This window comes from Lithohypha guttulata (assembly GCF_036872675.1).
Source record: "Lithohypha guttulata strain CCFEE 5908 chromosome Unknown scaffold_5, whole genome shotgun sequence".
Classification (NCBI taxonomy): Eukaryota; Fungi; Ascomycota; class Eurotiomycetes; order Chaetothyriales; family Trichomeriaceae; genus Lithohypha; species Lithohypha guttulata.
This window is the reverse complement of record NW_027042754.1, coordinates 1-134,017: the sequence shown is the minus strand read 5'-3', so window position 1 is coordinate 134,017 and position 134,017 is coordinate 1. Positions and strand designations below refer to the sequence as shown.

The 134,017-nt window shown below is 49.2% G+C and overlaps 51 protein-coding genes across 51 annotated transcripts in view; 24 read left to right on the top strand and 27 right to left on the bottom strand.

Annotated features, from left to right (window-relative positions):
- LTR64_006490 (uncharacterized protein) overlaps positions 1-173 on the top strand; it is a gene marked incomplete at both ends in the record, with an annotated part of 1,614 nt that extends 1,441 nt beyond the window's left edge. The window contains one exon of the mRNA XM_064900820.1: positions 1-173. This exon is cut by the window's left edge and continues 1,441 nt beyond it. Within this exon, the coding sequence (XP_064751896.1) occupies positions 1-173 (173 nt within the window).
- A 474-nt stretch (positions 174-647) lies between these two features.
- rhp51 (RecA recombinase Rhp51) lies at positions 648-1,840 on the top strand (the record flags this gene model as incomplete). Its single annotated transcript, XM_064900819.1, has 4 exons — positions 648-728; positions 780-859; positions 910-977; positions 1,029-1,840. The coding sequence occupies 4 exons, from the start codon at positions 648-650 to the stop codon at positions 1,838-1,840; spliced, it is 1,041 nt and encodes a 346-aa protein (XP_064751895.1).
- Positions 1,841-2,739: 899 nt separating this feature from the next.
- Positions 2,740-4,954, top strand: LTR64_006488 (uncharacterized protein; the record flags this gene model as incomplete). The annotated part of the gene is made up of 3 exons (XM_064900818.1): positions 2,740-2,746; positions 2,797-3,279; positions 3,330-4,954. 3 exons carry the CDS (start codon positions 2,740-2,742, stop codon positions 4,952-4,954), a joined length of 2,115 nt encoding a protein of 704 aa, XP_064751894.1.
- Positions 4,955-5,553: 599 nt separating this feature from the next.
- LTR64_006487 (uncharacterized protein) lies at positions 5,554-7,877 on the bottom strand (the record flags this gene model as incomplete). Its single annotated transcript, XM_064900817.1, has 2 exons — positions 5,554-7,538; positions 7,712-7,877. 2 exons carry the CDS (start codon positions 7,875-7,877, stop codon positions 5,554-5,556), a joined length of 2,151 nt encoding a protein of 716 aa, XP_064751893.1.
- Positions 7,878-8,396: 519 nt separating this feature from the next.
- LTR64_006486 (uncharacterized protein) lies at positions 8,397-10,037 on the top strand (the record flags this gene model as incomplete). Its single annotated transcript, XM_064900816.1, has 1 exon — positions 8,397-10,037. The coding sequence occupies one exon, from the start codon at positions 8,397-8,399 to the stop codon at positions 10,035-10,037; it is 1,641 nt and encodes a 546-aa protein (XP_064751892.1).
- A 526-nt stretch (positions 10,038-10,563) lies between these two features.
- On the top strand, positions 10,564-11,778 carry LTR64_006485 (uncharacterized protein; the record flags this gene model as incomplete). The annotated part of the gene is made up of 1 exon (XM_064900815.1): positions 10,564-11,778. One exon carries the CDS (start codon positions 10,564-10,566, stop codon positions 11,776-11,778), a length of 1,215 nt encoding a protein of 404 aa, XP_064751891.1.
- A 791-nt stretch (positions 11,779-12,569) lies between these two features.
- On the bottom strand, positions 12,570-15,608 carry LTR64_006484 (uncharacterized protein; the record flags this gene model as incomplete). The annotated part of the gene is made up of 2 exons (XM_064900814.1): positions 12,570-14,125; positions 14,690-15,608. 2 exons carry the CDS (start codon positions 15,606-15,608, stop codon positions 12,570-12,572), a joined length of 2,475 nt encoding a protein of 824 aa, XP_064751890.1.
- A 560-nt stretch (positions 15,609-16,168) lies between these two features.
- On the bottom strand, positions 16,169-17,290 carry LTR64_006483 (uncharacterized protein; the record flags this gene model as incomplete). Its single annotated transcript, XM_064900813.1, has 2 exons — positions 16,169-16,427; positions 16,479-17,290. The coding sequence occupies 2 exons, from the start codon at positions 17,288-17,290 to the stop codon at positions 16,169-16,171; spliced, it is 1,071 nt and encodes a 356-aa protein (XP_064751889.1).
- Positions 17,291-17,958: 668 nt separating this feature from the next.
- LTR64_006482 (uncharacterized protein) lies at positions 17,959-19,737 on the top strand (the record flags this gene model as incomplete). Its single annotated transcript, XM_064900812.1, has 2 exons — positions 17,959-18,163; positions 18,224-19,737. 2 exons carry the CDS (start codon positions 17,959-17,961, stop codon positions 19,735-19,737), a joined length of 1,719 nt encoding a protein of 572 aa, XP_064751888.1.
- Positions 19,738-19,920: 183 nt separating this feature from the next.
- On the bottom strand, positions 19,921-20,754 carry LTR64_006481 (uncharacterized protein; the record flags this gene model as incomplete). Its single annotated transcript, XM_064900811.1, has 1 exon — positions 19,921-20,754. The coding sequence occupies one exon, from the start codon at positions 20,752-20,754 to the stop codon at positions 19,921-19,923; it is 834 nt and encodes a 277-aa protein (XP_064751887.1).
- Positions 20,755-21,406: 652 nt separating this feature from the next.
- LTR64_006480 (uncharacterized protein) lies at positions 21,407-23,110 on the bottom strand (the record flags this gene model as incomplete). The annotated part of the gene is made up of 1 exon (XM_064900810.1): positions 21,407-23,110. One exon carries the CDS (start codon positions 23,108-23,110, stop codon positions 21,407-21,409), a length of 1,704 nt encoding a protein of 567 aa, XP_064751886.1.
- Positions 23,111-23,587: 477 nt separating this feature from the next.
- On the bottom strand, positions 23,588-24,679 carry LTR64_006479 (uncharacterized protein; the record flags this gene model as incomplete). Its single annotated transcript, XM_064900809.1, has 3 exons — positions 23,588-23,758; positions 23,804-23,906; positions 24,114-24,679. 3 exons carry the CDS (start codon positions 24,677-24,679, stop codon positions 23,588-23,590), a joined length of 840 nt encoding a protein of 279 aa, XP_064751885.1.
- A 259-nt stretch (positions 24,680-24,938) lies between these two features.
- On the bottom strand, positions 24,939-26,059 carry LTR64_006478 (uncharacterized protein; the record flags this gene model as incomplete). Its single annotated transcript, XM_064900808.1, has 5 exons — positions 24,939-25,124; positions 25,171-25,236; positions 25,302-25,425; positions 25,471-25,660; positions 25,708-26,059. The coding sequence occupies 5 exons, from the start codon at positions 26,057-26,059 to the stop codon at positions 24,939-24,941; spliced, it is 918 nt and encodes a 305-aa protein (XP_064751884.1).
- Positions 26,060-26,905: 846 nt separating this feature from the next.
- Positions 26,906-27,850, top strand: LTR64_006477 (uncharacterized protein; the record flags this gene model as incomplete). Its single annotated transcript, XM_064900807.1, has 1 exon — positions 26,906-27,850. The coding sequence occupies one exon, from the start codon at positions 26,906-26,908 to the stop codon at positions 27,848-27,850; it is 945 nt and encodes a 314-aa protein (XP_064751883.1).
- Positions 27,851-27,970: 120 nt separating this feature from the next.
- Positions 27,971-28,948, bottom strand: LTR64_006476 (uncharacterized protein; the record flags this gene model as incomplete). Its single annotated transcript, XM_064900806.1, has 1 exon — positions 27,971-28,948. The coding sequence occupies one exon, from the start codon at positions 28,946-28,948 to the stop codon at positions 27,971-27,973; it is 978 nt and encodes a 325-aa protein (XP_064751882.1).
- A 1,025-nt stretch (positions 28,949-29,973) lies between these two features.
- Positions 29,974-30,927, top strand: LTR64_006475 (uncharacterized protein; the record flags this gene model as incomplete). Its single annotated transcript, XM_064900805.1, has 2 exons — positions 29,974-29,998; positions 30,059-30,927. 2 exons carry the CDS (start codon positions 29,974-29,976, stop codon positions 30,925-30,927), a joined length of 894 nt encoding a protein of 297 aa, XP_064751881.1.
- A 367-nt stretch (positions 30,928-31,294) lies between these two features.
- LTR64_006474 (uncharacterized protein) lies at positions 31,295-33,905 on the top strand (the record flags this gene model as incomplete). Its single annotated transcript, XM_064900804.1, has 2 exons — positions 31,295-31,388; positions 31,438-33,905. The coding sequence occupies 2 exons, from the start codon at positions 31,295-31,297 to the stop codon at positions 33,903-33,905; spliced, it is 2,562 nt and encodes an 853-aa protein (XP_064751880.1).
- Positions 33,906-34,149: 244 nt separating this feature from the next.
- Positions 34,150-36,348, bottom strand: LTR64_006473 (uncharacterized protein; the record flags this gene model as incomplete). The annotated part of the gene is made up of 1 exon (XM_064900803.1): positions 34,150-36,348. One exon carries the CDS (start codon positions 36,346-36,348, stop codon positions 34,150-34,152), a length of 2,199 nt encoding a protein of 732 aa, XP_064751879.1.
- Positions 36,349-37,227: 879 nt separating this feature from the next.
- Positions 37,228-38,418, bottom strand: LTR64_006472 (uncharacterized protein; the record flags this gene model as incomplete). Its single annotated transcript, XM_064900802.1, has 1 exon — positions 37,228-38,418. One exon carries the CDS (start codon positions 38,416-38,418, stop codon positions 37,228-37,230), a length of 1,191 nt encoding a protein of 396 aa, XP_064751878.1.
- Positions 38,419-38,932: 514 nt separating this feature from the next.
- Positions 38,933-39,458, top strand: QCR7 (Cytochrome b-c1 complex subunit 7, mitochondrial; the record flags this gene model as incomplete). The annotated part of the gene is made up of 4 exons (XM_064900801.1): positions 38,933-39,041; positions 39,096-39,211; positions 39,262-39,315; positions 39,363-39,458. 4 exons carry the CDS (start codon positions 38,933-38,935, stop codon positions 39,456-39,458), a joined length of 375 nt encoding a protein of 124 aa, XP_064751877.1.
- A 979-nt stretch (positions 39,459-40,437) lies between these two features.
- LTR64_006470 (uncharacterized protein) lies at positions 40,438-41,315 on the top strand (the record flags this gene model as incomplete). The annotated part of the gene is made up of 2 exons (XM_064900800.1): positions 40,438-41,144; positions 41,267-41,315. 2 exons carry the CDS (start codon positions 40,438-40,440, stop codon positions 41,313-41,315), a joined length of 756 nt encoding a protein of 251 aa, XP_064751876.1.
- A 1,671-nt stretch (positions 41,316-42,986) lies between these two features.
- Positions 42,987-44,642, top strand: LTR64_006469 (uncharacterized protein; the record flags this gene model as incomplete). Its single annotated transcript, XM_064900799.1, has 4 exons — positions 42,987-43,159; positions 43,223-43,491; positions 43,708-44,241; positions 44,308-44,642. 4 exons carry the CDS (start codon positions 42,987-42,989, stop codon positions 44,640-44,642), a joined length of 1,311 nt encoding a protein of 436 aa, XP_064751875.1.
- A 657-nt stretch (positions 44,643-45,299) lies between these two features.
- Positions 45,300-47,761, bottom strand: LTR64_006468 (uncharacterized protein; the record flags this gene model as incomplete). Its single annotated transcript, XM_064900798.1, has 3 exons — positions 45,300-46,774; positions 47,454-47,642; positions 47,695-47,761. 3 exons carry the CDS (start codon positions 47,759-47,761, stop codon positions 45,300-45,302), a joined length of 1,731 nt encoding a protein of 576 aa, XP_064751874.1.
- Positions 47,762-49,248: 1,487 nt separating this feature from the next.
- LTR64_006467 (uncharacterized protein) lies at positions 49,249-51,365 on the bottom strand (the record flags this gene model as incomplete). The annotated part of the gene is made up of 2 exons (XM_064900797.1): positions 49,249-50,976; positions 51,027-51,365. The coding sequence occupies 2 exons, from the start codon at positions 51,363-51,365 to the stop codon at positions 49,249-49,251; spliced, it is 2,067 nt and encodes a 688-aa protein (XP_064751873.1).
- A 3,143-nt stretch (positions 51,366-54,508) lies between these two features.
- Positions 54,509-55,147, bottom strand: GPP1 (DL-glycerol-3-phosphatase; the record flags this gene model as incomplete). Its single annotated transcript, XM_064900796.1, has 2 exons — positions 54,509-54,993; positions 55,051-55,147. The coding sequence occupies 2 exons, from the start codon at positions 55,145-55,147 to the stop codon at positions 54,509-54,511; spliced, it is 582 nt and encodes a 193-aa protein (XP_064751872.1).
- A 1,037-nt stretch (positions 55,148-56,184) lies between these two features.
- Positions 56,185-57,838, top strand: NUG1 (nuclear GTP-binding protein nug1; the record flags this gene model as incomplete). Its single annotated transcript, XM_064900795.1, has 2 exons — positions 56,185-56,197; positions 56,247-57,838. The coding sequence occupies 2 exons, from the start codon at positions 56,185-56,187 to the stop codon at positions 57,836-57,838; spliced, it is 1,605 nt and encodes a 534-aa protein (XP_064751871.1).
- A 542-nt stretch (positions 57,839-58,380) lies between these two features.
- LTR64_006464 (uncharacterized protein) lies at positions 58,381-59,426 on the top strand (the record flags this gene model as incomplete). Its single annotated transcript, XM_064900794.1, has 2 exons — positions 58,381-58,569; positions 58,671-59,426. 2 exons carry the CDS (start codon positions 58,381-58,383, stop codon positions 59,424-59,426), a joined length of 945 nt encoding a protein of 314 aa, XP_064751870.1.
- Positions 59,427-60,156: 730 nt separating this feature from the next.
- Positions 60,157-61,965, top strand: LTR64_006463 (uncharacterized protein; the record flags this gene model as incomplete). The annotated part of the gene is made up of 1 exon (XM_064900793.1): positions 60,157-61,965. The coding sequence occupies one exon, from the start codon at positions 60,157-60,159 to the stop codon at positions 61,963-61,965; it is 1,809 nt and encodes a 602-aa protein (XP_064751869.1).
- A 242-nt stretch (positions 61,966-62,207) lies between these two features.
- On the bottom strand, positions 62,208-64,016 carry LTR64_006462 (uncharacterized protein; the record flags this gene model as incomplete). The annotated part of the gene is made up of 1 exon (XM_064900792.1): positions 62,208-64,016. One exon carries the CDS (start codon positions 64,014-64,016, stop codon positions 62,208-62,210), a length of 1,809 nt encoding a protein of 602 aa, XP_064751868.1.
- A 2,476-nt stretch (positions 64,017-66,492) lies between these two features.
- On the bottom strand, positions 66,493-67,233 carry RPL6 (60S ribosomal protein L6; the record flags this gene model as incomplete). The annotated part of the gene is made up of 3 exons (XM_064900791.1): positions 66,493-66,645; positions 66,696-67,034; positions 67,111-67,233. 3 exons carry the CDS (start codon positions 67,231-67,233, stop codon positions 66,493-66,495), a joined length of 615 nt encoding a protein of 204 aa, XP_064751867.1.
- Positions 67,234-68,828: 1,595 nt separating this feature from the next.
- Positions 68,829-70,029, top strand: LTR64_006460 (uncharacterized protein; the record flags this gene model as incomplete). Its single annotated transcript, XM_064900790.1, has 3 exons — positions 68,829-68,879; positions 68,931-69,439; positions 69,510-70,029. The coding sequence occupies 3 exons, from the start codon at positions 68,829-68,831 to the stop codon at positions 70,027-70,029; spliced, it is 1,080 nt and encodes a 359-aa protein (XP_064751866.1).
- Positions 70,030-70,945: 916 nt separating this feature from the next.
- CCH1 (calcium channel protein) lies at positions 70,946-77,323 on the top strand (the record flags this gene model as incomplete). The annotated part of the gene is made up of 1 exon (XM_064900789.1): positions 70,946-77,323. One exon carries the CDS (start codon positions 70,946-70,948, stop codon positions 77,321-77,323), a length of 6,378 nt encoding a protein of 2,125 aa, XP_064751865.1.
- Positions 77,324-81,419: 4,096 nt separating this feature from the next.
- Positions 81,420-83,342, top strand: LTR64_006458 (uncharacterized protein; the record flags this gene model as incomplete). Its single annotated transcript, XM_064900788.1, has 7 exons — positions 81,420-81,597; positions 81,762-82,049; positions 82,102-82,291; positions 82,368-82,615; positions 82,665-82,721; positions 82,775-83,132; positions 83,183-83,342. 7 exons carry the CDS (start codon positions 81,420-81,422, stop codon positions 83,340-83,342), a joined length of 1,479 nt encoding a protein of 492 aa, XP_064751864.1.
- Positions 83,343-83,462: 120 nt separating this feature from the next.
- On the bottom strand, positions 83,463-84,927 carry LTR64_006457 (uncharacterized protein; the record flags this gene model as incomplete). Its single annotated transcript, XM_064900787.1, has 3 exons — positions 83,463-84,390; positions 84,438-84,677; positions 84,725-84,927. The coding sequence occupies 3 exons, from the start codon at positions 84,925-84,927 to the stop codon at positions 83,463-83,465; spliced, it is 1,371 nt and encodes a 456-aa protein (XP_064751863.1).
- Positions 84,928-86,688: 1,761 nt separating this feature from the next.
- On the bottom strand, positions 86,689-88,020 carry LTR64_006456 (uncharacterized protein; the record flags this gene model as incomplete). The annotated part of the gene is made up of 1 exon (XM_064900786.1): positions 86,689-88,020. One exon carries the CDS (start codon positions 88,018-88,020, stop codon positions 86,689-86,691), a length of 1,332 nt encoding a protein of 443 aa, XP_064751862.1.
- A 1,332-nt stretch (positions 88,021-89,352) lies between these two features.
- On the top strand, positions 89,353-91,523 carry LTR64_006455 (uncharacterized protein; the record flags this gene model as incomplete). The annotated part of the gene is made up of 3 exons (XM_064900785.1): positions 89,353-90,219; positions 90,288-90,406; positions 90,455-91,523. 3 exons carry the CDS (start codon positions 89,353-89,355, stop codon positions 91,521-91,523), a joined length of 2,055 nt encoding a protein of 684 aa, XP_064751861.1.
- Positions 91,524-92,406: 883 nt separating this feature from the next.
- Positions 92,407-97,827, bottom strand: RPO21 (DNA-directed RNA polymerase II subunit RPB1; the record flags this gene model as incomplete). Its single annotated transcript, XM_064900784.1, has 3 exons — positions 92,407-97,365; positions 97,416-97,644; positions 97,700-97,827. 3 exons carry the CDS (start codon positions 97,825-97,827, stop codon positions 92,407-92,409), a joined length of 5,316 nt encoding a protein of 1,771 aa, XP_064751860.1.
- Positions 97,828-99,190: 1,363 nt separating this feature from the next.
- LTR64_006453 (uncharacterized protein) lies at positions 99,191-102,714 on the top strand (the record flags this gene model as incomplete). The annotated part of the gene is made up of 2 exons (XM_064900783.1): positions 99,191-102,500; positions 102,551-102,714. 2 exons carry the CDS (start codon positions 99,191-99,193, stop codon positions 102,712-102,714), a joined length of 3,474 nt encoding a protein of 1,157 aa, XP_064751859.1.
- Positions 102,715-102,961: 247 nt separating this feature from the next.
- On the bottom strand, positions 102,962-104,978 carry SWD1 (chromatin binding protein; the record flags this gene model as incomplete). Its single annotated transcript, XM_064900782.1, has 5 exons — positions 102,962-103,290; positions 103,346-104,328; positions 104,656-104,721; positions 104,774-104,858; positions 104,909-104,978. 5 exons carry the CDS (start codon positions 104,976-104,978, stop codon positions 102,962-102,964), a joined length of 1,533 nt encoding a protein of 510 aa, XP_064751858.1.
- A 507-nt stretch (positions 104,979-105,485) lies between these two features.
- On the bottom strand, positions 105,486-106,559 carry rad1 (checkpoint clamp complex protein Rad1; the record flags this gene model as incomplete). The annotated part of the gene is made up of 2 exons (XM_064900781.1): positions 105,486-105,668; positions 105,711-106,559. 2 exons carry the CDS (start codon positions 106,557-106,559, stop codon positions 105,486-105,488), a joined length of 1,032 nt encoding a protein of 343 aa, XP_064751857.1.
- Positions 106,560-106,861: 302 nt separating this feature from the next.
- Positions 106,862-108,702, top strand: GCN5 (histone acetyltransferase; the record flags this gene model as incomplete). Its single annotated transcript, XM_064900780.1, has 3 exons — positions 106,862-106,895; positions 106,955-107,461; positions 107,513-108,702. The coding sequence occupies 3 exons, from the start codon at positions 106,862-106,864 to the stop codon at positions 108,700-108,702; spliced, it is 1,731 nt and encodes a 576-aa protein (XP_064751856.1).
- An 840-nt stretch (positions 108,703-109,542) lies between these two features.
- On the bottom strand, positions 109,543-110,798 carry RAX1 (Bud site selection protein, Revert to axial protein 1; the record flags this gene model as incomplete). The annotated part of the gene is made up of 3 exons (XM_064900779.1): positions 109,543-109,779; positions 109,825-110,593; positions 110,641-110,798. 3 exons carry the CDS (start codon positions 110,796-110,798, stop codon positions 109,543-109,545), a joined length of 1,164 nt encoding a protein of 387 aa, XP_064751855.1.
- Positions 110,799-112,022: 1,224 nt separating this feature from the next.
- Positions 112,023-112,955, bottom strand: LTR64_006448 (uncharacterized protein; the record flags this gene model as incomplete). Its single annotated transcript, XM_064900778.1, has 1 exon — positions 112,023-112,955. One exon carries the CDS (start codon positions 112,953-112,955, stop codon positions 112,023-112,025), a length of 933 nt encoding a protein of 310 aa, XP_064751854.1.
- Positions 112,956-113,689: 734 nt separating this feature from the next.
- On the top strand, positions 113,690-117,193 carry CCC2 (Cu(2+)-transporting P-type ATPase; the record flags this gene model as incomplete). Its single annotated transcript, XM_064900777.1, has 1 exon — positions 113,690-117,193. The coding sequence occupies one exon, from the start codon at positions 113,690-113,692 to the stop codon at positions 117,191-117,193; it is 3,504 nt and encodes a 1,167-aa protein (XP_064751853.1).
- A 430-nt stretch (positions 117,194-117,623) lies between these two features.
- On the top strand, positions 117,624-118,880 carry LTR64_006446 (uncharacterized protein; the record flags this gene model as incomplete). Its single annotated transcript, XM_064900776.1, has 1 exon — positions 117,624-118,880. The coding sequence occupies one exon, from the start codon at positions 117,624-117,626 to the stop codon at positions 118,878-118,880; it is 1,257 nt and encodes a 418-aa protein (XP_064751852.1).
- A 305-nt stretch (positions 118,881-119,185) lies between these two features.
- Positions 119,186-120,784, bottom strand: LTR64_006445 (uncharacterized protein; the record flags this gene model as incomplete). Its single annotated transcript, XM_064900775.1, has 2 exons — positions 119,186-120,600; positions 120,736-120,784. 2 exons carry the CDS (start codon positions 120,782-120,784, stop codon positions 119,186-119,188), a joined length of 1,464 nt encoding a protein of 487 aa, XP_064751851.1.
- An 825-nt stretch (positions 120,785-121,609) lies between these two features.
- On the bottom strand, positions 121,610-123,701 carry LTR64_006444 (uncharacterized protein; the record flags this gene model as incomplete). Its single annotated transcript, XM_064900774.1, has 6 exons — positions 121,610-121,912; positions 121,960-122,562; positions 122,615-122,998; positions 123,050-123,228; positions 123,291-123,395; positions 123,446-123,701. 6 exons carry the CDS (start codon positions 123,699-123,701, stop codon positions 121,610-121,612), a joined length of 1,830 nt encoding a protein of 609 aa, XP_064751850.1.
- Positions 123,702-124,767: 1,066 nt separating this feature from the next.
- Positions 124,768-126,400, bottom strand: LTR64_006443 (uncharacterized protein; the record flags this gene model as incomplete). Its single annotated transcript, XM_064900773.1, has 3 exons — positions 124,768-125,265; positions 125,418-126,267; positions 126,330-126,400. The coding sequence occupies 3 exons, from the start codon at positions 126,398-126,400 to the stop codon at positions 124,768-124,770; spliced, it is 1,419 nt and encodes a 472-aa protein (XP_064751849.1).
- A 561-nt stretch (positions 126,401-126,961) lies between these two features.
- Positions 126,962-128,401, top strand: LTR64_006442 (uncharacterized protein; the record flags this gene model as incomplete). The annotated part of the gene is made up of 1 exon (XM_064900772.1): positions 126,962-128,401. The coding sequence occupies one exon, from the start codon at positions 126,962-126,964 to the stop codon at positions 128,399-128,401; it is 1,440 nt and encodes a 479-aa protein (XP_064751848.1).
- A 1,737-nt stretch (positions 128,402-130,138) lies between these two features.
- Positions 130,139-132,314, bottom strand: LTR64_006441 (uncharacterized protein; the record flags this gene model as incomplete). The annotated part of the gene is made up of 4 exons (XM_064900771.1): positions 130,139-130,306; positions 130,357-130,648; positions 130,704-131,582; positions 132,142-132,314. 4 exons carry the CDS (start codon positions 132,312-132,314, stop codon positions 130,139-130,141), a joined length of 1,512 nt encoding a protein of 503 aa, XP_064751847.1.
- Positions 132,315-133,260: 946 nt separating this feature from the next.
- Positions 133,261-133,793, bottom strand: LTR64_006440 (uncharacterized protein; the record flags this gene model as incomplete). Its single annotated transcript, XM_064900770.1, has 2 exons — positions 133,261-133,528; positions 133,549-133,793. 2 exons carry the CDS (start codon positions 133,791-133,793, stop codon positions 133,261-133,263), a joined length of 513 nt encoding a protein of 170 aa, XP_064751846.1.
- Positions 133,794-134,017: the final 224 nt, after the last annotated feature.

The following is a 134,017-nucleotide window of genomic DNA, read 5'->3' as shown; positions in this document are numbered from 1 at the left end:
CAGATTGGGTAAGAAAACCTTGGAGTAGGGATCCGGGGTCGTGCATTATCCTCCCACGAAAGACAGACAATCCATCCTACATTGAGGTTGTCGTGCAAATGACTGGAGCTGATATGGACCGCCTACTACAAGACCAGTATTTCATGAAGTACGTTCTACGGGTTATTGACTGATATACAGAGGGTTCGAGCTCGAAACGGAGTTGAGGTTTGGAATCGTCTTCGGGTGTGTAATGGGCACGATTTTTCTTTTTTTCTGGGCAATGTATTATTAGGATGGGTGGCGAACGAACCGATGGCATGGCAACAAATACGGGAAGACGAAATTGGCTTGGAGCAGGATATTGGAGGGATGATTTTGAGCTTGGAAAGGATGTATGTGGAAATTTCATGCTACGAATAATCATTTAATCAAATCATCAGAGAATTTGCCAGGCTGAAAGTGGTCGTGCTTCAGAGAAGGTGTTATCATGTGACTTCGCGACTCGTGCCTGCCCACCGACGCGTCATTCGCCACTTTCCATTACTTCTTCCTGCTGCCACATTATCTCATCCTTGCACACTACGCGTTGACCACTACTCGCTCTTGTCCTGCCACACGAAACGTCTCCTCATAATTCATACTGCCCTTGTAGTTAACATATCAACATGACACAAAGCGACGTACCTCAGGACGAATATGAGCAGGGTGGGGGGCCAGGTGCACCTATTCCGGTCAGCCAGCTGGTGGTAAGATGAGAGCGCATGGATGCTTGCACTCAACAGACTGACAATTGTTAGGGCATCTCAGGCTTGACCGATCGAGATGTTAAGCTGGTTCAAGAAGGTGGCTTTCATACAGTCGAGTCGATAGCCTACACGTATGTACGCTCATCAACTTTGATGCGCTGTCCACTGACTCTCTCAACAGGCCAAAGCGTATGCTTGAACAGATAAAGGGCATCTCCGAGGCGAAGGCCGGAAAATTGTTGAACGAAGGTAAGAACGCGCACGAACATAGCATTACACCATAAACTGACGAGGTCCTAGCCATGAAACTTGTCCCTATGGGCTTCACAACAGCCACTGAAATGCACGCACGCCGTAGCGAACTGATATCGATCACGACCGGATCAAAACAGCTAGATACACTGCTGGGTGGAGGCATTGAGACTGGATCCATAACAGAAATATTCGGTGAATTCAGAACAGGAAAGAGTCAGATTTGCCATACACTTGCAGTAACGTGCCAGCTTCCATTTGACATGGGTGGCGGCGAGGGCAAGTGTTTGTACATTGACACAGAAGGTACATTCCGACCGGTCAGATTACTTTCGGTAGCGAATCGGTTCGGCCTCGAAGGTGAAGAGGTACTGGACAACGTTGCGTATGCACGAGCTTACAATTCAGAGCATCAGTTGCAGCTTCTGCAAATGGCGGCTCAGATGATGACAGAGACCAGGTTCTCGTTGCTCATCGTGGACTCGGCGACTTCTCTGTACAGGACAGATTACAATGGTCGAGGAGAGCTTTCCTCTCGACAGTCACATATGGCCAAGTTTTTGAGAACACTCCAGAGGCTGGCAGACGAGTTCGGCATAGCCGTTGTCATAACCAATCAGGTGGTTGCACAAGTTGATGGTGGACCAAGTGCCATGTTCAACCCTGACCCCAAGAAACCAATCGGTGGCAATATCATTGCGCACGCCAGTACTACGCGACTTAGTCTGAAGAAGGGCAGAGGTGAGACCAGAATATGCAAAATCTACGACAGCCCGTGCTTGCCTGAAGGCGACACTCTCTTCGCCATTCAAGAGCATGGTATTGACGATCCAGCTCCGAAAGATATGGAAAAAGACTGAGTGCAAAGTTCTTCAGTGTTTGGTTTCAGCGTGGTGTTCATTAGGGCTTTGCACATGATGAATTTTACATAATGACGATAAGGACTTACCATGTGTACGAACACTTTGACGACGGGACGCAACGGTTGTGCCTAGGAAATGACGCGTTTGAAGTGCAATAAGTCCTGCTTTCGTTTCTCAGCGCTAATCCTTGTTCTGATTTTTATTGCCCGAGCAGTCTGCAGACACTTCGAACGGCGGCATGAAATAATGGGGTGAATGGAGCGTGTGATGTGGCTGAAACGAATGAAGATGCAAGCGCATGGAAACCTCAAGCTTAATCGAATCTGATCGGCTACTCGCCACATCTGAGGAGCTTTCTACCGAATCAGAAACAAACATGTTCTTCTGAAAGCAAGTAAACCCGGCTTGGCCTTTTGAAACCTTTCATTCAAGCCGTCTTTATTGAGAATACTTTCAGCTCGATTGTCGATGATATGAGGTAGCCATTGCATGGTTGCGTGTACTTTTGGCTTGGCGAAGCTTAGCACGTTTCTTGCTTCCTCCATGCCTATTCGCGGCGCGCATTGTAGGATGGACCCCAATCTCCTGCGCTCGTTCAGCTACGAGTACGCTGTGTTGATGCTCATCATCGAAGCAGGAACATCGGCTGGTATCCGTTCGATATGTTCTCATAGACGTTGCTGATCTTCTTTCGCGAAGAGTGCTTGCCACACCTAGACTTGTTGCTTTGTTGTTGCTTGAGCTGGTCGTCCACTTCCCATACATTGTTGTCACTGGTTACTGACTCGACCTTGTCGTCACTTTGCGACACTTCCGCGGCTACTCTGAAGCATATTGACGAGGTCTCTTTGACACGGGTATACTCACCTTCTCGACCTGCATTTTCTACCGGAAACATGGCTAGTACGTGTTCAATCATGTGCGAAACTCGCGACGGGCTAACAATGATCCAGTCAACCAGTATGATGGCTATGCTCAGTCAACCCCTTCACGACAACGACAGCCAATGACCAATGGTGTCGGCGAGAGCGAAATACAGGTGTTATGTGGTCCATTGATCAATCTACAGCATATGAACTACACAGGCAGAACGCCAACATGGCATGGTACTGTACTGGTGGTCACAAAGCCAATCGGTACTACACCGCATCTCCATTACGGTCCGGCTGAGTCGCGAGGAGAGAGCAACACAGTGGAAGGTCTGAAGCTTTATGAAGATCCTGACAAGGCATTCTGGCGCTTCTCCCTAGAAGTCCCACTCAGCGAAACCCAAGCGCAATGGACATACCACATCCCCTCCGTTCGGTTCCTGTCGGACGTCAATCAGAAAGAGTGTACAAGGTCATTTTTCGTTCCTGGAGCCGCAGATTCAATGCGCATCATGTTTCACTCCTGCAACGGCTTCTCAGTCGGTACAGATGAGGACTTTTGGTCCGGTAAGCAGCACCCCAATGCCTACTCTTCATGATTGTACTAACCTAGCCAGGTCCTGCGCTCTGGAACGATGTCCTACGAACCCACGAGCAGCGGCCTTTTCATGTTATGATCGGAGGTGGTGATCAAATCTACAACGACGGAGTGCGAGTCAAGGGACCTCTGAGACAATGGACCGATATTAGCAACCCTCACAAGCGTCGACAATATCCCTTCGATAATAAGCTGCGGTCAGATTGTGATCAGTTTTACTACGAGAACTACGTAAGATGGTATAGCACGGAACCCTTTGCAGCCGCAAATGCTAGCATACCTCAAGTCAATATCTGGGATGACCACGACATCATTGACGGATTCGGCTCCTACAGAGATAAGTTCATGAAGTGCGCAGTCTTCCGAGGTATTGGTGGTGTCAGCTTCAAATATTACTGCCTTTTCCAGCATCATACCGCTCCTCCCGTATCGACTTTTACGACCGATGCCCCTCAGACCATGTCCGCGACTGGTCAAGGAACAGCCGGTGCTGACCCAAGACAAACAGAAAATACCTACGTGTACAAAAGGACAGCCGATGACCCAAGCTGGATCGTTGGAAAGACCCCAGGCCCATATGTGGAGGAACGGTCGCGCAGTCTGTACATGCGCTTAGGCAAGAGAATCGCATTCTGCGGTATTGATGCTCGAACAGAGCGAACGAGGCATCAGGTCAACTACCCCGAGACATATGAGCTCATATTCGGCCGTCTCGAACGAGAAATCGCCGAAGCAAACGGTGACATCAGTCACCTCATCCTCCTGCTCGGTGTACCAATAGCCTATCCACGTTTGGCATGGCTAGAGAACATTTTCACAAGCCCTATAATGGGACCTCTCCGATTCCTCAACAAGCGTTTCGGCGTTGCAGGTGGCCTCTTCAACCAATTCGACGGCGAAATCGATCTTCTTGACGATCTAGACGATCACTACACAGCACGTCAACATAAGACAGAGCGCAGAGAGCTGATGCTCCGACTGCAAAGATTTTCCCAACAACACTCAATTCGTGTGACTATACTTGGCGGTGATGTTCATCTCGCAGCCGTAGGACGCTTCTACTCCAACGCTGCTCACGACACACCAGCCGAGCACGACCCTCGCTATATGGCCAACATCATCTCAAGCGCAATCACCAACAAGCCACCACCAAAAGCAGTCGCAAATCTACTCGCTAGACGCAACAAGATCCATCACCTTCGAGACGGAAATACAGACGAAACGTTGCTAGACATGTTCAACGAACAACCAGGCGGACAAATGAAGGGCGCAGCCAACAACAAAGCCACCATGCCCTCGAGAAACTACGCCTGCATCACTGAGATTCCTGAGTATGGGTCACAGACAGAAACCAATCCTCACATGAACGGATACAGTCACCAATCAAGCGCTGGCAATACCGTTCCCGTCCAAATGGGAGACACCGGCGAGGAAGGCAAACAACGACCAACGCACGATAGCAAAAAAGGGCGTCATCCACTTCACGAGGGCGAGGTCAATGCGGGCACGAACCACGTTGCCGCTGATGGCGTAAGTAGCCAGGGCACGTTGAAGGGTGGATTGAACGTGTCTATCCGTGTGGAAATCGACAACCGCAGTCGGAACGGAGAGACGGCTGGATATGGTTTGGCTAGTAAGTTATAATCAAGTACCTACACAAGACACGATACTAATGCAGACGTAGTACCGAAACTCACACCGATCAAGGCAGTTGCGTAGGCAGTGGCTGTTGATGATCCGGATGTTGTGCCGCTTGAGGCTTTGCCTGCGCCCGCGCCTATACCTACTCCCACCAGAGGAAAAGTCATCCCTCGAGAGGACTTGCTAGAGTCTAACGACAAAAGAAAGAGTATATGGGAGACTGTATCTTTCAAAAAGGCCTTTGCAGCATCTAACACACACATTGCAGCCACGGGAAGTACCTAGTTGTCCTGCGAGGCACAATGTTGAATCGATAATGTTCTTGGACTAGAACAGAAGGAAGGAAATCAGAAATCAAAAAGAGAAGGGATGTGCTGTGAGCATGGTGTTTAGGGGGCGGGAGGCGAAGTGCGCAGCTATTGATTGCTATCGTGTTTCTTTTGTTTGTTTTGTCGGCGAATCGTATGTATAGATACCCCTTTCCTCTTATACTAATCCGGTGAATTAAGATATTTTAATTTTGGTGAGAAAAAAAAAGAGTGCTATTTTACAGTCACTGTGTGAATATGTTCGAGTTGCTTCTTTGACTGTATCAGAGATCGCTACGACATCCCGAATATGCCGTGCTCAGCTAATGCATCTAACGACTGTGTAATATCCCAGCTATTCAGGTAGTCCGCATTATTACTTCCAGGACCATGTCCCGAGGAAGCATTGTCACTGACACTAAAATCATCCCAGTTCAAGCTCGCCACATCGAACGGCGGTAAACCCATATCACCTAGCCCATTCATCGCACCATTATTCAAGAACAAATCGCTGCCACGAGTGCCGAATCTCAATTTATCGAGTTGTGCGGGGCCCGGGTAGAGCAATCTCGTCAGCTCTGCGTCTTGAGCTGGTCCGAAACTCGAAAGGCTGGGAGGTTTGTTGCTGAAGACTGATTCGAGCAGTGGGCCAAGGAGACGCTCGTAGATCCCCGCGTAGTTGCTGACTTCGTCCCAGCCCTGCATGGCAAGGGTGAGGAAGTTGGATGTGAAGACTTTTGTCATTTCGAAGATCTGCTGGGCATCGAATTTGGCGCTGATGGTGTCGAAGCCGTAGCGGAGGCAGAAGAGGACGACCATGCTGTTTTCGAGGACGTGGTGGGCGATTAGCCAGGAGCGGCGGTAGAAGCCCGTCAGGATGTGTTCACGGAGGGATTTTGCTGATGAGCACGATGCTTCGAAGGCGAGCATTAGGGAGCGGGGGCCTGGCATGGGGATCCGAGGGGAGGGCCGGTGGAGGTTGGTGAGGCCGTGCATGAGGGTGAATTCGGTGAGCTCGTGACCGTCGTTGTAGTCGTCGTACCATTGGCGGAGTCGTCGTTCCATTTCGTCTAGCCAATCATCCCATGTTTGGGAGTGGTTGAGTGGTTTGTTTTGGAAGTGGACTTCTGTCATTCTGGATTGCAATTGTCTGAACTGTACCCATTGAATAATAGGTCCTTTTGTCTGGATGCCATTAGTGTCGATGCCAGTGGGATGAATGAATCGGTCGTCAAAGGTGGAGGGAAACTGTGCATCAATCGAGTCGTCAGGAATTGATAGGGGTCTTTGAAGTGCTGAACATATTGATCTATCGAAGCAGTAAGCTGACCAGAAAACTCGCCGACGTAGATCAAGAGTAAGGTGATCAAGGGCTGTTTTGTCTGGAGGTTCTCGATGGAGTCCTAGCTCAAGGGAGGCTCGCATGACTGTGCCTGTAAGAACCCAGACGTTTGCTTGTCGAGGGTTGATAGAAGCGTACTGCAGTACTAGTAGAGTGACTTGTATGCCTGCGAGATCTGATGGTATCCTTGCTTTCTCCGAGAAATGTTGAATGCCTTCCTCGAATAGTGATCCAGAGAAAATCATGTGTTTCTGTTCGTGGCCTGTTTTAGCACTCCCAAGTGTCGCCGAGACCGACAAGCACAAGTATATGACAAGAAAGTCGAACGATGGTGGAATGCTTCGATGTCCAGGTGGTAGTGCCTGTAATGTTTTAAGAACGTTTTCTAGCTGCTGCCAGACCGAAGGTGCATGCAACACTGGGAAGATGGGGTACACTCTGGTCATATACTTCTTCATAAGACTTTTAATGATGTTGATCGGAATACTTTTGAGCATTACACAGCTGATTTCGTGGTTCGACGATCGAATGTTTAACGAAGATTTCCTCTTTGTCTCTTTTGGACTCGTCGCAGAAGCCAAGACGCTCGTAGATGGTGTCAAGCTCATACGAACTCGGGCAACCAAGCCAGTCATGCCCGGACCAGGAGCTAGAATGGCGAAGACTAGAGCTTGTAGTTCCTTACAATTCATGACTTCTTGTCTCACAGGGTCCTGCTCATCTGTCAAAGCATGCTGAGCTACAGGAACAAGCATCGAATCCTGTCTGATCTCTTCCCGAGTGGAGAGTTCTGGTATCGGATTGACATGGTCTGTGAAAGGCATGCCATTCTGAGTGGGCATACCAGCAAGTATATCCGATGCATTGAGTTCTTCGAGATGTCCATTTCGCGCCAATTCACCTTCAATCTTCGCAATCTCAGATTCAAGATGCTGTACTATACTCCGTGGTATAGATGCGTCTTGATCTTTGGAACTAAACCCAGTACATTCTGCCTTGGCTGCTGTGCACTGGGAACATGGTATTGCGCGGTCACATTTGATTTTCCTACGTCGACATCTCGCGCAGGACAAGACTGATCTTCGACATTCAGACATAATTACCAGTTACCATTTTCCCCGTTGAAACTATTTCGATAGTCGCCGGGAGGCATCAACATGCTCGTGCCCATCGTCGATAACGATGTTGAGCGCCGAGCAGGAAGTGGCTCGTCGATATCGCTTGCACCTTCCGAAAGCGCATTTCGCGGATTCTCCCCGCCTCTGACTATAGTCATTGGTTGAGCTGATAACGACGTCGTATCTCTACTTATTCGACACTTAATAATTCAAAGAATTGCGGTTTCAGAGATGTTAATGAGCTCTTGGTGGTGACAGCTCTTCAAGGGGTAAAAGGTGGTGGTCTCAACGCTCATGTCCTTGTGCGGTGTTGACCGTGGTGTCTGAGTTCCAATGATTCGACCGACTCTCCGGTCATTGGAATTATGGAAAATCTATTGACAACACTCACAGGCGCAGCAGAAGAAAATCTGACCAGACTGCTTCCAACTTGTCAAAGATGTCGTCGCTTACGCAGAAAATGTGACACTCAACTGCCCGCGTGTAGATTGTGTCAAAAAGGTAAAGCCGAGTGCACATTCTTCGACCATGCCCTGCAGCAAACACTACCTCGAAGTTATGTACATTCTTTACTCACCAGACTAGCCAGGTTAAGGGCGGTACAAACGGCTGTCAATGGCGGTCCGAGTGATCCTACGCCGATCACACCTGCCCTAAGCAGAGGTTATTCATCACATATGAGGTCAGAATCAGCAGTATCTGTGAATACCGAGAGGCAGAACCGAGACTGGCAGCAATATGAGAATGGCATCTCCTTCGATAAGCACTTCAGCCTCGAAGATGCCAATCCAACGTGTTGGCAATACTTTGGTAGCAGTTCTGCTTACTCATTAGCCGTCGAAGTCGTGGTCGCCGCTCAAGCTCGATTCGGCAAGATGACACATCCGGAAAACTACGCTGGTCCCGACTTCAAGCTCAATATGGTGGTATACGAGTCTCTTCAGCCAAAGGAGCGGACATGCCCCTCACGAGACGAGGTAGAAACACTAGTAGCCCTATACATGAACTCAGCAAATGTCATCAATGGATACACTGACAACGCTCAAGTCTCTCAGGAGATTAACACCTACCTCCACCACCAAAGTGGTGCTATCAGATACTTACAAGGTGTCGAAGCTCATGAGTTCTTCCGGATAGCGATGATTTGCGCCATCGCGTCAGCCAGCAGATCCCGTCATGATTCCCGTTTTGGCAGCGAAGCCTTCTCCTACTATCTTGAAGCCATTCAGTGTGCGGAAGAGGTCACATCCGATGTGTCCCTAGATTCATTACAGGCACTTCTACTCCTAGTACTCTTTACATTCTTCTATCCTCGACGCGGCGATGTCTGGAAGCTTCTCGATTATGCCTGTCGTCTTTCTGTCGAGCTCGACATTCACTGCGAGACCAACGACGAGTACGAGGAAGAGAAGTTTTCACAGCGCCGAAGAAGTATATTTTGGGGCCTGTATAGCCTCGAGCGTACCTTTGGTCAGCATATGGGTCGGCCATCGGATCTACCAGAGGAAATTATCACGGCTGAATATCCGACTGCATTCACGACATCGGCGGCAGACAACGTCCTCATTCAACGGGCCCTGATAAGCCATTACTATCGCCTCATCTACCTTCGCAGCGAGATATTTAGGATCCTCTACATGCCTGCCATAGCACCTGAGCTCCCTCGCTCTTGGTACGAAGATCGTCTAGAAGACTTTCATGCATGGAGAGGCGAGATCGCTCCGATAATTGATGCACCAAACCACGTTCCTGGCATGGGCACAATACAGTGCGAAATGGCATTCAATACCTCAATGAACTTCCTTTTTCAGCCGCTTCTGTTGCGAGCCTTAGCAGCAATCAAAGGGCCGGATACACCGATTCAGCAACAGTTGTTCGGAGACATGCAGTTGGTGATACCTCGAGAGTCGTACGATGCAGCAGTTCGTTCGATTATGTTCTACGACCGGATCTTCCATGCTCCTGAAGGGACACAAGATGGTGACTATCCTGTCACCATCATTAGCGCACATTATATTCATCAGGCTGTTCTGACTTTAATGGCCCACGTCCTTCTTGCGATCGATGGCCGTCTCCCTTTGGTCACTTTTTCTCGCGACCTGGAAGCATCAGGTTTACAAGTTACGCGTACTCTTGACACGAATGGCCGTATGCACGTCGATGTACAACCTATCGACTTCAGCAATATTCATGAGATCAGTGAGGCATGTCTCGGCTTGTTGAGGATACTAGCGGACCGTTGGCTCGGCATGGTGGGAATATTGGATTTGTACAGAGAGATGCATGAAAAGGTACTACCAGCCTTGACTACGAGGTAAAGTGGGCCTATGAAAGCGGTATATAGAAGTTTTAAATCTATGTCAGCTCGAGGAAGGAGCACTCGAGAATCACGTGTAGATAGCCAGCAATGTATGTAGGCTTTCGGATTTCAACACCAGCGTTCTCAGTGCATGCACTGTGGTGGGGTTTATGCAAGATTGAGAGCGTCCTACCGCCCGATCTGGGTTTGGGATCGCCTAAATTTGCTTCTATGGAGTGATGCTGCACGACCTCGAGCCTCGATTTTTGAGCAATAAACATGAGCTTTTTTTGCGCTCAGCAAATTGAAGAACAAATTCTCTTATCGGCTCAACGATTGCACATAAAATTTCTACTTGCCAACCAGCCATCTGTGACCAACAAAATGAGTTCATCCTTCTTCTGAGCGCTATTCTCTGCCCTTCACCCTTACACAAGATCTATGTGATGAAAAGATCGCGATACGTCATTGACAGCTGAAAGAGTCAGAGCACACGACCTTGTGCTCGATTGACACACCTCGACCTCCAACCGGAAGCAGCGACAATGTTACACGGCATCATCTCAGTGGCAGGCGCCATGCTGTCCGCAGACCAGGACGACATCCCCCTCACAGTCGCCGAAGCGTTTTCCGGCATTCTAGGATCAGTCTCTCTAGCCTGCTGGATCTTTCTCCTTGTACCTCAAGTGATTGAGAACTACCGTAACCAGTCTGCCGAGGCTATCAGTCTTGCCTTCGTGCTTACCTGGTTTCTCGGTGATGTTGCGAATCTGCTCGGCTCAGCATGGGCTGGTCTAGTGCCTACAGTAATTGCGATTGCAGTGTACTTCTGCATTTCCGATGCGGTGCTGGTTAGTCAAGTCCTGTACTATGGCATTCGAAACAAGAGAAGGGAAGGACAAGGTCTTTTGGCAAGTGTCAAGGATACTGTGGTTCAGGCCGATACCGGTACTGAGAGATTTCGCGAGGAGCAATCGACTGCAACAGTTGATGTTGAAGATTCGGAAGAGCTTGAGACATCAGAGACAGAACCATTGCTAAGTCGGAAACACAGCCGCGCAAACAGCTATGGCGCATACACCATACCTGGCTCAGCAAATCCAAAAACCGTCCGAGAACAAATTGCCCGCAGACGATCGAGCTCAGGCGCATCAGCGAAAGACCAAATCAAAGCTAGAAGAAAATCGTCCTCAGCAGCTGCCAGCAGTGCTCAACAAGAACCGCTTGCGAAAATCTTTGAAGAGACAGACTCAACCCCAACGATAGGAAGACCAAGAACTTCTCGAGTAATCAAAAATACACTATTGATTTTAGCTGTCGCTGGTATCGGCACTCTAGGATGGCTGATCGCATTTAAAACAGGCACATGGAAACCACAACCACAACCCGATCCGAATGCTCAGCCCGACCCAGATGACGACAGCAATCCACCAGGCGCACAGCTACTAGGCTACATCTCCGCAGTCTTGTACCTCACAGCTCGACTACCTCAGATCTGGAAAAACTACCGCGAACAATCCTGCGAAGGACTTAGTCTGCTATTCTTCATTCTCAGCCTGTTAGGCAACGGCACATACGGAGCAGGTATCCTGTGTCACAGCCTTGAAAAGGGCTATGTAATAAAGAACGTGCCCTGGCTTATTGGGAGTTTGGGCACGATGGTTGAAGATGGGATTGTGTTCTATCAGTTTAGGATATACAAGGATAATGTGGAGGATGTTGTGGTTACGGATGGAGCTCCTGGAAGAGCTGAGCCTTAGGAGTATCTATTGTGGAATTTGATCTTAGCATACTTAGTAAAGAAGATGTACATAAAGGAGAGAGTGCGAAGCGACAAATTACTGGACAGTCATCAGCAAGATTACATTGGGAAGAAAAAGCCCGCTCCACATCTGGGAAGCAGTACTCTTGAAGGCGCCAGCATGAGAGATGGGAAAACCCACTACGATGCAAGGACGATAGCTATGAGTCGTATCGGTTCGCAACACTGCAATGCGATCATCATGCAACAGTTGACTTCTATGATAGAGGGGCTGCGGACTGCGCCGTCTAGTGTCGGAAAAGAGAGTCTAGCAATATTAGGCATGCCTGGAACTGAAATTACAGGTACTGGCTCTAGGCATTAACAACCTAAACCACGCCTATTTCAAGACGGACCTCAGATACTGCAGGCACGACATTCAGCATATCTAATCTCTCCATCACGAAAACAAACGACTTTCACCTCACTCACCATCGACAACATATTTCAGCAGAGCCAAGGCAGGCAGTGGATATAGTCAAGGACAAAGTGAGGTGAAAGTCGTTTGTTTTCGTGATGGAGAGATCAGGTATCGTAGATGTCGCACCTTGGTTACTGATGGCTACGAAGAATACACAGAGCACGTCTTCCTCGCTGCGCTACAATTCTGATGCGCAACGCTGTATAGTCCTTGATTTCTACAGTAACATAGGCAATACTAAATAGGACACTCGACGTTTTATACCTTCTCGAAAGCGAGGAACACCTTGATAGAAGAGTAATAAGCTACATACGTATCTCCGAACTGAACTAGAACCCAGCCACTCGTTTCTTCTTTCTTGCTTTTGCCTTTTCGTTCACTGCACTGCGACTTCCAAACGCACCGCTTACGGGTTGAGTAGACGTGAATACACTCGTGTCCGGATTGGCCTGACCCGAGCTTCCTGCCTGCTCAACACCATCGCTGAAAACAAATGCGGGCTGAGTGTTGGATATTCTGGCCCTAGTTCGAATTGTACCAGACGCCGAAGGCAGCAGTCCAGAGCTTCTAACAGGTGGGGGTGCATGCGAAGACTCGGGTAACACGCTCGTCGAATCTGTATTTTTGACATTGGATGCTGTCCGCTCAGCTCTTCTTCGTGCTCTAGCCAGTCTCTCTGACGCTCGATCTTTGGCCGTTGTTCGATCTGTTGGTCCTCCTGACATTTCCACTGCAAGCGCAAGCTCAACTGCTTGCCAGTCGTAGTTGTCAGGATTGGCCTCGGCATCGTTCGATAGGTGAGCTAACAATGACATGATCTGGGACGAGGTCGTATCGTCCTCAAGAACGACCGGTGGTGGCGCTTTCTGTAGCTCTGTGTAGACGCCGAGACGATTAATGACTTCAAGCAGAGGAGAAGCTGTAGCGTTTCCTGGTTCTTTGTCTTCATGTTTGTGTAACTGAGGCTGAGGTTGACTCGCTGAAGTTTCCGAGATTGAACGCCGAACCAAGTCATCCTGCTGAATAGGATCACTCAGGACAAGGCTATCCATTGCCGGTATTGGCTGTGATTCTGGAAAAGCCTTCGATAAATTCTCCACCACCTTCCTGATAGTCTGACTGGCGAGCAGTTGGTCGAGCGCTATCTCACGCACAAGCCGCTCTCTTTGCACTCTTGGACGATCGGGAACGATTGACGGGAGACTCTTGACCAGATGGTCGAAGAGCTTCTCGTATTGAACAACCAGTGACAGACCCAAATCTCCCCGACAAACTTCTATCTGAAGTTTATCGCCTAGGCCGTCCACGAGCATACGAGTGCTTCTCTCGAGTGCGGCAGAGTCGGAGTCAATGTTTTCGACCCTCATGCCATCGACTGTCAGTTCAGACAACAGAAACGCCTGAGAGCTTTCATCGAGAAATTGCCCATCGTGGAGGCGCTCATGCAGGAGAGATAACACAGTAGAAACGTTATGTCTAGATCCTGCATTGAAACCACTTTTTGAGACGACGAGCTCGGTACAGGTCGCACTTATGTCCTTCACCACCGGTCTATGACCTCCGGACGCCACAATGGCTGGGCTTTCAGCATGCAAAGTATCCAAAGCATAACCTCCCACGACCTCATCGTCTGCAACAACAAAATCCGTCAAACCGTTGTCATCATCATCTATCTCGTCGATAAAACGCTCACTCCTGTGTTGGAGACCTCTAGTGGGTGGAAGTCGAAGATGGTAGTTTTGGTCAGCGCTGGCGGGCAAGCTTGCCAATGGTTGAACGACCATATTGATTGACACTATCGATAGATCTTCGTATTGTAAGATCATCTGTGCGATCGTTGGAAGTTCAGCAGCCTGTAATCCATGACCGTCTACTTCCGCCCTCACTAGCAAGACCGTCGTTAGTCGACTAGACGGGAGTTTGTCAGGTAGCTGAACCAACGACGGGCTAGATGAGGTAACAGTAATATGCTTCTCAGTTATTGTGTAATGAAGACGATGTAGCTTGACAGCTTGACAGCAACTTGAGTACAGTAGAAGTAAAGTTTCATTCTCACCATGCATGCATGTCATATTGAGCGACATGTCTGAAGCATTGTGGACATGCTGCCATGCACAGAGCAGTGCTGGCCCATGGGAACCTTTCCAATCTTTTCGACTCATATCGAACAACAGCACTTGAAATGTTGTAAGAATGAAAACAAGGTTGGACTTGTGTCCAGCTGTGATCCCCAGAATGTATGAAGCAACCTTACGTGGATTGAGCCGTACGTTGACTGAGCAAACTTCATCTCCATACTCGTTGAAGACCTTAACATCCTGTCGATTACAAACCAGTAAGCGATCAGTAATTGTGCTGTTACTAGACGTCCAGAGTATCCGATGCCAGCCATCAAAATAGAGGTCGATATTATTAGGGCGCTTTCTGCTTCGCCAAGAGAAAATCTTACCTGATGCTCGGAGACGTGTCTGGTGTAGTACACGAGCAGAACGAACTCTTTTGCCATGCACAGTCCAGATGCTCCAGTTGCCTTCGACGTCTATAATAGCCAGTCGTCGGTGATTGTGGGGATCGAAGGCGACGTCGGCATGAGTATGATCACCAGTTGCTGACACGGGTAGAGTGAGGAACCGATTCAAGTCGAGAGATCCTTTTGACGATGCAGAGCTCACTGCAGTGTCTCGACGCAAGAGCGGCTCGAAGAGGCAAGTTTGAGACTGCAGTCGAACGGCCAGATAGGTGTCGCTGCGGCTCCCAGCTCTTTTTGACGAGAATAGTATCTGCTGAATCTGTTCAATGCCCTGCCAATCAGTTGTGTCTTGTACAGAAAAGGACGGTACGCTGGCCACGAATTCGTTGCCACTTGTAGTGGTAGACTCAAGATTTGTTCGTCCGACACAAGCAACACGAAGCTTGTCATTGTTGCCAGTGGTGTAAGCTACCACATGAATACTCAAGTTTCCCGAGTCGACTCCGTCTACACCAAGCCAGACGGCACTTCCGATGGCGATGCGCTGACTCCACGCTTGGGTTGCATAGCTTGAAGAGCTCGAACGTGTAGCAACATCCGCTAATCCAGCCGTGGCCGCAAGCAACGGCAGACGACGGTGATGGGCAGCATTCGACTCTGGCAGTCCGTTTTGGGCAGGCAACACAGTTTCCGGGTTGGAACTCAGTTCGAGAATAGCGGCAATTTCCTCTGTCGCAATATCGAGGTGGCCAGTATCATCCTGCGAGTTTTGTTCTTCCTTCAGGAATGTCCATGATTGCTCTTGTTGCTGATACGTTGCTGCTCCATAAGTGCCATACGTTAGTGTACCGAGTTCATGGTTGTGTCGTTGGCGCCATATTCGCTCTTCCTCAGCCATGTGCTCTATGATGCTGTATTAATCGTAACAAGTAATGCTGTGGAAAGATTGTGCAATGCATGGTGTCCGGCTTCTTAACGCGTGGTTAGACGATTCATAGAACAACAGTGAAGGTCGAAAGTGAAGGTTTCACTTAGCCATAGGAATGATAACGAGCATTAGTAGCACGAAAGAAAGATTGAAAGTAAACAGAAAATATTGTTATACGAATTCGTGTAGAAGCTCGGCAAACATTTCCGAAGCTTTAGCGTCAGGCATTAGTAAGATGTAACAGAAGAGGCAGCTACAGCGAGAGTGACAGATATGAGTATGGAGTGGCTCCTTCGCCAGAGCAAGGGAGCGATACATTTCTGAAAGAGGTAGGCAAACCTCTTTACTCGTACGCAACGAGTACTATTCCTGCTTTCAGGGATTTGCTGATTAAAGAAACGATACAGCTTGCCCAACTCCTGACACATAGGTTAGTGGCTTTAACCGCACCGTGTTTCCGAGCCTGCATTACCTTTTAACGCCACGCTAAACAAGAACTTATTATTAGTTGGTCAAAACCAGCGATCATGCTAAGAAATCTTGCCAATCCGCTTTTTGGCAACGTTGATCTTGCCCTGTACTCTGTCGACGTCCTCGTCGACCATCTTCAACATCTCATTCTGGACTTCCAACTCTTGATTGATAGCGACACCTAGATCTCGCTGCCTTTGGACGATTTTCCTGATCTCATCAACGTCCAGATCCTGGTCCTTCATCTTCTGCTGCTGGAGTTGTAACAACCCTTGATTGTCCAAGCTCCTGGTCTCTGCTGTCTCTTTACCTAGTACTCTGCCAGATTTAGCTGGGCCTTTCGTTGAGGAAGCTGCAGAGGCTACAGACTGATTCGTAGCTGGAGACAAGAGATCGGTATGTTCTTGAATGTTAGCAACAGCACTGTCCAGCTTGCTCTTCTGCGACATGGCATCCATGAGTGTTTCCAGTGCCTCTTTGTCCTTCTTCGCAGCTGATAAGAGGTCCTTTCTCCTCCGTAGTTCGCCTGCGCCCAGCCTCTGACTCTCTGGTACACTAGCCTGCTGCATCTTTGTTAGACCATCCTCAAGCGCCGTAAGGATCGTTCCGGCTTTGACAAGGCTCGATTTTGCAGCAGCTGAAGCTTCATGTTGTTTTTGTGGTGTCGCAGCCTGATCTCTGTTCGTCAGGTTGAGTCTGGCGTCATGTAGCTGGGCTTTCAAATCTCGATGGCTGTCTAGCCAGACAGTAGGATCTGTTATTGACGCTCCGCCTGCGCTTGGCCCTGTTAGGACGGAGTGTAATGCGCCTGCTCTCGAATTCGAGCTTGTAAAGGACGACGGAAGGTTCATAAATGCTCGCCATACTGATGTGTTCCGCCATCTGTTGTCATCAACCTCATTTATTGTCTTCAGATAGCTCTCTAGTCCCTGGCGACGGCTCTCTGCTAGCTCTGGGGAGGATACGGTAGATTTGAACCACGACTTTCCAGGCAAAGCCGCTGGTGGTGGTGTTCCAACCTGTTCCGACAAGGACTGATGGAAATTCAGAAAATCAGAGTAGCGCTTTTGAACTGTATAACTTCGCAGAGGCAATCGCAATGTGATGTTGTATATCGTGTATGGTTTTGCAGTATTCGAGGTCGTGGTTGATGGTATTGAAATGTCGACTTGAGGCGCCATTGTTGTTGTAGCTATTGAAATTTTCTGAGCAAGCTTAGCATACGGGTAGTGGCGGGTGGTGATACGAGTGGATATTGTCGCTGATGGTAGATTGTGCTACTCGTGGTTGTTGAATACGAGTCGTGCCTACTGGTATTGAAGAACATCCCCAAGCCAGTGACGTAGCGGCTCCAAAATACGCGTATCAGCAGAAGCAGTCTGAACTAGTGTGAAACAGGTTGCGGGCTGTGTTGTCTATCACTCCTCAGTAGTACTGTCGCAAGTATACAAAGACTTCACCAGATCCAACATGTGAAAATTCTTTGCTAGGCATCAATAAGATGCCATCCCAACCACCGCCATTGCCGCCAAGGTCCCCGTCTATTGCATCCTCCATCTCATCATGGTCTAGTGGTGAGGGAAGGTCCTTCTCGCCTCATAGGCCACGTGAGAATACTATACATCTCACTCCACGTGCTGCCTACTCCTCGAACAACAAACAAGGAGTTCGTCCATATCCAGGAGGTACTGGTCTCGATGACCCCCGAACTTCCAGTACCCAGTCACTTCGACCAGTCGAGTCGGCGGGCCCAAACCGTCGAAATCTTCTGCTTGTCTATATCCATGGATTCATGGGTACAGAGACAAGCTTCAGGAGCTTTCCAGCTCATGTTCATAATCTTCTAACAATGAGCTTGGCAGACTCCTATGTCGTTCACACGAAGATCTATCCACGCTATCAGTCCAGGAAGAATGTTGCCTTTGCACGAGATGCATTCAGCAATTGGTTAACGCCTCATGAGTCTGATAACACCGACGTCATCTTGATCGGCCACAGTCTGGGAGGAATACTGGCAGCAGAAGTAGTACTACTTCCATCAAATCGCCCTGGAAGTAGGGACTTGTTTCAACATCGAATACTGGGACATATCTCATTCGATACTCCTTTCCTAGGCATGCACCCAGGCGTTGTTAGCACAGGTATTGCAAGCTTGTTCAGAAGTACTCCTGGTCCTCCTGAGTCTCCTGCTCCTACATCGGATAGCAATTCTGCTGGGCTGTCAACAAACCCCTTTGAGTTTGAATCATCGGATCCAAACTACAACCCTGCTTTCCCTAATGATGTCAGATTGCCTGTTCGGGCCACCAAGCTAGATCAAGCTTTCTACTTTCTAAATAAACATTATGGGGACTGGAGGAAGGCCACCACTTCTTATATCAAATCACATCTGGAATTTGGAGGCTGCTTGGCAGACTATGAGGGTCTAAAGAAGCGTTATCGTTCATTCCGACCGTTGGAAGATGTTGATGACCTGAGCAGCACGAAATCCCCTAGTGGTAAATTGATCCCGAGAGTACGATTTGTCAACTACTATACAGCCAGTACTGGTCGTATCAAACCACAGCCGAATCCAATAGACGACAAAGTTCTAGTGGCAGAAACAGAAATGGCCGAAATGAAATCCTCAAAGAGCCGTTTGATGAACCCACCCAGCCCTCAATCTAATACTCCACGTGTATCTCTTCAGGAGCATCGGGACAGTGAGATTGTAAGCAAGAGGCTGGAAGACTTCCATCTCGAACACCCCGACCAAGAGGACGAGGATGTCCAAATGCAGCACCTAGAACCACAAGCAGAGCCGCCATCTCCTGTACTGGTTGCTGATGAACCCACCAGTCCGATCCCTAGTGAATTTCCAACTACATCCAATGCAGAGACCGCCTCAATCACACCATCCACGATTTCTAGCCTACCACTACCTCCACTAGCAGATCCACCCGTCTTACCTACCCCCTTCGATCCGACTCCCTACACCTCCGCAGACCAGGCCACGCTCAAGCTCGCTCGCAAAGAGCACGAACGTCAGATGAAGGCATACGAACGCTCTAAGAAGGACTATGAGAAATCCGTTCGCGACCGCGAGAAACACATCGCCAAGCTCGAAAAGGCAAGGCAAAAGCAAGAGGAGAAAGAGACTGCAGGTCTCTCCGCACACGAGAAGAGCGAACGTGAGCGTCTAACGAAAGAGGCCGAGAGAATGCAAAAAGAAAAAGAGCGCATGGAAAAAGGTTCTGAAAAGGAAGACCCCAAACGTGCTGCAACACTCAACCAAGGCGCCTACGACGCTGCCCTATCTCGACAGCAAATGGAACAAGAAGACGCCAACTTTGCTCGCGAGGAGAAATTGAAAGCGATGAAATTACCCGTGCCGCCGAAATCACAGAAGAAGCAGAAGGACAGGAAATTCTGCACTTTGCCGTCTAAGGATTCAAAGACTGGAAGGAGAGACCCGACGTGGATCAGGGTATATATGGAGAACATGGATGAGGTCGTCGCGCATACTTCGTTGTTCTTTGTGAGTGAGACGTATGCTAAATTGGTTGGCGATACTGCGGAGCGCATTGAGGAATGGGTGCGGGATGCTGCCAATATTCGGGCTGTGAGGGAGGCACAGGATTGGGAATGAGGTGGACAAGAGGAGTCACGTTTTGTAGCGAGTGTGCTGGATACAAAGTGGGATGTGTCACGATGTCCTGATCATTTCCGAGAGTTCACTTCTCCTAGCTACTAATACCTCGAAATTTATCCTGTAGTTCAGACCTTAGGCAGTTTCAATTGACTTCGGACATACAAAACCAACATTTTCCATCTACAACTTCCAAACCCCTTTTATCGCAGCTCTCAAAACTCTACTCATCCACCACACCCCCTCCGTAACAGGTCCATTCTCATACTCCTGCATTCTCTGGCCAACGTCAGCCATCCGACAGACAACCTCAGCCAACTCTCTATCAAAATGCGCCTTAATATACGCCGCAACACAATCATGTCCATTCGTGATACCCGCCGACGTCCATAGTTCAGCGGGTCTTTCCTCTTCCTTCTCCGCACTACCCACGAGGACATCTCGACTCCATCTCAGATCTTCGAATTGTTTGACGTTTTTGAACTTGGCGCGTAAATCAGCTTGTAGACCTCGGGGGCCAGTAACGACTTGACCGTCGCAGATACCTGAGTAGCATGCTGGGTAGATACCTGTGCAAATTGTGATGATGTCTGTTTTGCCGGATGATGCGTGGGCTTTGATGAATGTCTTATATGCTTCGGAGGGTGTGGAGGCAGGATCTGGACCGGGGATCACGAGGACAGAGAGTTGGCCTGGTTGAACTTTGGGACTTAGGATATCTGCGGTGATGTTTATTTTTGCGTTTGCGGTTGTTGGTGCAAGTAGGACTGGGTTGTTATCGTTGGTCTGGGATATAGACAGGGAATGGTCATCTTTGGCTGCGATGTAAAGGATTTCGAGATTCTGTATAGCTAGGTTCTTGATTGGTTGAGGCAAGATTGGGATGTCGTTCAGGTAATCTTTGCTTAGCATATAGAAAAGGTCGACAGGTGCTAGGTCGAGTAGCTGAACAGGTGGTGGGGCTAGAAGTACTCCGACTCGAAACGTTGTTGACGTTGTATATGTTGTGGGTGGCATGTTGCAGACGAAGTAGGGCTCTGGTATGGAAGCGGGTAACTGAATTTTTGCTGGAGGGTGTTAACCTGTCAACGGATTATGTTGTCGAGCTCTTGGTCGTGGCTCTTAGAAACTCAAGAAGGCTTTTATTCTGTAAGAAGTCCCTGTGCGTTAGACAAGCAACAGCTTTTTATAGTCTGGACCTGTGCTCGAGCTACACCAGTAGACATTGAGGTGCTCGAAGCTAGTCAAAGCCAAGATGTCCGAAAGAGGCAATGTGCTCTGATGGTGGAGAATATCGCAGACTTTGTTGGTGTTGAAATCAGGCACCAGAATTTCTAGCATATAGCTGCCTCCAGAGACAAATCATGAATGAGTTAAAGTCCAAGTCAAGAAGAGACTACTATGTCAAATGTTAGCCATATTCTCTATCTGGTTGAATGGACATCCGAAAGCGTGCTCAGACTTGCCTTTGCACTTCATATCATCCTTGATAGCACATGAAGTCCTTGGCGGCTGAAGTGTGACAAGCACAACTCCGACCAGCTACAGGTGTGTACTGGACGATCAGCAGTATCTGAAACTGCACTTGTGCAGCCTCAGTCATCATAGCAACTCGACCACCTCAAGCAAGAACAGACACAACTTACCTATATGTACCATTTGTGCTCTTCTAATCGACAGAGACTATATCCGTCCCTTTCGTCTTGCCGCCAATCATCTTGGCTGTTCTAGCACCAAATTGGATCGCTCTCTTCTTTTCCGCCGCAGCACCCTTCATGCCGAGGTGCCACATTGCACACCTCAACAACATCTTCTCCGGGTGCAAGTCCTCGATTGCTCGCGCGGCAGGTGCAATCTCGAAATGCTTTGGAACAGGGTTACCTGTCCTAAAGCCACATTTTTCCCAGGCTGGTAAGCTGAGAGCGAACTCGACAAATTTCTCGTCGAGGAATGGATATCGCGTCTCTTTGCCCCAATGCGAGATGACTCGATCGTCACGACCCAAATTTCTTGTGCCAATGCGCATGAAGTCAATCTCGAGCTCATCGTTAAGTCCTTCGTAACCTGCACGAGTGAAAGCTGCTGTGTGTCGTGCATAGCCGCCAAAGAGCTCGTCGGCTCCAAGTCCAGATAGGAGCACTCGAGCTGTTGTTGTGTAAGGCTTGTAAAAGGTATCGTCTCCGGGAGTAGCTACACTGCCTTGACCTCGGGCAGCAAAGTATAATGCCGCTGTGATGGAGAGATCCATTTCTGTGTTGTGAGGATACATTAATTGTATAATGTTCGACCGATGTTCTAGGAAGTCCTCGTAAGGAATATTGATGACCACAAAGCGCCATTGCCGTTCAGAACAGACTTTTACGAGCTCGGCGAAAGAGGATCGACCAGTGAGACGATCTGGGCAAGCTTCGTAGGTATCAACGTCACTTGCACATCTCGAGGCTATCTTACTGGACGACCGGGCGTTGACGACCCGTGGATTCTCGAAGGCGACGTTCAGTAAATCAATCGGTTGGTCTTTCGGCAGGAGTTCGTGGCACAATCGAGCGATGAGGGTACAATCGAGGCCGCCCGAAAACAGGATGGCAACTTTGGCAGGATCTTCGCTGTCATTGATTGCTGTATAGGTAGGGATTCCCTGAACACGAAGTTGCAATGATGTCGTAAGCTTGTCCACTAGATTCGAGACTGCTTGAGTAGAGGGAGTATCAGACAGGCTTATAGGCTGTATAGGAACGGCTTTGTTTATGCGAGGAGAAAATGTTTCATAGCGCAAGGCAGTTAGAGCTAGCTGTGGTTGTTTCAGATCGAGGAGATACACTTGAGCCGTTTTTATTTCTTGCGCAGTGGTACCTATAGATTTTCCGACAACACTGGCTATCGTGAGGTTAGCATCGTTGTCACATCTGTCATCAACTGTTAGAGAACGTCTGCCGAGCGCATCTCGTCCAAAGTAGAGCTTCAAGGACTTAGCGTCGTAAAACACGAAAGCATAGGGACCTGAGATCTTGCTCAGAACTTTCAGGACATCACCTTCCACGTCTGATGAGTGCTTGCAGGCTTCGAACAGGATGGTAGATATGAAATGGGTATCGTTGTCAGGTACTGGTTGGCCATCGAAATTCCATGCCTCGCCATTCCAACAAAGGATGGAGCCACTCGGCTGGTCAACAATCGGCTGTACTTGTACTTGAGCGCCGCGCAAAGCGAGTACGCTGGCGGTGAATGTCAAGTACCACACATGTGTATCAGTAGTAATTGTTGTTTTATGAGTTGTCAACGCGTCAGGACCGCGTCGACCTAGAATTCGGGCATCTTCTGGGTCAAGCTCGCAATGGCCACGAGCCGATATACAGCAGTAGATGCCACACATTCACTGCAGTGCTCGTAGTTCTAGTCAGACTAAATGTCGGGAAGTGATTCAAGAAGGGGGGGAAACAATCCAGTCGGGGATTGTCAACGCCCATCGGCAGTGACATCCTGATGGGAAGGTCCACCGACGCGCCCTAATATTCAAGCTTCACAGGTTCTACTCTCTGAACGCATTAACGCCAGCATAACTACCAAGCTTAGTGCCTGCCTTTAAAAATTAGACGTGTTCCGTTTCACACCTTGGTCATCCTTTTGCATTGACTACGGGTAACGCTTTTCTCGACCCAACGCTGCGTTGCTGTCGACAGGTCCAGCACTCCTTCCGAAAAATTTTTCGTGTTCTCGTCTTCACTACGCACCAATGCCGCCTTTACCTCGGTCGCGTGTTTGCGTCGCCATTCATCATGCCACTTATGAGTGGATGCGCACTTTCGTTGTCAGGCTAGAGTGCCCTTGACCACTTCTATGCATTTGCGCTTCACTCCAATTCTACCAATGGCGTGGTACGTGCCATCTTCATCTGCGGTTGCTCGATCTCTTCCAGCTCGTCTGAATTGTACTCCGTGCGCTTTCTTGGAGTCATATCTCGGCCGTTGACAATGGCCTGATTTTCCTGCTTGATTCGCTTCCTGGCATCTTTGCGGGCATACTAACACAACCTTAGCAACGTTGGATTTGGTACAGGATAACTTACATGAACGATATCCAGCAAATCATCCACTTCTTCCTCGGTGAGCTGCCTTTGCCTGAGCAACTCGAACGGATCTGGCACTGCTGGCTCCTGGACAACACCGGCTCTTTTGAGACCGTCTGTACCACATTAGAGTCAGGCATCATGATTCCATAAGTCTTTACCAATGGTGAGGTAGCGAAAGTCGAAGGTCGCAAGAGCTGGACCTGGTAGTCGTGTGGTGCTCCATAATCTTACGTTTCCAGTCTTCTCAGCTGCATCTACACTTTTCTGTCGTTAGCTATGAGCCGTATCAGACTCGGGAGCTACCTACCTTGTTACGCAATCTTGGGCAAGACCTTTGAGTTCCTTCTCAGATATTTTGATATCCGGAACCTCAAAATTTGAACCACGTGCTGGTGCCCTGCCCTCTATCTTCATCCGATAAACAACGACATTGATGGAGCCTAACTGGGACACAGCGTTCGCAGACATATTTGTTGTAGTGACATTTTCGTCCAGCTGCAGGCTTCGGAATCTGAACTTCTGCAATTGCCACGAGTTCCCTACGTGCCCGCTGATACCTTCGACGTGGTAGCAAAGAGTCTCATCATCGGATCGTAAGTGTTTTTCAAAGACAAGCCTCGAGTCAGCAAGCTGACCGTCGATCCTAGTATCAAAACCAAAAACGCCATAGCGCTGGAACAAGTCTTTGTGACCAATTTCGAGCTTGACCAAAAAGTTCTCTCCGGAGAAGCTTTGAATATACTTCTTGACCGTTTGATCAGTTCCGGCTTCTGTACCGTTGCATTGGGTTGGTGCACCATCTGGATCCTCATATTCATGCGAGGGTCGTCCATTGCAGAACACTCGACATTCAAGCCTTCCTAGAATTGCCATCTTCGATCGTGCTAAGTGTGAGGACGTAGGACGTTTAAAGCTCGGATATGTGAGATTGAGGCAGCAGCCTGGGATATCTTTCGACCTATAATAGAGCCGCTGAAGACAGCATTTAGCTAACGCAGTCACAAACGACTCGAGACGATTGGACGAAATGGAAATGAGGTACATGGTGAAGTGGGGAACGTGTGCCTTTCCACAAGGAAGTAGCGCCTGGCTCGTCTTAATACAACGTCAATTGTGATATCACAAGTCTGATTTAATCTTCAAGCACAACCACTTCATCCTCACTAGCGGGCTTTCGACGGGTTGCGGGTCTTTCATCAATCATCTCAACCTCTCCTCCATTTGCAACCTCAAGTCGTTTGCGCTTCCTCTGCCGTGTATTTCGGTAGTCTTCAGCCTCCTCTTTCTTCACTCTGGCACGAAGTTCCCCGACTTCTTGCTGCGGGAATTAGCCCAAGCATCCAGCTCAAACTCAGGATACTTACCTTAAGTCTCTCGTTCTCGGCTGCAACATCCATGTCATCTTCAATGACGATAGTTTCTCCTGGATACTGGATGAATGGTGCTTTGACGATTTGTCGATCTTGAAGTGCTTCTGTGTACCGTCAGAACGAACCTCAGCAGTCAGTCTTGCAAACTTGCCAATAGTCCTGTACTTGAAACAGAAAGTTGCCATGGGACTCTCCTCTTTAGTTGTGGCGAAAGTGTACACAATCTCATGCTTTTCCGTCGTCGTGAAGCTGTCAGCCGTTAACAAAGAGCAAGAACTGTTGAGAGAGGCATACCTGGCTTTGGAAGTAGATCCGTTCTCCTTGACCAGACTCTTAGGATATCTCTTGTCCTGATTGTCTTCTTCGTCGTTCTCCGTCCTTATGAATGAGTATCCGGACACTCTAGAGATCTCAACCCGAATCGAGCCCTGGTCTTTGAATCTCTCTCGAAGGTCATCCAGTTGCTCGTCGCTTGTGACATGTCCTGGTGAGGGTTAGCCGTCAACAAAAGGAGCTTGGTCTGGGACAAACTAGTAGCTGTCTCAGCAAAATAGAAGTTCTTCATAATTGTTTTCCCGTCAACGAGCTTTGAGAAACCTGCCACAGAATCGGTATATGGTTTGCCTAGGGTGAAATGCGCCCTCGGATAACACAGAGCACCAGCATGTTCGCCGTCAAAGGTGATCTCGACGGAGAGAGCATCAAAATCATCAAGGCGGAAGGTCTCTTTCACTGTCAACCTGATTTCGAAATTCTTGTCTTCCCTGATCTCTGCATATCTCGTCGCTGAAGTAGCAGTCTCTTCTGCCTGGCTGTCCAGATGCTCCTTGGCAGGCTGGTCATCTTGAATGATATGGACGTCGAAATGATCGAGCTCGACCATGGCTGATGCAGTCTATATATATGTATTGACAGAGACAGTGATGACGATGAAATGAAGAGACTAGATATAACTGCCTACCAGACTGCCAATCTCCTGAGCTAAGACGAGGCGATTCGTCGTGCATCCTTTCGAGACGCCAGTGAGATCAGTTTGAACGAGAAGAAGTAAGAAGAACGATTGACTCGAGCCATAATTGAGAGAGTTGACACTAGCAGTCCTGAATTGATACAAATCGAGGCCTTACCAGAGCATTGCAGGACATTTCTGTTCAGATATGCTAGATACAATCGGATCAGCAGTAATCTGATCTGAATCAACTTGAGCCTTGTTCAGAATGTTGAACATGACCGAAGAGCAGCTCGATCAGCACGGAACCAGATATTCGAGACCTTCATGGGATGCAGATTGCAAAGTCATCTACGGCTCGCAAGTTGGACAATCGAACATGGCAGAAACAGCAATTCGATCTCAGTGCACGGTGAAAGAGCGTCCAGCGTTGTCAGCATGTTGCCGCAACGCCATTGAGATAGAACACTCTACTCGTGCAGGCTGCGAGGGAGTCCTCCAGCTGCTAAGCTTACAGCTGTTGAGTTCACGCCAAGGAAACGCATCACGATCACGCGCCAGCCACTCAACGCGTCCGCTGTCTCGACCTCGAGGACCAGCTGATACAATAACACAGGTCTAGGTTACTAGGCAACCTCTTGCACTCGTGATAGTGCCGTCTGTCTGTCATGGTCGCTGATTTGGCCATCACTGAATTTCAGCTTTGAGGTATTTGCGAGAATATAAAGCCATATCCTTCCCAGTCCCGACTGAATCCAAGCTAGAATCAGCTCGTCCATCATGCAATCCTTGCTCAATGTTCTGCTTCTCTTCACTACTTACCTCAATCTAGTCGCTGCCTGGGGCTCACTCGGTCACCGAACAACTACAGCTCTTGCCCTCCTTTACATTCCACAAGATCACCCAGCAGAACTACTCCTGCAAACCCTCCTCCACGGTCAAGATCCCACCACTGCCGCTCTCTTCCCAGATCGTATTCGATATATCCCTTCCTTCGCGTACACCGCACCATGGCACTACATCGACGCCCTAGACAATCCACCACATCAATGTGGCATCAACATAACGCGTGATTGCCTGCCCGAAGGCTGCGTGGTCAGCGCAATCGCCAACCATACAGATCGCGTCGCTAGTCCCAGTCTACCCCTGTGGCAGCGCGGACAGAGTCTCCGCTTCATGCTGCATTTCTTTGGGGATGTACATCAGCCTCTACATACCGACATTCTGAGTCGTGGTGGGAACGAAATCGAGATCACGTTTGATGGAGCTAAGCATAATCTGCATAGTGTTTGGGACACCCTCATTCCCAAGAAGATTGTTGAGATTGCGGGCGAGAAGAAACTGCTGAACAGCAACCAATGGGACCTGAAGAATGAGACTGAAGCTGCTTATGCTTGGGCTGAATTTCTCTACGCCAGATATAGAGGTTCTACCATTGCCGAAGAAGTATATAGTGTGTGCACGCACGATGCTGCAGAGTGTTCCTTGAGATGGGCTAGTGAGGCTAACAAGTGGGTCTGTAAATACGTGTTTGAAGGTGGGCTTGAAGAACTACAGAACAAAGACTTGGGAGGAGAATATTTTGAGGGTGCTGTGCCCATCATTGAAGAGATGGTTCTAAAGGGTGGCAGGAGGTTAGCAAGGTGGCTTATGATGATTGCTTGGGATCTCAAGCATGAATTAGCAGAAACTAAGACCGACGAAATGATTGTACAAGAGCTATAAGTACATCTAAAAACCATGGCACCTGAAAACCATGACACTCCATTGATTTCTCAATTTTGAAACACAAACCCATCCACGCTTCCTAGACTTGCCCCTTTCTCCCATCCTCTGCACATCAGACTACTCTTGCTTAACATCTCTCTTCCTCAAGAGCAGGTTCACAATCCACGGCACCTTTCTCATCTTTCCATCCTCATTTCCCACTGCCGCATTGACAAAAAGCGTTTGTTGTCCTGATTCCAGCTGTTCTGTGACAGATTGATGCAGGTCTGCATATCCTCTCGCCTTGTTCGAAGCAGATAGCGTAGTCATCTGAGGCATCACAATCAGGCTCCCTTCACCGAGATCACCTATGCCAGTCCACCTTCCTCGCACAGCGCCCCAAGACTTCTCAATGTGCCCAAAGCAGTGAAGACGTGGCTTGGTGCCGAGGACTGCCCGTCTAAGGTGCTGACATCCAACACTCGAGCCGTAAATATCGTCGCCTTGATCGAGAATCCACCTGGGAGGACCATGCGTCATGAGGATATCAATGTGGCCCGAAACGATTGTGTTCTGTGAAGATACGTTCTGGAAATGCTCTGGCGTGATCAGTGTGCCGTTGAATCTGTCTGTGTTGGGTAGATATCGAAACGCCGATTCACCATCACCTGGAGTGTATGGTGAAGCATGAATCAGAAATGAGCCGCCAGACTTGAGATGGAATTGATGCAGACCTTCCTCAAGATACTTTATGTTATTACTTAGTGCGAGCTCACTCTTCGTCCACAGGTCCTTGACGGTAGCAGGAATAGTCGTGTCTCCGTCCTTTGCTCTAGCATAAGATCTTTCGTCAAGGTCGATATCGTGATTTCCTGCAATAACAAGCTTGAGCTCTGCTGGAAGTCTAGCAAGTCCCTCTAGCGCTCGCATGTGGTTGGCGATGCCTCCCCTGTCTGTCAGATTGCCGCAATGGAGAACAACGTCGACTGGAGGTAGGGGTTTGAAGCCGAATTGGTTGTGTTCGCCATCTGTTGCAACTCCAGAGTATTGTCTGAGGTCGAGGTCACGGGTGTCTGAGATGATGAGGAAGCTTGTCTGAATTCTTTCGCTACCCATCTTGTGATTTCCGGACTTGGGCAAATGAAAATGAGGTTCAATCTGCAATAGGGAAAAGATTTGGAATCTGGCAGATCAGTTAACAGATTGAGGAGTCTCAAAAGCCCCAACTTATAGGAACTCTGTAGTCGCAAACCAAACACTACGCGCACCAAACAATTGCTCAAATCAAACCTGCAAATAAGCTGTGAAATCCATTCTCGATCTTAGTGACACAACATGCGACAAGTGTCTGTTGTAGTCAGCAATGTGGATAGTTATAATTGTGTAGTAAAACAGTGGAACTCTCCTATATGGGTTGAGTACGAGGCACTGGAGGGATCTGGTATGTTTTCACTGCGTCAATGACCTGGTGCAGTATCGAAGTGCAGTCTGGTCTCCGGCATATCTCGTCGTCTTGACTGACTTGTTGTGTGATTGCAGCATGAATTGCCGTCTACCTGATATATTGCCTCGATCAGATTCTGCATATTCTGTATTGATGGTGCAAAACTGGCGGTTGAATACTCAGGACGCTGTCGGCTAGTTAGAACTGGCATTGCACCTCACGAAACTAAGTGTTAGCCTGTATGGTTTCTAGCATGCTCGTAAGGAGTTAGAGCTTCTCCAGCTGCTTGCTGTATTATTGTCAAGCCCCATTGTTATGCCCTGAGTTCAATGACGAAACAAGACTTGAGCTAGTAGTATCAGCTGTAGTCCCCGGCAGCTAATTTGAAGGAGCGTTGAACGTCGTTGTGAACGAGGCAACAAGGCCTGCCTCAATTAGTCCTGTCCCATGACAACTCCTACTCCAACAAGGATGTTTGTCTCGTGGCTGAACAATTTCTCATCGACTTTACGACTCTAGAGTCTGGGCAAAAAACCGGCACTACTGAGTGTCCGGCATAAGAAACGTTAACACTCCTCAGTGATTGAAGAGAGGTGAGCGAGGTGATAGATGTCTGGAGGTCAACAAGGCTGTATGGTCGAGGTGCATAGCCTCGTCGCGTCAAAACGCGCGACTTGAACTTTTCTTACCCTCAACCATGTCTTCCAAAGGGAGGAATCGTGGTATGTACAGCCTCGGAATGTATGAAATCTAACTGCACGCATTGCTGACTTCTCTCACAGGTACGATGAGGCGCCTCGAACCGGGGCAGACAGATGTGTCTGGGGAGCTTCGAAACCTCAAACATGAAGAGAAACAGAACAAACAGCTGCCGAAGCTTCCTGCAAACACGACGATTAATCGTCGACCCATCAACCATGCATCAATCGCATCGCCTTTTGCAGGGTCCAAGGTACAGAAGGTAGTCTATATCTCTCGCAAAACACCAGTCATGAGTGCCGTGAAACGTGTCAAGAAGTTCCTACGTGAAATCGAGAAGCGTGCCATGCAGAGTCAGGGCGTGGACAACGTGCTTGGGAATGGCGGTCGTGCTTCTCGAGGTGAAGACAGAGAACTTCATAGAAGGCTGGACGATGTGAGTGAGAAACTGAGGCGGGATGCTGAGGAAGTGCTTGTCAAGGCATCTGGACGAGCTATGGAGCAGGCGCTACGCATAGCAGAATGGTTCAGAAACAGAGAGGAGGAAATCAGCACGAAAGTCGACGTCAGAACAGGTAGTGTCAGTGTGGTTGATGACATTGTTGAAAAGGACGAGAACGAAGATACTGAGGCTGAGGCCGCGGACAACACGGATGACGAAGAGTCACCAGAAGTAGCAGCTGCGATGACTGTGCTTGACGGAGGTGATACTACGATGGAGCTGTTACGCAATCTAGAAAATAATGTGACTGGATCAGCACAAGATCAAAATAAGAACCTGGCTCGCACGGATGACCAGCCAAGCAACAATCCTGGTCAATCTTCAACATCTGAGAAGCCAAAGAGCCGAAGGCGAAAGAGGAAGCGAGCTCAGTATGGGCCAGACGATGTTCCTGAGGCTCGACTGCGATGGGTTAAGACCGTTGAGGTTGCTATTAGTCTTCGGGCTTAATCTGTTTCAGAAGTATACGATTCGTTTGGAACAAACGACAAACGTGCTGACCATTCAGCTTGGCTTTGGAAACGATACGTGATTCATCGTAGGTTAAGCATCCTAAGCTTCAGCTTTGAAGGTAGTCAATTTGTAGCTGCACCGGATATCATTCCCGATCAATTTAAGCGAACTTCGGTAATATTCGAAGAGCCTCACGTGTGGGCCAATTCGATCTGCTACATTCTTACAACAGGTTGATCTGACCAATATTAGCTCCTCCTTGCGTGGCGGTCTACTGTTGCATCCAAAATTGAAGTGTCTGTGCGCGAAGCAACTTGATTCTCAAAATCCATAGGTCCAGGTGAAAGAGTGCAGAGCGCCCAGCATGGCGCAAGTACCTGGACAGCAATTGTCCAACAAGGACCTGGCCAATTTTCGACAGGTCGTACGGCATTTTGAGGGCAAACAGTACAAGAAAGGTACGATATTCGCAGAAAGAGTACTCAATTGCTAACAAATATCTCGCAGGCCTCAAAGTCGCAGAGCAGGTGCTCAAAAAGAATCCAAACCATGCCGATACACAAGCCATGAAGGCTCTGATATTGCATAGTCAAGGCCACAGTCAGGATGCCTTCGACCTCGCCAAAATCGCACTCAAGAACAACATGAAATCGCATGTCTGCTGGCACGTCTATGGGCTGTTGTGGAGGGGAGAGAAGAACTTCGAGGAAGCAATAAAAGCATACAAATTTGCCCTGAGGTTAGAGCCAGAGTCACAGCCGATACAGAGGGACCTTGCGCATCTACAAGTACAAATGCGAGACTATGAGGGTTACATTGAGAGCAGGCGTAATATGCTGCAACAGAAACCTGGTATTAGGCAGAATTGGACCGCTTTGGCGATTGCACATCATCTATCTGGAGGTTATGAGGATGCTGAGAACGTGTTGACAACTTTCGAGGATACGGTAAAAAACAACAAGCCTGCAAGAACAGACATCGAGCACTGGGAGGCTGTGCTTTACAAGAATTACATAATAGCCGAATCTGGTAATCTCGAAAAAGCTCTGGATCACTTAGATGCGATTGGGAAGAGAAGCCCAGATGTAACTGGTGTTATGGAAATGAGGGCTGACTATTTACTGCGTCTTGACAGAAAGAAGGACGCGGAAGCTGCATATTCAGCTCTACTGGATCGGAATCCCGAGAACTCGACCTATTTCGATGGCTGGATCAAAGCAAAGGATTTACAGGATGCCGAACCAACGGAAGCCAAGAAGGCATACGATGGAGTCGCAGCCAAGTATCCAAGATCAGATCTTCCGCGAAGACGTCCTCTCGATTTTCTTTCTGGAGACGCATTTCGTCAAGCTGTAAATGCTTACCTGATTCGTATGCTGAGAAGAGGTGTGCCTTCAACTTTTGCCAACATTAAGCAATTATACGGCGACAAATCCAAGTTGAGTACAGTCGAGGAGCTTGTAGAGGGCTACCACTCAAGCACGATGCCTAATACAACGGATGATTCGAAACCAGCAACAGAAAAAGAGCAGGAAAACTTCAAATGGTCCGTTCCATACTTTCTGGCTCAGCACTACAACTTCATCACATCTCGCAATCTCCCGAAAGCCCTAGAGTATGCCGACAGATGTATAGCGATCGATTCGAAATCTGTCGACTTTCATGCCGTCAAAGCCCGAACTTACAAATACATGGGCAATACCTCCAAAGCTAGCGAACTCATGACTCAAGCCCAATCCCTTGACCTGAAAGATCGCGCAATCAACACAAAGGCCGCCAAATATCTGCTCCGAAATAACCAGAATGAGGATGCGCTCGCAATGGCTGGCAAATTCACACAAAACAAGACGTCGGGTGGACCACTGGCGGATTTACTAGACATGCAATGTATCTGGTATCTCACCGAGGATGGTCAGGCATATATAAGACAACGAAAACTTGGACTGGCGTTGAAACGATTCCATCAGATCTTCAACATTTTCGAGGTATGGCAGGACGATCAATTTGATTTCCACAATTTCTCTCTACGCAAAGGCATGATTCGAGCCTACGTAGATATGCTCAGATGGGAAGACCATCTTCGAGATCATCCCTTCTACTCACGCATGGCGATCTCAGCCATAAAAGCATACCTCCTTCTCGCAGACAACCCAGACCTCGCACACGGCCCAATACTGAACGGTGTCAATGGTTCTACCTCGAACGGAAAACTGTCGGAAGTCGAGCGAAAGAAGGCTCTAAAGAAAGCAAGGAAAGAGCAAGATAAACTCGAGAAAGCAGAAGCAGACAAAAAGGCTCTTGCCAAGTCATCGAAACCCGTTCCGAAAGCTGAGCAGGAAGACGTGAAGAAAGAGGATGCAGATCCCCTCGGCAAGACACTTGTTGAAACAAAAACTCCCCTCGACGATGCCATGAAGTTCTTGGGACCACTACTCGAATTTTGCGGAGACCTACTGGATGCACAGAAAGTCGGCTTCGAAGTCTATATACGGCGGCGCAAATATCTGCTTGCCGCCAAATGCTTGCTGAAAGTACGTGAGCTTGCGTCAGTGGACGCTGATGCATTCGTTTTCGCGTATCAGCTGCGACATGCACTCGAATCGAATGCTGAAGGTATTGATGGAAAAGCTACAAGTTTGGTGAAGGAGCTAGCCAAGGACGCCCTTCAGCTCAACGTACCTGCAAAAGAGTTCATCGAAAAGTCTCGCAAAGAAAACGAGAGCAAGAGCATACGGCATGTACAAGCCTGTGCCAAAGTGAAGCAATTCGGGGATACATCTGCCCAAGCCGATAACGAAAAGCTACTTCTGGAATCAGTGTCAAAGTTCGAAGATGCGAGGCTGGAAGACCTAACGGCAGGTCTTGAGATCTTACAAGACTGGGGAAGCAGCAGCGACGTGCTTGAAAAGTACAAGACCGAAGCAAGAAAAAGCTGGCCAGAAGCCGCCGTCTTCCAGGATGGTAAAAATAGCTGATCAGGCACTGATGTAGAAAGCGTCGTCGCTTCGATGCTGTGTTTACGGGTCTGTTGTAGAGGGCCAGGAATCTTGTCAGATCGCATGTTGCCAAGTGCATGGGCATGTCCAAAAAAGTTCTTGTCAATATGGTGTGATACCACTGGGTAGATACGTAGATACACTTGCTTGTACTGTACTGAGCTATCTTGATGCACAAGAAAACTTTGCTGTTTCTATTTCTGCTATCATTTTGATGGACGACTCAACCCAAGACAAGGTCTATCGCCTCAAGCGACAATTCCTCCCAAGCCGTCTTGTCAACGCGTCCACTCGCAAGTCTATAGGCTATACCTTCCTTCCATTCAACCCAAAGAACGTTGTAGACTTCATTCCGTGTAAGAGGGTGGTCGTATCGCTTCAACTCCTCGTTGAAAGTTTTGTTGTATTGCACTGAACGACTTATCGCGACAACTTCAATACTTCGTCCTTCGGGTGGAAGGTCGCCAGGTTTGAATTCCGGCCACGTATTGAGTTGTTCGTCTGTCTGTAAATGTAACGTCCCGATGGACGAAGAGCCCATTTCTTTGCAGAGGTGGAGGATGTGGGCGTTAGGGCCGACGAACGTGTCAGGGTCCGCTCGATATGACCATAGCTCCGCCTTTTGTGTTTTGCACATGAGATAGGGCGTTTGTTCTGGTGTGAAGAAGGGAGTAGTGGCGTCTATTTTGGCGACAGGGAATGGGTAGTACCAGTACTGACTGTCCTTTGCTGGCATGTCACGATGCTGAAAGACGTACTTGCCGCAGCCGTCTGGGTAGAGTCTCGGCTCGTCTCTGAAGGTTCCGATTGAGTCTGCTTCAAGACGGGTCCAGCCGTCGGGTAATGGTTTGCTCAGGTCTTTGTACTGCTCACGATTCTCGTACCAAGTTGAGCGTATCCTGCGAAGTGGCTGCCCACTTGGCGCAGCACTTGTATACCACTCCGTAACTGGGATGATCTCCTCCATTGAGTACTGCCGATCATTGATTCGCATTGCTTCTCCGTATTGCATTGTCATCATTCCGTGCCAGCCTATCCATGACCACGAAGGTAAAGCCGAAGCCGAAACGCGAGCACTAGCGGGTCTATCAGAGATGACTCTTCTCCTCAGATTTGTGAAGTGCCATTGCGGTCTCCAAGCAAGAGCACGTTCGAAGAACATTTCGGGACAGCCGTGGAGGAAACCGCCAGTGAATGTTCGACTCACGACTGACAATAGACCAGCTATGCCTGATAAAGCATCTTCGTCGTACGTGAGATCCCGATTATTGTATTGACTGAGCATATGTGCAAATGAGTCGAGGTCTGGAAAACCAGCAAGCAAGACTCCAGGTCGTGGATCGATGTAGACATCGGCTTCAGTTCCGAAAGTAAGCTCTTCGTGCCACACGCTGCACTGGCACTGCCAATGTAGTTCTTTGGTATGGAAGAAGAGCTTTCTGGCCGACATTTTGAATTCTTGGTAGGTCCAGCTTCGCTTGTGATAGTCGCTGTAGTTTTCCAAGCTAAAGATGTCTGTATTTCGAACGATGAGCTGCTCATCTCCAAAAGGGTAGACCTTTTGGTTTAGACCTCTAGGTTCAGCGACATCCCGTACGCCTAGTAGTCCATCAGAGGACACTCCATCAGCAGCAACAATGGTGACGACAGCGCCTGCGTAAATGGCCGACATCAGGTTGATCTGTTCAGCTGTAGAACTGTGACCTCCATGCACAACACAGAGCGCATCTACCCACAAGTATCGCTCTCTCAGTGCTGCTGTCAAAGATATTGCGTGCTGTATCATGAGCGGCAAGCTGGCCAGAAGCGTAGGCTGGAATAGCGAACCTTCTCGTTGAAGCTCATGAAGGATGCTCTCGTCGAGTCGAAAGCCTGCCGTATTGCCCCATCTATAGCTAAGAGCAAGATAGCGATCGCAGTCCTGACCAGCTACCACACACTTCCTCTCCACATCGACAAGCCAAGCCGGTTTGATTGAAGGCAATTTCATGGGATTGTCACATTCCATACCATGGGACATAAGACACTGTCGCTTCCACTTATTGACAATCTCAATATCAGCCCATTCTGGATCCAGGATTCGTCCAGTGCCTGGATGTTCCATCAGGCCAGGCTTTTCTGCCAACAGGAACGACCAACAAACACCCAGCTTCGACAGCGACTGCGTCAATGTGGCACTGCCAGTCCCCGTTCTCATAAAGCCGACATCTCGCGTGTCTCTCACTGCACCTTGAGCGATGATTCTTTCCACATGCTCGCGGAAGGCTTTGACGATAGGAGTGTGTGCCTGGCATGGTGAAGCAAGAGCTTCGTCGAAACTGCCTAGCTTGATCCTGTGATTTGACTTAGGATCTGCGAAATAACGATATATATCCGTGCATATATCGCAAGAGGGCGCCGAGTTGCTTTCATTTGAGGTCATGTTTATACGTGAATTGGCTGGTATTGTTTTGTGTAATTCTTCCGAGCTCGAATACCACCGGGCTACTTGGAAGTCCGAGGCCGTAGCTGACAGACCGATACTTATATGATAGCATCTTTAATTTGATCTTCAGAGCTATGGGTCGTACTGCAACTCTTCGATAAAAAGTCCTTGAATTTAGACTGGTGCCTGGTTTCGTCCTGCAAGCATTCGATGCTCTGAATCGGTCTTGGAACAAACTTGCCACAGGGTGTGGTGGAAGACTGCTTCTTACTGGTGAGTTTCGATTACAGCTGAGCTTAGCGCTCTGAGATGATACAGTACTGTTATACCATGTATCGGAATTATTCGACTTTTCCGTATCCCCCTTGGAGAAGAAAACAGCAGATAGGGTGCCTGGAGCTCTTGCCAGACTTGTCGATACCTAGGTACAATTTAGGAGAAAGATGCAGTATGTCACCGTCATTACAGATCATACTAGTATTATGCAACATGCTTGTTCTGATCTAGCTCAATGCATTAGCGTACCGCTAGTAGAAGCAAATCTCAAGTTTTGAGGAATACACATCCTTGGAATAAGTTTGGCTGTACGACTCGAGGCAGTACTTGTTTGTGGCAATACGTGAATGGACGAGCTCTTAGCTGAAAGACCTGGGAGTACTCCAGGTGAGTAACACTGAATCGCAAGGAGAAAACTCATTGCTTGCCTGTGGTTGTCGCTAGTACCAAATGATCAATTGATCTACTGTAAAGCCTGCTTGTGCTCTTAGATCCACTCACTTGCATTCGGATCCTGCGGCACTGTGTTCAACTCTCACTCCAGAACCTCATTTCCTTGCTTAAACGCCATACCACTCGACAATGTTACCTCTTACTATGTCATCTCGGAAATGCTTGCTTGTCGTTGAGCTGCGCTTCTCCTCCATCCTTCAAATTATGTATCGTCCTCTGCAAGAATTCATATGTAAGCATCGTAGTCATTGCAGATGGAATGGCGCGTATCAGGTTCGTGCCAAGTCCAGCATAAAATCCTCTCCAGCCCTCTTCTTTGAGCATGATCTTACATGTCTGAACAAAACCGTTGTACTTGTTCGCCATCTTCATGCCGTCTGTGTTGGTCATATTGTACCGCCTCTGTTGTGTCTGCAGTCGTGTCCGCAAAACTTCATGCGGGTATGTTGCTGTGCTAGCACAAGTTTTACTGAGAAAAGTGGCTGCCGTGATGCCGACCCAAGTTGAACCCTTCTCGTCAGCCGGATGCTCTCCAATACCATAACCGGTGAATTGCGTTTTGAAGAATTCGTAGAGGGGAAATTGGACAGCCACGTGTGTAAGTCCGAGCATGGCTGGAGTAAGGCCCGAGTAGAACGACCTAAATCCCTCTGCCTTGTACATCTGCCGAGCTGCGTCCCAAGTATTCTTGTAGTGAAATCCAATTCTTCTTCCTTCGGACGTGCTCCTATTAGACTGAGACATGAGCCTCGTCTTGATAACCCATATCGGATTGGTTAGCAGGGTAGAGCATGCACCGGCTGTGAGAGAAGCATAACATCGAGCCAACCACCAGTTTTCGCACATCTCATAATAGGGCTGCCGACTCTTCTCGTATATGGTCAAATAAACAGCCCATGTTGGTAGGTAGCCTAAAAGCATGGGACCAAGCCCTCTATACAAGCCTTTGAAACCCTCCTCCTTTACAATTGTTGTAGCAGAACCGACGATTCCATGGTAGATTTGTTGAGCAGCTCTGTTACTCGATATTCTTGTTGAACCCGAGAAGCCACCTTGTGCTTGTAGTTTGGTCTTTATCACGTCCAAGGGACAGGTGACTATGCCACTGGCAAGACCTGCACCGGCACCAGCGAGGGGGCTTTCCCACGCCTTCGGAATCGATAACGAGTATATCTGTGCTTTCGAGACGAACTGGGAGACTGGTTCTTTTGGGGAAGCCATAGTATTGTAGCTTCTGTGGGTTGACGGTGTGTCTGCGAAGGTCGCATATTGTTGAGCTGTGTTACCAGTGTAGATTGTGCTGGATGTGGTTGCAATAGTCGCTCTGTCCAGGGACATTATCTGCAGGTGTGTCTACAGAGTCTCTGACTGAGGCGCCTTCATGTTTTGAACACTTGTACACACGACCTGGGAGGACCTTCCGCTGGTGCGCAGTCAACTCGACGTCGGCCAGCGGTGCGGGGTCAAGGCCACGCAGCGCTCACGCAGGTGGTGAGAAGCTAGAAGTAGAAATTCACCATGGACCGCTCCGCACTAGGTTTCAAGATAGACACCTCCTGTAGTACTTTTGAAGCTTGAATATGTGTGTAATTGGGTTGTGGGTCAATAATGAGGCAGTTGCTAACGTTGGAGTGCTGGCTGGTTGTTAGCGTCGAGGAGGGTTTTAGGGCAGGTGAGCCCGGATGACGGGGGTTGTGCTTTCCATAGCTGAGCTCCGGTTCTGACAAAGCTAGCCAACCAATCGCGATTGACCTATTTCTGCCAAGAACATAGGTCTTTGATCCTGCATCTGAAGACGACATTGATCTAGTACTGCACCTACCACCACAACTCCGACAGCATACAAAGCAAGATGTCGGGCCCCTCTCTCGCCCCGTATATTATGCGCCGCCCATGGCTGAGGAGCTGGATGATGCCCTTCGCCAAGTGGTACGCCAACGCCTCAGGATACAGGAGATTAGGTCAATAGCCCCAGCAGTACCGATCTCAATTCAGCTCTTTCTAATAAGCCGCAGGCCTGCGAGCAGATGATTTAATTCCCGAAGAAAACGATACTGTGCAGCTAGCACTTAAGAGACTCCCTCCCAAGGAGGCCTACGATCGAGTTTTCAGATTACGAAGAGCTTTCCAGGTACACGATAAACATGCTGCTATATAGTTGCCCGTTTAACAGTTCGATAGTGCTCTCTCGCTCACCAACTGCTGCCTCCTGAGGAACAGACAAAGCCAGAAGAAGTAAGCCTGCAACAATGGATTGACTGGGCCACAATTAACGCGACTAGGATACATCCTACCTGAAGCCGATCATCGAGGAGATCGAACGCGAGTACAAGGAGATGGCCGATCTAGAATCCATGACTATTCAAAAGCGCAAATAAGTGTACAATACTGTTAGCAGCGGAGTTGTTTCGAGTCTAAAGAGCTGTATATAGAGGTTCTGGTGCGGCAGCTGGCTAAATGAAGATGGGGTTCTCACCACACCATACAAGATCATCACGCGGAATGAGTCGCTCCCGATCTATGCTAATCAAGTGGGCGACAGACAGAATTATTTGGACATTTGCTGGAACAGCATAAGGCGGCAAATACAGTTTAGGAAAGGACGGCAATGAAGAGATTAAAGAACAGGCGAAGAACCCGACGTCGAGCTACCTTCTGGATGTTACGTGCACGTTTGCACCCAGCAGTTAGAAGCTCCTCTTGTGGCCATGATGTCTGCGTATTCATGCCTCAAAGAGCATAGAGAGTTCGCAACTCAGCCCCAAAAGATGTTTACCACGAGAATGTGAGGTCTTCCTCGTGCTGATTGCGTCTAGCACTACTAGCACGAACTCTACATGAGCTGTCGGGCACGTAAGACTGCACTGCAAGTTCAACGGCACACCTATTGGTGACAATCCAGAACTAAGGGCAACTCAACCTCAGCTCTGATAGGTTAGCCCTTGTCACATAATACAGTGAATACAGAGATGTACTTGTGTACCTTTGGAGTCGAAAATAGCAACTTGCCAAAAAGCCGCTGTGAGTAACAAAGCATGTACATTGTGCACTAACACAATCATAGGTCTTTGTTCGGTCACAACCATGACACTATTCTCAGTTGTGCTATTGAGGGTGATGCATCACTTTGTCGGTCATAAGAAAAGCAGGCCCTCGACATTGAGACCCTAATAGAGTTCTTGCCTGTCTAATTTATAGATACGTTACCCTTCTGAAAAGAGCAACACGTTTCAAAGATTGTACAGAAGGATTCTGTCGAGGACGTTCAATATGTATCGCATATCTGTTCAGCACCGACGACACTCGGAATATTTTCTACCCAAACCAGGTAAAATGGTGCGGTCTAATTCTACACCAATGGATATTTCTGTTCCAATGCACGACACTAAATCGCGGCCACTTTCTGCTATTGTCTCAAAATCAAAGAAACGATATTCATTGTATTTGAGGAAGCGCGTTCGGCAAAGTCGTCTCTCGTTTGCCACCACAATCCAGGAACGACGCAAGGCACGTTGCATTTCCAGTACTCCCAGTCAATGGGAGCTGCAACTGATTGAGGGACTGCTAGGCGACGACTTGGACGATAGCACCGACATCGAGGAGCTTCCTGAGATCCCAGAACCATCGAACCAACTACAGACTCAAAGGCTAAGTATACGGAAGCTACCCACGAGACCAACGCTGAAAATCCAGAAAGTTGAACCTGAAGTGACCGAGCCTCTGCCGAAAGTGCTTGAAGTGCAGACGCTACCCTCACGACCTCTACTGACCGTTTTACAGGCTGTGCAAGCAAATGAGGATATCCTTGACGATTGTGCTTCGTTCGAGTCGGAGTCCGAGTCCGAGGAGGACTTTGGCGATTTTGAAGCACCCAACGATTTGCAGAAAGTCATCACTTTTGCAGAGGTGCCGCAAATCAAACTCTATGCTGATGACTGGCCACTTCCCAAGGCAGAGAAACCAGCTCCGCCATCGTTGTACTCAGTGGAAAGCCACCCTCATCCGCTTAGAGGGAATCCACCCGACCATCAAATTCGAAAATGCGTTTCCAACACCTCTTTGCGGTCGGTAGCATCGAATCGTTCCAATCGCGTTGGATTTGTGATGCAGAACAATGATTCCAGCTTGTCGCTTCACTCACAAGGCACACTAACTCATGCAGCAACGGTACTGACACCCTCATCAGGTTATCAGCATCCAAGTTTCACAAACTTGTTGAGTTTGGGAAGATCTAATGCCACAAGATCCCGAGACGAAGCCCGATCCCATATGAAACTTTCACGTCCTAGCCTTGCTTCTCACAGACGCATGGCTAGAGTATCAGCGCTATTAACTCCAGTGACTGAATCCTTCGATTCGAGAGCTATTTGGCAGGGAAGCTTAGGCAACGGCAATGGCAATGACAGCGCTTCTGAATTTAGGAGACTTAGTACCGGCAGCTCATTGTCTGCTCACAAAGTTCAACGCTTCGGCCATTTCAGAGGTGCTATGGTAGGAACAAGTAGAAGGAATAGTAGGTTTTTGAGGCCATGATAACTTATAGTCGGGTACGTATGTTTTTGTTCTATGATATTGCTAGTGTCCAGAATTTCACGTGGAGTGTTTTCAAGTGCATTGGAAGGAACGATGAATCCAGCCAAAGTGCTGTGACCGTTTGCACTGGGAGAAAAGGTGTGGTAGGAAATCAACACCTTACAATGTAGGGTGTGAACGACCCAACTCGCCTGCGTATCAGGACACTTTTTACGTTGCTTGGTCTCCGGTTGTGTTAGAGATCCTATTCTCCTCCCGTATGAATGACTTGCACTATGAAGCGCAATTTGAGTGTCAGTATTGATTGATTTACTGCAGGCTACCGGCTAACCTGCCATATATGACCACACCTGGGCTGATTCAGTATCCAACCAACCAGAATTGTGGAATTCAATTTGTTCGTTCTCATCCTTGTCACTAGCGAGTTGGAACTTCTGTTCTTGCTGCGCAGGGCAAGTGCGTCCAGCAGACTTTCCTTCGTCAAGATCACGTTCCAGCTTCCTATGCATGGAGCCTTTGTGGCATCATAACGACTCAGCTTACGCTCATGGGTTGTGCTACTAACCATACGGTCCCAGAACGTCGGTCAATGAGCGCACAAAGCTACGCCATTTACCACGCGAGTCACTCTGCTCTTCGTCGAGAGCTGACTCAAAGCCAGTCTATCCGATAAGCGCTTACCTTATTGTGACAGATGTTCAGCACTTTTGATCACCACGTCTAAGAGCAGTCCTCATGTAAGAGATGAAAATCTCAGACATGTCATTGGCAGACAAGACACTCACCTACTAGATGATGTACAGCAGCAGTACACAAATGTTGGCTACCGAGACAACATGTCGTGGTGATGGTTGACGCCGTCAAGCACGTGGATTTTATTTTCAACATGCCCCGGATCTTGCGAAATGGGGACACGTTCTGGGGTACTCACCGCATTGGTGGCCCGTTAACGCCAAGCACTTTGGAGTGATTTCTACCCCGGAAAACGTCCATCTCCATGCATAAGAACCTATTCGAAAGCCCCAAATAATAGCCTATTTGACTTGGCAACAGGCATCTCGTCCAGATGAATCGTACTTTCCTCTCTCCAGAAGCATCAGCTGCGCCAACCAACGTTAGCCCACTCCTTCATAGCACCGGATGAAGCACCTTTCCAGCAATTCAGCCGAGCCCATCAGACAGTCGGAACGTCTCGACCTCATCTGCCGAACTGGATGACCAAAGCAGACATGGATGTGAGCCTTTTGTTACAAAATGGAACAGGCTGCCTTCCACCTCAGAATCTCTTTCTGCTGTGCTCAGTCAGATTTCTTGTTCGTTAGTCTCAGTTGCCGTGATTATTTCTGGTAATAAGTCTTCTTTGTTTGAGCAAGATGGATGCCGAAAAGACTCCAGGATATGTGGCAAACCATGTCGAAGAGCAGTCAACCAGCAGCAACGAAGAGATTACCTGGACTGAGGCCGAGGAGACTGCCATCAGGCACAAGCTAGATTGGCAAATTGTCCCAATTGTCACTTTGATGTACCTTCTTTGTTTTCTCGATAGGTGAGTACTACACACAGTTGTGTCCATCTTCTCTTGTTGCCATGCTTTCTAACAAGCCTGAAGGGCCAACATTGGCAATGCACGTATTCAAGGCATGGCCAAGGACCTTCACCTCGTCGGCTACCGTTTCAACATAGCATCATCCGTGTTCTACGTCGTATACTTACTTGTCGAAGTCCCCAGCAACATCATCTTGAAGAGAGTCGGACCCAGGTTCTACCTTCCTGCCCTCGTCGTTGGGTTCGGCTTTGTCTCCATGTGCACAGCTTGGGTCAAAGACTTCGAACAGTTGTGCGTGGCTCGAGCTTTCCTGGGTGTCTTCGAGGGTGGTGGTAAGCAACATCGTCGTCATATGATGCTGGAATTTTGCTGATCTTGCCCAGCAATGCCCGGCTTTGCCTGATACCTATCCAGCTTCTATAAACGCAAAGAACTGTACTTCAGAATCGGTATATACGTCTCGGCAGCCTCTATGGCCGGGGCCTTCGGAGGTCTCTTAGCGACAGGATTGTCTCGAATTCCTCGCTGGGGCACTGATTCCTCGCCAGTTCACACCTGGCGCAATATTTTCTTCTTCGAGGGCTTGATCACGATTTTCGTTGGCTTCGTTGCTCCGTTCATCATGCCGTCAAGCCCAAGCACATCCGCCAGACTCACCGAACGCGAGAAGTGGATCGCTGCAGAGCGCCTTCGACTCGAGCATAGAGCGGATCCAAATGAAAACGTCAATATCCAGCACATTAAGAAAGCCGTTTTCAACATCAACAACTATGTGTGTGCTGGTGGCTTTTTCTGCATTAATATCACTGTACAAGGTCTTTCTATCTTCATGCCAACAGTGCTAAACGATCTCGGCTGGACAGCGACTAAAGCTCAACTCTATACTGTTCCCGTGTACGTTTCCGCCTCGGTGGTAGCTATTCTGGTCGGATTTCTCAGTGACAAGACGCGCATGCGAGGTATCTGGCTAGCAGGGTTCACCTTCCTCGGCATCGCTGGCTTCAGCATCCTCCGCTGGAACACCGACGAAAATATCCGCTACATGGCAGTCTACTTCTGTGCAGTCGGCGCCTTTCCAGGCGGTAAGTCACATTTCCCTTCTGCCTAACCTGAACAATCAGACATACGCATACTGATAACCTAAACAGGCCCCGGATTCCTCTCCTGGGGTCTCAACAATAGCGCCGGACCCGCCGTTCGAGCCGTCTCCTCCGGCTGGATCGTCACCCTCGGCACCATCGGCGGCATCGTCGCAACATGGAGCTACCTCGTCAAAGACGCGCCAAAATACCCCATCGGCCACTCGATCAATCTCAGCGCGCAGGTAGTCGTGCTTGCGCTGGCAAGTTTCGGCATCGTGTACTGCAAGTGGGAGAACAGAGTCAGGGCTCGAGGAGGGAGAGATCATAGGCTACAGGGCTTAAGTGAGCAGGAGAAGTTGGATTTGGGACATCATCATCCGGATTTCAGGTACATGGCATGATCTAGCATACCTGACGAGAATGGGCGATGCGTGGATATAGCGTGGGTCTTGGCTCTTGGAAGAAGAAGAAGAAAGTCAGCAGTAAATAGGTATTTGGTTCTTCGTCAAGTTCTCTCCTGGATCCTTGATTTTTGTGCACAATTTGCGCTAATTGGGTATCCTTGGAAATCACCCTGATTGTGCGTGGGAGGACCTTGGTAGCTTGTGTCTTCGTTCTAGTAGTCATTGGAGACGACCGCTGGATTAGGATCATGAAAAGGGGGAGACGGGCTCGAGGTGGCCGGAAGAGACCTTTTTATTTATCCACTGCTGACCACGTAGGATCGCCCGTCATCTCGACAATTCGTGAATACTACGATTATAAGGAGGATGATCACAGACTACTAACGATCATGAGCTGGAACCTCAAACCACTCGATTCCAAAGACCTTTATTGACGATCAGATCGCTGATTATTGGTCATGAGCAACTGCTACTGGAACGGCCATTAGTTACTGGTCCTGGATTCTGTTGGCGGCTGAATTCTTCTTGAGTTGCCGAGTAGCAGAACTCATCTCGCTGCTGCTCCCATACAAAAGAGCATGAGACGTCTACATCTATAAAACAACCAAGAACTCCTGCTTTTCCGAATCACTATCTACTCCACAAACGCATGATCTAAAATCCTTTATCCACATACCCTGCCCATTGCTGAGTTCCAGGCTCAAGCCCAGGCACAGCTCCATCCAGGTTCTTACCACATTCCACCTTCCAATTCTGCGGCGTGAAACTATCTGCTATGCGCTTGAAGGCTTCCAGTGTACAGAAGCTGTCGTCGCCTTCCATGTGGTTTCCTGGCTTGGCACACCCTGGAACCTTGAAAATGCGGTCGTTGTATTTGAGCCGGACGTAGTATCCATCTAAGCGCTGACGCTCTGATTCTGAGAGATCTGCGACGGCTCGTCGGGCGATACCTGCTGTAATACCGTGGTCGACGGTCTTTAGACCTCCTGGTCCTTGAGTGGGATCCTGCTTCTTCGCGGGTCCTAGACCTCGCATTGAGGCTAGCCAACCAGGCTTGTTGCCAGGTATAGGGAACTCGGAATCTGTCTTTTCTGGCTGAGTGTTTGCAGAGCGTGAGGGAGGATATTGGCCAGTCTTCTCACGGAAGAGCTCGACTGCAATGTGACTTGTGTAAGGTGGCCACGCCTCGTTGTTGAAAGTGCCGAAGCTCGACAAGAAACCAGCAAGAGTGGTGTCGTGGCATCCGTTCAGTGCAAAGATGATGCCAGTCTCGCCGCCTCGTCCTCGACCTAACTTGCCATTCTCGCCTCCAATCTCGTTTATGGACAGACCAACGCCCTCAACTTTGCTGACCATACGTTCGACAATATCTCCAACTTGGGCGCCTATACCAAGGGCTCTATATTCTCTGTTCTCATTGTACCCAGCAAACCACTCTTCAACACCTATACGACCAACAATATCTCGCAGCTTTTGGTCGTAGAACTCCTTTGGCAAGCGTGTTTCTGGACCATGAGCAAGGGTGGAGTTGATCGTGTCCATGATACCACTCAAACGAGGATGACTATCAACAGCGACCTTCTTGCTGTGTTCCGGCATCCACTGTGAGATCTTACTTGTGATATATTCCATGTCATCGCTAGTGTTCCAGCGGTCTGCAGCTCTTTGTGCGAAAGCCCGACTTAACTGCGCAAACCTTCGACAATTGCCGTCGTTGGGAAAGAGTGTCTCGTCTGCTGGAGTTCGGGTGACAATCGTGGGAGGAGGAAAGGACGCTGTCCGTGCCGTGAGAGGGTACATGCCCCAAAAGGTCTGTTGAAGGCTCTCGAGAGCTCGTGGAAGAGGTGTGGCTCGTAGATAGATCATGTCCGCATCCGCGATCAACTTAGGCATGAATTGAAGTTGGTCGACGTAGAGATGCCGTAACCGCTTTCCCAACTCGTATGTCGTGTCTCTTCCTTTATCAGTGAGCTCTCCGAACTGACAGATTCCGTCCACCTCGCCTCCGACTCCTGCAGCAATTGTTGGACCGTCATCTTCACCGAATCTTTCTAGTCTCCGCCTCCATTGTAGGGAGTCCCAGGTAGTAACATCTTGGGGTGTATATGCCACGGACCGCAGTCTTTGAGCTGCATTACAGTAAGGCCAGTAAGGAGCTAGTCCAGCGTTCTGGAAGCGGGCAGAGACCGGAGCTCGCTCGCCATGTCTAAGGAGAATTTGTACGAGACGAAGTTCGAGGTTAGCAGGATAGAGACTTTGTAGTTCTTCCTCAGAGTAGGCTGCTCGAGGTAGGTGAGTTGTCATGATGCGCGATTATGTTTGCAGAGCATTAGACTGCTTTCCGGGTTTCGGTTCTAACAAGGACGATTGTGAATGACTGCAGACCGGCTGGACAGTCATACGCAATATGCCAGGCCGAGTGGGCAGCGATATTCTTAAAGTTTACCACACTTGCTGTTACCCAATGAAGTACGTACGGGAGGCACGATGGTGACTAATCCAAACAAGGAACCATTCCCGACGTCGTGCATTGAGGAGTATCCAGCAGCTCAATTAATACCTGTATTACACAGATAGCAATCATTGACGAGAGTAAGACATGCAAGAGATTAAAGACAAAATTTCAATGGATGGACAAGGTGAATTGTATGTTACATATTTGGCTAGGCTGCTAGCCTATTCATGTTGCCCATTCTGTCTCATTCTTTTGTTCCTGCTACTACGGTTGACTGCCACCTGATGTCATGTTGGCGTTAAACAAATACCATATTGGTGCGACAGCTACAGTAGCTTAAGAAGAGGTCTGACCTCCCTTGCGGCCTGCCTCAACTGGGTCGACCTTTCCACCAGCAAACTGGCCCTTGCCGCTGCCACCAGACGTGCCAGTTGAGTCATCGGAAGCATCACCACTACCGCCACTGGAGTGACCACCTTGCTTGCCGGCCTCGACAGGGTCGACCTTGCCGTAGGCGAACTCGTCCTGCTGCATTCGCTTGTCTGGGATATAGTCAGTAAACTGTTCAACATTGAATTGGGAAGAGTGACGAACCTGGCTGACCGTCCTTTCGGAGGCCGTCGTTCTCAGATGGCTTGTAGGTATCACCTTGGGAAGACATATTGTATGGTTGAATTGACTTGAGTGAGACTGTGTTGATTATTGTTCCGAGGGTTTGTAGGTTGTAGGATGAAGAATAAGACGTTGTGGGAGCAGGACCTGCAGCTTGTTATATAGGCACTTCGGACTTCACTATGCAACCACGTTGACCCTTCACAACGACCAATGGTAAACACCTGACGTATTTGTTACGATCTCAGACACGTTGTTTGCTCTACCCCCACTTTCACGTAACAATAGCAACCAGGCGCCTTGCATCATTGAACTTCATCATCACCTCACCTTTTGAGCTTTAGTTTCAGCTCACGTTCCTGCGTAGGTGCGTCAGAAACACCTCACAAGGTCGTGTTTGTGGTCCAGATTGAGTGGAAATATACATCTCATTTGTCTGTCGTGCTTCCCCAGTTTTGATCTACATCTCGCTTGTATAGACTGGGCTTAGCATGGACGATCGTACATCAGGTACAAGGTTCTCAGATCAAGATTGTGCTTCTCCCGCTGGTTCGATCGTGGACAGGGACCGTGAATGAGGTCCACAGGTTGTGGTCAAAAAGCAACGTCATGACTTGAGGGGAGTTGATGAAGCTGGTTGCCTTGTTAACAAACCAGTAGCCTCTGGTCGGTGGCGACTTCCGGCATCGAAAGTGGTGACGAAAGTGGTTGGTCGTCCGAAACCTTACAAGTGGTCTGAGCTTTAGCAAAGCACTAATTTAAGTATGCATGCATTTTGCTGTGCATAGAGCTGCTGTATATTAAACTCAGAGTGCACCAGATCAGTCGCTGTTTGCTTGTAGTCTCCCAGTGTCGCCTGCTACGACCAGAGAACAAGGACTGACTGCAAGAACAAGGAAATTTAGACTACTAGGTGGGAAGGAACAGGACGATAAATATCCTGAAAGAGAAGGAGCGACCAATCGGCGCCTGTACCTGACTAATGCAACCTCTGACGTTACGTGAATATCGATTGGTTGCAAGAAAGCAGGACACGTATTACACGCTTCTCGTGTAACGAACGTGCTGATGGCTGGTTCTTATTGCAGTGTGCCTGGCAGTTAGTATGACGAACTTCGTTGAAGACTTTGAGCTACATCCTTCCGTCCAACCACGACGAGACGCCCTGTGGCTCAACCTTTCCAAATTCATTGTTCATACATTGGCATTATCTATCTATATCGAACAGCTGTGGTACACTCTCAGCGGTCAACTTCATGTTGGTGGCTCACCCACCAACTGTGTGTAGTCATTCATATGCATTAAACCGAAGTCGTCTTCTCGCTGTCCCAGCCCCTGTCGTACTTTCGACTCCTCCTCATGATGGCAGTGGTATCTCCGTCTTTGTATGGATGTAGTCGAATACTCCTTGTAGCTATTATGACAACCCATGATTCTGTGTACATCCCATAATTATACAAGTTTAAATAGTGATGAGGACAATATATCGCTGAACTCCTTGCTAAAACGACCGAAAATGAAATAAGAAGCAATATATTATGACGAGATAAAGTCCTCCGGTTTGTGGTGTTGGAATGCGTAGTGCTTTGGTCGTGATTGGCTAAGCTGTTGAGCAGCCTGAGCATGTTCTTCCTTCTGGCCTGGAAATTCTACGTTGTGAAATTGCCTCTGTTTGTCGTTGGCTGATGCCCGGAGAGCGAGATTCGGGCTCTGATCAGACGAAAACATCCATGGAACTTGGCCGTGCTCTTCAGTGTTCAAATCGCTGATCATCACAGGAAAGGAATGCGGTTGTGGAAAGTTGGTAACGTCAGGTGATATTAATGGTGCATCTGACCAACTGCTGCTTGTCAAAGGTCCTGCAGAGTATGGGGGCGTGTAGTCTGGGAAACTTGCGAATTGTGATTGAGGCATCATACATGATGTTGGCAGGAAGTTTGTCTGGAAAGGTGTCACTGGAGGTGATTGAAGAAATCGTCCCCGAGTCGAATGCATGTCACCTTGTGTCGCTTGAGGCTGCGACATCGGTGGCTGCGAATGTACAGTAGAGTGATTCATGTGGAGGGGGTTACTGGATGTCAGCTGCTGCCTCAGACTGTCCTCAGCAGCTTTCTGTGCCATCAAATTCTGGAACTCGGATTCTGCGAATGTGGAAACGTTCAGCGGGGATTTCTGAGCCGCGCTAGGTTTGCGGATGCCACTGTAATGATTGTTAAGACTGTGTCCAGTTGATTTGACGTGCCTCAGAGTCTGTACGGGCGACGAGTACATGCCTTGCCGCGATGTGGGAGAAGCCGCGGTCAGAGCGCCATAAGAACGACTGCGCAAGGAAGCCGAGTTGATGGGCGCGGGTCGTGGTCTGTTCCGCCGAGAAGCAAGGTTAATCGTCCCATCCACGTTCCCTGTCGAACAAGACGTCGGAGTTGACGACCCAGTTTGAGAAGTTCCACTTGTGATCGCGAAGCCCTCGAAATTGTTGGTCAGAGCATCGGCGGCGGATCCTCGACGAGAACCACAGTAAGCTGATGTTAGAAGTGCAGGAGAATGCATTGGCGCCTGTAGCTCATGATGCTGTGTCGGCATAGTGGGTGTAAGCATAGGGTCCTCCCACGTTTCGGGTGACAGCATACCGGCTTTTGAGCCAGAATCCGTAGGTGAGGGCAATGAAGTGTAGTCATGCTGTGGTTGGTTGTGTGAAGACGTGAAACCGAAATCGAAGCTTATATCAGGAGTCGTGTGCGGAGATGGTGGCCAGATGTTCTGCGATCCTTGACGTGTATTCCATGCGTCCTGGCAATGCTGAACCTGAGGCCTAGTACTTATCTGTGGCTCAGACGATGATCCTGTATTCAAAGAAGACTGCTGGTACGAATCTGACAATGGTAGTTCTGCAACCTGTTCGCTACTTCGAGGATTCTGTAGACAATCGTTCGTGAGAGGACGAGCCGCTTGAGCCGCACTCAGCGCGCGCTGCAAGGAGGCGTATGCTTTTGCACGAACATCATCTAGATCGGTACCTGCTGGAGCACCATAAGGATTTGCTGTCCTGAATTCTGGTGCTACAGAGCTAGTACCAGATCGAATAGGATGTGGTTGTTCGTTCTCTCCTTTATTATCCGCCTCATCCTCCCCTTCGTCATCTTCTCTGTTGGACTGCGACGTTCCTGTACGCGAGCGTGCGGCTTGCTCGGACTGCTGCTCCTTTTCATATTCCTCTAGCTTACGTTGTTGCTTGGCCTTGGCGCGACGATTCTGAAACCAATTCTATGTATTTTAGTAAGTGCCAGGTCAATGCCTTGGAAAGGGTAACTTACTGCAACCCTGTTCAAGCTCAAGCTGGTGTGTGCAGCTAATTGTCTCTTCAACATGCTGCTTGGCTTGCAATTTTTCAGGAACTCGTTCTCGAGTACTTCAACTTGCTCTTTCGTCAGGCGCGGCCGTGTAGTAACTTCCTGGCCCTCGTCATATTCCTCCATATATGCGCCTGCAGGCAGGATATCGTAACGGTCCGTGTACGTAGGATAACCATTGAGTATCAGGTCATTGTAGATCGACTGTTGGGGAAAAGTGGAATACTGCAGATCTGGGTGGTGAACGACTGACTGTTGAGGCTGACCCATAGAATAGAAGAACTGTTCATGCTGGAACGCCATGGCGGTGTATGACCGTCCGTGGCTCTAGCAGGACGGAGAACCAGAGGGTGTGTCGTTGAAGCTAGGAGTGGTTCGACAAGGAAGACTTGTTGGTGTCTTATGCGGACAACATTGACACTCGAGTCAAGCCGACAACGACAAGTGGACGGAGCACCCAAAGTCAAGGGCGGAGGAATCGTGCGCCGGATTGGTGTCTATATGTTTTGGTACGCGAGGCGGACGCTAAAAGGCCACAAAGCAGATATTGTCCGAGTAAAGTCAATCGGCGGCGAGTTGCAGTAACTCTTTGGCAGAAACCGTCTAATCAGTGCCGTCAATGCTTCGATGTACCCGATAGGGATATTAAGACGTCGAACTAAGCTTGGAGGTGAAGGCTGGACATCGACTTGAGTTGAACACCGGCCAAAGGTAACTGTAAGATCGAACACACTGGCAGGAAGAGGCACTATGGGGGGAAGTTGTATAGACGAAATAGTGTGAAGATGTAAACGAGCGGACTCTTGGTGATCGAGATGAAGCGGGTCGTCTGGAGCGAGACATACAGGACCAGGGGTCTCGGAAGTAGCCAGTAGGTGGGCAGGATGACCCTTGTCTCCAGCGTCTCTGCTCGTGCCGAACAGGTTTGAAGTGTCAACCACAGGAAGTGTTTGAGCGCAGTCTGGAGGAAGATTTGTAAAGGAGACCAGTCGGAAGATTGACCCAAGCAGATATCAGCCACATCGCGATGTGTTCTTCCCCAGCTTCTCATCCAAGCCGTCTTGCTCTGCTGACCAGAAATCGTCCTCTGGCTGGTCGGCTGTAATTATGAACTATTGATATGGGATCCTCGTTATCGCCGTTCCACCTGGCGCAATTTTTTGACGGTGTGTAGATCAAAGTATCATGAAGACTTCAAGGCGGGTAGGTTAGCTTCATCTATGGAGCTTGATTGCGGATCGAGCTATTCCTAGAAGAACATCCGCTCAGATGTGCTATCCTGTTCCTGGACGAGCGGCATCCCAAACGGGCATCAGACTTTATGGTGGCTGCCAATCAACCACTTTCTGCTAAATTAGATGGATAAGAGTCCGGGATGGAAGATTCACGACACAGCCAAGGACAAGGATCAGGCAGGTCAGGTCACTGTACGAGTATGAGCTGCAACAGTGCACCCCTGCTCCCTTTGCGAACGCTTGAGCGAAGCTGCATGCGTCACTCGTGTTGTCTGTATACACAATTTCCTGGCATCCACCAGACCGTGTCGGGTATCTGAACGTGTAGGCGAGTTCGGTAGCACAGGAATGATTGGTTTGGTGCTCAAGGACGACATGAGGCACACACAGTCTTCTGCAGGAACAGTTGCTTGTCCTGCTGAAGCGCCGACGCTACTTATTGCAAATCGATGAACAGCACCGAGCTGACGTGACTTACATACCGAGCATGTGTGCGTATGGGAAGTCCCGACCCAATACTGTACACTTGTAGGCGAGCGTGAGGAGTCGTTCAAATCCGCGCTTCGACAGGTACACACACCCAAGCATTGTGGCGGATCACTTTCCAGCTGAAGCCTCCACTGGCAGAGTTCCTCGACACGCCGACCAGGGCGGATGCATTGACCGAATGCAGTACTTTTCTGGACCTTGAATCGCAGCCGCTGAAGGTGTTTGTTGAAGATGAATCATTCGTCGCATGCAATATGCGTTTCAGCTTCGGTCCTCCCATCAGTCATGTACGAGCAATGCGAAGTTTCATGGCACACTTTTATCTCCGCATACGTCAGAGATGTGTCTCTATCATCGTCCTCCCCGAATGTCTCGGTAGTAAATCTCACCACAACAGATCGAACTGATCAAGCTTGCCATTTTAATGCCGTGGCATGCCCACTTCGCGTCTACAAGGTTCAATGGCAGATGAACAGTGTCCGGCATGTCAGATCTTGGCTAGACTGAAGCACCAAGTCCTCTCCATTCAAATTTCCTGAGCATCCTGGTGGCATGTCTAGTGCGCCTGCGAAATCTGCCTCGGGCTAACAATCTGCCACTGAGAAAAACTGCGGATGTTCTCGCTTGGCCGAATGCTCTAGGTCACAACGCCACCATGCATATCATTGGTAATTGCCATAGAAACTTGTCTACGAATCAGCTGGTCAAGGTGCGTTCGTTCATGGTACTGGCGTTGAAGGAAGTCACTCTCTGGGAACGTCTAGTTCAGCAGTCCTGTAGTGTATGTCGCTCTGAACTACGAGAACACATTCACTCCTTTATCTCGCGACTTGTTTCTTACGTTGACTTTGTCCTACCTCCAGAGGGTTGTTGTATCTGCTGTGAAATCTTAGCTTCCCTGATGTTCCACAAGCAGGTGAAGTATTACAAACAGATCCTAGCAACTTCCTAGGCAGTGTCCACCGACATTTCATCAAGGATGGTTTGCGTAACATAATAGGTTTATACACTTTTTTTGTTGACCCGTCAGTCTGGCACTGGTGGAAGACCTAGTGCCAGAGAATCCTCGCTTGTTGTGCATTAGGAGTGCCACTCCTGTCAACCCACTGCCAGCTGAAGATCGTGCTTGGCTTGATGTAAGACTGATTATCGCAGCTTCGATGTGATCTTGCCTTGAACACGTGGCCAACATACAGCGCAGAAATATGATAGGACCAGAGAGATGTGTGTAGACACGTCCTGATCAAGATGGTGATCCCCTTTCTTATTACACCTGCCTAATTCGCTTTTGTTATGCATGAACACGTCGCACAAAAGGAGGATGAGAATCTTCAGTACGACCAGACTCATTGGCTCAACATGGCTAGGTCCATCAGCAGGCAAATAAACCTGGCAGCGAAATGATGGGTATCACTGCATGTTGTACAGGCAACAGATCCTGCTTTGGCAGCGACTCGAAATGCTCTGCCGTGTTGATCTCGATGTTCGTCAAGACTTGCATCTTCTGTCAGGAGACGTATTGCTCTACAGCTGTACTGGCTGCTTCGAGGTGCTCAGGCTTTCAAGCGTGTGAGTCCTGCAGGCCTCTACGGCCAACATCAACAATCTATCAGTGTTGATCTATTCTAAGGTCTAGTATGCAGCGTGAATCATTGTCGAACACCTGGTGCATTTCCTCCTACCTGTATAAAATCCATATCGGATGACTGTCAGGGTAGCAGGTCATCGTGTCAGAACATTTCTCACCTCAATCTCAATCCTCTTTTCCTGGTAAGTCTTCATGACGACGCTGCTGAGGTCCTGTAAGATCCAGTCTGCGCCTGCTTCTTTCACTTGTTCCAGGGTGTGGGTTGTGGTGAGGCCAATGACTCTGAATCCTGCAGCCTTTCCAGCCCTGATACCAGCAGGAGCGTCTTCAACCACAATAAGGTCTGTTTCGTTGTCCAATTCTAACCTCGATCGGCCAAGCAGGTAACAAGCAGGATCCGGCTTGCCATTATCGACGTCCTCTGCAGTAACCATCCTCTTGGGTTCAGCCAGTTTGAGCACTTCTAGCCATCCGTTCACCAGAGGTCTCGTACCGCTAGTAACCACAGCCCATGGAGCGTCGCTGGAATCCAAGCTGGCAAGAAGCTTGCGAGCGCCTGTTATCTCAACCGCGTCTTGACCGAACTCCTTCGGAATGCGTCCTTCCATTTCGCTAATATCTGATATAATGTTAGCTGGTCGACCTCATCCCTTTCATATCGACAGTCAATGCGCACATTCTATATTCGCTCGTGCCGGATCATAAATTCTCAACACATCTATACTCCGTCTACCATGCGAGGTAGCCAGAATCACGTTGGGGTCAACGCCCATCTCGTTCCCGATTCTAGACCAAAGCCACAGTCAGCATGTAAGTCACATTTTAGCTTGCTTGACTATCGATGGTTCGTCGGAGAATATTCACGGGGCCGTGACAGACAGGCGAGGCGCGAGGCTTTCTTTCGCTCCGATTTGGAACGACGGTACGGCTCATGACAGCCGAGCACCGAAAATCGGGCATAAAGGATCGAAATTGAGATCGCCGACGACTATTGCTTTGCTGGCTGACGCACTATCGACAGGCGAACTACTGATATCCATCAGGCTTAGCGCCAGGAACGAGTAGTTTAGTAGCGTGACTAGGACGTGGATGGATCTTGTATACAGAGTAGAATAGTTACTAACCTTTCCCAGTGCTTCACGATAGCAGCTGTGCTGTCTATGATTGTGCCTGAAATAGCAAGATGTAAGTAAGTGAAGCATTGCAGTTCGAGGCAGTACTGAAGACGAACCATCAAAGTCAAAAAGGAGGGCAGCACATCTAATTATCTCGGGACCGCCAGTAAACGAAGGTTCTTGCATGGATCCCATGGTAGTAACAGGTGAGCGAGATGATCGAGTCTGACGTACAAGATCGCAGAGTATGTTGTTGTTGACGGTCTTCCTGCACTTTTGTACTTTTTATCAAGAAGCATCCGAAACCTGGGACTTTTTAGCAATACTCGGCGGATAGTTTTCCCGAACGGGAAAGGCCTCATAGTTTACTATTAGGCTATCTTTGGAACAAGCCCCAGATCACGTTAATGTATAGATTTGCAAGTCATGGTGGACGTTGCATTGTCAGTGATCCTCTTAAATAGAAGATCAGAAAGTGGCAGCAGAGGAGATCATGATAACTTCAGAGTCGTTCTCTACGTGTAATGGGTTTTACGGTTACAAGATCTGGCTTGAAGCCTGGTCTGAGTGAAGTGGGAACCGTTTATGCTTATCGAGCGATAACGACCAGATACTCCACAAAATTTTGTCAGGAAAATGCGAAGCATGTAAATCAGACTGCTGGACTCGCCATTCACTAATCGCACATCCACAATATGGTGAAATCATGTATGTTTCCTATGACCAAACGCGACATGCTCTACTGACCAGAACATAGTCTCGAAATCGAAAAGAACGCCCGTGCGGCTTCGACACAAGATTGAAAAAGCGAGTAGCGCAAAGCAGAGAAAAGCACGTAAGCTTGCGAAACAGAACCCCGAATGGCGGTCCAGATTGAAGAAGGATCCCGGTATACCGAATCTGTTCCCATTCAAGGACAAGATCCTTGCAGAAATTGAGGAGAAGAAGCGAAATAAAGCAGATGAGGCCCAGCGACTTCGAGATGCTGCGAAAGTGAAAAAGAGTGGTGGCGCGAACGTAGCGGCCACAGAGGACGAGGAGATGGATGTCGAAGAAGAAGAGGAGGAGGACTCAGACGAAGACATGGACGAAAATGACACAGACGTAAATTCGTCTAATCCAATGGCAGCACTACTGGCCTCTGCACAAGCTCGAGCCGCGGACTATGAAAAAGACGGTCCTAGTGGCGATATGGGCAATGACGACGACGAAGATGATGATGTTGATGGTGGCGTTGATATTACAGCAAACATATCCGCAGATAACAGGAACCCCGACTCTTCACGTAAGGCATTCGACAAGATCTTCAAGCAGGTTCTGGAAGCCGCGGACGTTATACTTTATGTCTTGGATGCACGAGACCCTGAAGGAACCAGATCGAGAGAGGTTGAGAGACAAGTCATGGCAGCGCAATCTGGGGAAAAGCGACTGATATTGGTTCTCAACAAGATCGATCTAGTACCAGCTGATGTGTTAAATGGCTGGCTTAAACATCTACGGCGGTACTTCCCTACAACTCCGCTACGAGCATCGACACCAGCTTCCAATGCGCAAACATTCGACCACAAACAGTATACCATCAAGAACACTTCGGAAACACTATTGAGGTCACTCAAGTCCTATGCTGCGTCGAAGCAATTGAAGCGATCAATCTCAGTAGGAGTCATCGGTTATCCAAATGTTGGCAAGTCCTCGGTGATCAATGCATTGACTTCGCGTCTGAACAAAGGTACACAAAGTTTTGCTTGTCCTGTTGGATCAGAGGCAGGAGTCACCACGGCGCTACGTGAAGTGAAAGTCGATAGCAGGCTCAAAATTCTGGACTCCCCTGGAATAGTCTTTCCTGCGGCTGTAAACGACGAAGACAGGAACAACAAACAGAAGAAGAAAGCGGAGCATGAAGCACGACTGATCCTACTAAATGCGCTGCCACCATCACAGATTACAGACCCACAACCAGCGGTGACCATGCTGCTCCAGAGATTGTCTCAGTCTTCCACGTTATATGAGAAGCTGCTCCAGCATTATGGCATTGCAGCCCTGGGGCCATTCGGTCAAGGTGATATCACAACTGATTTCCTGGTACAGGTGGCAAGGAAAAGGGGTCGACTTGGCAAAGGAGGTGTACCTAATTTAATGGCGGCAGCAATGACTGTGGCTACAGACTGGCGTGATGGTAGAATACAAGGCTGGGTCGAGCCTCCAGTTCTACGAATTACTGATGACGCTGAAATGGGCGATAATGCCTCTGCTGAAGTTGGCCCGACTTCTGACCAGAAAATCATCGTCAAGGAATGGGCTGAGGAATTCAAGCTGGACGGTCTTTGGGAAAGCACCAGCGGACAATAATTAAAAGCATGGGTCGGCGTTGATTTAGCAAGTGGCACAATACCCACTAAATTGTTCGGTAGAGAGGCGTAGTTTGAGGAATTCTTTCTGCATATCTTCAACCTAAATCTGTATGTGTGTCGCCATTACTCTGCAAGGACTCTTGGTTTGCATGAAATTCTGAATTGCATGTCTCGTTGTCATCCCAAACACGCCTCATGAGTTGGAACCTTGTCTTGTATGCAGGTGCTATGGAGTCAGTCGGCCCATTTACACAACGCGACCGCGTCACAGTGATCCTTCGGCGAGATGGACCATGTGTACACCTTCACACCGAGCTGAAAATCACACGTGTAACCTGACCATAGGCTGTCCGTCGTGTTGACTAGTGCCCTGCTCCAGTCTTGTCTACAATCCTATTCAGCGCTGATTGTAAGGAAGCAAAGAAAGCCTCCTACACTCGAAAGTACCACATAACCGCGGTTGTTGCACTGCCCAGCTTTGCGCCTGTCTGTGGTCTAGAGACTATAGTACGACGATATAACGCAATACTCGGCTTAACGATGCCTCGCAAAAGTACAGCATCCGTCGCAACGACAGATGTCAATGGAGATGTCTCCATGATATCAGAAGCACCTACAATCCCTTCGCCCAAGGATCAGCAGCCAGAGCCGTCCAAATCTAGCAAGAAGAAAGACAAGACGGATAAGGAAGCAACTGCGCAACAACATGCGGATCCAGTCAGTTTAGATGTGAGTTGACTCTGCATAAAAGTGGTCGCATGCACATAACGACACTGACAAGTCTACATGATCTGCGACTACCTAGTCAGGACTGATACATTGTGCCACAGGACCTTCTACTCCCACGCTCCATTGTTCAGCGTCTAGCAAAGGGTGTCCTTCCACCGAATACCTCCATTCAGAAAGATGCTGTATTGGCATTGACAAAGTCCGCTACAGTATTCATATCACTACTGGCTTCCACATCGAACGAGATGACCGAGCGCAAAACAATACAGAGCCAGGATGTGATCAAAGCACTGCGCGAAATCGAGATGGACCAGGCAATGCAGATTGGCGTAATAGGCAAGGATGGCCAGAAAGGTGGAAGAGTGGAGCGGGAAGTTGAGATCTGGGAGAGTGAAGTCAGAGGCAAGCGGAGAGGATATAGAGAGCGTGTGAAAGCTAGAGAGAGTGGTGGAGGTGGAGATACGACTGTAGGAAGTCTAGATGTGGGAGAAGAGGTAGAACGGGAAAGAGAAGAGCACGAGACAAAGAGACTAAGAATAGATCCTGATGAAGTGACAGGGAGAGAGGGTTCAACAGCGCCGATCACGCAAGGAACGAACAAACTGAAGTTGGATGGTGGTAGGCGGCAATCGGACGAGCCGGAACCTGGGGACGAGGAAGGTGAAGATGCTGGTGAAGAAGATGTGGAAGAGGAATCCAGTGAAGAGGAGGGTTTTGAGGATGCTGAGGAAGAGCAAGATGGTGATGGAGTCCAGGGAGACAGACTCGAAGTCGAAGAGGATTCTGGTCGACGGAGGGACACGTTAGCTCCTGATGGGAGGGTTGAAGTGGGTGGAAGCGACGATGAAAGTGACTAGCCAAGCTTCTATACTTGGTTCCGCATGTCCTACGAATTTGATATAACACGAACATCCTCAACCACCGAATGCCGAAAGAAACCAGGCATATTTCCGCTCCATATAAGAGAAGCTGAGTTTCAGGCATTCCACGTGCACATCCAGACTCGCTGAGGACTTAGGTTTCCGCGATAGGTCGTGTAGCACTCACAGTACATGTCCTTCGTGTTCGTGCTCGCACCCCGAATACCAGTCATGCAGCTCGAAGCGTGGTCTGTATACTGTACTGGTTGTCGCTTGGCAAGACCAGCGAGGGTTGCCACCCTTTCGAACCAATTCGATACACTGCCTGGCTGTATTCGCGTCTCGTCGTTTCGATGTGGATCAACATGCAGCTCGCCAAGCATAGAGCGACAGAGTTTCGTGTGCAGGTTACTAATGCCACATCAGAGCATTACGTTGCTGTGCGCCATCGTGATCAGAGCATAAAGAGGGGTGCCTATCGTGGTAGTTGCAAGTCGTTCTTTAGAAGAATGATTGCTTTGCTCAAATACAAGTTTGTAGAAGAAACCCAATATTCGAGTTCTGCTATTCGGAAGTAGTTCCACCAGCAAGGAAGCTGCCGAGCTGCACGATTGTTCGGCGCTAACTGGTCTCGAACCTTGCCTATCCGGGCGTTGTGGGACCCTATAACCAAAGATACAGCCCACCCGCAGTTCGGTGATCTTCCTTGACGATGAGCAGAGGAAACATGAAGAAGTTCATCGGCTCGATAAAACGCAACACGACAAACGCTCGTTCCAAGAGCAATGACCGTCACAATGGAGCTCCGGTCGTTCAGTCGCTGCCTCAAGGTGACCATCCAGAGGCCGTCGTCGTGCGAGAATCGATAGCATTCTGTGAAGCTGGTGCGCCTGGGTCGCAAAGCGCCGGTGATGAATACCTTCACCTACCCGCCATTGTTGATGCTTGCGAATCCAGCCCTTCTGCTGCACGGGAAGCTGCAATGACTGTCCAGCGATATCTGTCCAAACAGAACTTCGACAGAGGCTATGCTCAGTACAATGCAATCATGCTGATGCGTATCCTGACCGACAACCCTGGTCGCAACTTCACCCAGAACTTCGATAAGAATTTCAACTCGACGCTAAAGACTCTGCTGCGAGAATGCAGGGACTCGAGTGTACAGCAAATCACACGTGAGACGCTGGATTACTTCGAGGTCGAGAAGCTGAATGGCAATGAAACTCTTATGGCTCTGATGGAGATGTGGCGCAAAGAGAAAGGTTCTTCGGCTCGGATGTACTCTTCAAGTGTAGGCATGGATGGTACTGCTGTCATAAGCCATGATTTCACTCACAACGACCAGGGTCGATCGCATAGCCAGCCATATACAAACAACCACCGAGAGTCGAGACCTCCTAGGGGTCTTCCACCCGCCGACGAGCTTGCAGCACGAATTGAAGAGGCAAGGACTAGTGCTCGGCTGCTCGTACAGATGTGCCAGTCGACACCACCTCAGGAATTGATTGGTAATGAGCTCATCAAGGAGTTTGCCGAACGAGCCAGACAGGCAAACAAGAGCATACAGCAATACATGGCCTGCGAGAACCCGTCACCAGACGAGCACACCATGCTGACTCTGATCGAGACAAGCGAACAACTCAGCATCTCAATGACCAAGCATCAAAGAGCCATGCTTCAAGCACGCAAAGCCACAGGACAAGCTTCTCCGTCTCCTCAACCTCAATCAAACCAGCAAGATCCTTTCTCCACCTCTACCTTACAAAGTGCTCTACCTCCACAGCAGCCACCTCGTCCTCAGCAAGCAATGTACCAGCCACCGCAACAACAACCTGCATATCAGCAATCGCCCTACCAACAGCCACCTCACCAACGGCAATTCAACACCAGATACGAATCAGAAGACCTCTACAACACTAACTCGCCCGGAGGTCTCGTCAGTCCCATAGACCACAACGAGCACTCCTACATGCCACCATCTGGACCTCCACCAGCAGCAATAGCAGCACGCAGACAAGAAAACGAGCCTCAACCATACCAGACACGCCCCGAATCTCCCATCTCCCCTCAACGTCAAACCCGCCACATGCGATCCGAGTCCGCAGCGAAAGACTACGACGTCTCTGAGAACCCTTTCGCAGATGATAATGCCTACGCCGCCCCAGCACATCCCCCTCCCTCTGCACAGACACAAACCCAACCATTACCACAACAGCAACAAAACACGCGCGACTCATACTCCCTGTTCAACCGTGCCGCCGGCCAATTGCGAGACCCCTCTTCGCCTAGCACTACGCGAAACACTCACTCTCATACCAACGCACCTTCCTCTACTCCTCCTCCCGTCAGTGAACTGGACTCCGGATCGTACCCGGCACCAGCACCGGCGTCGCATGGCCACCGGGACAATATTCAGGATAGGCCGGGATTGCATGGGTATAATTCTGGGTGGCAGCCAACGCCAAGTTTTATGGGGAGGCAGGCGAGTAGTGAGGCGCATATTACGATGAGTGGGGGGAGTGGAGATCGGAGATGAGGTAGTGTAGTGTTAGGAAGAGATGTGTTAGTGGTTTGGGTGTGTGGCTGTGGTTGTATATATTGAGCAGGATGCTTGGACGAGGGAGCGATATAGTCCAGTAAACAGGTCTGAAGTAGTAGATGGAGATCTTAATTCAAGTATTTTGCTCTAAACTAATTGCGCTGGGGATCGCGCGAAGAGCTATGTACTTAGTGCAATCTTCCCTCGCTCATAAACCCAAAACACCGTTCTCTGCCGTGTCACGTCTTCATTAACAGCTCCGCCAAAGACAATGGGTCCGTCTCAAGCTGGATCTCCTCGGGATTACGCGCACACCAACAATGTGAAGCCCAGGAATTCTGTTCGCAGATCGGGTCGATAGTTTCTTCGTGTATAACAGCTGCATTCTTAACCGTCATCGCTTTACCGACCAGCATTGTCTGGAACCCGATTTGACGTATTATGAGTGTTGTGTCCAGGCCTCGAAACTGCAAGATCAGGTCACCACGCTGAACGTCCGTGCATGCGAACCCTAGTCGGAGTGTTTCGGAGCCAGGCCTTTGTTCGAGGATTACAGGAGGCTTGAGGAGGTCGGGGTTGTGGTGTAATCGCTTGTCCGCTGAATGGAGTGGTATATGCTCGAGGGGTATATTGAGGTCATGGTGGCATGGGTAGTTGTAAAGTGAAGATAGATCGGTGCACAGGTTGGCTGCTTCGACGACGTTGTAGATGAAATCGGGAGGTAAGTCAGAGTGTACTTGACGAGAATTTGAAGAGTGTCGCCTCATTTTAGGGATCTTGTTTCCTGGAATCAAAGTGTTGGATGGTATTTTCTTGATCTGGTAGCCTATATGCTCACCCCAGTCATACATCTCCAGTTGTCGTTGAAGGTCTCTTACACTCGTCCAATTGAACACTGTGATGACTGAAGACACATATGCTGGCGACACGACAAGAGGAGTCCTGATATGTGCTGAAAGATCGAGGTTAGAAACATAGCTTCCCAGATCACTACCTAGTATATGCAAGGCCCGAAGAATCAGGAGAGTGGCTGCTGGAAGCACACTGTTGGTTGGTAGTGATGCCTTGATGCATTCGAGAGCGTCCAGGTAAACTTTTACAATATGCTTCTCGTAGTCAGGCTTCACACCGAACGTCTCGCCAGTGTCTGGGTCTTCTGAGCAGTCTGAAGCTAGGCCTAGAATTCCATAAACCTTGTCACGACGTTCGGTACATGTAGAATCGGCGTACTCCCGAAGCAATTCATGGAGGCTTGACATACTGCCGGCTTTACGTCTCATCGTCAAGCGGGTTGTTCGGCTTTGCAAGATCTGAGGTATGACGGCATGCGTAGCAAACTTTGGGTCACTTCGCAGCAGCTCAACCACATCTTCAAATTCTTTCCAGTCTAGCTTTTCCTTCCCAGAGAAGACTTCGATGGATGGTGCGAACAGGAATTCCTGTATGATCCAAGTGCGATGCCAATAGTAATGGTTAGTCATTCTGCATAAGGTCTCCCATCGACGTTGGATGTCTGGTCTAAGATAAGTATTAATGAGCATGGTATCCGAGTATCTCGTCCGATAGGCTGATATTTCCTTGATGAAGTCCATAGCTCGAATCTCTGTGCGATCAGCAGATGGCAAGCCCAGCCATACTATGACGGATTCTGCTTCCTGGTAGATTCTGCCCATCAGCTGAACGTGGAAGTTGCGCTCTCTCAAATTTAATTGATTGATGCACAGAGCGTCAGCCCACAGAAAAGACGTCTCTTCGCTTAGCCGGAGGTGGTATAGCAGGTGCCAGAGGTTGAGGTGCAGAGAGAACGCCCTTCCATTGACCAGGACTTGTTTGGGATGTCGAGCGCTGCCCCACGTGTAAGACACTGCCTTGTACTTGGGTCGTCGAGCAGCAGAAAATTGTGTCATTCGAAGGCTTATAGGCTCGTCCTTACCACCTCTCTGTACCTGGAAGAGTCGAATCGATTTGTCAGACAGAGTAAGACGTTCGTGTTCGAATGAGGCGTGATGCGCCATGTCGGCGTATGACAGCGGCGGACGTGTGGCCATAGTGAAAGTCTTCCGGAAGTGATTCTTGACCTAACTTCGAGTTAATGCAGTGACATTGTAGCCACGAATGTATTGTACGATAAGAGGAGGTTAAAACAAATATCATTACCACATGGAGTGCACTTGCAGAAACTGTCTTGTTCGAAATATTTAGGTTGGATGTATCAGAATCTGAATAAAAAGTGCCAAGTTTGAAGTTTCACCATGCAAATTGCTAACAGGCGTGCCATCAAATTTGACAGGGATCGATATCTTCAGACTGCTCGAACTGATCCTGAGGAGAACGTCCTCATCATCCATAGTTTGAACGCGGTTTCCCTTGCCTCTTCAATCATTCAACAGCGCACCTGTCAAGGTTGAAGATGTAGAAATCAACGACATCAACCACGTTCCGATTGAAAAAGCATCGCCAGCACAGATTGCTTTTCCTGAAAGACGTACTACGGCTTCCGAAGCTTATCGAAGCGCATTGATGACGTCGATTTGTTTCAAGTACTATTCCGCACGATCTCCGCTATTTCACTTCATGCACGTCGCGTATTTCGTAGTTCCTGGCCAACAACTTGTTTTGGGCGCGTATAGTGTCTTGATAGGATTAAGGTCAAGTAAGCTCGTCTACGCAATGTCAATATTCCTTTCACCTGTGATATACTGCGAGGCGGTAAACTAGACTTGCAAGACAACACGCCAGACAATATGGTAGCATTGTCCGACTTCAATCCCTCATGCTACCTACCATCCTCTATTCATGCCTATATCCCAAATGTTGTCGCATGTCCACCACCGCCGTCGGTCGCGCAAAGCGTATTCCAGACTATAACGTCGCCTCTCACGAGCACATGGTCAGCTCTACGACATACGACTGATGCATTTCTTGGCCTGCCATTCTTGTCCGTCTTACTCATTCCGAGCATTACGTCCTACAGCACCAGTCTGAACCTGCTCTTCTTCTATTTGACTTGGAGCACGCTCGTGTTGTCGCACCATCCGCTACGAGTAGAAATTGTTGGAAGCTTGGCTGTGAAGATGATCTTTTATGTGCTACCTAGCGCTGCCATGCTGGCTGTGGATGTGTTGTTGCCAGGAATTAGTGCGAACTTCAAGAGTCAAGGCGAGGATGCGCTGCCTCTGAGAGATACTAGACGAAAGACTGTCTTCGAGTTCGCGAAGGTGGTTGGCTGGAGTTTCCTCAACGTCTTGCTTGGCGTGCTAGTACAGGGTTCGATCGAATGGACCTTGACAGTATATCTTAGCAAGCCTGCTGCATTGAGGATTACCACTGCGTTACCATTGCCATGGGGAATCGCGAAAGATCTTTTGAAGGGGCTGCTGGCACGAGATGCGCTGACATGGATAATCCATCGCTATCTGCTTCATGGAGGACCTGGACCCGCAAACGCGATTGTGCGTGATTCGACAAATCTCCACGAAAACTGGTATCACAGAACAGTCAAGGTGCCCTTTCCCCTTAGTCCATCGTACGACCACCCTCTGGCATATATGCTGAAGTCGTTCTTACCGATGTACTTACCAGCCATGTTCTGGCGTTTTCATGCGCTGACGTTCATACTATACCTGGCCATAGTCAGTCTGGAAGAGACATTCACTCATTCAGGGTACGCAAGATTGCCAACTCATTTTGTGCTTGGTGGAATTGCAAGTAGGAACGAGATGCACTGTTTCACATGCCGAGGAAATTTCGGAACTTCGGGACTGGTTGATTGGTTGGCCGGAACGAGCGTTGGAAGTGACGTCGCAGAGCATATTGCTGATGAGGCCAGCGAAGCCGATGTGCAAGGCTCGGTCACTCGACAAGCACGGCGAAGTTTTGCACAAGTCAAGCGAGCTGCTAGTGGCAGGAATGGAAGCGCGTCTGGTGGTGCTTTCAAAGGTCGACGAAGGACGAGGCGTACTAGAAGTGATAGTGATTCTGAATAGGTGCCAGTTGAAAGGCTGTGGGTAGATGTCGCATACGTGGTTTGACGATGATCGTATCGACTGAAACTGCAACATAGATAACTATCAGATGGACGCGAACCTGTACGAGACGTCCGTCAGCATTACCGGGTGCAAGTTCTGGTAAATTCTCGCCGCTTTCGTGCGCAGTCTGCCAGTATTAGCATTTTCTGTTACCAGTACAATCTTGAGACAACGCCAAAGCCTGCAGCAGTTCAATCATGATAATTGTTGTAGACATTGATTCGAGCTCAAGTCACAAAGCTTCTCTCAATGCTCACCATATGCGGCCTTGGTTGTAGAACGGCATGGCTTATCTCTAAAGGTATTGACTGCATGGGGCACAAAGCCACTCGACGCAGTATACATCATTTCTCTCATCAGAACAAAACACGTCCTCGAGAAATGGCATGTGTACAACAACTCGCGCTCTTCTTTGCTTGAACCATTGTTGAGCTGGTCGTAAACATCCTCTTTACCACTCCCTGCAAACGCACTCCCCATATCTGCACAAATAAGTCTAGAATTTCATTTCATGTGGTCTTTGTCCGTGTCTGAGGCTGAAGTTGGATGCGAGATAGCTTGCAAGCATGTCTTGCTTCTTGATAGCCGCTAGGATTGGCTTATCGATGGACTTCTGATCGGAAGCTCGTGCGGAGGTTGGTTTCTTTGCCTAGTTATGTGTAAGTATCGTGCACCCGGTACGTCCTGTGCTGTGCATACCTCTGGCTTCTCCCCCTGCTTGAAGAAAGCCTCCTCGCCCTTCTCCGACTTGCTCTTCTTTTCTCGTACGAAATATTCTGGCTTGGTCACCTTGTCGAGCGTAGAGCTGTCAATGCCGCTAAGGTCGATCTTGGTCGATGTAGCAATGACATATCGTGCATTCACCCTTCTCAGTGGTACGCCATTGACTTTGAATGGGCCCGTTACTAGGAGAGTGCCCTGATCGAGCTGCTTGAGAAGGATAACTCGCTTGCCTCTGAATCGGCCAGCAAGGAGAATTAGCACAGCACCGGGCTGCAGAGACTCTCGGTATTTGGTTGGTTTACTCGACTTTCGGGCCTGCAAGAAGAGTTTGTTAGATCCCGTTGCATTGACATATACGCGCGCCGTGTTCCAGGCGCAATGTTCCACGTACCTTCTTCTGCGATGGCTCGTCGTAGGCAGGGTAGAATCGAGAGGCTTTCTGGCTATGGTGCGGGACCGTCCTCTCGCCTTTGCCGAACTTCTTGGTTTGTGGTTTGGCGTCGGCGGCAGACATCTTGAAGACTGTTCAAATATACTAGACAGTCCTGACAGTGAGGAATGCTCAAGGTGAATCAAGTAAAGAGCCTGGTTGTGGTTTTGCGATAGCGTATGATAACTAGCGGAATGAGCATTGTGCACGCCTGCCAAGAGTGATGACAAGCCTGAGGCAGCACAATCTAATTAGTGTGGTGGAGAAACTCGTTGCCGAACCGTAGAATTCTTACGGCATATTTGGGGCTCTACTAATGCAAAACTACCTAGGTAGTACTCCGGTGTGTCCCGAGTAACGCCAATGTAGACCGCTGACAGCAGAAGCTGTCTACTAGCAGTTCCATTGTCATGTCCAGCTTTCAGTAGTGTGAGCCTACCACGAGATAGTCTGATAGGCGCAATGTCCACTGGCGAACGTTAGATTTGGGACCATTCCAAGGTGTTCAAAACCAGGAACAGTGCTACGTAAAGGTATACTAGGAGGACGCCCCCCCACCGAGTGGACAATAGGCGACAATTGTGCTTATGTGGTGCACTGATGCTTCAATGAACCGCGCTGTCCAAGTCGGCCAAAGCAACATATAAGCTCAAGGGTGTTGTGCCGGACGGCTTTCCGAGTAGGCAAACCTGGTCACAGAGACACTTCCCGAGGCCGGCTTAAGGAACGATGTCGTTGTACACTGAAGAGTACCACATAGCTAAGTCAAACGTTTGAGCGTCTCCTGACAATCCTTGGGACTTCTTCTAGAGATCTTCACATCAACCTTGGTTAGCGATTTGTCACAAGAGGTCAACAACCACCAACTACTTTCTGAAGTGTTTCAACAGGTGGCCATTGTGATAGCTGTTGTCAGTGTAACCGTCCTAGATGTCAGGCTGCAAGAGAACGCGGGATCACGAGACAGCACTACGGCGGCGCCAGCGACCAAGACCCCGACGACCCATGATGAGGGTTGTGTGTTTACAAGCTGTTGCTGAATGGCAACTATAGTTGGGAACAGGCAGCTCGAGCTTGAAAGATTCGTCGTTTGCATTTCAGACATATGGAGCACAAACGACTTTGACACATGCAATTGGTGCTGTCGAGCAAGCGTAGCCTGTCTGACATCAAAGTAAGTGGACTAGGATAGCTCTATCAGGTTGACTGGGAGTCGTCCTGCCTTGCTAGAAAAGGTTGTTGAGTAGGCCTGAACAGCAATGACCGATCATCAGAGAGACAACGGCTAAGCAAGCATGTCGCCGATCTGATCATGGTCACGTCTTGCCACCTGTAAACCAAGAGTCGTACCAATATTGACTTGTTCAGTACTTGTATCTTTGATGGGATTTACTACGTTACAGCACGCTCGCTTCGTTGTTCATGTATCTGGTAGGCATATCCAAGTCACGAAAAGGATACAGTGATTATTTGCCGTAGTTTACCATGATGAATAGACATCTGCGGCAAATTACCCTCCGCACGACTTAGGCTCGACTACAAAAAGGCCACAAGGCAGGAGCGTGTCGACGTAATTGCCTTGTTTAGAGAAACTGTGACAAGATCTGAGAAGCGCTTCCCTCCACGACTGGTGAACATTAGGAATCTACCACTATACTTCACACCGCCAGCCCCCAGATATGTCGATAGAACCCATAATCACCTTCAAGGCTGGTCAATGTGATTTGGACGTGAGTGCTGCTTTGTTTCCCCGAGAGTGCTGCTAATAACCATGGCCACAGGAATCAACTGGCAAGGTTCGACCAGAATCTACCCCAGGATATGTCTACCTCTACTCTGACGAAGACCTTCTACACTTCTGCTGGCGACCCCGAGATGCCACGCTCGAAGCTCCCGAACTCGATCTGATCATGTTTCCGACAGATGGCAGTTTTGTACCATATCAGAACAAGCCAGTCAATGGCCGTGTATTCGTCCTGAAATTCTCATCGAGCTCTACAAGACATCTGTTCTGGCTTCAATCAAAGAGTCAATCACCGAGTGGCAATGCCGCGTATTTCAGTCCGCGAGACCTGAAGATTGGTGAGGTGGTGAACAGCCTTCTACAGGGAGAGGAGGTGGACGTCCAACAAGCAGTTAGCGAGATGCGAACAGGACACTCTAACGAAGACGAAGACGCTGATATGGAAGATGTGGAAGGTCAGGGAGGTGCAGGACCTGGCGCGACCGGAGGTGATATTCGAGAGGAAGGCGAAGGTTCGAGGGAGGGCGGTGCCGATGGTGGCAGAGCGTAGGTTATCAGCCCCAAAAGTATGGAATGCACTGGCGTCCACGCTTCGGTATGCTAACGACATGTATAGCACCGGAAGCAATCTAGATGCACAAAGTATCATACAAAACTTTCTCAACTCAATGCCAGGTGGATCTGGGAACAGAAATCAACCACAGCAGAAGTTATTCACCACTTTGCAAGATCTGCTAACGCCGACTGCGACAGTGTCTTGGCTAAGTGCCGCGTCGGAAGGCACAGTCGACCAGGTCATGCAGTACCTGCCCTCCAATCTTGTAGCTTTAGCTACAGAAGATGACGATGCATCAGTGTCACAAAGTCTCAGCTTGGCTGAGAAGAAGAGATTAGTTGAGCGTGTGCTAAGATCACCACAATTTTCACAAAGCCTGGCTAGTCTGACCATTGCTCTACGAGACGGCGGTCTTCCAAGCATAAGTGAAGCACTCAACGTTCCAGTGCAGAATGGAGGATACATGAGAAGAGGTGGTGTTCCCCTGGGTGGTGGTGAAGCTGTGGAAGCTTTCCTCAACGGTGTCAAGGATGTGGTGGCAGACGAGGGTAAGAAGGAGGACGACATGGAAACAGATTGACGACAGATACGCTGGAGGCGGCGGAGGCAGTATGACACTGCAGTGCTCTATTACCACTACTCGAGTACAACAGGACAGAATGAAGTGTTCAGCGATCTCGGTCTTAATCTTGCGCCAAGTCGCTGGTTCCTTGGCATCGAGCATTGCTCGAGATTGAGCACGGTCACAATGAAGTTGCCTAGAAGATATGTTCACAAGCCATGAGCTTTCTTTCACCAGAGGCCTCTTTACTCAAGGACATCGTTACATAAAACATGTAGTAAAGTTTTAATATTCTCCCTCGATCAATTGGAGAGTCTATGATCTCTCCGAGTGTTCGTCTATGTTTTGGCTACGCGAAAAATGGAATTGCGTTTCCAATATTTCGAGGCTGATATGGATGGTTGTGCTGATACTGAAATGTCAACGGATGAGGAGGATGTCCAGCTAGCGTACCACCAAGAAACGACCTGAAAGTGTGGGGGCTAAGCGGCTCCTGAAGCGGAATCTTCAGGGACCGCAGCGAAGGTAAAACCCTGGAGTCCTCTAAGCTAGCCTACATTCGTGGATGGCGCAAGGGTGTATCCATGGAACCTCGTGTCTCGCATGTGCTGCTGATGTTGTCGCTGTCCATTATGAAAATCCAGGAATAGCACTTTCAACAGCATTTACTCGTGATATATCTGTCTTTCGCGCATACGATTCTACTATCCTCTCGACGATCGCTTCCGACACGCGAATAGCCACGACCCACCGTCCCTCATTCAGTACAGCAACAGGCTTCGACTCATTGCCCTACAGTCGAACATACACCACAATTCAACAGCAGGACGAGCTGGTTGTGGCTTCGGTGGGAAGCCGATATCTGAGTGTGACGAAATGTTGAGGTAATAGGATGAGCCTGCCATAAAGAGGCAGGTACGACCAAGAGACGACCATGAACTCCCGGCGCAGTCCCTCACCAGACAATCCTGCGCCCCATTCGATACCTTTGCAGAACCTCTCGAGACCTCCAGATGCCCTCGCAGGACATTCAGCTCAGCGTTCCAGGAGTGGTCATGCTAGCAGGTTTAGTCTCGGTCATGGGCGTACACCTTCGTTGTTAGCACGTAGACAATATCAGCCACTTATCACAGACTCTCCAGTCGACGCTCGAGCGGACGCTCCTAGCGCAAGTTCCTTTGACAACGCTCGCTTCGAGCCTCCAGAGGATGCACGTGCTTTTGCCAACGCACATGTCGGTCTTTCCTTCGACACGACCACTACATCTACCGGACGGCCTGAGTTGGGACCGGGTTACTCTGCTCAACCCAACGACAATATTTCCGTGTTCTCACCACAAGAAGACGACGACCTCGCTCCTCTGACACAAAGTCCTGGCCTACGGTCAGCAATGAAAGATGCATCCGTCAAGCATTCAGGTCAGCGCCATGATAGGAAGAGAAGCAGTGTCCAGTTTCTGGACACAACCTCTATACCATCCCGAAGTCCTCGAAGCTCTCATCTTGGAGATAATCTACCTGCTCTTAACACCAGTGCCGGTGTGTCAAGAAAGTTGAGTATAAATAGCGGCATACTTCGCCTCTCAACTGATAGTCGTCGTCCGTCAAGAAGCCGTTCGCGTTCACCATCACCATCACCTCTAGCTAGAGCTGGTTCGATGCTCAGAGGCATGTCTGAGCGTGTCGTCAACATAAGCAACGACTCCGATATCGTCGAACAAAACATTCGAAGAAAGTCAACTGTGCGTCGAGCACGTCGAAGAAGCCTTGCCAGACAAGACACTAATGACATAGAGATTGGTGCCGGTATCGAGGAAGACCATAGAAATTCCACTGCTGCGTCCTCGGAGGAGAAGAGGTCGGATGCTGATGTACCACCAACTTTCCTTGCGCCACGTCCTGTCAGACATTCTAATCCGCTCAAAGGCAAATCGTTGGGTATTTTCGGGCCAGACAATGCACTGAGGAAGTGGCTATTGGAACTACTAATCCATCCTGCTACTGAGCCTATAATTTTAGTCCTCATTCTCGCTCAAGCTGTCTTACTTGCAGTGAACGCTGCTCCTGACGCACAATACATGCAACCACGTTCCCGCGAATGGGGCAGGCTGAAGTTCGATTATGCCATCTTTGCCTTGTTCTTCATCTATACTGGCGAAATCATCGCAAGGATAATCATTTCAGGATTCATCATCAACGCCACGGGTTATACCACTCTGGATCGAAGTCGCGGATTTAGGGCCGGTGCTTGGGCTAAGCTTGGTTCTTACTTCTCGATGTACGACAAATCAGACGCCCAACCACAAAGAAGAGCCAGTGTCGACTTCCAGCCGTCTATCGTTCGCGCTTTCACGGGTCTACCTGATGAGCAAGGACCAGGGCACACGCGACAGAAACAGAGGATTCGGCTCGCAAAACGCGCTTTCCTACGCCACTCGTTCAATAGACTCGACTTTATTGCCGTTGTCTCCTACTGGATTTCATTCGTTATGCAGCTTGGTCGGGTCGACACAACCCACCACGTCTACATCTTCAATATGTTGAGCTGCCTTCGACTTCTGCGCTTGCTTGGTCTGACTGGAGGGACAACAATTATCCTTCGAAGTTTGAAGAAGGCTGCGCCCCTGCTTGTTAATGTTGCCTTCCTTATTGGCTTTTTCTGGTTAATATTTGGGATAATTGGTGTCCAAAGCTTCAAGTCGAGTCTGCGAAGGACATGCGTGTGGGTTGGCGACGATGGCTCAGGGCAGAATTATACACTCAACCTGGCACCCGAGAATCTACAGTTTTGTGGTGGTTACCTTAATTCAACCTATCAGCCAATGCCATGGCTGAAAGCAAATGGTGAGGCAGGTGCTCAAGAACCAAAGGGCTATTTGTGTCCGCTGAATTCCCTCTGCGTCGAGAACGATCGCAACCCATACAATGGTACGGTCAGTTTTGACAACATCGTGCAATCAATGGAGCTCGTCTTTGTCTTGATCTCTTCCAATACGTGGAGTGATCTTATGTACTACTTGGTCGATTCGGACTACCTCATATCGGCACTTTTCTTTGCTGTCGGCATTGTAATCCTGAGCTTGTGGTTAGTGAATTTGCTCATCGCAGTCATCACGTCCTGTTTCCAGATAATTCGTGAAGAGAGCAGACAGAGCGCCTTTACTACTAGCGAAATTGACGAACCTGAGCTGGAAGAGGATCACAGATTGGCAAAGGGTAACAAGCTCAAGGAGCTGTTCGCGAAAACAAGAATTTTTTGGATAACACTAATCGCCTTCGACTCGATCGTGATGTGCCTTCGGAGTGCTTCCATGAATCAGTGGCGGGAGGATTTCATCATGTGGACGGAAACCGTGGTTACATTGTTGTTGATGCTAGAGATCATCCTTCGTTTCATCTGCGATTGGCGACGATTCTTCCATCATAGACGAAATTCCGTGGACCTGTTCCTAGCTCTCGTCACAGTCATCATTCAGATCCCCCCAATACGGAATTCTGGAATTCCTTACGCATGGCTTACTCTATTTCAAATTGCTCGTATCTACAGGGTTGTTCTGGCGGTTCCTGTTACTCGAGAACTGATCAGTCTGGTGTTCGGCAATGCGGTCGGTCTGCTCAACCTGATTATCTTCGTGTTTCTTTTCACATTCCTGGCAGCAATACTTGCATCACAAATGTTCAGGGGTGATATCCCATCAGAAGATGCCGCAGGAGATTCTATTCAAGTACAATTTTTTGATATCTGGAATTCGTTCATTGGTATGTACATTATCTTCTCAAGCGAGAATTGGACGAGTGTACTCTACAATGTCTCTCAATTCGACGTTCGATGGAATACAGCCTGGTTGGGCGCGATCTTCTGTATTCTCTGGTTCATAATGGCCAACCTAATCGTCCTGAATATGTTTATTGCCGTCATACAGGAAAGTTTCGATGTGTCCGAAGATGAAAAGCGGTTACAGCAAATGAAGGCTTTTCTCAAACAGAAGGAGGTTGCCGGGACAGCTGGAGGCAATCTTGCTCTTTCATCAATTTTCAAAATGGGGCGAGATAATCTGCGCCAGCGAGACGCGTTAGAATACGGAGGAGCGACCATGGAGCAATTGCTCAAAGATGCGGTCGTAACCGATTTCCTTGAAGAGCAAGGAGCTAGTCATAAACCAAGACCACTTTCAACACAACTAACAAATCTGCCTGTGGCGAAGGTTGCGCCTGGCATGTTCACCAAGATTTGGGCTAAGATAAGTGGGTACAGCAAGAAAGATCCTAACCCTTTCTACACGCATAACATATCAATACGTGCGAACGAAGAATTCGATGCCCGAGCAATGGCGAAGCAAGTTGCCTCGACAGCGGACAATCGACGCAAGCTACAACGGCAGTACTTGAACAGGCATCCGGACTACAATGTGTCTCTATTCATGTTTAGGCCTGATAACCCAGTCAGAAAGGCTTGCCAATATCTTGTCGGACCTTCGCGAGGAACTGAAAGACTTGATGGAGTGATGCCGTGGAAGCCTGCTTGGTATGCCTTCTCGGCTTTCACGTACATGACAATCGTGGCGATGGTCGTCATAGCATGCGTGACAACACCTCTCTATCAAAAGCAGAATTTCTCCGTTGAGGATCGCTATAATAATTGGCTGGTTTGGACTGATATGGCATTTGCAACATTGTTCTCTTGCGAAGCTTTGATCAAGATCATTGCTGACGGCTTCTTTTACACACCCAATGCCTTCTTCAGAAGCATATGGGGCTTGATTGATCTGGTTGTGCTTATTAGCTTGTGGATTAGTGTCATTACCACACTCACTCAGGAAGATTCAATCACACGTGGTGTAGGAGCCTTTAAAGCTCTCAGAGCACTGAGATTGCTGAATATCAGCGAGAGCGCTCGAGACACTTTTCATTCCGTCATCGTCGTTGGTGGTTACAAAGTCCTATCGGCGGCGTTCGTGTCACTCAGTCTATTGGTTCCCTTCGCTATTCTTGGTCTCAATTTGTTCAATGGCAAATTCGAAGCATGCAACGATGGGAGCTACTCCGGCATCCTTTCCAATTGTGTGAACGAGTTCAACAGTACACCTTATAATTGGCCTGTCTTAGCACCAAGGACAGTCTCTAACCCAGCGTACAGTTTCGATGACTTTGCCAGTTCTCTGTTTATCCTCTTCCAGATTGTCTCTCAAGAGGGATGGACAGGCGTCATGCAAAGCGGCATGGCTGTTACAGGCGTAGGGTTGCAGCCACAAGCTTTTGCGAACGAAGGTAACGCTGTCTACTTCATTGTGTTTAACTTGCTTGGAGCAGTCTTCGTGCTGACCTTGTTCATTTCGGTCTTCATGCGTAATTACACGGAGCAGACGGGTGTCGCCTACCTTACTGCTGATCAACGATCTTGGCTCGAACTGCGCAAGCTTCTCAAGCGAATCACGCCAGCAAAGAAGTCACTCGATGAACGTGCAAGCAAAATTCGAAGAAAGTGTTATTCCATTGCGAGTAAGAAGCGCGGCAAGTATCCACGTTTCGTCACAACCTTACTTTTGCTACATCTAATATTGCTTGTCGTCGAATTTTATCCTCAGCCGCAATGGTGGGAAACCCTCAGAAGCATCGTTTTCCTATGCTTCACCTTGGTATTCATGGTCAACATAGGCATCAGGATCATTGGCCTGACCTGGGATCGATTTCGTCGCAGTTCTTGGGACCTTTTCTCAATCCCCGCCGTAGGTGGGGCCTTTGTTACATCGCTGATGGCATTGGGCAGTATCGAAAACCGGATTATCGAGCAGCTACATAAGTTGTTCCTGGTGTCGATTCCTTTCATGCTCATCCCAAGAAACAATCAACTAGACCAACTTTTCAAGACAGCTGCAGCTTCGTTGCCTCTGATTGCAAACCTGTTAGCAACGTGGTTTGTGCTGTTTCTGGTTTATGCTATCGCAATGACACAAGCATTCTCTTTGACGCGATTCGGAAGCAACGAGAATGGCAACGTCAATTTTCGTAATGTCCCGAAAGCACTCATTCTTCTCTTCAGGATGAGTATTGGAGAAGGCTGGAATACTCTGATGGAAGACTACGCTCAAATTCAACCACCATTTTGCGTAGTCGAACGGACCTTTTTTGATAGCGATTGTGGAAGTGAAGGGTGGGCACGAGGCTTGTTCGTCTCCTGGAACATCATCAGCATGTACATCTTCGTGTCACTGTTCGTATCCCTGATATTCGAAAGCTTCTCCTACGTTTACCAACGCAGTGGCGAGCTGGCCAAAGTCAGCCGTGAAGAGATCCGTCGTTTCAAACAGGCATGGGCAGAATTTGACCCCAAAGGTACGGGGTACATCTCGAAAGAAGCATTCCCAAGGCTGCTTGGTGAACTGTCGGGTGTGTTCCAGATGCGCATCTACGATGGGGATTTCACTGTAAGAAACTTGATCGAAGACTGCTCTGTTCAGCCTGGGGAGATCAATACATCAAAGCGCGTTGTTGCAGGAATCGACCTCGAAAAGCTCAATTCGCGCCTTAACCAGATCCCAGTGCAAGAGATCAGAGCACGACGTGTACAAATGGAGATATTCTATCAAGAAATGCTTCTCTCTGCTGATGCGGAGAAGGGTATATCATTCACATCATGTTTGATGATTCTGGCTCACTACAACGTCATCAGTGACAGCAAAAGTCTTCGACTAGAGGAGTTTTTGCGAAGAAGAGCGCGATTGCAACGGGTCAATGAGACCATCAAGCGCAATACTGTCATCAGGTTCTTTGACGCAGTACACTGGGCGAGAAAATTCAAGAAACACAAAGCAATGCGGAGAGACTCCAAACTTGAAGGGCCACCACAAATACCCATTCCCGAAATCTTTGTGGAAAACCCTGAAGACAGTCCCGATTCTGGCGACGAGGCAGTGGCTAGGGATTTCACAGAAACGACGCCACTCTCACCTAGAAAGGTTCCACCGGAGATTCCGAGAATCAATACCAATCTTTCTCGTCCGGGCTCGGCGGCTGGTTCCCTCTCGCCACGGGACATGTCTCCAGGTTCAAGTCCAATTAGCTCACCTAGACATCTCTCGGAGATCGATACGAGCTATCGTGGTGGGAGAGATAGATCAGACAGATCACCACCAGCGACGCCGTCACTTGGTGGTCACAGCAGACAGAGTAGTACAGTGACAGGCCAAGGTGTATTGGAAAGTTTCGATGCATCAGCATGGGGAGAGAGCTTACGAAGGAGTTTTACGACACGAAGATCTACGTCGACAAGACGACCATCAGACTTGACGAGGACAGACTCAGGACAGCACTGATATATTGACTGGTGACGAGGCATGGCGTTCTAATGGATGTGAAAATTTGTTTCTGTGCAGTATCTGACGTTATATCGACACGACCATAGACGAGAGGACAAAAGAAGGCTAGGCTCTCGCGCGAGCTGGGCAAAGGTTGGTTTGGAGGTTGTCTGCATAGCGAGGCGTTCTGGTGGTATAGACTTGTGATCCAATGTATATCAGCGATTTGAAAGTCGGGAGGCAGAATTGACACTGCACGAATTTGCTTAGATCTAGAGTTCTGATGCGATGGTCAGAAGCATGGCGGAGAATAGTGCGGCTTGAGAGGCTGACCCGAATAACTTCTCATGCTGCGAAGATTCCCATCATTCGTACGACATTGATGTACGTATACTCATCTCTGCAGCCGGTTACACTACATCTGTCACCTGGCACGTTCTGTGTCATGTATAACCGAAGTGAAGTACATAGGGTTGAACGCGGGTGGGTTGACCTGGGAACGACGGTAGAAAGCTGTCCATCAAATCAGGTCACAGTGACCCAGACTTACAAGCCCAAAAGCTTGACAGGTGATTCAAGTCACGAATGTGACACACTGGCGGGGTTATCGATGCTATCGAGCATAAAAGCAAACAATTCTTGTATCGAGAGATGTAAGATACGCGATGTAGCCGTGATTCGAAGCTTCTTATTGGTAGGAGAATTGAAATCTGGAGAAGCGGAACCAGTGCTCCATAACGCGTCTCGACTGCTGAAAAGTCGTTCAATGCAGCAATAGCTGAAGCATCGTCAAACACCCTGGTACTCAAGACTTGTATTGCAAACCCCTGATGTAAGGTTCGAGTGACCTAAACATCGTAGATCTTCAGCACAGCAGAGCTTCTGAGACGTGAAGGGGTGTCGATCACACATTAGAATGACGCGCTGTGACACAAGCTTCTTTGCATGTGCATACCGTATGCATGAGAACGCATGGAGGAACAGGGGTACATGCGATAGTGTACATGAGTACGTGAAGAATTGAGATGACAGCGGAAGATTACATAGTCGGCCTCAAGTTGTGAGAGGTCATTCGGGATGTTTTTGTGATGATTTATCTTGTGAAGAGAGGTTCCATTGACTAAATTTCATGAGAGATTGAAGGGTGCTATCCTGTTTCTGCCATGTGCCCTACAGCAATTTTGTGGCTCTAGACTTATCTCTCTAACTGGTATTTTCGCCTACCATGCTGTTTAAACGTTCGCTTGAACAACTCAATTCATATTATAAGGCGAGACGAACTTATAGACGAGCAAGCTTCCAAGCTCCTTCGTGCATCAAAGTCTCCCCTGAAACCTTTCCCCAAGCACGCCATTAAACGTTCGGAGCATTCTCTGGCCCTGTATCACCTGAACCATTTCGTCCTAGCGAAAAGTTAAGTGAGTAGTTACAGAGCCGTTGACCCACTAATCGGCAATCATCTGGATGCGTCTCTGACCGTGTGAACTTTCTGACGTTGGCCCGAGATGAAGGAGTTCGTTTCCCACGGCTCTTTTTCAGTACTTTACGCTCCTTGTGTACCCATCATCCAGCCGGCATCGTCCTGAACGAGGTCTCTCGCTGAGCTATGGGAGTCAGAGGGGTTTCACAACCTGTACATCCATTCGCATAGCTGCTCATCCAAGACATCCACGCCTTGTTTCACTCTCTCATTTCCTGCAGCTTCAGTTTCCATCCTCGTACATTCCCGACTCACTTTGAACAGGGTTCCTAACCAGGCAATCCCTTCCATTCGTCCTTTTGCTCCTCAGCATTTCCATAGTTCCACGTTCTGTGCCCTGCCTGCAGCAATACAGGGACGCTCGATCCACAACTCGAGCACGACAAGGCAATATCGGATCGGATCAGAATAACTACCTGGTCTCACGTCCCTGGTATGGAAACATCAACAATGCAGTCTTCACATCCTTCTCACATATCTACTCCTTCACGCCCATCCTACCTCGAGCCGTCATACCGTCAATCTCGCTCTTCCCTCTGCAGCCTGTATGATCTGCTGGCAGATCTTGACGAAACACAACTGCAGTACTTGGTCCAAGAGATGAATCATACAGCTCCTCAAAACATGGCAGTGGCACAAGCTATTTCAGCTATTGAAACAGAAAATCCTTCCCTGGCTCTGTCGGCAGCTAGGAACAACATGCAAACACCCACAATGCAAAGACAACTTAGCAAGAGCCAGAGAATAAGACTGAGTTTGCAGACCATCTTCAGGACTCCATCAGTACGGCAGCAACACGAGGACGAGATGGGCGGTCTGGTAGAGGTCTCGACTCCAAGAAGCAGGAGGAAGAGCCCGGCTTACAAAAGAATATCGAGACCAAACTTCAACTTGCCTCCAGGCGTTACCGTCGCAGATCTACTCAATCTTCTCGAGGCCGAGTTCCTATTCAACAACAACACCAGCACATCACAGCTCTCACCATCCTCCTCTACCTTTTCTCCCTCTTCGTCCTTCAGCTCATCACCGTCTCCAACCATATCCCACGATTCTGCCAGAATACGTCGCTACCCATCTACCATCGACATGGCACTCGAAGCAGAACGTTCTGCTCCTTCGGCAAGCATTGAAGGTCTGGCTCTTGGTATGCTTGAGCCTAGGCCTACGACTCCTGCCCTTGGCACACCAAGGACACCAGTGAGATTTAACAGCAGTCCTTCTACACCAATCTTCGACTTGCAGATACAACCAGAGACACCGACCTCTGCTCCGCCTGTGGTATTAGAAGGTATCTTCGAGATTTTGGAAAGTCGGTGATTGATTTGCGAGCATGAGAGCGTTGCAATCACCTCTATCCCCTGCGCCTCACCTAATTATGCACGTCCTCGCTCCATATATCCTCTGCCGCACGTCACGGCTTTCACCACTTGCACTCACGGGCGGGCTATCTTGTAACAATGTACCAATCTATCAAGAGGGCGTTCGTCAGGGAGTTTCGGGAAATGGGTAGGAGCAGAAAAAGCTCCAGTGGACTTGACTTGGTGGTTAGAAACACCGTTGTGTAGCGCTACCTCTACAATCGAACCCTAGTGTCCTAATCTATCAAATGAAGTACTGCAAGCTTATGCTACTGAGCTTAGTCATGCTATTGCTACCACTATGCATTTCTTTCCTGGCCATCAGGTGTTGTTCTTGTGTATTGCACCTCCATGTACCTAGCTCAGGTCAACGTGTTCTCGTTCCCTGGCTTGCTGCGAGAGAGATACAGCATGCTTTCGCCTGGAAAGGTTCGTATCAGACTCTGAGGGAATAAAGTTTGATGCGAATCCGCTCTGGAGGCACGCTATTTTACGTCAGTGGCTCCTTCCCAGATCAACGCGACTTGAGCAAGTGCGAGACGCGTGAATCACTTTCTTTCAGGAAGTGAATGAGAAGATCTCTTTTGTAATCTTGTCTTCTGCCTGTGTAAAGTCAGTCGGAATGCTCATGTCATTGGGATCTCGCTGCATGTTGCTATGCTGGATTGTATGCTCCGCGCCAGCTGATATCTATCTGGTTGCAGTACCGTTAGTGGATCATAGAATGCGTGATGATGCTTCGTCCTCGGCATCGTTTGACTGCTATTGACTTGCTCAAAAGTACAGCACAGGCTGATCTCAAATACCTCGGGCTACTACCTCACGGTAAAGAAACAACACGGAGACTCCAACCACACGCCGAGCAAGCTTCGGTATACACCCCGACTGCTGCCGGAAAATGCCAAGGCATGGGACAAGAAAGCAGCCTCAACCCTGAATAACTGCCGTTTACGTGGGTGTAACGGACAGCTTTCCTCCCCTCGTGTCCAATGAACAGCCTTAGCTGCACGACAAGGCTTGGCATCCTTCGAACAAGCACTGATACTCATGGATGCTCTTATCCGGACCAGTCGAATCACGCTACGTCGATGAGGCGGAGCATGTACACTACGCTTGCAGTGATGCCTTGTCCACAAGGGCATTGGGGTACCTGGGGCATTATCTCTGGGGAAGAACGGCGGAAAAACCGAGCTGCAGAGTACAAATAGTTATCAATGTGCACTGCGCTTGGTAGTGGCCGTCTTTGCAATTAAAGTCATTCGACCCAGTCATCACGATGCGTGGGTTTTCAGTCGAAAAAGTGGACGACACTACCGTGCAAGAGCTCGACGCCGTCAAGGACGATGCGGAGCTGCTTGACACTCGGCCAGAAATTCTTCGGGATCTCTCTAAAGATGATATGGCTAGCATGGAGAAGAAGCTGCTTCGCAAGCTCGATATCAGATTGTTACCTAGTAAGGTGTGTCCACGAGAATGTCTTCGTAGACAAAACGAAGAGAGAAAAGAATCGTCCCTCGTCTCAATGCTGACTGTTCTTGCCAGTATGACTGAAGACTACGACATGCACACCATGGCCAGACCTATCCAGGAGACCTGATGCTCACTTATACTCTTCCAGTCCTGATCCTCCTATTCGTCCTCAATATCTTAGACAGGAACGCAATCGCAAACGCGCGTCTGGGCGGGCTGGAGGCCGACCTTGGCTTGACTGGGCTTCAATATCAGACAGCTGTCATGGCTGTGTGGCCAGGATATATCTCGATGATGATCCCTTCAAACATGGTACTGTCAGTCATCAAGCCAAGAATCTATTTGCCTACAGTGGTCATGGTATGGGGATTAGTGGCTGGTGCTAGTGGCTTCACTCAGAATTTTGGCGGTATTGTTGCTGTGAGGATCCTGACCGGTAAGGTCGACATGTTTAGCAGTGGTTGTAACTTTGCTGACCTATTCTCGAGGTGTTACTGAGGCGCCATACTTTGTGGGCGTCATTTTCTTGCTCTCCTGCTGGTACAAGCGAAATGAGCTTCCGATCCGAATATCCATCTTCTACTCAGGTTACACGCTGTCTTCAGCATTTGGGGGCTTGATTGGCGCTGGCATCATAGGCAACATGGATGGCGTTGGGGGATATCGATCATGGAGATGGTAAGTACACTTCCCCTACCAGCTTCACAATTGGCTTCAAATATTCATATGAAGTGCGTGTGCTAATCTAAGATAGGCTCTTCATCATCGAGGGTGCTGCGACTATCATTTGCGGTATTCCCGCCTTTTTCATCTTGCCGAACTATCCTGCAACAACGAAGTGGTTGAGCGAGCAAGAACGTGCTTTTGCACAATGGCGCCTTGCTACTGAAGCCGACGGAGAGGAAGATACAGTCCAAGGTTCTGTTATGCAGGGTCTGAAGGATGCTTGTACCGATTCGAAGGTGTGGCTGCTAGTAATTATCCAGACCGGAGCTGTCATGGGTGAGCTCAATAATCCCTCAGAGAACGAGAAACCAGCTAACCTTGACAGGCATGTCCTTCACCTACTTTTTTCCGAGCATTGTTGCCACACTTGGCTATCCTCGAGGTAAAAGCTTCCTCCCGATGTCGTAGATTTGGAACCAAACTAACCTTTTACAGTCATAACACTATTATTGACTGCACCTCCATACTTTGCAGCTTTCCTATTCTCCCTCGCAAACAGTTGGCATTCTGGCAAAACCCTGGAACGAGGTTGGCATATCACGATCGCTTGCGCCATCGGCATTGTCGGGCAGATAACAGCCACTTCAACTCGTGTGATCGGGGCTCGCTATTTCGCCTTTTTCCTCTGTGCTTGCGGTGCATTCTCAGCATTCCAGGTCATTCTCTCGTGGGTGTCAAGCACGATTGCTAGGCCAAAGGCCAAGCGAGCTGTTGCTATTGCCATGGCCACTGCTATCAGTAACGGTGTCGGCAATATTCCGTCAGCATACCTGTACCCCACAACGGACGCTCCGTAAGTCTATTTCTTCGCCATTGTTTGGTGAGATGCTGACAGTAATACAGACTTTACCGCGTTGGTAGCGTAACCCTGACATGTGCCTTGGCGATATGTGGTGTGACCTGTGTGGTTCTGAAATACCTGCTGAAGCGTATGAACAAGAGAGCAGAACAGAGAGACGCAGAATCCAATGCAGCTCTGACTACGTTCAGGTATATTACCTGATCGTGCATCTGACATCTTGTTTCCAGGAACCAGTTCATGCATACTGGCAGGACTTTTCATATCCATCTAGACACAGTAGCTCGTCGAGATAGGGCAATAGAAACTTCAACTTTTGACCTTTCAGGTCGCAACGTACTGAGCTGCCAGCTTTGTGACTTCGTCGACCTGGAGCTGACTGGCACCGAGATAATTCAGAGGGTCGCAGAATCCGTTCAACTCGTCAGCGGAGACTTTGCTTATGATGTCGTTGTTGGCTGCGAGCACATCGAAGAGCGCCTTGTCACTCTCTATCGCCGTCTTGCACGCATCATACACAACATCGTGTGCCTCACCACGCCCAATATGTGGTGCAAGGCCCATCATCACAGCCTCACCCACAACTAAGCCTTTACTGGACAAGAGGTTACGCAACATGGCATCTTTATTAACAACTAGTCCTCCAAGCGCAAAGTTCGCTTGATGAAGTGCACCAACAGCGATAGTGAAAGCGTCCGGCACAGCAGCCCATTCAAGATGCCATGGACCGGACTGACGCTCGAAATCAGCCACCATCGCATCGAGGCCTAACGACGCTTTCTCACGCAACAGCTTGGACGCGGCGAGGATGATCTCAGATGAGATAGGGTTTCTCTTCTGCGGCATTGTCGAGCTGGCGCCTCGATGTGGGACGAAGGGTTCAGAGACTTCGCCGAATTCGTTGCTCGACATGATGATGAGGTCGTATGCGATTTTGCCGAGGGAGCCGCCGATCAGAGCGAGGAGATTGAGGATTTCGGCTATTGTGTCTCGGGCGACATGCCATGTTATGGGAGGCTCGAGGAGGTCGAGTTCTCTGGCTAGGGCGGCGCGGACTCGGAGACCTGTTTGTGGATTTCGGCCGAGTGATGCTAGGGTTCCGGCGGCACCACCGAACTGGACTAGGAGGTTGTTCTGCTCGACGTTTTTGAGGCGGTCGATGTGTTGAAGGAAGGGGAACAGGTATACTGCGCATTTGTAGCCGAAGGTGACTGGTAGGGCGTGTTGGAGGTGGGTACGACCTGCCATGGGACTGGGATAATCAGGAACATGCTGCGTGTGGTTGATCGCCTCACTTACGTATCTCTATGCTGCTTGGCTAGGTCTGCTAGGCATCTTACGAATTGAAGCATCTCTTGCCGGACGAGTCTGATGCCAGATCTGATTTGTAGCATCACGGCATTGTCCATGATGTCTTGAGTGGTAGCACCCCAATGGATATACTTGGCGGTGTCCGTGGGACTTTGCTCGGCCAACTGTCGTATCAGCGGCAGCACAGGGTAGCCTACGACATCGGTCTCTCTCGCAAGTCTTCCGAAACTAGACATATCAGTGATAGATGGATTACTGTCGAAGCTTGCACTTACTCGATTTGAACTCGAGCTAGGCTCTTTGTCAGAGAAGGACCTACCTCTGCTGGTATGACACCGGTCTTTGACTCTGCTCGAGCCAGTGCAGCTTCAACTTCGATGAGGTTCTTGACATAGGCTTCATCACTGAAGATGTCTCTGATGGCCTGGGTGCCGAACGTATTTCGGAAGATGCGAGAGTCGAGGACGGAGACGAACATCTTGGCTCTGGCTTAACTTCCAGTCCCTCCTTGTGAGTCTTCGCAGCGAGCAGGAGCGTCAAAGGGACAATCAAGATAGCTATAGAGCGTGACAAGGCGTCGAGGCGATCCGTAGGGTGATAGATGCGTGATGCGGGGCATTATTCGAGCGCATCTCTAGGGAGTGTGCCTTTAGAGAGTGGCATTTTAGGCTTCAAATATCTGAAACCAATGTGCGAAGGACTGATTGTGCATCGATGTTAGGCAAACAGGCAATAGTCAAATGCGCACGATAGAACAAGCCATTTCCTCACCTTCAACATATGATTGCAGTATAAGCAGTTGTAGCAGCAACGAGGGAAGGTTCAAGGCAGGTGCAGTGCGCCTGCCACAGGAGGCTATGGAAGATTATATTCGACCGCCAATGGCACGTGAGAACGGGGACTTGTTTTCCGTCTGCCTCCTGCAAGCAATCACTATGCCTAGTTTATACGAGTATCTTGCTTTGATTTCGTTTTTCTTAGTAACTTTGGTATCTTTTCTCAGTAGGTACTAGTCAGTCTTAATGGATGGTTTATATCAAGTTGTACTTGATCATGTATTGTTATCATAGTAGCTGAATCAGCTGTGGTAGATGTAGAGGCTCAAGATTACTAAATATAAGCCAGATTTGCCAAGTAAGGTACTTTCGTCAAATTGAACGTCGCGGAAAAGTCAGTACCAATGCGTGCGAGCGATCGGCATAGTGACCAGGACGAAGAACAGAGACGATAACATCCAAGATAGTTTGATCTAGCTATTACCATAACAGTGATTCAAGGATACGAATATCGAAATAAAGAAGCGCAAGTGACAAGCACGCGCTCCATATGCCTTGGCGTTCATGCCAAAGTCTTGGTGAAAAGTGGAGGACTAGGCACGTGCCAAGGAATAACAACGTCTGAGCACGTGCCGAGATGTCTGTAAGACAGGTGGGGCCTATCTGCATCGGACGTGCTCGACACCATGAGTGGTGACAGCCTGTCAACGAGGATTGTAGCAGAATTCCATTATTGTGTCCCCGCAAAAGATTGAGAAGCCGGGATGCTTGCAGCACAGCTGTGTTCATGTTCAAGATTGGATATCGGCTATGGTCAGTCACCTTGTTTCTATCAGCCTCTACCGACCAACCTCTCGACCTCGATCTCTCCCATTTCGTGTGGCTCTACAATGAGTAAAACCACATACACGATGGTCATGTCGGACGACCGCTGCTCAAACCTCTTGTCAAGACGTTGCTGTACGTGACCGACACCTGACGAGACCGTCCTCCAGTCAAATCATAGCACTGCTTGCTCAACTTGTGGTGGTTGGTGGGACATAACCATGCGAATAGTGGGCAGATGCAGAATCTGATACACCTCGACAGGCCAAGATCCGGAATGGTCTTGAGCTAACTTCTGACATACTTGAACAACATCATGCAACGGCCGTTGACTCGTTCACACAAGAGATGGCAGTAGTTCTGAGAACGACCATCCCACCAACGAACCTCTTCATGCATTGAAAGTGCCGGGCACCCTGGTCTCATGTTAACAAGATGCTTGGGTCTCGAGCAACTATAGACGAGCGATCGATAGCAACAAGCAATCGGCCCCAATCTCAACTACACAAGATTCGAAGCAAGATGTGGTTCGTGTGTATCATTGATGTCACTGTGTATCTTTGGCAGTTAATTTGTATCTGTGGCCAGACCGAAATATCTATCATCATCGTCGTCATCGTCATCAAGAGCAGTTCTATTCATACCAGTGTTGGTACTGTCAGGTGCTGAGATGTCTCGATCTTGGTCATACTATTTCTGGGCGAAGACCCTCTCCTTCCAGCTCTGCTATTCGATCGTGACCGAGGCTCACCACTGGGGCTGACTGAACGGCACACATTCCAACCGATCATCACCATCCTCATCGTCGTCTCCGCAGCATCTGTCAAAAGCCTCTCAGCCTCTAGGATCGCCCTTTCTAGGGGCATGGGTCCCTGCAAGATACTTGCATAAGCATCAATGCCATAGTGATAGCACTGGTTGGCACCTTCGCCAATCGTTCCTGCCAGTGCTATCACAGGTACGTTGTATCTTTGAGCTTTGTTGGCGATGTATGATGGCACTTTCCCATATGGGGTTTGGTAATCGATGCCTCCTTCTGCTGTTATCACAAGATCGCTGTCTGCTATCAGGTCGTCGATCTCGAGAAACCGTGTCACGATATCGAAGCGAGGGTGGAGTTGGGCTCCGATAAGCATCAAGCCAGCACCAAGTCCTCCAGATGCTCCACCTCCTGGGGCTGTTGCGATATCTGTCTTCAAGATTGGTCCAAAGACCTGCGCGATGTTGTTCATGGATACCTCGAGTTGGTTCACCTCGGCTGGACTTGCCCCCTTTTGGGGCCCGAAGACCCGCGCAACACCTTTTTCCCCACACAAGATGTTGTACCAGTTGCAAGCGACGTCAATGGAAACATGCGCCAAACGGCTGTCTAGGCCCGATGTGTCGACCGATGAGAGGTCGAACAGGCCAAGACCACCTGTATGTTGAGGAAGCTCAAGTCCGTGCGAGTCGAAAAACTTAACTCCTAGAGCTTGGCACATCCCAACGCCGCCATCGCATGTTCCTGAGTCGCCACAACCAAACAGAATCTTTTCAGCTCCAGCGTCCAGGGCAAGCTTAATCAGCTCTCCAACGCCATGGGTAGTCGTAAGCAGTGGGTTTCTCATGTCGCGTGGTACGAGACTCAAGCCAGCAGCAGCAGCCATCTCGATCACAGCCGTTCTCTGTTGCTGACCCCCAAGGAATCCGAACTTGGTCAAGACAGGCTTGCCAACAGGTCCAGTAACTTCACAAGCGATGAGCTGACCGTTGGTCGCTGCTACAAGACCTTCTGTGAACCCCTCCCCACCATCGACCAGGGGTGCCTTGATAACATGTGCACTGGGCAAGACGCGAAGAATGCCCTGTTCGATATAATTCGCGGCCTCATGTGATTGCAGGCTCTCTTTGAATCCTGAGGGGCATACTAGAATGCGACACTCGTTGCCTTCCTCGAACTTCAGATTGGAATGTCTAAGATTAGTGATCATATTGGCGATTTGCTGAAGCAACAACGAGTTAAGTTGTCCTGAAAGCTGGAAATATGGGCAATATTTGTGACGCGGAGATTGTTGTGATGAGTGGTGATGAGTTCTGTGTATCACACGACACATTGCCTATCTTATACATCCTGCATTCTTTTTGCATGACCAATGCGACCAATCACGGCATTCAACCTATCTTCCCAAGCGAAGTCTCATCAATTCAATCTACGTGTACAAAAATACTCTGTGATGCGTCGACTGTGAGTGGCTTGTTACAGATGGGCGATGGCAAGGAGAAACCTACATCTGCACTACTAACTAGTACACAGCCTGGAAATCGTGGTTCCCCATGATACGTTCGGCAATGCTGTCAGGAGTAACATGAAACATTCGAGTCTTGTTTGCTCGTGTGACAAAACAGAGAAGCCTGCTAAGAATAGACTTTCTGGGGCACGAACAGATCATGATACAAGATTTTGGGGTGTCATTTCAGTCTTTAGCAAGGAGCTCCCGGCTTCGCCTTCGTCCAAACCTGCCTCAAGAGCAGAAGTCTACAAAAATTAATGGCATGGGAAGGAAGTGTCGATGTCTGAAAAAAGTAACATCGTCATACCACTGCCGACAAGCACTCACAATAGCACATAATCAAGGTACTTCCAGCGTTCCAGTGTCCATTTACCACGATCTCATTGGCAACTTGTGTCTTGATCCGCTATATCCCGGTGACAATCAGAGTCTTGGTATTTACTGCGGAATACTGCGAAATCGTGGCGCGGCCAGACGACAAGGCTCTTGTCGTTGCTTGTCCTTACAGATCATTACCGAATTCGGTCGACGTCAAGCAGTGCTGAGATGCCAAGGACACGCCCTATTGGCGCAGTCAGCTGTCCGCTCTTGGCGGAATTCGGCATCTCTTGTGCTATGAATTACACTAAATGCGTTCTTGCCGCCTATAGAGCTGATTATGCCACTGATGAAGGTAAGATTTGAAGACCATCGACTGTGGAAGCTCCTGTTTCTATTTGCTATGCAAGAGATATGGTTTGAGTTAAGTATCGTCTGAGCGCTGATATGCTAAAAATGAGGTGCCACTGTAACCTGACAGCACAGTTTAATGGCGCAGGGGCGGGCTGTAAATGTTTTCGATTGTGGAGAGACGTGGGCGTAGAGCTGAAGGCAGTATGAAACGCATGAAGCCACAACCTAAAGCTACAAGTTACACAGACCATGACATATCATCCTACGCTATATGATCTCATTATAGTATAGATCTAAATATCGATCAAGGTCTACGCAACGACCATAATACTCGTTTCTGATATCGACACGGTCCAAGCGATGCACGACCTATTGGACAAGTCATTACCTCCAACACCAGCACCCAGCTCCATGCAAGAGGATTCGGAGGATCAAGCGTACTATGTACAATACGTGTTACCCCAACCATCTTTTCCAAGTGTCATTAACGCCGACAACATCTACCACCAAGTTGAGAGTTACGTTGATCAGGACTCGGACGCATCTTCTGTGGACAGTAATCACCTCGAAGAAGACGACCTTGCTGATGAGATAAGCCGAGTAAGTCTCGACGACGAACAGCTTGACTATGCAGAGGAGCAAACGGATTCTTACACACCACTACCATCACAAAGAGATTTGCTTCAGCATTCACATACTGGTTCGGTCCAGTTGCCAACCAGAAATCCGACTCTTATCTCAGCTCGATCGGTATCTACCCGCACGCGATCACTAAACGCGAGACTTACTAAGCGAAAGTCACTCGCAAAGCCCAAGGTTGAAGATCCCAACCTCGTCACCTGGGATAGCATATCAGATCCAGCAAACCCGCACAATTGGCCTCGACATAGGAAATGGACATCCACAGTCCTGATCGCAGCTTTTGCGTTTATAGCACCAATGGCTTCGACTATTGTTGCTCCTGCACTGGAAGATATAGCCGATGAGTTTGACATTGCCGAGCGATCAGCAGAGGAGTTCCTTGTCATGTCCATCTTCCTGCTCGCCTTCGCCATTGGACCATTCTTGTGGGGTCCGCTAAGTGAGGTATTTGGTCGTGCTAGAGTAATGCAGTTGAGCAATCTGATCTTCTTGCTGTTCAACACGGTGTGTGGGTTTGCGAAGACAAAACAACAAATGATGGCCTTTCGTTTTCTCAGTGGAATAGGTGGGAGTGCTCCGCAAGCAGTGAGTACACACCATTTCATGTGTACAATCCATGATTCTTTGCTGAAGCTTGAGACTAACAGCTTTAGATTGGAGGTGGTATTGTGAGTGATTGCTTCAAAGCTGGTGAGCGTGGTACGGCTGTAGCTGTGTACTCGTTGATGCCATTCATCTCTCCTGCCATTGCGCCCATTATTGGAGGTTACGCGTAAGTCAAGAAGGGCTTATCAGATGACTATGTGCTAACGACTTCTAGCACTCAATACACAACATGGCGATGGGCCTTTTGGGCTACTTCAATCTTCAACCTCGTGGTTCAGATAGCCTGCCTCTTCCTCCTTCGAGAAACTTTCGCGCCAGCCATACTGGCCAAGAAAGCTGCTCGACTTCGTCAACAGACGGGTAACAAAGATCTACACACAAAATGGCAAGGTCCCGACCATACCACCAAAAAACTCGTCATGAAGTCGCTCATACGGCCCTTCATCATGCTCACAACCCAACCTGCACTCCAAGCAATGGCCTTCTATCGAGCATACCAATACGGTCTCATGTACCTCGTCTTCGCAACCTTCCCAATGGTCTTCGAAGAAGCGTACAATCAATCCACCGGTCGCGCCTCGCTAAACTACCTAAGCCTGGGCGTCGGCTTCGTCACAGGTCTCCAATTCAGCAAAAGTTTACAAGACAAGATCTACAAATGGTGCAAAGCACACCAGATCGACCCAACACTCTCGGTCTTCGAGAAGAGTACCTGGACACAATTCCGCGGAATGCGCCACCTCTCATCAACCGACGGCGACGCACTCATAACCAACAACAACCACAACACAAACGACACGAACAACAGAAGTCCATACGCCAACGTAAAACGCGCCGCGACAAACCGCTCGCTAACCCACGACTCAACCCTCGCACTACCGGAGTATCGCCTCCCTCTCCTCCTCCCCTTCAGCCTCTTCATCCCCATCGGCCTCCTCATCTACGGCTGGTCCGCCCAAGCCAGAGTCCACTGGATCGTCCCCAATCTCGGCTGCATCATCTTCGCCATGGGCCTGATCGTCTGCTTCAATTGCGCTCAAGCCTACGTCGTCGACACCTACACGACATACTCTGCGTCCGCGACCGGCGCAGCAGCTTTCATACGTACAATGGCGGGTTTCAGTTTTCCGTTGTTCGCGCCGGGGATGTATGAGAAGCTAGGAGTGGGTTGGGGAAATAGTTTGCTTGCGCTTATTGCGGGGACGATAGGGATCGGTGCGCCGATATTGCTGTGGAGGTGGGGTGGCTGGTTGAGGTCGAAGAGTACGTATTGTACTGGGTAAGTTGCAAATACGTATATGTAAGAAGAGCGAGTGCGTATATATACATGCATACACAAGCGGAAGGAGAAAAGTACAAAGACACGAAAGAGAGCATACTGCGACGTATAGCAAAGATGAATGCCACAAACTTTTCTCATTTCCATAGCCGTGACGCCGGAGAAAGAAGCATACAGTCAGTCCACCTAACGATGATTGAAAGTCGCATACACAGTAGAATAAGTAGTCGCAATCATTCCTCAAATTCGATAACCTTCGCCAATTTGTCTACTTCACTCCCTTCAACTCTCTTCCATTACACAGCGCGCCCTTCACCTCTCGAATCTCCTCCATCATTGAGATATATCCTGCCGCGTTCATGTCCACCATAACAACCGCCTGCGATCTATCAAAATGAACGACTCGACCATAAAACACAGAGAACGCATCGCCAGCTGTTGAAGTCTATCCATTCCTCCTCGCTTCGCTTTCTGCGTGTCCTTGATAAAATACATTTCTTCTTTTTCTTTTCTGGCAAATTTCCCACCTATCTGTGTAGGTAGTAGGTATTCCGATAGCTCATTGCATATCGTTGTCTGATCATATCGAAACAAAATATCCTTGTCCGTTGCATTCTTCTGTCTCTCACCTTTCCTCCTGCAGAATGCAACGCGACTGAGAACAAAAACAAGAAAATCCATCCAACGCCGTCGCTAATAATGAACATGAAAGTAGATCCTGAGAAGTAACGTCGTCAGTAGCAGGGCTGCACTGCATTCATCTGCCGTGGTGACGGAACGATTTCTCGGATTTAAACGTGGACGATCTGTTGCATGGTAGATGGCCAAGCTAATGGATCCACGATGCAGAAAGTGCGCACATTTGATGGTGGTGATGGTTTACACATCTAATCCTCCTTTGGCGATTGTGGAGAAGTAGGAGAATAGTTTGGACTGTTCGGAGAGTATTGAGGGCTGCGTGCACCAGTGCCTGGGCTTCTAGGAGAAGCATTGTACACCGGGCTAGTAGGAGAATATCCTGGACTCGTTGGTGAGGTCGGACTAGTTGGGCTGTATTGAGGCGATGTCGGACTATACTGTGGTGAGGCGGGAGATTGTCGACGAGCAGCCGAAAACTGTGGGCTGGTAGGGCTGTATTGTGGTGATGTGGGACTATATTGTGGCGAAGATGGCGAGGAGGGCGACGTAGGACTGAAACTTGGCGATGTCGGCGAATAACTTGGTGAAGTAGGAGAACCCTTTGAACCAGACCCGCGATATGCAGGAGATGTCGGCGAATAGGTTGGCGATGATGGAGAGTAGCTCGGCGAAGAGGGAGAGTTGAAACTTGGTGACGTGGGAGAGTAGACAGGTGAGGCTGGACTGTAACCTGCAGGACTGCTTGGTGAGAAGGCTGGCGAGGTCGCGCCATACGCCGGGCTTGTAGCTCCAAATTGTGGCGAGGACGGTGAATAACCAGCACCTCCTCCAGGCGAGTACATGGGCGAAACGGGGCTCGTACCATACCCAGAAGGCGAATAAGCACCGGGGCTGCGACCGTACGGACTGAAGCCGCCACCACTTCCAAAGCCACCTGGTTGATAGTCTGTAAAGCCACCAGGAGCTTCGGTCTGTGCACTGATAGGCGAAAAGGCCGAGTTGTAATCGGGTGAGCCGAGAGCTCCGCTGTCATGCATAGGCGTACCACTATCGTATGGTGTCGCCGCTCCGTCTTGCAACATATCTCTACCTTTGACACCAATTTGAAGGCCTCGGTTATCGACCACGGTAGCCAGCAGGTTCTGGTCGAGTAGGATGTCCATGACGCCTGTACCCACAGGAGCTGGTTGTCCAAGAATGAGGTTCTCTGAAACACCTTGGCAGTCGTCAAGCTCTGCTGCAGCTGCGGCTTCGAGTAGAATCTCGACAGTCTGCTCGAAGGAGCAACGCATCAGTGCGCCAGTATCAGAGCGGTTGATACCATGACGTGTGATAGGCATGACATAACCTCTGTTGGTCATGACATCGCAAAGAATACCCATGTGTCGTGCATTGACATAGCTGCCATCGAAAGACAGAACGTTCTTGAGTTCGCGATAGATGGCGCTTCGACAGGCTTCAATACCAAGCACTTCAAACACTTCAGTGAACTTATTAGTGTAAGTTCGCGTCGCATCAACACCTTCAATGCCAAGGACTTTCTTGAAAGCACTTCCGCTCGTTTCTAGGGTATGCTCAACAAACTCAGGGTCTTCCTTCTTCAACATAACGGAACCATCAGGCATAACCTTGGATCGGCTCTTTTTGTCAATGAAGGCTCGTTCAACACCCCATACACCACGGAAGACAAGATTCTCGAGCATGCTATTCATGAAACGACGAAGAATCTCGTCATGCTGCTGAGCGTCTGAGTCCTTGTCATCGGTATCGAACATTGAAGCGAACGCATCGCCTGAGAGACGGACTCGAATGATAGGTACCGCAGCGTTCTGATCACTAGCAAGGATGGAGATGGCAGTTTTGTGTTCGTCCTTCATCTTGTTAACGACGTCGTTAATGGTTAGATCTTTGTCAAGCAACTTTTCTCTACTGAGAATGATTCGAAGAAGCCATTTGGACTGAGTGCCTTCGAGACTCTCCGCGGTGTCGTCTTCAAGAAGGTAGTACGAGTCGACAAAATCGAAATCCTCGGGGATGATGGTGGTCGTAAGGACTGGATCGTACCAGATTTCCCACGAGTCGACGATCGAGCTCAGAGCAGTAAAAGTAATTCTGCTACGTAAAGCATTGGCAGCGTCCTGACTGTGAACGTTCTTGGGCTCCTGGTAGACGGTCATCGCGGGAGTTTTGATATTGGTAGACACATTGAGAATTTCCTTCAGACGAGGCACACCCAGTGTGACGTTCTTGGCGGAAACACCAGTGAAATGGAAGGTGTTAAGAGTCATCTGAGTGGCCGGCTCACCAATAGACTGAGCAGCAAGGACACCAACCATCTCGCCTGGGGAGACTTGGGCGGCAAGCCATCGGCTTTCAATGCTCCCAACGACATTGTCAAAAGCCATTCTGCTGAGAGAGTGCACTAAAACAAGGCGTTTGTAGGCTAGCTTCGACCTTAGCTGAGCGCGAACGAAAATTGTGGCGTTTTCTTGGGCCTCTTTGGACAGTTCATCGTCGCCACGAATGACCGGAAGTCGGGTCATGAGTGCCTCAACAGTCTCAAGTACATACTTCGGATCCAGATCTGTCTTGTCACCACGACGAATTTTGAAATTCGCTTCAGCTTGCTCGATAAGACGATCGACATTGAGTGGCAGATTGAACTGCTCCTCAGCACCCTCGGTCGTGTTTGCATTCAAACTTCGGAAGATCTCTCGAGCCTTGGACAACTCATCAAACTCGCGATCGAAGAGATCTTGGAGTTCTGAATTACCAGTGAGTTCCTTGGCTTGCACTAGCTTGCCACGCCACTGCTTTGGTCCGTTGTTGATGAGATCTACTTTGTAGGCATGCTCAAAAGCGGCGGTCGAAGAGACGATGATATCGACCCTCTGAGACTCAATGTGAGCACCGTCGAGGCCATCTTCACCATACACAAACTGCATGACGTTCCCTCTTGAATCTCGGACAGTGCCATCGTACTTGACGCAGACTTCCTCGAGTGCTTTAACAAGTCTTCGCTGGATGTAACCAGTCTCAGCAGTTTTGACAGCTGTGTCAATAAGACCTTCACGGCCAGCCATGGCGTGGAAAAAGAACTCTGGTGGTGTAAGTCCACGAAGGTAGGAGTTCTCAATGAAACCTCGCGATGTCGACGAGTAGTCGTCTTTGGAGAAGTGAGGAAGGGTTCGGTACTTGAAGCCGAAAGGGATACGCTTGCCTTCGACGGCCTGTTGACCAACGATAGCCATGATCTGAGCAATGTTGATCATCGAACCTTTAGAGCCAGAACGAGCCATCTGCACCAAGTGGTTGAGATCCTTCAGGCTGTTTTGTGCATCACCACCAGCCAAATCTCGGGCCTTGTTGAGGTCAGACATGACCTGGCTCTCAAAGGTCTGACGAACGTTCATACCGGGCAGGGGCTCCAGTTTGTTGTTGTAGGCGAGTTGGGTTGTCTTTTCGACAATGGCCTTCTGCTTACTGACAGCATTCTGGACTTTCTGGACAGTATCAGGATCGGGAATAGTATCACCAATACCGATACTGAAACCATTGTGCAAGAGCCAGTAGTTCACAACCACCTGAGCGCCATTGAAGAAGGCCATGGCAGCCTCGTGACCGTTCTGATTGAAGATGAGATGGATCACACCACCTGCACCTGCACCGACATGTTTCTTAGCGAGCATACCCAAAACAAGCTGGCCTTGCTGAATAATGACGTCCTCGTCATTAGGGGAGATCCAGTGCTCCTGAGCATCGGACTTCATCTTGCGAAGGTTGAGATTGCTGGGCATGACCAAGCTGACAATCTGCTTACCAGTCCATCGTGGAGTGGGCTTGAGTATCGCAGGTTGAGGAATCTTACCATCCCACTCAGGTACCCAAAGCATGATGTTCATGACTTGCTCTTTGGACAGAAAGATGTCACGGCTCGTTATCTTGTAGACACCGCAAAGAGTGTCCTGCACAATACCCATCAAAGGAGAGTTCTTCTGTGGCGAGACAATGTTTCGAGGCACCATACACAACTGCTGAAGCTCTGCCCTCGACTCTTGACTTTGAGGAACGTGCAAATTCATCTCATCACCATCGAAATCGGCATTGTAGGGTGAAGTAACAGACAAATTGAGACGGAAAGTCGAGTAGGGCATGACGCGTACTCGATGTCCCATCATCGACTCTTTGTGTAGCGAAGGTTGACGATTGAAGAGAATGATATCTCCATCGATGATGTGACGCTCGACTTTCCAGCCGTAGTTGAGATTGATTTCACCCAGTCTCTTGGCGTGACGCAAGTCAATACGCTCCCCAGTCTCGCGAATGACATATCGTGCGCCTGGGTGCTCAGATGGACCATTTGCAACATAGCGCTTCAAACGTTCGATATTGAAGGGAGTCACCGTTTCCGGGTAAGTCAAGTTCTTGGCGATGCTGCGAGGAACACCGACTTCGTCGAGGGACAAATTTGGATCACCAGTGATGACAGTACGGGCAGAAAAGTCGACACGCTTTCCCATCAGATTCTGTCGCAGGCGACCTTCTTTTCCCTTCAGTCGAGCTCGGATGGCCTTGACAGGACGCCCGCTTTTGTGTTGGGATGGACTGATACCAGCAATCTCATTGTCCATGTAGGTATTGACGTGAAATTCCAGCAAATCCACGAGGTCCGTCTTGACGGATTGAGGGGTGCCGTCGGCAGCGCACCGCACTACACTCTGGTTCGCTTTGATGATATCTTGCAGTTTGAAGGTCAAATCGTCTTCAGATCGAGGGCCAGACCCAGAACCGTCAGGGCTCACACTAGGACGCACTGCCGGTGGGGGGACAGGAAGGGATTGTAAGATGAACCACTCGGGTCTTGCATAGTCCTTGTTTAAGCCCAGCTGATCGATGGTGTTGTCGGTTAGGAGATCAAGGATTTCGAGAGCCTTTCGAGCAGTGATGCGGGTGACCTCCTCTCCTCGACCATCTTCATCGTCATTCTTGCCCTTCTTGAAATGCGCCTCAAGCGTGAGACCTTTCTTACGTAATGAAGGCTGAACATTGCCACAACCTCCATGGTCGGGCAGTTGGGGGCCCTTCAGGTTCTGTTCGTCCACCTGGGGTGAAGGTTCGCAAATCATGCGGGGCTTACTCAGACGCCACAGACGCTCGAATCGATTCTTGCCGTTCTTGATCTTCATGACCTGGCGATACTCTTCATTCTATTTCACGTTAGCGAAACAGCGGAATGTAAGAGATCATTCCTACTCACCTCAAGCGCCTTGATTTTGCCGCAATTGTGGCAAACAGTTTCTAAGACTTTCTTGACCTTGCCCATGAACCCGTGATGAAAGACAGGCTCAGCCAACTTGATCACACCGAAGTGACCAGGGCATTCAGCCATGTTCTCCTCACATGTTGAGCACTTGAAGTTGCGGTCGACAGTACCGAGATGAGGATCGTTAGGGCCTCTTTCACGAGGACGCAGACGCTGCTCATCCCTGGCAACGAAGATTAGTATCAATGTCGTCGAGACAAATCTACACAATTACATACATTGTGTCTGGATAGATGACATCAACGACAGCAAGTCGCTCAGTCTCTTTGGGAGAGAAAACGCCGAACTGAATTTCTTGAATGGTGCGCATTTTCGCGCTCGAGTAAGCAAAATTTAGGTTCGCCATGATGGGCAGAGTGTAGCAGATGTATTTCTCGATCTAAAGAAGGGAACTCGACGAAGTGAATCGACCGAGAAGTAGCGCTCGAGCGCGCAGTGGATGGAAGGTCGAAAGGTCGACTCTTTTGACCTGCCCAACGCCCTAGGGGCCAGCCCAAGTTTCTGCCTTTTACTCCCTCAATTCAACTATTTTTTGTCCAAACTCTGTGAAAACCATATAGAACCGCCTTCGAAGATAATTGATCGGTCGCGCGCGATCGTGGTCGATACGATCGTTCGTGATTCGATGGACGAAGGTTGGGGTGGGTGATGTAAAGGATGGATGAAAAGGCGAGAAATTATTGCGGCAGGAGCGAGCCTCTTGTCCAGGCCGCAGGCAGGCGAGACACGCTACTGCTAGCGCTACACGTGACTAAGAACTCTGTTCACTTCTTGACTTGCGTTTCTGTTTGTCCTGAGTTCCAGCTTGTATGCTACGAACCCTTGCTGTAAGCATCTCAATTCTCCAGTCCATATCATGTAAAGGAGCGTGTGTCTTTTCGACCGGACGTCAATAGTAGAATCCTTGACACGGTGTTTTGGGTCAGTCTGTTTAACGGAGGTGTTCTACCGCAAATCCATTAGTGAGTATAATGCATACCCTCCCTATCTTTGCAAATAACTTCAAGTTTTACAAGCTAGACCAGTAACTTCACCATGTATTGTTGCAATCAGGCCGTTATTGACAAATAACCCAGAAGATGTTATGAAATTTAGCAGGCTTGCCACCACTAGGACATCAATATGTGTTTACTAAAAATATTACTGCCCTATTCGCGCTCGGGACTGAACACAATGAGAGGTTATGGTGGACACCGGCGTGTTGTCGAAACGATGTCAAATTCTGTTTGCTCCGTGGGTGGCCACTGCACTTTCCTCGAGTTTCAGGTAGAGCATAAATAGAGCTTTCCTCACTCGATTATCTCGAAATCTTCCAAGTTTCCTTTCTTCCCCCAGAAGTTCAGTACCATCTTGTATGGTGAGCAACGGTAACCACACAACGACTCGAGACCCTCTATCTTACAGGCTGACTTGTCAAGATGAAGCCCTCACATCTCCTAACTCTGTTCTTGGCAGGCTTCTTGTGCTGTCTCGTCCAAGCAAACTCGAAAGATCCTGCGACAAGCTGTGCGTCCTCTGTTTCTCATAGGACACCACTAACGTCTTCAGATTACCGTACTGACACGGTCATATCCACTGTCTGGAACAATGTCAGGTCAACTACTGAGGTCTTCGTTACAGAGGTAACTGTTTAGGTAACAGCGTCTCTTGCAACACAGTCATCTACTACGAGCTCCGAGGTTGCATCAACTTCTAAATCTACGATATTGATGACGGACAGCGTCTTGTTAACGACTACCGAGGTCTTTGTCACAGAGGAAACTGTTTGGGTGACGGCGCCTCTTACAACACATTTGTCTACTACGAACTCCGGGATTGCCTCAATTTCCACCCCTACGACTTTGAGCACGGACACTGTTCCAAACAGTGTCTTGTTAACTACTACTGAGATTTTTGTCACAGAGGAAACTATTTGGGTAACAGCATCTCCTGCAACACAATCACCTACCACGAGCTCCGAGGCTGCCTCAATTCCTACGGCTTTGAGCACGGACGAGGCAAGCACATCCAGCGTTCTGATATCCAGTCCCAGTTCCTCGCCTGCTGTTGTGTCGAGCTCGTCACAAAGCAGCAGTGTTAGCACAGCTGTAACGCTTATCCCTGGCAATGTCACATCTACGGTAACGAATTACATATCAGAGCATGGAAGCACACGCACAGAAATTAGCACACTGACTGCCGCAACAAGTGTTGCACGCTCCCGTTCATCATCGTCATCTGTCTTTTCTTCAAGTCCGGGCAGCAGCACAAATACTCCTGCGACCACAGCTACTGCCAGTGCAACAACCTCTTCCAACGTGGTAGCCGCTTCTAGCACTACAAATATGCCCGGCACACCAGCTACTTCTGGCACAACCACCACCTCCTCCTCGCTGCCTATTTCCTCGGTGGTCAGTGTTGTGTCGGAAACCGTAACATACCCGATCACGAATTTTATCCCAGAAAATGGCTCGACCAGAACCGAAACAAGCATTGTCACAGCGGTAACCTCCTCCACAGTCTCTAGGGTGGTCACCTCGACTGTTGAGTCAGGAGCTCTCACCTCTACCGCTAGCAAAACGGCGCCCACCAGCACTGCACTAAACGCATCCTCGTCTTCTGCTAACTCCACAACCTCTATATCAAATAGCCTGGCGTCCACCAGGACTGTTTCAAATCTACCCGAATCGTCTTCTGCTACCTCTACGGCCTCTCTGTCCAGCCTCTTGACTGGCCCCGGTAGTAGTTCCGTCACAACGACTTCTGCCACAAGAGGCTCGACCACTCAGTCCATAAACTCATCCATAGCATCCACTACGTCCTCGAATGCTGTCGCTCAATCTTCTAGCACTTCACAAGATGTCTCTACAGACGAAGATGGCGTCACGTGGGAAAACGTGTCCACTACAGGCTGGGTTACAGAAACCGGCGTCAATAGTGCAGGAATGACTATTACTGAGAGTCATATGACAACGTATTTCGTGCCATCTGCAGTTAGTTCTACTGGGAAGGCCACCATTACGGCCCAGCCTGGAGTTACATCCTATTTCGATTCACCAGCGTCCACCACAACAGCCTCAAGCTGTAGCATTACAGAGAATTTCAATCCCTTTCTTCACACTTCGTCCTGTTCTGTGGCAGCCAGGTGGGCATCCACCACACGTACCTATGACCCTTGGTGCGCCACCAACTCTGCGAGTTCAACCTGCCTCTGTCCCGTGTGCACTGTGCCTCTATTCCAGTGCTTGAACGGTGACCTACCCAAGCCAGGTGCTTGTGCTAGTGGTTTCGCTTGCCCGCATGCCGAGGGTTCAAGTTTGATATTTGATTGGCACTCGAAGCAGAATTACGCATTCCCCTCCTGTGTGACAACATGGAATGCATATACCACATGTATTACGGCGTCAGGCGGGAAGAGCTGCAGTAATGTTGTATGGCAGCCTAGTTTAACAAGCTCTATCAGCAAAGATTCTTCCGGTATCACTTGGGTTATGCCTTACAGGATTTGGGACTGTCCTGATGCGCTATGCCAAGAAAAGACCTTCGAAAAGCCAGAGCCATGGAAGTGGGCAGACGCACTGCTTCATTGTGTTTTCAACGAGCACTGGGCCTGCATCGACTGGTTCTTCAAAGGTTTTCCTCCAGCCCCGAAGATCAATGTGTTTCCGCCAATAGGTCCGCCTGAGCTCGACTGGCAGTTGTCTCCAACCCCTATCAGTGTCGGTGACGATGGCAAGACCACACCGATAACGACACCAGTGTCCACCCTAGCCTCTCAGCAAATGTCCTCGAGGTCCACGAGCTCGTGCTCGGAGTCGACATTTGCATGGACAAGTGTACAATGCTCGCAGATTACGTCCGCGAGCTTTACTACATCATCCTGTTCTTCTGTGACCTCCACTTCCGTCGGTTGTATGGGCTCAAGTGGTATCACTACATCGTTCACATCATGTCAACCGAGTCAGGTCCCGGTCGTCACGCTAGCGTGTCCACCGGCTAATATCACGGACGCATCAGCTCAATGCTCTACCAACACCACTTCTTCAACCACAGCATGTGCCCCTGTGACTGTTACGACCATAGCAGCAGCCTGTCCAATTTCGATCAGCTTTGATGACCCTGCTATAGCATCTACATTGAGTGCATGGCTTTCAGACTTTCAGTTTACCGCGGTGGATACCAGTGCCTCAACCTCCACGAACGCATTCGCTACTTCTACGACCAAGTCTACAAGCAGTACTACTCAGACATCACTGATCACTGGAGTGCCCGCTGCAATATCAAACTCGGCGTGGTCTATCATAGCTTCTGCCGCCAGCGCCTACAGCACTACCACGGCGCCCTCCACGACGTCGACTTTGTCCTCGACATCCAAGAGAACCACTTCTAGTCCGTCATCATTGTCATCAACAACATCATCAACGACAACAACCCTGCCCCCCTTCATACCGGACCCTTCATATGGTGCCGCCCTGTCTTCTTGGATCTCGTCAGAGTCTGTATCCCGTGCTCAATCTGTGAGTACTGCGGCCGCTGCGGAGGCAGCTGCGACAGCGTCCTCCTTGGCCTTCGGGTTGCCAAGTACCGGCGCTGGTTGGCTTAGTTGGTATGGCATAGGGCTTACCTTTTGTGCTGAGCTGACCTCAGATTGGACCAAACGTTGGATACGGGTCGAAGATTATGATCCTCTCAGCCGTGAGGATGGTAGCATTGGTAGCATGATTACAGCAACCTGCAACCACTTGAGGCAACATACCTTCGACCCACACAAGGGTTTTCATTACGACTGGACCCCTGAACAGGCACCATCCGTCGCGGCAGCTGGGTTTAACGTCACTTTTTCAGTCCAGTGGAACCTGGACCTTTACTGTGGGGATCCCGATATCTGCTGTCCTGCAGAGAACGAGGTCGATCCCGATGCTAAGCACACTCAATGTCCACCTCCGACCGATGGTCGTGTGGCTGATTACTACTGGGGAGAAGATAACACTGAGTACGATATTTGCTACATCAACTTCTTGAACACTCTTGGTACTACATGTAAGTCTTGCTGGTTTCACTTTTTCAAGCGAAAGCTGACATTATGACAGGTCACGACGACACTGGGGGGTGGTTCACAGGCGGTTGGCTTTATGCCAATTCCTTTGTCTACTCCATCATGTCGCATACCCATTCACCAACCTGGTATACTCCACTGCAGGGCGATGGTTCCGAGATCATAGCATTGGAACCAGCCAAGTGGAAGTCAGAATAGTTCGCCCCAAATGTTGTATTTTATGCACTGAATGCAACCAGATATGTGCGCCTACACAGAATATCAAACCCTGATACTGGAAATCTACACCAATTTGAAGGCATGGCAAGCTATATACTCGAGTATAATGTTGTTTCGAGTACATTATCTTTGCAGGGAGACTTTAGATGGTCTAGAGAAATCTTTTTTTTGAGAGCATATGAAGCATCTTAGACAGCAGAGACTAGTCTCGTATGACTACAAAACCTTACTTTTTCCGTCCAGCCTTTCCATCTACTCTAGCAGCTTCACCCCGTCTGGGCGTAGCCTCTTGCTGGTCCAGTTCATAGTCCTTGCCTTCGTGAACGTCCTTCTTCCGGTACGTCGTAGCCGTCAACTTGATCAACGCGTCTTCCGCCTCGCTGTCCTCGATATCGTAGAGCATAGGAAGCACGAAAGACTGCTCTTCTCTACCACCACGCGAGCCCGCTGTGTCCAGCTCGTTAGGATCCGAAGTCGATGTGATGTTCAAGACGTCAACGGTGCTGTCTTCGGCATCTTCGCGTTGACGTTTGAGAAGGTCGGAGGGTAAGGTATCTGGTGTGCAAGATTAGCAAAGAAGCTAACAAAAGAGATGGATGGCGCAACTTACCAAACTCATCTTCTCGTTCCTCATATTCCACGTTTTCTGCTACTTCGGTAAAGTCAGGCGCAAGCGCAGACCACTTCTGCTGCGGCTCAATGCCCCAGATCTGAATACTGCCCGTCTCGATTCCAGTACACGCTAGCAACGGCTTCGTCGGATGCCACTCGATGATCGCAGGTTCCTGCGCATTTTCCAGAATCCGAAGCAATGAGCTCGAAGCTAGTTCCCAGATGTAGATGTCTCGCTTCATGTACGTCGAGGCCGTAACATAGTCAGCCATTCCAGAGCCACTAGCGCTAGAGATGTGGCTGAACGCTGTATCGTTCCAGCGCAATCGATTGACAAGATCTTGAAATTTGTGGGATGTGTGAAGGTGGATGTAGGACGGAAGTGTGGCTGGGTTGATCATGTTATCTTCGTGGTCGTGATCGGGATCTTGAGGTGGTGAGTCGGCGGTGGTGTGTGCTAGGTCAGAGGGTATCGAGTCGATGGGGCGGATGATGCTTAGGTCTGGCATGTCGACCACACGAATAATGCGGTCTGTGCTGTTGACGAGCATTTGGCGGCCGTTTGTGGTTAGACGGATCAGGGAGATGAGACCTGATGATAGTTTCGTCGAGTGGATGATTTTGCGGGTTGCGGTCTCGATGATGTTGATGTACCCTTTTGAGGTGCCAGAGATGATGTGGTTGCCTTGTACAGAAAAGACTGTGGAGGTGGTCTGTTGCTTGGCGGCGGTGTCATCTTGGTCTATGGGTTTGGTAGGGAGACGGTACTTGATTGGATCGACGTTGGTAAGGTCGACTAGGTATGGATGGTCTTCGAAGAGAGAGCAGACGAAGAGGTTGTGGTTTGAAGGATGGAGCTCAGCAAGATAGATTGGGGCAGCGAATTTAGCGGTACGGAGACGGCGTTGTGTTTGAAGATCCCAGAGACAGGCGCGGCAGTCTTGAGAGGCGGAGAGAAGGTAGCGTCCACAATGTGACCAGCTGGAAGGAAAAGGGTTAGCAGACTGTAGGCATGTAACTAAGATATGTGTATCAAGGTGAAAGGAGAGATTAGGTTCGTGGTGTTCGTGAGATAGTTTTCCAGGACAAGACCACTCCCTGTATTTCTCTGGCAACGTTGAAGATTCTCAATTATATATTGACGGGCTCTGGACCACGTTCCAAGCAAGTCGCGCCATGTAGTCTAGTAATGTGTGCGTGATACTAGCCAGTCCCTCGGCAAGTCCTTTCGAGGTCCCCTGGCAGAAAATCAACGGCGAGCAAGCATTCTCTCAAGCAGAGATCAACAGAAAACGCAAACGGACCTACCTTATACTCTGTATTTGCTTCCAATGTCCATTGAGCTTCATAGCCACCCCCATCGTCTCCATGTCCCTGACCCATATTAGCACTGATATCCAGCCAAAGATCGTTTTTCAGAACACACCAGATGACCAGTTTGCCATCGACGCGTCCAGACGCGAGATAATCGCCTTTGCGATTGAACCTGAGTGTCGTGGCATGGCCAGAGCCTTGCAGAGTTAGTACCGCTGTCGCAGATAAATGCTGTCAGTCAACGTACGTAGATCATTGACCAATGCTTCAGGCGAGTCTTGCGCTAATGTGAATGGGTCATGTAGAGACAAATTCATGGTTGTTAGGATCAAACCTTGGTATAGTGAAACTTGAAGGGCAAAGACACGCCTTGCCAAGGTGTAGTGTTGTGTGATTGGCCGTATGCCTCAATTAGCGTATGAGGAGGAAGGGGTCTTTCGAGACGTGTTGGGGAATAAAAATGTCGCCGTGTTCAGTAAGATCTAAGCAGAAGTACTACACTCAAGGACGGATTACGAAAGAATATTTAGAAAGTGTTCAAACGTAGTCTGAGCAGTGTTCAAATACGGTGTAAGCAAAGTTCAAGTGTGGTTCACCTCCAGTTCACTGTTGTTCTTTTCGTTTCGATTTCACCTAGCTCATAGAGTCCGGTACAGTCTGCGTAGTGCAGCCTCTAATCATCTTCCCGGCCGTCACGATGGGATAACCCTCGGTCACACAAGGTGGCCTTTGTTCGAGTGATCGTCAATAGACTGGTAAGATTGATGCACACGGCACTGGACCTGAACGTAGAATATTGAAAATTCCTATAGTTTGAAGAGATGTCACTCTGCAATCGCTTCATCTTCTTCATCCTGCTGATACGTCTCATCCTCGTCATCTCCATGATCATCGTCATTGTCCTCCCCGACCAAGGGCACAAAACGATAGTCTATAAACGAGAAGCCTCCTGGACCTCCATATGCCGTAGTAGCGTTAGCGGTGACCTCAGGTTGTTCGACCATGAACTGCAAACTCAATACACCCTGCCTATCCATGCGAAAACTGACTTTACTGGCTAGTGCCATAGCTCGACCAGCTTTCTTGATCAGGTCAAACTTATAGCGCTCCTTGACACGACCACCTGAACCTGATGGTGCAGCGATTGAAAATGTTTCCGTTGCTGCAGGTTGTACTCGGCGAGCAGTAGATAGGCCGTCCATCGTAGATGCAGGTGCAAAGTCAACAGTGCTATCTCCGAACGGTCCACCATGTCCTTCAAGGGCGAAGTATGGCGCATGTATACTAGAAGCGCTCACCACTAAAGTCTCCGAGCTCGTGCTTGCCAATTCAGATATAGCATCGTGCAGCGAGAATGCAGGCATGATGATCTTCATTACTAAAGCATTGCGATCAAGTGGAATCTCATTCTCATCCGCATCGTACATGTTTGGCAGATTATAGGTATTCATGTCGCAGGTCGTTTTGACGCCGTTCTCCTCAATGGTGATACAGAGTGGCGCCCCAAACCGCGAGTATGTAATCTTGCATGTCCCTCCAAGACCCAGAGCCGGAGTGTGAAAAGCTGCGGCGTAGGAGGATGTGATACCACCACTTGGAGCTTTATGAGACGAAGCTGAGTCTGATATGCCGAAGATCTGAAGCGTTTCGAGTAGAGCAATGATATTGATCCGGAAGGGCGGAATGGTGGCATCTTGATCAGAAAGAAGGTAGGAGGAGAACAGCAGTTTGTCTAGAAGCGTTGATGCTTGAACGGCATGGACTTCTTCAGTGGTAAACCTCAAGCCATCAGGGGTAATGGAAACCACGGCTTGAGGGTTGAATGCAATGCATCTCAGAAGGCTGTAAAGCTGGCGACTTGAAGTCGCCAATGCGGTGAATAATGGTGCGTCACTCATGTTGAGGCAACAGCTTCCTGTTCGTGGTCCTGTTCACAATGTTTGATATGCCAATGCAAGTGTCCGTCTGCTTAGACATAAACTCCCGCACCACAGATTGTGTAGACTGCGCCAAAACTGCATACAAATCAGAATAGAGCCTTTTACAGTGCTAATCCACTCACCCTAAGGCTATCGAGGCTGGCAGACCAAAGGCAGTGACGGACACGAGAGATCGATCTGTGGTATATTAGCACTTAGATCGACTTCTTGAGAGGTGTACCCACTCAGACCGAATAAGATTGTCAATATCAGGCCTGTAGATGATTAGAGTTGACCAAAAAATTCAAGAGCAAGGTCAGTACCAATGAAGACAAGTACTAAGCCGACGTATAGCTGACTGTCCTTTCCTATAGCCGGCTCGAATGGGCTTGCTGCAGCCGCCTCCCAGACTTCGCGGAGAGACATTGAGAATGAGGAGGACGAAAGGGACAGCTGGATTTGCAAGCAATGTCAGAGAAAACCGATGTATGAAAGGGAGCGACTGGTGACAATCATGAAGGAAGCGCAACAGTACGAAACACATATGGAATGGAGCGACAGCGAGGCAGGAGCGGTGCACCTTCCGGCAGACTTGCTTGATATGAAAGAGAGTGACGGAAATCTTATCCGACCGCATGCGCCATGGGGCTCAAATCGCCCGCCGCCTGAACCAGAGTTGAACCTTCGACAACCTGAACTCACGGGTCAGTATCAGCTCTCACAAAACCCAGTCAAGGATGATGGAGTGTCTGGTGGTGGAGAAGATCCAGGACGGTCTACTACAACTTCCGAAACTAATGCGACAACACTGAAAGCACCGGGTCAACCAAATCAGTACGCAGACCAGGCGACAGCCACGATAATGGCGCCTCACCTTGAAAGTGAGCGCGCGCATTCAATTTGACTTGGTCTAGTCGCTAATCAACTTGTAGCCACAAAGCGCAAAGCGTCAGAGGATGCCTCCTCCTCGCGATCCAAGAAAGCCAGGACAGAATCACCTGAACACAATGGCAGTGTTACCTCAGAGGCGCAAACAGATCCTCCTATTACTCCCACTCCCGTTGACTTTCCCGAAAAACCGGCGGTGACAGAAGAGAAGACCGGCCTGATAGAGTTTCGCGTGGTCAACAACGACAACTCGAGGGAGCACAACATTATACTGACTGGGTTGAAATGTATCTTTCAGAAGCAACTGCCTAAGATGCCCAAGGACTACATTGCGCGGTTGGTTTACGACAAAACTCACCTTTCGATTGCGATCATCAAGCACCCTCTCGAAGTTGTGGGAGGAATCACATATCGCCCTTTCAATGCTCGCAAATTCGCCGAGATTGTGTTCTGCGCCATATCGTCCGACCAACAGGTCAAAGGTTATGGCGCTCACCTGATGGCTCACTTGAAGGACTACGTTAAAGCCACATCTCCTATCATGCACTTCCTCACCTATGCAGACAACTATGCGATTGGCTATTTCAAGAAGCAAGGCTTTACTAAGGAGATCACCTTGGAGAAATCAGTATGGATGGGTTACATCAAGGATTACGAAGGTGGCACTATAATGCAGTGTAGCATGCTTCCCAAGATCCGCTATCTCGAGGCTCCACGTATGCTCGTCAAACAAAAAGAGGCTGTCATGGCCAAGATCAGAGCCATTAGCAAATCTCACATTGTTCATCCACCTCCTACGGCTTGGAAAAACGGTATCGTCGAGATTGACCCCATGGCCATTCCTGCGATTAAGGAATCAGGCTGGTCTCCGAGTATGGATGAATTGTCTCGACAGCCACGACATGGTCCGAACTACAATCAACTATTACATTTGCTAAATGATATGCAAAACCATACTTCAGCTTGGCCCTTTGCCCAGCCTGTGAATCGAGAGGAAGTGCCAGATTACTATGAAGTCATCAAAGAGCCGATGGATCTATCCACCATGGAAGAGAGACTGCAGGCAGATCTATATCCAAGGCCGGAAGACTTTATTAGGGATGCCAAACTCATCTTCGACAATTGTCGGGCCTACAACAACGAAACCACGCCATACGCGAAGAGTGCCAACAAGCTGGAGAAGTTCATGTGGCAGCAAATTAAGAACATCCCCGAATGGAGCCATTTAGAATAGCTCCTGGTTGAGAGAATGAGGATAACGCCATGTAATGACATTCACGAGGTCTGATCACCACACTTGGGTGGCCTTCACTTCAAAAATGGTGAACCGGACTACCGAGGGTTAGCCGCCTGAGCGCCTATTCTGACTGTGCAGTATATCTATCTACTGCGCGGTTGGACTCCTGATTATTCTCCCTCTGTCTCTCTCTTTTGTCCAGTCTGTTAAGTATATGTGCCACCAGCGTGGTATGTGACACTTCCTTCATCTTCTCGAGACAAACAAAGCAAAGCAGATTACCGTTCATGCTTACTGATCCCCATATAAGCCGGTCTGCTCCGATGATTTAGCTACCAGACGGATTCATGAGCATAATGTCGGAGACGAGAGCAAACAGACAGTTTACTTCTCTACAGTCTTTGTTCCTTTCTCGAGCTGGCTGCAAAATTGTTGTGTAACTGAGATTAGTGTACAGCGTGTTTACAACTGGTTTATGGCTAGTGTATAAGTAGTATCTAATTGGTGTACAGATGTCTTTATACTCATAGACTCTGAGCACGAGGTGGTCCGCAGAAGCGGTCATCCAATCTGGTGTGGTTCGAATACATTCAAAGGGGGACACCTTTGGCGATCACCAGGCGTCTGTAGTAGCTGTTCCTGTTCACGAGTCGCAGCTCTGCATATTTAGCTAGTTATGCAGTACCCTCATTCAGAACCACAGTATTAAGAATCTTTGTCCATTAAAGTTCATGACCTCGTAAGAAAGCCCCTCGGCTTTGACTATATTATTCTTCTGGTATCAACGTACAACTGTCAGTTCCTTTCCTCCTAGCCCCGAGAAACAGTAGCCAATGCTCAGAACCTGACACCAGGCACAAATATAAATAGCACGCTCAATCCCACAGCTGCAGCTAGGAAAAAGAGCAGAGCCATGTTACCTCTCATCATCAATAGTCTCTTGACGTATGGCTCGCGTACCCTGCTCCAGTTCATCCAGGTGTATTCACTAAATCCCAGATATGCAGCAATGAGGTCGAGCTTGTATTGGTAGGACACTATCAGGTATGTGCCGATTGTGAAGGGGAGGATAAGCTGGATAGATTAGCAGTGGCTTTTTGTGAGGATAACATAACTTACCCAACACCTCGTTGACCTCGAAATGTTGCGAAGAATGCAGTAGTAGCCAGCCCAGAAGCCACCTCCTAGACTGAGCAGGCCAATGATTAGCCTGATCAAGATGCTGAGTGGTACAAGATTGCCCAAGGCTTTTGCTTGCAGGAAGCCAGGAAAGGCGTCTCGCTCCATAGCTTGGAATACGTAGTCCTTCGCATCATCGAAAATCTCTGGGTCATCTCGTCCTTCTTCTTCGATGGCGTAGACCATACGATCAATCATGGGCTGAGGAAGTACTATTTCTCTTTCTGCGCCTGGCAAGATGAATGTGTACAGAATTTTCTCGGCTGAGGCTCGCAGATCAGGCCGTGCAACAGTGTGACCAGGAGAATCGGATTCGAGGCGTGAAGAGGTCATGAAAGAAGGCCTCGGTGGCTCCATGCTAGCTGTACCGGCACCAGGCGATGGACGATCACTAGAATGGCGAAGGAGCTGGTCAGATCGATTCGAGGTCAAACTGTTAGCTGGAGAATAGTCGTTGGTTTGTCCACGACTTTTCGACACTGACTTGGTGCGATCTTCCCCACGGAGGATAGCCGATACCTTCTGCTCTTGCGATCCCTTTTCTGCACTAGATGGGTGTGAGGATGTCTCTTCGAGGTTGAAGTTGTCAAGGAATTGAGAAGAGCGTTTCGAGGTTGCTTTGTCCATATCTGGGGTTTCTAGCAACATGGATCGACGAAGTTCTCGGACATAGTGCCGGCATAGTGACATGTGTTGCGATACATCGAGCCTGCAAGTATATTAGTATATCCTTGTCGCTGCGAAGGTAATTCTTACCAGAAGTCGAGATAGTCAACCGATCTCTGCTGGTCACGCATGTAAATATAGAAGGAGAAGAGGTCGACTGGTGCCAGTGTTCTTCGACCGAGCACTTCAATCAGAGTAGGGAGGCTGTCGCGCTGTTCCAGCTCTTGCTCTGCATGATTGTGCGCCATCTCGATTGTGCAGATGTTCAAGGTCTACTGCTGAGTTGGTATTCGTTGCAGGCAATTGTTGCAGCCAGCCTCGAGGGCGGCAGATATGCTCGACTTCCAGAGTACCTCCGCGAAAGTGCAACTGTGATGGGGTCGTCCAGGTACGCCGATTGTTTGGTCGGCAAGTCAGCGCGATCTCGTCGTCACCACGTCGCGCAGTCACAGATTGTTCAGGTTGTTTCGTATATAGAGGCAAGAAAGCGGTGTGATAACGAGCGACGAACGTCCACAGACCTATGAGACCGACTGAGTTGGATAAGGCGTATAGTACTATCGAATCATGAATTGAAGAGGTTGAGCTTGTTACAAGTCCGAAAGTGACACTTGCATCCTCTGATTGGCTGATTAGCGGAGTTTCGAAATTGAGCCGTGAAACCCTATTCAGGTTGATCGTTACACTGGCACCCTCCCTACAATCACCTTGCAACACCTTATGATCCTCCCACAGCACGCAAGTATCAAGTAATCAAATGTTGTGTGATGAGGAAAGTTTTTGATGGCTTCTCCCACTCATTGAATACTAGTTAGTAGATAATGAGAAATCATTTGCCTACTAGCTACATACTAGGTGTATACCAGCTATACACTAATTATTTATCAGTTATAAACTATCTACAAACCAATTTTACACCCACCTCAGTCATTCTGTAACGACCTGAAAGCCGACTTTAGGTGAGTACTGTAATATCCACACATTTTATTCAGTTTGGCCCCTTTCGGAACCCCCGGCACAGCTAAAGAGAAGAAGCTGTTCAATTCGTTCAGTCTTTCGATGAGAACAATTTTCTAAACCGAAGCGGAAAGTTTTTGGTAGTACCGAATACTAGCTGAGCACAACGACGAATGAAAAATGATCAAAAGCTTCGTTCCTTGAGGCAAAAACTGGATAAAATGCGAGAAAGTCACAGTAAACTGTGAAAGGCGTTGTCTATCGACCGTCTTTTCATCAAGCTCATCCTTGAATACTCATAAACTCATCTGTAGCGACATTACTTTGCTCTAGCACCACACACCTTCTAGACTGCGCTGCTGGGAAGCACAAGCACAAACAACAGTGTGCTATGCTTTATGCCCATGGATGTTTTGGCAGTTGGCTTGATTTGCAAGAGCCTGTCGAGCCCTTTTGTATATGCAGCAAAATTACACATACTAAGCGTTTGCTTGTATCGTGCCATATCCTACTCTTCATGTAAGTCCGCCGAGGCCACCACGACCTCGATTCCGCTTCGCTCCACGTGCTAGTAGAGGAGCAGGAGCTCGACCCTTCTCAGCAAAGTCCCCACTGTCATCCAGGTCCATGTATACATCATCACTACTCGCGTCCTCATCATTCTCACCCTCCATGCGCTCGTCAAGATCTCTTTTGTTGCCTTTGCGGTCTCGGGGTCGGACTGTTTTGGAATTGTCATTCTCCCCCTGCACGACAGCGGTGTCAACAATGTCTTGTCTCCTGCGTTGAAGCTCTGTTCGACGAGCAGCTTGTGATCTGATGTTTGCGGCTTCTGTTTCGAGGCCGGTAACGGTAGATGTGCATCTGCCTTGCCAGGTTGTTAAGATCTGGAGGATGGCAGGCAGAGATTGAGGTCGAAGGTCTCGAAGAGGAGCCACTGAGGTAATGTGAACTCGAGGAGGAGTCGATGTGGGTGAGAGTCGAGCTGTGAGCAGACCGGCATAAGTTGCAGATATGACCAATGATTCGAGCTCGTGAGGTGCAGCAAGACCAAGGCCAGTAACCAGGTTGGGATATGTGAGAGGATCTGCCTTGGGGTCTTGAATTGGCAAGAAAGGTGAAGCCAAGGTCAGCAGAGATAGTTGTCGAAGCTTTTGTGTTTGAGCATCTGTAAGGGTCGGGAGGTTTGGAGTTGATTGGTACTCTTGATAAGTGCCATAGCTGAAGAGTTCAAGAAGTGTCAGATATGATCTGGACTCTGGCTCGGCAGTTTGTAAGGTCTGTACGGCTGGAGTCTGCAGTAACTCGGTGAAGATATATGTGCCTTGAGCAGAGGTTGCTCGAATGATGAGCTCCTTCAGGAACCGTGGAGATGGTGACTTTGTAGACGTGGCCTCGATAATGAATGGTTGCAAAGCTGCCAGCGCTTTGGGCTGAGCTTGATCCATGTTCGTTAGTCAAGAGCCTTTCGTGTATTGTCTTCTTGCGGTCATGCGACTCGTATCTGCCGATTTGTGTCGTGATTTGGATTGAGCTGCAGTTGTTGCGACAGTGTTGTTTCAGTCGTGATGGGCTCTAGATTGAAACAACGAATAATGCTTACACCACTTGGAGCAAGCTGCGGTTGTATGTGTGATTAATTCGAATCGGACTTCACTTGAAAACAAATACGACTAGCAATTACGTAGCGAGCGCAGGCAAGCAGACGCGTTTTGCGAATGCCTGAGGCCTTCAGCATGCTTCTTATTGTGGCGGGCTGACGGCCTAATTTTGGCGTGTTCCTGCGGTGGCTTCGGTTACAATTTAGGGGTCAAAACCTTCGCGAAATCTCCTGATCTTCGCGGGACTGCTCTAGATTTGTAAGTCAGCAGCGAGTTTCACCTTGATCGCTGTCGGCTCTTGATCAACTTCTTTCCCTTTGTATATACTTGGCCAACAACAGCAACAATGCGACAATAACTCCGTCTTCTGTATCGACATTCTATATCTCGAGACTACCCTCTAGGATTTAGGGCACGCTATCAGACTTCCTCTCCCGCCTCAACCACACTCTTTTGGTCGCTTCAATTCGCTATACTCGTACCCTTCCTGTCCTTTTTGAGCACATTCATTCTTCGACATGAGCAGTTGGTCTTGATTTCTCTTTTCTTGAATTAGTACATACACAATACAGTATCTGAGCATGGCGCAATTGGTTCCGACAACTACCGCCCACATGGCCACCACCACGGTGAAAGTGAATGGTATGACATGTGGCGCGTGTACTTCTGCGGTAGAGGCTGGCTTTAAGGATGTCGACGGCGCGGGCGCTGTGTCAATCAGTCTGATCATGGGAAGAGCTGTGGTACATCACGATCCCACCAAATTGTCCCCACAACAAATCGCAGAGATAATAGAGGATCGTGGGTTTGACGCTGAAGTTCTTACCACAGATATACCAGTTACTGTCCCGCAACTATCGCGCACTACCGTCCCTTCCAATCCGGCTCTGTCCACTACCACGTTGAAGATTGAGGGTATGACCTGTGGAGCCTGCACCTCGTCTGTGGAGGCTGGGTTTAAAGATGTCGCTGGAGTCAAAAGTATAGTCATCTCTTTGTTGGCCTCTCGAGCTGTTGTCGAGCATGATGCGGCCGTCATCGCTCCAGAAAAGCTGGCTGAGATTATCGAGGAGCGAGGATTCGATGCCGAAGTGCTGGAAACTAAACAAGCACAGCCTGCTGGTATCACTGGATCTGTCGAAACTCAACAGACTGCAGATGTCTATACCACTACCGTGTCTATCGATGGCATGACGTGTGGTGCTTGTACCTCCGCTGTCGAAGGCGCATTCAAGAATAAGCCCGGTGTATTGAAATTCAATATCAGCTTGTTAGCTGGAAGAGCTGTCCTTACCCACAAATCACAAGAGTTGACCCCAGAACAAATCGTGGAGACTGTAGATGATGCTGGCTTCGATGCCAAGCTGATTTCCTCCGAGCCTGAAGGTCTACAGATGCAATCATCATCTACTGTCCAACTTAAAATCTACGGCCTGTCCGATGCTACTTCCGCAACCGAGATTGAGAACTTGCTGAGAGCGAAGGACGGTGTGAAGAGCGCTCTTATCAGCCTTGCCACCTCCAGAGCCAATATTCGATACGACCCTTCTGTTACTGGTCTCCGAATGATTGTTGAGACCGTCGAAAATGCTGGCTACAACGCTTTAGTGGCCGATTCGGACGACAATAATGCCCAGCTTGAATCCTTGGCCAAGACGAAGGAGATTCAAGAATGGAAGCAGGCCTTCATCACCTCCCTATCTTTTGCCATACCTGTCTTTCTCATCAGCATGATCATACCTATGTTCATTCCAGCTCTAAATTTTGGTGGCATCGAGATAATCCACGGACTGTTTATGGGCGACGTGGTTTGCTGTGCCTTGACGGTTCCTGTTCAATTCGGTATCGGAAAGCGATTCTATGTGTCGGCTTACAAAAGTCTGAAGCACGGATCACCCACTATGGACGTTCTGGTCGTCATAGGCACTTCGGCTGCTTTCTTTTTCAGTTGTCTTGCTGTCATTGTAGCTGTTCTAATACCTCCTCATAACAAACCCGGCACCTTTTTCGACACCAGTACTATGCTAATCACTTTCATTACTCTTGGAAGGTGGATCGAAAATAGAGCCAAGGGTCAAACTTCGAAGGCCTTGTCAAACTTGATGAACCTAGCACCAAGTATGGCAACCATCTATGAAGATCCTCTTTATGCAGAGAAACTGGCCGAAGACTGGGAATCACCATCATCTCCAGTACTCGAAAAAGGAGAGAAGTCCACGGATGAGCCGCAGACTACCAACGAGGCAGCTGCTGAGAGGACTATTCCAACCGAGCTCATTGAAGTTGGCGACGTTGTGCTCTTGAGGCCGGGTGACAAAGTGCCCGCCGATGGAAATGTGACTCGTGGTGAAAGCTACGTTGACGAGTCTATGGTTACTGGAGAACCTGTACCTATTCTGAAGAAGAAAGGTCATGCGCTCATCGCAGGAACAGTCAACGGTGCTGGTCGTCTCGACTTTCGAGTCACTCGAGCAGGTAAGGACACTCAGCTCAGCCAAATCGTCAACCTTGTTCAGGAAGCTCAGACCAGTCGGGCGCCAATTCAGCGTATGGCAGATCTGGTTGCAGGCTATTTTGTTCCGATCATTGTTCTGCTTGGCTTGATTACCTTCACTGCTTGGATAATCTTGAGCCATGCTCTACCAAATCCACCCAAGATCTTCCTCGCAGCACAGTCAGGTGGTAAAACTATGGTGTGCTTGAAGCTTTGCATCTCGGTCATTGTCTTTGCTTGTCCCTGTGCACTTGGTCTTGCTACACCAACTGCTGTCATGGTTGGTACAGGTACTGCTTCTCAGCAAGGCATTCTGGTCAAAGGTGGCGCTGCCCTTGAGACCGCCACGCGGATCACACATCTTGTGTTTGATAAGACTGGCACCTTGACCTTTGGCAAACTCAAGGTCTCTAGAGTCACCATTCAAGGCTCATGGAATGTTAGCGAGGAGGCCAGAAAAGTCTGGTGGACGATTGTCGGCCTAGCTGAATCTGGCTCTGAACATCCTATCGGACGTTCTATTACACTGCAGGCCAAGGAACATCTGAAGCTTGCTCCTGAAGATCCGCTTCCTGGCCAGGTTGGTGCGTTTGAGAACAGGGTTGGCAAGGGCATAACGGCTCAGATCGAGGTTCGTGCCGTTAGCAATTCTCAGCCGGAAAGGCACGATGTTCTGATAGGAAACGCCTCGTTCCTTGAAGCTCAGGACATTGATGTCCCGTCAGACGTGAAGCCAGAAAACAGCAAAACCCTGGCTGGTCTGACGCTGATCTATGTTGCTATTGATAACAAATTTACAGGTGTGCTAGGACTTAGTGATACGATCAAACCTACTGCTGCAGCGACCATCACAGCATTGCACAGAATGGGAATCTCGACCTCACTAGTAACAGGAGACACGTATAGTACTGCTCTTGCTATCGCTGAAAAAGTCGGCATTTCGACGGATGCAATTCGTGCTTCGGTCTCACCTGGCCAGAAGCACGATATCGTAGCAGAACTACAAGGCCAAGGCGAAATTGTCGCAATGGTCGGAGATGGCATCAACGACTCGCCAGCCCTTGCTACTGCTAATGTCGGAATCGGTCTCGTCTCTGGCTCTGACATCGCAGTGGAAGCCGCTGATATTGTCATTATGCGTTCAGACGACCTTCTCAACATTCCAGCGGCATTATGTCTCTGTCGCACCATCTTTCACAGGATCAAAGCAAATCTCCTGTGGGCTTGTGGCTACAATGTCATTGGTCTGCCGTTTGCGATGGGTTTCTTTTTGCCTTTTGGATACTACATGCCTCCACTCGCCTCAGCGATCGCCATGATGTTCTCCAGCATATCAGTCACGCTCTCCTCCCTGGCACTACGTTGGGCAAGAAGACCATCATGGCTTAACGAAGAGAAGCTGGAAATGGAAAGTGGAAAGATTGCTGTGCCAAGGATCGGACAGCCAAGGGTCGAGAAAGGCGTCGTGGCATTCGGTCAGAAGATTTGGGCAGTGTTTGACACGAATCTTGGTGGATTGAAGCGCAAGCGCGCTGGAGATACAGGTGATAGAGGTAATTATGTTCCATTAAGAAGTGTAGAAAATGTATAGTGCGGATTCCTTTTAGGTAGAAGGTAGCTATTTTTCTTGTTTGATACCAATTTGAGATTATTTTTCAGTACAATGTACTTTTGCATCATCACCCATGAGCATGAGTAAAACACCTATACCTGCCCGTGAAAATGTAGGATTACAAACTCTTTTGTTTGTGAAGTCCAACTTGTAGAATCTCGCCTGCCTGGGCACACTTGATTGCACAGCCACTCTGCATCAGTTCATTGATCACTACCACTTCCTGACCACCACGTATATTGAACTCTTGATCTCAATTTTCGAATGCTTCCTGAATATCTCTTTTAGCGCACCGTTCTCACGCGACTAAGCCGAAACCCTCAAAATCAAATCACGAACAGTGTCCTGATAGGATTCTATAGGAATCTGTTGAGATCGTGCGGAATTGCTACGCGACAAACAATACGATATGTCCAAGTTCCTCTCGAAGCTGACAGGCGAGAAGGAGCAACGCTCTGATCTTGCGCCTGGGCAAACATCCTTCTCCTCCAACAACCCATACAGCTACACTCAGTCTCAACCTCCAGCCTACCAACCACCTCCAGGTCCGCCACCAGGCTACGGAACCTCGTCTGCCATACACCCAACGCCGGAGAAGAACGACAATCCTCCACCATATCACGACTGGACATCGATACCAGATACAGCACTACTACCGCCACCTCCACCCATCACAAGTGAACACAGTTCGACTTCAAATGCCTCGTACGATGAAGCGGCAGCGGCTCACGCTTGGTGTGCACGGAATCACGTCTACACACCCAAAATACCCAATGTATATCTGATAGAAGCTGTACAAGCAGGAAGGCACGATCTCGACAGACCACCAGGCTTCAACGGCACAATAGACAAAGCCATTCTCACCTCATCGCCAGCCTCATTCGGCACCAATGCCTACGGCACGGTACCAAGCACAGTACTCCGTGTCACCTTTGCATCTGCAAACACCACAACCACTAATCACCCTCAACAAAAATCCTCACTATCTCGCTTCCTTAAACATCCCGCACACCAACTCGCTTCCTCCACCTCCTCTTCCATCCCAGCCGACCAAACCCTCACCACCCTCCTCCCCCTCTACTTCGCCGCAACATCCAACCCCCTCTCACCGCACTTCGCCACCACAAAACCCCACCCCTTCACCATATTCTTCGAAATCACCCCTTTAGCATTTCACTCCCCCGACGCATCAGTGGCAATAGGCTACGTCGCAAAACCCTACCCACCAGGCCGACAACCGGGCTGGCACCGCGCAAGTCTAGCTGTGCATTCTGACGACGGGAATCGGTACGTGAATGATTCTTGGGGTGGGAGGTCGTTTACACAGCCTCTGAGAGTTGGGGAGAGGATCGGGTTGGCTGTGCAGTTTGAGCCTATTCCTGTTGTGGAGGGGGAGAAAAAGGATAGGAGAGGAGTGTTACAGAGTGAGCAGGAAGTACATAGTCCTCTCCCGAAATGTAAGACAAGAGTGTATTTTACGAGGAATGGAGCGGTAGAGGGGAGTTGGGAGATGGATGAGGAGAGGGATGCGGAACGGGACGAGGGTGTGGCTGGATTGCAAGGGGAGAGTGATTTGTATGCTGCGGTGGGGATGTTTGGTAATTTTGATGTTGAGATTAGGTTCTTTGCTCAGGGGGAGGGATTTATTGCGCGGCCGTCGATATAAGATGTGGATAGGTACTGCCTCGCTTTAGAAAACGAATGATAGTGATATCCTTGTGCAAGGGACGAGTCCAGCGTTCAATTGACGGTCAAGGCAAGACTGTGAATGCAATTGTGATTTGTGTTTGCTGCTGCTACCTCTAAGCATTTTTAAACAAGTTACCTACCCAGGATTGTTCTCTGGAATATGTCGCCTGCGCCAGAGGAAATGCCGCGACTGAGATCTGACACTAATGCCCATCGCCATTGTTGTCAGGCACATGTACAGGTTTCCACGAATGTCTCCATGTCAACGACAACCACCTAATCTCACAACTCCTGCTTATGAAGCGCATACCTCGTCGTGGCTCCACCTTGCGGCCTAAGTCTATACATCTTCAAACTATGCCTAGGCACACTCACCGAAAGCTCCGGCTTCTGGGGCGTAAGACTGCCGACCTGCTTCCCCAACAGCCTCTCATCGTTATTGTCCAAGCCCTCCCTGTACGAGGTCTGTGTAGAGTTGTACCACTCCTTCCGATGTTTGTACAAGTCACCAGCAAGGATCTTCTTGGCCTGGCGTTCGTCCATCCTATCAGCCCAGAGGTCATGTACGGTGTACTCGAGCTTGACTTGTGGCGCTGAACCCTCGGGACCTTCGTGGACGAAGATCTCGTCGAGGTTGGTGGTGATAGTGAGTTCTTCGTCTGCGGCGTTGAGGAGGATGAGGAGCTGGTCGTGTGGATATAGTGGTCCGCTCCAGATCTGGACTTCCCCTTGGCCATATTTGTCCTTCTTGACATTGAGGTCTTGTCTTACTCGTAATGCGGAGCGGCCCAGTGGGTCTTGGCTGACGGCGATGACAGCTGGGTTGTTAAGAATGGCGAGGGTCTTGGGAGTGAGTTTTCGTAGGTCGGCTCCGATGAGGAGGGTAGATTTGAGGGCGCACCACATTGAGAAGTGAACGATGTACTCATCGTCGCTCATTCCTCCGAGACCGACCTCGAGCATGTCTAGGTCGTTCCAGCCTCCTGGAGCACCACGGTCAACATAGGGAGCGACCTTGTTGATGATGTTCATAACGGAGCAATGTGTGCCAGGAGCTACACAGTGAGGATCTGCCGGGTTAGTGCACGAGCAAAGTGTATCAGGTCGGTTGAAGTGATCGTATATATCTCCAGAGACTCGCCATGAATTGGCTATGGACATTCCCCAGGTGTGAACATAGTCCTCGCCCCAATTGCAAAGGCTGTAGACGATCGGCCTGTCGGTAGCATTGAGTGCTTTGGCCATAGCATTGAAGCGGTCAAAGGAGAGCTTTGGCGTTCCGAACCGGCCCATATGGTAGCAGTTGTCGTACTTAAGGTAGTCCACGTCCCAGGAGGCATAGGTCGTAGCATCCTCAACCTCGTGGTCGAGCGAGCCCTCAAATTTGGCGCAGGTCATTTCTCCTGCGCTCGAGTACATGCCGTATAGCATTCCCATGTCGTGGATCATGTCGGCAACGTACTTCATGCCATTGGGAAACTTCTTTTCGTCGTGCCTAATATAGCCATCTGCACCTCTTTCACTCTGCCAGCAATCGTCCAATACCACATATTGATAGCCCACGTCGCGGAGTCCGCTATCTAGCAGCACCTTGGCAGTATCGAGGAGGAGGTCTTGTGACACATCACAGCCCAGGGAGTTCCAGTTGTTCCAACCCATCTGAGGGGTTCTTGCGACGCCATTGTTGATGGCATAAGCTGGTCCAGCCAGCAGCAGTGGGAGGGAAACTAACAGCAGCATCATCACAAATGCACAGAGGAAGGGGATGAGAGTTCAGCCAGGAAGTTCTACAGCATTGAAGCGGACCTTGAGTTGAAATACCTCTAGCTTACAGTCCTGCTGTCGATCATAAGCAGTACTGTCTTCCAACATAGTAGACATATCGACAAGTTGCGTAGTATTCCTCGGTGCACCTCATCGAGAGGCGGAGAACTTATCGCTCGCACCTACGACGCGTGATGGGTCTGCGAGTCGCATTTAGTCTTGCAGAAAGTATCGAACGGAGGGCAGGAAATCAAAGCCGACTGTGCATAGCGACACAACTTTGTCCATCTGGGAAGAGGAGAGCGGAAATCGGTGGAGTTCAAAGTTTGGGTTCGCTCTCTCCACCGGTTTCCCGCCTGTTTTCCGCCCAGCAGCAGCCGAGCACCATAGAGCTCGTGATCGCTTTCCTCGACCACTGACATCACGTAAGCAGAACTTAGCTGAAGGACATTTCCCTTACCCATGCGACAATCGATATTACAAGCATAGCATTCATCCGGAGAAAGACTTGTCGAGGCGACCGATGATTGTGCCATCCTTTCGAGGTCATGTGTACCTCCCGTACTCTTCACAAGTTCACTCTCGATGGTGTCCACTAGCCTCAAAGAACACTCCCGCAATTTGCCCTGCAAAGATTGTACGACCATGTCTAGTAACACTTTCGGTATTATGAGCAGTAGATGGTGGCGGGAGAAGTGCATCGACGTAGAGCTATTGGGAATGTTGTGGCATTGCTCGAAGGCTGCTATGACAGTATTGCAAGAGAATCACGAGGACAGAACAATTGGGGTTGACACAATGAAGTAGATTGTTCCATACAGCAAAAGAGTACCAGTACTATGTAGCAGACCATAACCCATAAGACAATATCAATCCAAGACCAATATGCGTATAGACCTTTCGTACCAGGACCTTGCGGAAACGTGCCAAATCGTAATCTCCTCAATTGTGAGTCCTGAGATAATCCGTGACGGCAGGACCAATGCTAGGACGCCTCTGCTGTCCCTCGGCCACAACACTCGAACGCCTTTGAGCCGCTGCCTCCTCTGATCGACCGTGGCTCGCAAGAACATTTGTAACAGAGGGGACCATCGACGGTCGTCGAGGTGGTCGACCATCCACCGAGTAACGTACTGCAAGGTCATTCTGATCGTGTTCATCGAACGCGTCGATCTGCGTAGTAGCGAATTTTCTAGCAGAGACCTTCTTGGCAAACAGAATGTCCAGCTCGTGGAAGGTGCGGTCCTGCTGCTTGTTAGTACTATTCAATGAGTGTATGCAAAAACACGTACCTTAGTCTCTGGCAATCTGAAGTACGCCCAGACGAAAACAGCCGCTGCGCAGAAACCCCAGACAAAACCAGTATAGCCACGGAAGTTCCAAGCCGTTGGGTTCACCATGTAGTTGTTCAAGGTGCCACCAATGACACCGGTGATATTCGAGACGTTTCGGGCAAGACACACCGTCTTCTGGCGCAGACGAGTAGAGCCGATCTCGGCAGGAAGTGCCCAGCCAAGCTGACCAGCAGAGAGCTGAAAGGTGAACGTCCAGACCAGAGTCAAGATGGCTTGGACCCAGGCGACCTCCCTTCGTGATGTCCAAACGTTGAGGATACCAATCAGGAAGAGCTCGATCGCCATGGCAAACATACCCCAGACATAGATGGTGCGTCGACCAAATCGAGGCATGAGAATGAACCAATTGCAAAAGCAGGCGAACAAGGCCAATGCATTGGCACCCCAGCCTAGAGAGTAAGCTGCGTCGACATCAAGACCGACTTGTTGGAAGAAATAGGTGCTAGCGTATGCGAAAACAAGTCCACACACGAGTTGTCCACCGAAGCAGACACAAGCAATTTCCGTTCGGCGAAGCTCGAAGCCTTTGAAGCAGTCGTACTGTGATAATGTGTTAGTCTTCATGGTGCCTGCCATATTCGGTCAAACTTACATAGGAAGTTCCCACAGAGAGCTGTTCCTCAAGATTGTTGGTGTAAACAATAGTAGCTAACGTCTTCTTGGGATCTTGACCACCTTCGCCTGACTGTAGTCGTCTGATCGAGCGCTCGGCTTCCTCGAGTCTGTTCTTGCGAACCAGGTGCCAGGGTGATTCGGGTGCAAAGTAGACTGCTGGGATCAAGAAGCATGGCCAGATCCACTGGAGGGCATATGGAATTCTGTAGCCCCATGCATCTAGCCGATGAACGAAGCCTCGGAGAACGCCAGCGCTGATAAACTGGCCAATGATGAAACACATATTGGTCCACGAAGTCATGTAAACACGAAGCTGCACAGGCAGCACTTCCGATGCATAGGCAGGTGAGGTGGTCGCAAACTGTGACCGTCAGTGATAGCTCTTCGAGGGTAGATGTTGAGCGATACTTACAATGCCCCACTCAAAGCCAAGTAGAATCTGTCCGACAAGCAGTACTTCTTTAGTTGGTGCAAAGAAGACGATGAAAAGGAAGCAGGTCATGACGCAGAGAGTGTACAGAAGGACTTTGCGAGGGCCGAACGCGGTGACAAGCCAACCGTTCAAGATGGTACCAAAGATTGAGCCAATGCCTAGTATGGTCAGATCATGATCGTGTCGATGGGTACTTGCTGTTCGCCTGGGAGCGACTCACCAGCGCCTTGTCCGAGACCAGTCTGCCACGCAGCTGTTAACGAGTAGCCAGAAGGTGTCTGTTCTGTCACAGGCACGGGATTCCCATATTTGATTTGAAAAGATGCTGGTTTTTGGTCAGCCATTGATGCACTTGGTGAATCTCTTGCGACGTACGATATGCGTAAAAGTTGCCTAGAAGGTTCGTGTCGTATCCTTCCATAATCACACAGCAGGAGATAATCAAGCACCACATGATGGCCTTCCTGTAGATCTTGATCGCTTGAGGGATTGTCATATGCTTCTCGTCGATGGCAATATCCTGCGCAACCACACTGAGCTTGCGATCACCCCATTTCTCCTCGCGCCAATTGCGCTCAAAGTTGCCATTAGCTTCGACATGTTCAATGTCATGGTTGGTCTTCTCTGCCATGGTTGCAGCTTTGAATCGTCCCAGTGGTTTGAGGTCTGATTGTGTATCGCGCGATGAGCGTGCTGGAATAAAGGAGTGCAAGGAGAACGCGGTGCGATCGAGACATATATACATATTTCTTTCGTCGTTGTGCCCTGTTCATCAACTGGTCTCGAATGGCTTCGATCAGCCAACTTTGATATTTGCGGAGTCCTGCACGCGGATCGACAGTGGATTGCGGAGTAACTCGTTCGAATTCCCAGATGCTAGCACACGTCCTCTATTGGACTGCTGGCGGAGATCAAGCATCACGAGTCGCAATACCAAGATCTGAAGCTGAAATGGTTCTCCTGAACGTTCGGAATACGGTCTTGCTCACGTCGTAACAAGTCTGACCGAGACTTGCGCCGCAAGTGGTTACCCTTACAGCAGAAGAGTTACACTATGCCAAGGTTTGCCGAATGTCATCTCTGTAGAATGTCATTTAATGGTGAATAGACGCTAGCGGCGCCTTTATTGTCGGCTTTGGAAGTCTTTGATTGGCCACGTGCTCCTTCACAATTCATGCACTCCGAGAAGGGTTTATTCTCCGCACCTCCGCACTGAGCTGGGAACTGGGAGCTGGACCACAAGCTTCACGTACGTGTGCCATTGTAGCACACGACGAATGTTTGTTCGCGCTAGTAAGACTCATTCGGCTATCGAAGTGGTAGCACCAGTGCTCTATGGCGCCGCAATCCGCAAAGGTCAGCTATTGCCTAGCTCAATAGTGATCTCGTAACGGACACTCTGGAAGCCAAGTGGCAGAATGATGGTGAAAACGTATCGACAAGCGTGCTGTGCTAGTAGTGCACAGAAGCTGGAATGTTGGTGAACAGTAATCAAATGGTCGGAAAACTAAAACTAGCTTCTTCATCTGGTCGGCTACTGTCGTGCGTAAACTCGAGTCCTCTTCTTGTCAAGCAGCAATATGCCGAGCTGGAATCAGGAGATATTATTCTTGCTTCCGTCTGGATCACATAGGCCAAAGATTGGATAGTAGTACGTTATGGAGCACTGATCTGCCGTACAGAAGAAGCAGAACTTCTCATAGCTGGTAGGGACTAAAGCCGAGATCAGTCATACTCCAAGGCTGCAAATCAGCAAGCTCATCTTTCTTCTCCCCCATAGGCTTTGCAAACTCGAACAAGAATTGCAGCATCCATTTGTCCATTCTGAAAGACGACTCTTTACTCTTCTCGCATGCCTTGTGGAACTCCCTGAAACGAGTAAAACATACATCGAGTGTAGGCCAGAAGGTTTGTAATTTCGACAGTATCTCAAAATTACATTCGAGTCGATATCTTGCGGCTTTGATCTGCGCTTCGTCTTGGTCGAACAGCAGTATATGGAGCTGGACTGTTGATGCGATAACGAGGACATGGCCGACCATGGTGTAGTAAACCTCACAACCAGGTACCGCGTATGCCTGATAGAGGATCTTACAGAGAGCAGAGGAGTGCATCCGACACTTTTCGGCATAGTAGCTGGTATGCGAAGCCGCTTCGGAGGAGTCTTCGTGCAGATACTGGTAGTAAAGCAGGACCTGTGTGCTTGTCAGTCACACCACTGGAACAGCTGACCCCGATGGGTTCTTACAGCAAAATGGTAATATCCTAAGTAAATTGAGACAAAAAAATAACCAAGTCCAAGATCGGCCCAGTACTGTAAGTTCTCAGGCGTGTCCTTCAAACGCACCGGTAGATTCGCATACCAACCCTCTAGTTTTCCCGTCAGGGCGTTCACACTGTTCTCAAATTCGAAGCTGAATGGCTGATTGGCCACTGCTCCTCGATTGAGTTCACTGACTTCGGAGAAGATGGCATTCAGTTTGATCACCTGTGTCAGCAACGAGCCCGTGGATTGCTGCATCGTGGTTGGACTGGGTAAATCACAGTCGTCACGCCTCATTTCAAGGAATGTAGTCTCTTCTACTGGATACGGAACATTGTCCCGAGGTGCCATTGATCGTGGCAAGCCGACTCCGTTTGACGACCAGACATCGATCATGCATAAAGACCACCAAATCCTGGTATTAACTTCCTGTTCGAGTTGAGTGCTCACGAGCATGTTCGGCAGATCGAGAAGCAGTGCTAGACGACACGCGACGCTATAGTAGAGCGATTCGGAGAGGGCCTCACCTTCAGTGATGACATATGCACCAAGTAGAACACAAGTCTGAACAGTAGACACTGAGATGTCTCGTAGGTCGAGCAGCTTCTCAGCGTCCCTAGCATACTGCCTGCCGCGTATTCGAGGATCAATTCCAGCAAAGTATACGTCGTTGGAGAACCTTGCCGAAAGGCTGATGATAGACAAGAGGATGACTCTCGGGACCACGCTATTCCTGGTGTCTTCCATCAAGCTGGGTTTATGAAAGAGCGAGTGGAAGGTATCGTGAACATATTGAAAGTACAACTCGACTAGCTCCTCACATAGTGCTTGGGGTGGGAGTTCCACGCTTGACGAGGCGGTCGATGGCCATCGGACGACGTCCGCTCCGTCACCATTTGCTGTAGAAGAAGTTTCTTGCCAGAGAAGCTCGGGACTATTGACACCGTTATTTGTATTGGTAAAGGAGCATTGGACTTTCTTTTTGTCGCAGTATACGCATGCTTGACCTGGTTGCCTTGCTCCACACTTTCGTCTTCGACTCCTGGGAAGCCAAGATCAGCGTCCATGCAGGCAAGAGGCAGGAGCTATCTACCGGCACGCGACACATGCTGTAGAAGGTCGCATATTCGCTGACCTCTAGCACAATCATACACTAGGGGACGAGACGTGACGACAAACGCAAGACATTGAGGAGTAGAGGGTTCAGTTGCAAAACCGAGTGCCAGAGTCGAAGGATGTGTGAAACAAGCAGCGACGATGAGAAGCTGATGACCGTGAAGTCTTGTTAGCTCCCAAGGCCATTGTACTGGGATGCCTCAGGGTCGCAAGTGCTTAGACACGCACCTGACTTGAATCTTAGGCTTGCTTATCCTAATTAGTACTAGTTGGCCCATCAATCTTTGTGAGGAGATTTTCCAGCTTTGACTTCATTCGCTCCGCCATGATCTGCGAAGGCCTTCAAGCCGAACCTTGACGTCTCAACTTCTCACACAATGCTGACGTTCATCTGGGCATCCCAACTGCAATGTTGTGAGCCACGTAGCCAGCATCGAAGGAGGCTATGGTCATGTCACGAAATCTGACCAAAACTTGAATTTCAACTCCCATTCGACACTTTGGACGCCATTATGGACGACGAGCTCGATCGTATAGCCTCGCTGGCAAGCAACAATCCTGCTATGACCGCGCCAGCAAGCTCTTTCCTGCCACCACCACCAGACCATCTTCTCAACAGACAGCGAAGCAGCAATGCCACTGATGCAGCCTCTCAGGACCAAATTGTCTCTTCGACCATCGCAAATGGCACCGCCAAGGTCACTTCCTACCGTTCAATATCGAAGTACGATAAAGGTTGGCGTCGTGTCGTGCGCCATTTCAGCCCATCCTGGTTCAGTGTCACGATGGGCACGGGTGTGGTTTCCTTGCTTCTTATCAAGATACCTTTTCAAGCTGACTGGCTATATTGGTTGTCCGTAATGTTCTTTGTCCTTAACCTGATCATCTTCAGTCTGGCTGCTATTACCTCGATCATTCGCTACACAGTCTATCCTGAGATATGGAATGTCATGATCCACGACCCAAATAATTCGCTTTTCTTGGGAACGATCCCCATGGGCTTTGCCACACTGATCTCATCCTTGATCTTCCTGTGCGTCCCTTACTGGGGTCCGTGGGCAACATATCTCGCCTGGGGACTGTGGATGCTTGACAGTATCGCCTCCATCGCAGTCACTGTGTCACTCTCCTTCATCCTAATCAGCCAGACTCACCTGCAATCACTAGACCGCATCACCGCAGCCCAGCTCCTCCCCATCGCCGCCACGATCGTCGCGTCCGGCACAGGCGCAGGAGTCAGCCACGCCCTGCTCAACCACGCCCACCAACCACGTTACGCCCTCGCCACCACCATAGCCAGCTACATAATGTGGGGCATGTCCACGCCCTTCGCCCTCGTCACCCTAGTAATCTACTACCAACGCCTCGCCGTCCACAAACTCCCACCCCGCGAAATCATCGTCTCCTCCTTCCTACCCCTAGGCCCCCTCGGCATGGGCGGCTACACAATCACCTACCTCGGCAGCACCGCCCGCCACATCCTCCCCCACGTCCCGCCCTTCCTCACCCACGTCACCACAGCAAGCGACATCATCTACATCCTCGGCATCTTCACCGCCCTAATCATGTGGTCCTTCGGCATCGTCTGGTTTGTCTACGCCCTCGCCGCAATCTACAGCTGTGGCTCCTTCCCCTTCAACATGGGCTGGTGGGGTTTCACCTTCCCGCTCGGCGTCTTTGCCATCTCGACTATTCAGCTTGGCATTGAGTTTCCGAGCTTGTTCTTTAGGGTGTTGGGGACGGTGTTCAGTGTGATGGTGATTATGCTGTGGGTGGTGGTGTTTAGTGGGACGGTCAGGGGAGCGTGGAGAGGCCATTTATTCTATGCGCCGTGTTTGAAGAATTTGCCGAGGGAGGCGAGGCGTGGTGCTTGTGTGAAGAGGGACAGTGTTGAGAAGGAGGAGGTGAGGGAGAAGACAAAAAATGAAGGGGATTTAGAGAAGGGAATATAAGTGTATTATAGGTGTGAAAAATGTTCAAAAGCCATGTGAATGATATATGGAACATATATTGTACCAGCAGCAGCCTGCCAGTGCACTGAATTAGAACTTGTCATGAACCTCTTCCTTTTTGACATCTACGATGTTCTCGGGATGTGTCTGGGTTACAGGCACCCACTTGCTATGTTGACGAGACCCGAAGAATTGGGCTCTCGAGCTGGGAAGCTTCAAGTACAATCTTTGATCTACGTACTGCAATCACAATTCAGAGAAGCCTATGCTCGCATGCAGGCCCTTTCATACACGCCTCGTGCGAATACCTGGCACGTTTGTTCTTGACTGCAGTACGAAGGCGTCTCTGTGAGAACAAAGAGCGTGCCAAGGATGCACGATCGGTGAACCCGACAAAGCAAGCCTGGAAAAACGTCCGCTCAGGCCACTCTTGCTCTTCCCCACATGCGGAAATGTGGGGTTGGCGGTTTGTGGGTTTCGCGCTTCAACAGCACGAATCTGACGCGTCGGTGCTTGTGGGATGTAGGAGCTTCGGATTTATTCGGAGGCACTCTCTTGGTGTTGTTCGTAAGATCATTACGCGAGCGTTGTGATGAGCCTCAGGTAAACGAAGTCTTCGTGTGAGTAGAAGCACTTTGAAGATTGCAGGTGCAAAGTCCATTGCCTAGGCACGCGTCCGAGTTAGACAAGGACTATCGCACCGAACGTCGAGCATAACGATGTGTTCGATCTAGTTGCAAGACGGTCGAGGCGCCGGAGGAGTCATCTCGGTTAGAGTGATCGTGTCTGAAAGAGGTGATCTTTCAAAGAGCTGATAATGCTCTAGGGTACAAACGAGCATGCGAGTATGTATATCGAATGCGCTAGTCCTGCCTTCTAGTAAGCTGTGCATTAGGGAAAGGAATGAATGTAGGCTGTCAAAAGTCGATAGATGAGGGAAAAAGAGCGCGGAGCATATAGGCCGGAGAATCGCTTACAGAGCTCTTTCCAACTACTAACGAAGAGGTATGTGCCTCAGGCAGGAGCATGCCCCAGAATGTTCAACTGCCATGCATCGAGTCGATCATGCAAGCACCTGCTGTGTAACATGCAGTGTAACACGACTAGTCAACTCGCGCCACGTTCTAGAGAGCAAGGGCTGATGCATGGAAGGAATGTCGTGTTACTCGACCCTGCCCGTGCTGGAGAGTGGATGCAGCTTATTGTGTAACCACATCCGGATAATTTTTGCAAGCATCAATTCACTATAGCTTTCAGTTGTTTGTTCGAGGGCCGAACAATGTAGCTGTAATTATGATAAGGTCGTCGTTCGTTCATTCATTCATTCGTGCTTACAATAGCGCCGCCCATATCGACATCCGAATCCTGACCGGCCCACACGCCACCTGAACGCCTTTTAAGGAACACCAAAACATGCGAGGAAAAGACGTCGCCACTCCGTCGTACAAAATCATCATGTGAGCATCTGCATGCCCTTTTGTCAGGTCACCTGTTGTTCTTCATAATCTAATGAAGACAATAGCCACCCGGTGGCTTGACCTGCAGCCATAAATGCAAAATACCATCACCGATAGCTTTTAAAGCAACGAGCCGCCCTCATCAAGTGTCATTTTGACCCCCTGAAGCCATTAGTTGCTTTTGGTCACACGTGCAAGTCGTCGAGAAGAGGAATAGATAAGCCGCCGAACATGGAACCGGACCCAGAACGCCCTGCCAGCAGGGAAAAAAGTCGAGACATTATGCTGCAATCGCTTGTGTAGACGCAAAATCGTGGGTCAAAGGTGTCTTCTCTAGGAAGGCTTTTTCATCGTAGTAGTTGTAGATGTGTCGTTCGTTATGCTTGTTCTGCCTGACCATACGCTCAGAATCAGATGCGTCAGCACCAGCTCGTGAGCCCCACGTAGTCTATGATAGTGGTCAGTTGGTAGCCTTGTAAAGAATGAACGAGCACTTACCTCATGTAGCGTGAAGCCCGCATGCAGCTTGATGACACCGTGGTACCAACCGAACGCAACGGATATTGGCAAGAGTAAGATGTCGACAGGAAAGCGGATGAAGTGAGTGATGAGCTTGATGAACTTGGAGAAGGCCATCATGGCGCCCAAGACAAAATAAGCCTGGTGCTTCTCCTGGCGCTGCCAATCATAGGTCCCAAGGTAGAGAAACAGCCACAATGCAAGGTCGCCGATAAGTGCTGGAGGCGACAATGTGGTAAGCTGAACAGCATAGGTACTCCATGGCTGGTTCCTATCGCGTCAATTAGCGCCGTGGGATGCTTGAAGAGGCAAAGTGTGATACTTACGTCCAAACGTGACGTTCAATCACAAGGCTTGTGAGATTGCTGCGATAGTTGCTCCTGGCCCAGCGAAGACACTGTTTAAGGAATTTTGGATTGTCCTCTAAGGTGGTCTGAACCTCACATTCAGGGTGATACTGCATATAATTCTGCCAACCATGTGAGAGAAGCCATCGAGTAATAAAGTTGTCGTCATCCGCATTTAGTTGATACTGGCCAGACATACCCCATCTTTCATCCGTGAACCCATTGGTAAAAGCGGGGTCCTTGAGAATTTCTGTTCGATATGCAACAGTCCTTCCAGAGAGACAGGGCATGCCACCATCAATCCTTGTCATCGCAGCACAGTCGAAATTCCGCCTTTCAAGATAGAGAGCTCCCAGAAAATTCCATATTCTTTGTGACGAGTTCGGCTTCTCCGCACGACGAAGGCGTTGGCATGTGACAACGCCACCATACCTCGCTTTTGCATCTTCGAAGGGAGCCAGGAGCCACTGCAAGGTCTTTCGTGGCCAGTCGACATCGTCGTCGGCGAAGACGATAATTGGTGTGGTAACTTCGGGGACCGCCCTTGCCATTTGGCGTCGCTTGTTGGCCTGTTTCACAGACATGCATCTAAGCCGTCCGTGATCACTGGCAGGCATCTTGGCAAGCAATTCCTGTGCCTTATGCAAGTTATCATCTATGGTGACCAGGATGAGTTGCTTAGGTTCATTTTTGAGTATCGACTGGATCGTTCTCTCCAGTTCAATTCCCTCGCCATCCAATGTTGGCAGAATGACTGTGACATCTGACGGGTGAAGAGTTGGATTTTCCGGAATAGGTATTGGCTTGAACGTCCAGAACAAAAACAGGTTAACCACCAGTCGAAGATATCTGTAAACACTAATGTCACAGTCAGTATATATGCAAAATTTGGACGTTGTGTAGTGACCTACAATACGAACACAAATACACAAAACCATGTTGAAGAAGCCATCCCGATAAGGAGGTGTTCAATAGGGGTGTATACAGGCAGACACAGATGAGGTAAAGACTGTCAGGTAGCCTCGCGTCGATCAGCTGGTACTGGAGTATCCAGGTTGATCAATCACATTCGAAATCTGGCCGTAAGAGTTGAACGACTGTATAGGGTGGATCCGGGGAAGGAGGATGGACAAGAATTAGTTGTGTTGAAAATGATTAGAAAACCAAAGCTTCTTTATGTATCAAAGAACAGGAGCGGGAGTCCGAGAGAAATGCAAACTAAAGGTTAATCGTTGATAGTCGATGCAGGACCTTGTGCCCGTGCCTCATGCACTCTGCAGCCAGGGCCTGATTAATGCAAATGGGTGAGCACAATAGTATGGAGCAATTGTAGGAACAGAATGTGAAAACACCGAATGTATGCAGTATAAGACGGGAATGGTATGACATCGTTTCCCATCACGGCCCTATCACGTACCTGGCGGCTATAGGTTCGTCTTGTGAGTTCAAGCTGCAGATGGCAAAGAGCTTGGTGCGTGTGAGCAACATCAAACGTGGAGTGAAGAAATGTTGTGATGGTTGATTGGAGAGTCTTCCAGCCGTCTTTGCAAGGGCGAGATCAGTATGGGCGCTGTTTTGGGCGCTTCGCATAAGCTGGCGTAAGACAGCGGAGAGTGACTCCAACATGTTCAACGATAGAGGGCAGCTCGCAAACAAAGCTCGAGAGATGGTGTTGCTCGGTGGCTGGGTGGAGAGGGCACGAAAATGCAATATGTGTTTTCAAGCGCCAGAAATGGACTCCATCGTGGAAAGTTCGACGTTATAGAAAAGGTCAAGCTCTGACTGGAGAACGATAGGCCTGGCATGCAGGCGCAGTGAGCCAAACGAGATGAGCTTGGCTAAGCTCGAGCACAGCACCTGAGCCTATCCATGTTGGGTTAATCCACAACGCCACCGAACTTGTCCCTTCTTTGACTTCGCTATCTCGATGGGTTGTGCAAGAGAGCTTTGCTTTCGTTAATTTCTCACAAAAAATGTCCAGCGAAACAGCGACACGTACCATGACTAAATACGAATACTCCATTTTCTGGTTGGAGTGTTCACTCGTCCATCCTACTGGTCCTGGTGATTCGAGATTGAAGGATGTCTAGCACGTGCGAACCATGAGTAAAAGAGATCAACACCGTATGTGTTGCCGTCTGTCCAGACACTCGCTCCACTATTCTCCATCTCACTACTTCTCATGGAGACACATCGAGAACTATCGACGAGTGCTACACTCAAAGAATTCAGCAAGGACTTCTTCAAAGCTGTTGCTCGTGGTTCATTATCTTTCTAGTAGACTTGCTTGTCTGACTTGGTCATAGACTACTGTTCTGAGCTGGTCGGCTCAAGACCGTTATGTATACAATGTCTCTTGCTGTAATAAGTGTGGTCGCAATCTCGCAATGCAGAGACTGGGAAACAGAAGCTGCTCCCAAAATGTTGGGCTATCTGACGTGTACTATGCTTCAAAGCTTTGCAGAAGAACTGGCATCACGTAGTCATAACGTTGAGTCTGTCATCGACCAAGCACCAGGATCATCAGATGCGAGATTTAGTTTCTCTGGTGTGATCGCACACCTTCATCCTTCGCTAGGTCCGAGTTGTAGTACAGGGTCCAAACCACCTTGGGAACTGTGTCAAAACTTAAAGCACCGAATGGCGCAATCGCGCTGACAGGTGACACCTCATCACGGCTGATTCCGTGTCCATACGGGGACGGGTGGCTGTGATACCCCAGTGATTGCCATGGCACAACAACCTCTTTCGGCGAGAGGTCTATCGTTGAACCAGAAACCTCGACTCCAAGATGCTTGGTTGTCCTAGAAGGTCCGCAACAGACAAGTCAGGTAGAGCCAGTATCCCGAAATAGCGAGTTTCAATGTTGATCTTAGCTGGCTGAGCACGAGAGATTGCAGCTTCCAAGAATACAAGGGCATGTTGTTTCCTGATCAGGATTTGAGCTTCGAATAAGCGAAACAAGTCGATACTCACTTTCTCATAGACGGCGTTCGTAGGGTTGATACAACCGATATGCATATGGTCGTTCTCCGTTAGTGTAGTCAATTGTTTGACTGAAGAAGGCATAGTGGTTTGCCGTGATTTCATCGAGCTTGCTCCACATCTTCGCGGTCCTGCAGCTTCAGGCGTAAACCTAGGCGTTGGATCGGCTGAATCTACCACGTACACCCCTGTTGATTTCGTGACCCCAAATGCTTGCCTAGAGTGTCAAGGTAAGTTCAGAAAATGGTAACCGCGCACAAGGGTAACCGCGCACTCCACTGAATGCAACACCTAACTTTGATCGCATT